General features: G+C 39.9%; 2 protein-coding genes, 3 non-coding genes and 1 pseudogene across 16 annotated transcripts; 5 read left to right on the plus strand and 1 right to left on the minus strand.

Moving 5' to 3' along the window:
* Positions 1–9,270: 9,270 nt before the first annotated feature.
* Positions 9,271–83,185, minus strand: LOC138930459 (P2R1A-PPP2R2A-interacting phosphatase regulator 1-like). Of its 4 annotated transcripts, XM_070290709.1 has the most exons (9): positions 83,100–83,184; positions 64,565–64,709; positions 61,913–62,087; positions 55,940–56,018; positions 36,522–36,578; positions 27,258–27,350; positions 26,030–26,091; positions 24,219–24,316; positions 9,271–9,656 (listed from the first exon to the last, which is right to left on the minus strand). In XM_070290709.1, exons 2-7 carry the CDS (start codon positions 64,611–64,613, stop codon positions 26,062–26,064), a joined length of 483 nt encoding a protein of 160 aa, XP_070146810.1. In that variant the 5' UTR covers positions 64,614–64,709; positions 83,100–83,184; the 3' UTR covers positions 9,271–9,656; positions 24,219–24,316; positions 26,030–26,061. The 4 variants fall into 4 exon arrangements, with proteins under 4 accessions (XP_070146810.1, XP_070146812.1, XP_070146809.1 ...); XM_070290711.1 differs by lacking the exon at positions 36,522–36,578 and having other exon boundaries at positions 9,281–9,656; positions 83,100–83,185; XM_070290708.1 differs by lacking the exons at positions 9,271–9,656; positions 24,219–24,316; positions 26,030–26,091 and having other exon boundaries at positions 26,641–27,350.
* LOC138930101 (annexin A2 pseudogene) lies at positions 40,647–41,641 on the plus strand (annotated as a pseudogene).
* On the plus strand, positions 65,250–65,359 carry LOC138931325 (U6 spliceosomal RNA). The gene has a single exon (XR_011446567.1). It is a non-coding gene; the product is annotated as a U6 spliceosomal RNA (small nuclear RNA).
* PABIR2 (PABIR family member 2) lies at positions 72,600–96,371 on the plus strand. 9 transcript variants are annotated; one of them, XM_070290698.1, is made up of 11 exons: positions 72,600–72,962; positions 73,483–73,620; positions 75,763–75,841; positions 81,307–81,363; positions 81,667–81,710; positions 81,795–81,849; positions 82,098–82,199; positions 82,502–82,587; positions 83,124–83,188; positions 85,657–85,753; positions 93,651–96,371. In XM_070290698.1, the coding sequence occupies exons 1-11, from the start codon at positions 72,850–72,852 to the stop codon at positions 93,793–93,795; spliced, it is 981 nt and encodes a 326-aa protein (XP_070146799.1). In that variant the 5' UTR covers positions 72,600–72,849; the 3' UTR covers positions 93,796–96,371. The 9 variants fall into 9 exon arrangements, with proteins under 9 accessions (XP_070146799.1, XP_070146803.1, XP_070146801.1 ...); XM_070290702.1 differs by having other exon boundaries at positions 94,610–96,371; XM_070290700.1 differs by having other exon boundaries at positions 72,620–72,962; positions 82,526–82,587.
* Positions 85,431–85,520, plus strand: LOC138931287 (small nucleolar RNA U109). Its single transcript, XR_011446532.1, has one exon. It is a non-coding gene; the product is annotated as a small nucleolar RNA U109 (small nucleolar RNA).
* Positions 89,259–89,398, plus strand: LOC138931286 (small nucleolar RNA U109). The gene has a single exon (XR_011446531.1). It is a non-coding gene; the product is annotated as a small nucleolar RNA U109 (small nucleolar RNA).
* Positions 96,372–144,179: the final 47,808 nt, after the last annotated feature.

The following is a 144,179-nucleotide window of genomic DNA, read 5'->3' on the forward strand; positions in this document are numbered from 1 at the left end:
ATTGAGGTATAGTTGATTTACATTTTTATAGCTTCCAGGTGTATCAACATTCCATTTCAATATGAAAGTAACATGCTGGATTCTTTACTTCCCTGATACATCGTTCTAGTAAAACAGGCCCACATTTAGTGCAAATACAATTTTAGACAAATATTATGTAGCTCAAGTAAAATTAAAGCCAGTGACTACGTATCTTGACAAAGTGGCTTTTTGAGCAGTTTATCAGGTGTGAAGCATGAAAAATATCAATTGCAGACTTACAGGCTTATTACCACAGAATTCAAAAGGTTATCAAATATAGCAAAAAGAGCATTCTTGGGACAATTATCTGTAATAGTATACTGTATCAATGTTATATTTCTTGAATTTGCTAACTTAACTGTGTTTATATATAAGAGAATGTTCTTAGGAAATACATTGAAATATTAGGGGGTGATGGGACATGTTGTCTGCAACTTTGAAGTGTTTCAGAAAAAAGTATGTGTGTGTAGAAAGAGAGAGAGAGAGAATGATAAACGTAACAAGATGCTAACAATAGATAAATCTTCATCAAGAGTATGTGAAATTTCTTTTTACTCTCTTTGCAGGCAATTTTCCTTAAGTTGAAAATATTTCACATTAAAATTAAACAAATGTTATTTCGAGCATTTAACCATTGTGTCTGATGCTGTGATAGGTATGATATTCAAGGGAGCACAAGACATGGTCTCCATCTTTAACCCAGAAATTCACAGTCTGGGGCTGGCAGGACCAAAAAAAAGGCCAGGACAATTCAGTGTGGTAAAGGGTGGCACAGAAGAGGTATGCTAAAACCAGACTTCCTAGGATGAGGTGGTCAGAGGAGGCTCTTTACAGAGAAGGTAAAGGAGAAGCTTAATGTTGGGGGAACTAATTAGGTTTGGGGATGGCAATGGGGCATGTAAGCATAGTTGACCAACAGACTGTGAGTTATAGAGTAGAGGTGCCTGTAGACAGCAAGATAAAGCCACCTGCCTTCTAAGGACAGACAAAAAGGCCTGGATTAGCAGGTGTCAGGAGCCAGGCCCAAATCACCATAGCCTCTGAGGTAACATAAGAAGTGCAGGCATAAGCAAAAACACTAGAAGCTGAAAGGTTGAACACAAGTGGGCTTACTGATAGCTTAGGATGAACTTTATGGTGCGGTATACTGAATGTCCTAGAGACATCAGCCCCTAGACTGATTAATATAAGTAGCCTGGATACATACAGGCATGGCCCCAAATTAGTTAGGATTACTAATAATAGACTGTGAGGCAGGAAGAGGATGTTAGGCGATCATAAGAAACTAAAGAAGTGATTTTTGAAGAACAGGATGAACTTTACCAGCAACAAGGATAAGGTAGTACCCAATTAACACACAACAGGATGGGGAGAGATTGTTGTTAATAGGAAAAATCCCGAGAACAGTACCAGGTTCCATAATTAAGGGAAATCAACAAGGCAGTACTGCTGTCTCAGATGTCAATGGGGGAATGGGAATTTCCACTCAATTATTAAATATAGAAGCCAGGATGAGAAAGAACCTGAATGTTCCTACCAACGGCCTGGTGGGAGCTCTTTTATTTTTCCTTTCGCTGAAAACTTTTATATTATGGAAAATTTATAAAAATAATGAGAACAGCATTAGCTTAATAATGAGGACATTTTATGGCTTTAACAGCACATAAAACTGTCAAAATGTGACAATTTTTGACCTACAAAAATGACAAGTTCATGTTTCAAAAGAAAACGAACCCCCATATAGCCCACACCCAGCTTTAGCGATTATCAACACATAATTTAATTTCATTCAAATTCCCACCCATGACCCTGGCAAAGTGACTAATTTGAAGCAAATCTCTAGTGGGATTTTTTTGTGCTTTAAAAAAAAATGATTTAGTATCTATAAAAGAGATTCAAATTATATATATATATATATATATATATATATAATGTTTTTAATTTTCTCAGTAATGTATCCTTGTGGTTCAAAATTCAAAAGGTACATACTGTTGTATAATTTTAATATACACAATTTTTCTTTTGTAATTATACTTCCATAAAAGCAAAAAACAAACAAACAAAACAGAGTACAAAAGGACAAGTGAAAAGTTGCTTTCCAAACCTTGTCACCTAGCCAACAGTTCCCCCTCCTCAGAGGCAACCAACATTAACAGTTTTTTATGTGTCCTTCCTGGGATGTTTTACTCATGTTAGCAAAGAGATTGTGGAGAAGGCAATGGCACCCCACTCCAGTACTTTTGCCTGGAAAATCCCACAGACAGAGGAGCCTGGTAGGCTGCAGTCCATGGGGTTGCGAAGAGTTGGATACGACTGAGCGACTTCACTTTCATGCATCGGGGAAGGAAATGGCAACCCACTCCAGTGTTCTTGCCTAGAGAATCCCAGGGACTGCAGAGCCTGGTGGGCTGCCGTCTGTGGGGTTGCACAGAGTCGGACACGACTGAAGCGACTTAGCAGCAGCAAAGAGATTGAGAACTATTCCCACTGATTTGTACCTTGCTTCTTTCAGCTAACAAAATATTTGAGATCATTCTATATCAGCACACAAAGAGCTTCCTCCCTTTCCCAGCTACCTAGCATTCCACTGAAGAACTACAGTTTAAGGAATCAAATCATTCTTGGTGGACTTTTAGGCTGTTTCCAATCCGTTGAGATTACAAACAGTGTTGGAATGACTCAACTTTATGCATTCATCTTGCGCCAACGTAAGTAAGTGTATCTATCTGTAAGATAAATGCCTCAAAGCTGAATTGCTGGATAAAAAGGAAGGCACACATAATTTTGATAGATATTGCCAAATTGCCCTTCATCAGGTTGTAGTTATTTTAATGCTGTTGGTGAAGACCTCAGCCTCATATGGGTCTCCTTCTACCACTCTGCTGCCAGGACCACCAGCCTGTCCTTCCTTCCCACTCCTTGCCCAGAGGCAAGCTTGCTGGCTTCCTTTCCTCCTTCTAAGCTGGTGCTGTGATCAGCCATCTTAGCCATGCTAGTGTTGATCTCTGGACTCACTCTCCCCGTGACCTTTTGTAGCACCTGCTCTGCCAACCCTCAGCCCTGTGAAAACCCAGCAGTCCATTCTCTCCACCTCCCACTCCCAGCCTGCTAACTATTGCTGGAGAAGGTCATGAGACTGGCTCTGTTACAAAGCCAAGCCAGCCAGCCTCAGCAGGGCCCCAAGGGCTACAAGGTAATCCTTTTAAATGTCTGTATCAAATTTCTCTTAGTGATTGTTTCAAATCCTCTCCCTCTCCTCAGTTTCCTTACCCTACCCTCAGCCCGACCCCAACCCCTCAGTTGAGGGCCAAGCTTTGAGTTTCAATGACAGGACATAGGTCATCAAGCAGGAACTCCCTTGATTCTTTCGATTCTCTTGGTACTTGACCTTGTGTGTCCTTGAGTCACTGCATTTTCACATCTGCCTGCTCACCCCCAACTCCTCAGCCTCCAGAGAACAAGGGACTCCCTCCTCAAAGTTTCCTCTTCCACCTGTGTCCTTGACACTAGGTTCTCTTGCCTTCTCCTACACTTGGCCATCCTCTTTCCCTTTGGGCAAGATTTCCCTTCTGGCTAGTTTTTCTCTCTCAGCTTAAAAACACTTCCCTCATATCAGTGTCACTATTCCACACTACCAACAAACTTTAGCCATCTTTAAAATTACACAAGTAATTCATGCCTCCTGGCTTTACTTCTTCCAAGTCAGCCCCAAAATTTAACAGAAAACTCAGAAAAGAATGATAAGCAAAAAAGAAGAAAATTAAAACCACCCATAATTCACCATATAACTGTTAATATTTTGGTGTGTTTCTTTCCAATCATTTTATATGCACATATATAAGTTTAGATATCTATATGTATTTCTTCTTACAAAAGTGGATCATCGTATACAAAGTGCTGTCATACTGTATTTCAGACATCATGGGCTTCCCAGATGGTGTTAGTGGTAAAGAATCTGCCTGCCAATGCAGGAGACACAAGAGACACAGGTTCAGTCCCTGGGTTGGGAAGATCCCCTAGAGAAGGGCATGGCAACCCACTCCAGTATTCTTGCCTGAGAAACCCCATGGACAGAGGAGCCTGGCTAGATACAGTCCATGGGGTCTCAGAGTCGCACATGACTGAGAACACATGCACAGACGTCTTCAGTTTGCTATTTCTTAGTCGTCTGATCCTGGTTAAGTAAATTCACGTCTCTGAGTCTATTTCCTCCTGTGTAAAATGAGGACTATTATAGTAACTACCTCACAGGGCTGTTGTGAGGATTCAGTGAGACAAAAATATATAAAAACACTTATCATAGTGCCTGACACATAGCAAGTTGAATTAATGTTAGCTATTATAATCTTCCCACATCAATAAATATAGCTCTACATAATAATGTAATGAGTTCTGTCAGTGCTAGGTCTAACAGGAGTGACTGAAGCCCTGCAGTGACTCACCAACACATATTCACTTGACCCACAAGCAAATATATCTGTGGGATAAACTGCCTAAAGCACAACTGCTGGTTCAGAGGCTCTGCACATTTGTAATTTTGATAGATATTGCCAAATTGCCCTTCCTCAAGTGGGAGTTACTGTGATTTCTCTAAGTTATCCCTTATGGATGAATATTGAGGCTGTTTTCAAATTTTTCATTGATGGATGGTGAAGAACATTCTTATAACTAAATATCTGCTTGAATTCATGATTATTTATTCAGGCCAAAGGAGAAAGCATAAGTTTTTAAATGCATAGAGATGTGGGAGCAAATGGTGTGCACTGAAAACTGCTAGTATCAGGGATACTCAGAGGGTAGAAGAATAAGAGGTGAGCCTGTAAATAGATTGGGACCAGATTGTAAAAGACTGTGAATTTCACATTTATTCATCTAATCAGTCACTAAATATTTAGTTACTATCTGTTACAGGCCATGCACTGTTTTAGGCAGTTTATTCACTTAGTGAACAAAAACAGAAAAAGATTCCTGCCCTGGGGGAGTTTACATTCTAGTGAAGAATGTAAACAAACAATAAAAGTAATAAACAAACTACAGAGACTATTAGAAGGTAATAAGAAAAAAGGAAAGATAGAGTAGGCTAAAGGGGATGAGGAGTGCTGGGAGTGAAATTATGATATTATAGTAATATAATAATATGTTGTTCTAAATATCAATAATTAATATTAATATTGCACAATGCAATATTAAATAGAGTGACTGGTGCACTACAGAGTTTAAATTTATTCTAGGAATGAGGAATCACTGAGGTAGGCATTCATATATATTTATCATCATCTGTGCCATATCCACAAACTACCTGATACCTAATGGTTTCTTTAAATTGACTTACCTTTCCCTACCTAAATTTATTTTAAATGAAGCTCTATAACACCAACATAAACAGAAACTCAGTATTACATGCCACAAAAGTCTAGAAGGGGATACTGGATGATATCTTCAGCTGGCCTCTTCCCTTCATTACAGAGACTAGTTAGTATATAAGAACAATAACAACCAGCACTTTTAAAACTGCATGCTTATTATTTGACAGGTAACTTGGTATTTTTACATGCTGCAGGTAATTAATTTTATCTTCACAATAACTCTATGCCACAGGTACCATTATGGTACTTGTTTCTTTAGGAGGAAATTTGGGCAAGTGATTAACTCTCCCAAGCCTCAGCTTCCTCCTAAATAAATGGAGACAATAATGAGGATATATACACAGAACTCATACAATTCAACATCAAAAAAACAAACAACCTAATTTTAAAATGAGCAGAGGATCTGAATAGACATTTTTCCAAAGAAGACATACAGAAGGCCAACAAGTACATGAAAATTTTCTCAGCAGCACTAATTACCAGGGAAATGCAAATCAAAACCACAATGGGATATCACCTCACACCTGTCAGAATGGCTATTATCAAAAGAGACAACAAATAATAAGCATTGGTGAGGATGTGGAGAAAATGGAACCCTCACGCACTGTTGTGGGAATCTAAATTGGTGCAGCCACTGTGGGAAACAGTATGGAGGTTCCTCAAAAAATTAAAAGTAGAACTACCCTACAATTCAGCAATTCCACTTCTGGGTATTTTCCCCAAAGAAAACAAAAACACTAATTCAAAAATCTGTGCATCTCCATGTTCAATGCAACGTTATTCACAGCCAAGACATGGAGGCAACCTAGGTGTTCGTCGGTAGATGAGTGGATAAAGAAGATGTGATATATATACACAATGGAATATTACTCAGCTATATAAAAAAAGAATGAAATCTTGCCATTTAGGAAAACATGGATGGACCTAGAGGGTATTGTACTAAGTGAAATAAGTCAGATAAGGACTACTGTACGATTTCACTTAGATGTGGAATCTCAAAAATAAATGAACAATCATAATAAGGCAGGAAAGAGTCCTAGATAAGGAGCACAGACATGTGGTTGCCAGAGGGGAAGGTGGGTTGGGAGGATGAGTAAAATAGGTACAGGAGACTAAGAGGTACAGACTTCCAGTTACAAATAAATGAGTCACAGGGAACTAACATAGTGTTCAGGGTCAATAACACTTCATTTTTTTTAAAGGGAAAATAACATAAATGCCCTCAAATAAGGATCTAATTGAAGAAATCATAGTCAGGGTAAGATAGTACACATGTACTAGGTACTAGGTACTATGTACTAGGTACTTATAGCCTCTGGTCAGAATTTATATTGATATAAAAAACTTAAATTTTTAAATAAGTAAAACAAAAAATATGAAATTTTATACATTGCATGATCACAAAAAATATTTCAAAAAGATAAATAGGAGAAAAGGCTGGAAGTACATAAAAATATTATTGATCACCTTTGAGAGTTAAGACTATTAGTAAATTTTTAATCTTGTAGTTCTTTGGATTTCCCAAGTTTTCTATGAGTATTTACCATTAAAAGGAAATTTTTTAAAATAAAAAAGGCAATATAGGACAGAAGGGCCCATGGCTTCTGCTTACTCCATGTCATGCTTGGGAGAGATGGGGAGAGGGGACAGGAATAGAAGGGAATAGAAGCTCCCAGCTACATCATCCCCTGACCACTAACCCCCAAAATCCAATGACTGAGGTTAGAGCTAAATTACTGCTTTAAAATACTAAAAATAAAAAAATCCAAAAAATAAAATAAAATATAAACACCTTCCCTCAGAGTTAAATTTATTGGTCACTTTAATTTTCCTGCGAAGAACTGTAATCAGAATTTCCAAATTGATTATAGACTTGCTAGAATGGGAGTTTTGATTAGAAGATGGTAAGCAAATGAACCTCTGGGAGCACCGGGAGGGAAGGCTGGCACTTGGGCCGCTGGAGGGAAAGAGGCAACAGAAAGCAAAGTAGGAGAAAACTAAAGACAAACTCTCAACTTCAGTCGTCTCTAATTCAAGTCCTTTGGGGGAAGAAACAGAATATAAATACGATAAATAATACATTAGCAGAGAGATGGTGCCTAGTTTCCGTTAACATGATTAGTCTCTGAAAGCATAGTAGTGCCATTCAACTTCCTGAGAAAAGAGCTTTGTTTCTTAAAAAAGGCCATTTTTGGGACTTCTCTGGTAGTCCAGTGGCTAAGGCTCCACACTCCCAGTGCAGGGGGCCTGGGGTTTGATCCCTGATCAGGGAAATAGATCCCATATACTACAACTAAGACCCAGTACAACCAAAAAAAAAAAAAAAAAAGAGGCCATTTTCATTCATGAAAAATAATATGGGACTTTGAACCACTCAGCCTAAGCATCTGAACCCAAGAGCTCTTTCCCTAGTTTCAGTTATCTTTTAACAGTGAGATTCCCATAAAATCACCCAGATGAACCCAGGTTCTCTGAAAGGCTTACAAGCAAGAGAAGTTCAAGATAATGCAGTAACGTCATCTTTCAGTATTGATTTATAAAGGGAAAGTAAGCCTTTGAATGGAGTGAACAGTATTTTTAAATAGTTTAGAGAAAATTAGAGACTGAAGAAAAGCTTATCATGGAAACAAACAAACAAAAAAAAACCTAGGAGCAGAATGGTTTTATCTCTGACACTGAGCAAGCATTGCCTAATGACCCCCAGATGTGATATTAGCCCTCAAATGTGGTACTGAGTCCTGAGTCACAGAGGAAAACAATGTTGGATCTGCTTGCTGCCGAACACTACATCTACAAACGGATAGACATCCCTAAAGGTAAGTAAGTACACTACCTCTGCTTTCACCATGTCGTAAAAGAGAGAGCAAAACCCTTGAGCTGATGGCCAAATGTGGTACTACATTTCTAGTACACAAATAGTTTCCTTCTCCGGCTCAACATTTGAGGAGTCCCAGACAAGACTCAGACAATCCTGGCACTTCTGCTGGAGTTCCTATTTGGTAAAGCGAAATTAGCAAAGTGTGTTGCTTGGTAACATGGGCTCTATTAAACCCTTGGATCTTAGGTATGATGAAATAGACCAAGTACATCTATTTGGTTTGCTTTTTTCTTTCTTTCTTTCTTTCACCAAGATCCAAAGGCTGATACCATGCTTCATAGCTTTCCCGGTATCCACAGCCCCCTGAACAACAGGACACTGGCAAATACCTATGAAAGTCAGACTCTTCTCCCATCAGTGAGTGAGTGAGTTTGGGAGGCTACATACACATTAGTGTGTCACTGGGACTTTAGCAAGCCATAGCTTCTCTTTAACTGACTATGATTTATCTATGAATTTATCTTGAAGTTAACTAAAAGCAAGAAGTCACATGAAGCTATTCCTAAAGAAACTTAGAAGCCTCTGGAGAAAGTTAAGTCAGTTTATTTTCTAAGTCAAATAGGATTATCTTTTGAAGGAAGTATTCCCTTCAGCTGATCATCTTAAACAGTAATGAATAATTGTATTTGGCTAAATACCCAAACCCAAGATAAACAAGGTAAATTCTTTGAAAGTAAATATAATCTGATGAGCATTTTTGATCAAATAAACATAGTTAAACATATTTCCTCACTCTCATTGATGGCTTTCCTATCTCAAGCAACATTTAACACAACAAATCCTTTTGAAAATTAGGATTTCAAAATCAAACTATCATTTAAACAAACTACATACATGGGCCACATAAATGAACATGCATTGCTGGTGGGAATATAAAATGGCAAAATTACTTTGGAAAACAGATCAGCAATTTCTTACAAAGTTAAACATGCACTCACATAACATAGCAATCCTACTAGGTATTTACTCAAGAGAAATTAAAATACACATCTACACAAAAGCTTAAACACAAATATTCATAGCAGCTTTATTTGTAATAACCCATAACTGGAAACAACCCAGATATCCATCAAAATGTGAATGGATAAGCAAATTGTGCCATATATACACAATGAAACACAACTCAGCAATAAAAGAGATGAAGTACTGATCCAGGAAACAACATGAATGGATTTCAAGGACATTCTAAACAAAAACAACTAGACACAAAAGAATATATACTGTATGATTTTATCCATATATATGAAATTCTATAAAAGAGAACTCTAACCTGTAGTGATGGAAAAGAGGAGATCAGTGGTAACCTGGAGCCAGTGGTAGCAGCAGAGGAAGATTAATGATGAAAGGTCAGTGAACATTTCCATGGAAGTGGTCTATATCTTGACTGAAAGCTTAAAATAGGTAAAATTTATAGTAAGTATGTAAATTATATCTCAACTGAGTTGATTTTTTTTTCTTTTTCAAATTCTTTTCCCATTTAGGTTATTACAGAATATTGACTAGAGTTCACTGTACCATACACTAGTTTAAATAAAAACTCTTCAAAAGTTCAAAATTTAAAGATATATCTGCTTAGCAAGTATAAGTAATAAGTATCCTGTGTAAACTGTGGACCAAGATGCAGTCTCTACAATTAGGAAACCACTCTCTTGAAAAAACTAAGCACACAGGAACATATGCATGGTAGAAGGCATTGAGCCAATGCTACTTAGAGCTGGAATATACAGTTTAACAGGCTCTTCTAAATAGTGCCTACCATATGGGGGAATGGCAAAAGGAATAAAAGGCAAAGGATTCACTAGGCTGGAAAGGAGACCAATATACACTAGGTTGGTTGGGAGTGCTCATGCGCTCAGTGCTCAGTCCCTCAGTCATGTCGGACTCTTTGTGACCCTAAAGACTGTAGCCACTAGGCTACTCTGTCCATTGGATTCTCCAGGCAAGAATACTGGAGTGGGTTGCCGTGGTTGGGAGATCTGGGATCAGATTAAGGACAAGATATGATGTTCTACATCACTGTGAAGCCTGGCTTGTCACTGTCATCTTATGAAATGCATCTCAATAGAGAGGCCAATTAATCTGGATGAAGCTTGACTAATCTAAAAACTGATATCAAATGACTGAGACAAAGAGTAGAAAATGGTATAGGACAAGAGGGTCTTCAGATTCCTTGGCCAGACTACAGGGCACCTCTTGCCCTCACCATCAGTGTGGAAGCTCATTATCCTTTTGGTGTTTGGCAAACATTCTATTAAGGTTACAATAAATGCAAAAGATCTGATGAGGAATTGACCTAGAATATTTTATTCATCTATATAGCTTTAGAAATTAAAAGATGGGAAAAATAGATAATTGAGTATCTCTCATATACAGTCTTAGGATAGGATTCAGAGTACAGTCCTATCACACTGGGAAATAATCTGAAATTATTTTTTTAATCAGGGATCTAATAATATCACAAGTTTTTAGGAACTGATAATGAAATGTGAAAAACAAGAGTGGACTGTTGTAGTCATTTCTGGGTGCCACACTTAAAGGATATTGACAAATTGGAGGTTAATGGCCAGGATGGTGACAAGGCCTGGAAACCATCTCAGAGAAAAAAGACTAGAATGGAAACCTAGAGTAGAAAAGATCTGTCTGGACATGGTAGCTGTTGCCAAATATCTGAAAGTCTACACCTACGGGAGAGGTGATGCTGCTGCTAAGTTGCTCAGTCATGTCTGACTCTGTGAGAGCCTATGGAACTGTAGCCCACCAGGCTCTTCTGTCCATGGGATTCTCCAGGTAAGAATACGGGAGTGGGTTGCCATGCCCTTCTCCAGGGGAGCTTCCCGATTCAGGGATTGAAGCTGAGTCTCCTGTATTGCAGGCTGATTCTTTACCATCTGAGCCACTAGGGTAGAGGTGATAGATAGACTTTGCCTATTTTTGTGGCATTCCCTATGACAAATTAAGACTAAAGATAGATGGAAGACTAAAGACTAATGGAAGATAGATTTCAGTTCAATATCTGGGGGAATTTTTTTAATGAGCAGAACATTCAAACAGTTGAAAGGTTCTTTGACTCTCCTTCATTAAAAATTAAAATAGAAGTAAGTGAAGAGTCCCAGGTAGTGCTAGTGGTAAAGAATCCTCCTGCCAATGCATGGGGGCTTCCCAGGTGGTAGCACCTTACATCTCTTACACCTGCCAATGCAGGAGGTGTAAGAGATGTGTGTTCGATCCCAGGGTTGGGAAGATCCCCTGGAGGATCCCCTGGAGGAGGGCACAGCAACCCACTCCAGTATTCTTACCTGGAGAATCCCATGGACAGGGGAGCCTGGCAGGTTACAGTCCATAGGGTCGCAAAGAGTTGACTGGACATGACTGAAGTGACTTAACATGCACACATGCAAGTGAAGAATCCAATAGTGATAAGGGAGCACTGATGCTCTTATCTTTTCCCTCACATTAGTCAGAACTGATATGAATTTCTAAAACATATTTATCTTCTATTATTTCTTGATTACACAAGTAACAGATTTGCTATGTGAAAAAAATGAAAATACAGACAAGCAAAGAGAAACACAAATGAAAACAAAATCATGTATCTTCCACCTCCTAGAAATGTAAACATTTTGGCATATAGCCTTACAGACTTTTTTCTGTTATAGATCCCTATAAAATATACACATATACTTTTTTTAAAATTTAAATGTATTTATTTTAATTGGAGGCTAATTACTTTACAATATTGTATTGGTTTTGCCATACATCAACGTACCATTAATAACACTACTTTTTTACTTTACAATACAGTATAAACATTCTTAACAGGTACATCATTCTTAACAGATACAGAGATTTCCATGGAATGACTATACTGTAATTTGTTTACCCAAAGTTTCCCAGAGGACATTCTATATAACATTAGTTCTACAAGATGACCCTCAAAAAAATAGGACTTAGGTTAAATAGTTTAAAATGCCCCATACCATATTCCCTTTCTTAGGCTTTCACATGTTAAAGAAATGAATTAACTGAGTTCCCCAAACTTACTTGACCAGAGATTGTCCATGGCCTCCCCCTTCTTTCATTCTTCAGGACACTTACTTATATTTTATAAAACACTCTGATAAGTGCTGGCTTAACTGATACTTTAGTGTTAGACATTAGGTTTCTAGTTTTTACATAAAACTTGCCATTTTACCCATATTGAAGTATACAATTCAGCACATGTGTGCATGTGTGTTCAGTCATGTCCAGCTCTTTGTGACCCCATGGACTGTAGCCTACCAGGCTCCTCTGTCCATGGAATTTTTCAGCAAGAATACTGAAGTGGGTTACCATTTCCTACTCCAGGGGATGTTCCCCGCCCAGGGATCGAACCTACATCTCTTGTGTTTCCTGCACTGGCAGGCAGATTCTTTACCAACAGTGCTACCTGGGAAGCTTATATTCATAATTACATTCCCACTCTATATTTCCAAAGGTTTTTCATCATCTCAGTAAGTGGTGACATGCAATATTTATCCTTTTGTGTCTGGCTTATTTCACTTATAATGTTTCCAAGGTTCACCCATGTTGTAGCATGTGTCAGAACTTCATTCTTTTTTTTGAGGCTGAATAATAGTTCATGGTATGGATATACCACATTTTATCCATTCATCTGGTGATGGACGCACGTTGTTTCAACCTTTTGGCTATTATGAATGAATCATCCTGCAAGGAACACTGGCATACAAGTACCTGTTCAAGGCTTTGTTTTCAAGGAGTGGAATTATTGGATCATATGATAACTATGTGTTTAATATTTTGAGGAACTGATAAACTTTTCCACAGTTGCTGTGTCATTTTTACATTCCAGTGAGAAATGTGCAAGGGTCCCATTTCTCCGCATCTCCACCAATACTTGCTACTTCCTGTCTTTTTTTTTATTAGAGCCATCCTCATGTATGAAATGGAGAAGGCACTGGTGACCCACTCCAGTACTCTTGCCTGGAAACTCCCATGGACAGAGGAGCCTGGTGGGCTGCAGTCCATGGGGTCGCTAAGAGTCGGACATGACTGAGCGACTTCACTTTCATGCATTGGAGAAGGAAATGGCAACCCACTCCAGTGTTCTTGGAGAATCCCAGGGACGGGGGAGCCTGGTGAGCTGCCGTCTATGGGGTCGCACAGAGTCAGACACGACTGACGTGACTTAGCAGCAGTAGCAATAGCATGTATGAAATGGCATCTCTTTGTGCTTTTGATTTGCACTTCCCTAATAACTAATAATGTTGAACATCTGTTCATGTGCTTATTGACCATCTGTATATCTTCTTTGGAGAAATGTGTATTCATAAAGTCCTTTGCCCATATTTTAATTGGGCTTTTTGTTGTTGAGCTATCAGAATTGCTTACATATTCAGGATTAAACCCATATCAGATATGATATACAAAATTTTGTTACACTACAGGTTGCCTTTTCACTGCCTTGATAATGTTCTTTGATTCACGAAAGTTCTTAATTTTTATAAAGTTCAATTTATTTTTCCTTTTGGTGCTTTATCTAAGAATCCATTGCTAAATCCAGGGTCATAAATATTTACCCTCTTCTTTTTCTAAGTATTAAATGGTTTTGTTGTTGTTTAGTCACTAGGTTGTGTTCGATTCTTTATGACCCCATGGACTGCAGCACGCCAGGCTTCCCTGTCCTTCATCATCTCCAGGAGTTAGCTCTAACTCGTGTCCATTGAGTCAGTGATGCCATCCAACCATTTCATTCTCTGCTGCCCTCTTCTCCTCCTGCCCTCAATCCTTCCTAGCACCAGGGTCTTTTCCAATGAGTTAGCTCTTCGCATCCGGTGGCCAAAGTGTTGGAGCTTCAGCTTCAGCATCAGTCCTTCCAATGAATACTCAGGGTTGATTTCCTTTAGGATTGACTGGTTTGATCTCCTTGCTGTCCAAGGGACTTTCAAGAGTCTTCTCCAACACCACAATTCAAAAGCAGCAATTCTTCAGTGCTCAGCCTTCTTTATGGTCCAACTCTCATATATGTACCTGACTACTAGAAAAACCATAGCTTTGACTATATGGATCTTTGTCACTAAAGTGATGTCTCTGCTTTCTAACATGTTGTCTAGGTTTGTCATAGCTTTTCTTCCAAGGAACAAGCATCTTTTAATTTCATGGCTTGCAGTTGCCATCCACAGTGACTTTGGAGCCCAAGAAAATAAAATTTGCCACTGTTTCAATTTTTTCCCCTTCTATTTGCCATGAAGTGAGTGATGAGACTGGATGCTATGGTCTTCATTTTTTGAATGTTGAGTTTTAAGCCAGCTTTTTCACTCTCCTCTTTCACCCTCATTAAGAGGCTCTTAGTTTCTCTTCACTTTCTGCCATTAGAGTGGTATCATCTGCGTATCTGAAGTTGTTGATATTTCTCTCAGCAATCTTGATTCCAGCTTATGTTTCATCCAGCCTGGCATTTCAAATGGTGTACTCTGCATGTAAGTTAAATAAGCAGGGTGACAATATACAGCCTTGCTGTACGCCCTTCCCAATTTTGGAACCAGTTCATTGTTCTGTGTCCATTTCTCACTGTTGCTTCTAGATCTGCATACAGGTTTCTCAGGAGGCAGGTAAGGTGGTCTGGTATTCCCATCTCTTTAATACTTTTGCAGTTTGTTGTCATCCACAGTCAAAGGCTTTAGCATAGTCAATAAAGCAGAAACAGATGTTTTTCTGGAATTTCCTTGATTTCTCCATGATACAACAGATGTTGGCAATTTGATCTCTGGTTCCTCTGCTTTTTGTAAATCCAGCTTCTACATTTGGAAGTTCTCAGTTTATGTACTGTTGTAGCCTAACTTGAAGGATTCTGAACATTACCTTGCTAGCATGTGAAATTGAACAGTAGTTTAAACATTCTTTGACATTGCCCTTATTTGGAATTGGAATGAAAACTGACATTTTCCAGTCCTGTGGCTGCTGGTGAGTTTTCCAAATTTGCTGGCATATTGAGTGCAACACTTTAACAGTATCATTTTTAGGATTTGAAATTTCTCAACTGGAATCACGTCACCTCTACTAGCTTTGTTCATAGTATTGCTTCCTAAGGACCACCTGATTTCACACTCCAGGATGTCTGGCTCTAGGTTAGTGACCACATCATCGTGGTTATCCGGATCATGAAGATCTTTTTTGTATAGTTCTTCTGTGTATTCTTGCCACCTCTTCTTAACATCTTCTGCTTCTGTTAGGTCCATACCATTTCTGTCCTTTATTGTGCCCATCTTTGCATGAAACGTTCCCTTGGTATCTCCAATTTTCTTGAAAAGATCTTTAGGTCTTAATATTTAGGTCATTGATCCATTTTGAGTTAATTTTTGTATATGGTATAAGGTAGGAGTCAAATTTCATTGTTTTGCACATGGATATTCAGTTGTCCCAGCCCAATTTGTTCAAAATGTTAGGTTTTCCAAAGTGACAAATAATGTTACAGTCAATATCTATTTCAACTTGTCCTATATATTCTCCTAAGAAAAATTCCTAGAAGAGTTGCTATATCAAAAGATGTGCACATTTGGGGGCTTCCCTGGTGGCTCAGTGGTAAAGAATCTGCTTGCCAATGCAAGAAATACAGGTTCGATCCCTGGTCCAGGAATATCCCACATGCCACAGGACAACTGAGTCTGTGCACCACAACTGCTGAGCCTGTACTATAGAGCCCAGGAGCTGCAACTACTGAAATCTGAATGCCCTAGAGCCTGTGCTCAGCAACAAGAGAAGTCACCACAATGAGAAGCCTGTGCACTCCAACTAGAGAACAGCCACCACTCACCACAACTAGAGAAAAGCCTGTGCAGTAACAAAGACCCAGCACAGCCAAATAAATTTTAAAAAAATTCAAAGATGTACACATTTTGAAGGTTTTTGATACATACTAAACTTCCTCTAGAAAGGACATTAGGAATCTACCACAGTGAATTCATATACCACTTTCCCCATGCTCTCAACAGCTTTGTTTATTACACAAGTTTTTAAAACCTTGGATAATCAATGTGGCATGAGGATGTATTCTAAATCAAGTTTAAGAGAATTTTAGCTGAATGTCCCTTGACAACCCTAACATGCTAGCCTTAGCAGTTTTCTCTCCAAAGACCTCACACTTTTAAAAATACTATAGAAGAATATGACAATGTAAACCACTGCAGAGTTTAATATGTCTAGTTAAGAAAGCAAACTATTGATGGACACCTAGGGTAAATCAATTTTCCTCCACTAAATTTAAAAAAATAAAGAAAGCAAACTAAACCTTTCCTCTCAGAAAAGTGGGACTAGAAACGAAAAGTACAGTGAGGTTCCTCTGCTGGATAATGTGATTTCAAACTATTTCTTTCCTCAGCACAAAGTCACAGACCAGGTTTTTGTGACATTCAAATATGTCCTTTTTCATTTGTGTTCAGTGGAGAGTTACCAAACACGAACCATGCTAAGAAATCAACTAAACTGCAATAAAGGAAGAAATTTGTCTTATAGCCATACAATAATTATCAAGGAAAAAGAAAAGGCTATTTTGCTGGTTATCTGCTTTTTAGTACTTGTTGAGCACTTCCAAATGTGTATTGGGATAGAATTTTTATAGTTGATATTGTTTTTGGCCCTGTCTCCTTTGCTACTCTGAAACAAATATACAAGCTATATCTCTGTTTTTGTCTCAAGCTGTAGTTATAGCAGAAAGAAAACTTTATGGAGAGTGTTTTTCACTCACCGTAATTAATAACGGTAAGTGGAACTTGTTATTAATATGGAACTCCTGAGAGGATCATTTTTCCACACAAAACAAGAAACCAGGGGGGAATTACCTTTCCACACTTCATCATAAAGCATGCATAATTCATAGAAGAGAAGAAACAGATGAGGCTAAACAGAATGAATTTCTTATTGCCAGAAAGAATCAAAATATTAGGTAGAAAGCTGTCTAATTTCCTAAATATTTTCTTAAAGCCTTTGAAGTTTAATGTCATCATGACTTTTGCTGTCATGCTAGCAAAGATGAAGGTAGATGTTTTTACAGAATCAGCAAAATTTTAAGAGGCAGAAGGTATCTTAGAAATATCTAATCCAACTCTGTTTTACAGATTGGAAATATGAAACGCAGACAGGTGACGTGACCTGCCCAAAGTCACACAGTGCCAGTGATAGAGCCGGAGCTACAAGTCAGGCTTTCCAACTCCTGTGCTCACTAATAATGAGACTGGCCAGTCAACTGAAAGGTTGATGTGAACCAGTGTTAGCAATTTACTGTTTTGTCAGTAATGCCACAGAGATCTCCAACTTCATACTATAGCTTATTGGTTAATTTATAGGATTCAGTTAATAACTGTACCAATTTAACACATTTCTTCTGAGAGACTATGTCTCCCACTATTAAGAAAGTTGAGCAAGTTTCCAACATTCTATATGATGTGTGACTCTTTTCACCTATACCTTATGGACATTTGTAAAAATTAATCTTATTTACTCTCAGGTTAAGAAGCACATTTTAAGAAATCTGTGAGATATCATGGAACTTAAGGGAAAGAAAGCTACCTTTTCACCAGAATAACTTATTATTCTCTTGCCTTTTTTAAATGTAGAATTTCAACTATCTGAGAGTGAAGTCTATGTATATGATAGATTTTTCAAGCTCAACTTTCTAAGATTTAAAATATTTAAAAACACTTCAGGCAAACTGTAATTAGTTTTCTCCATAGATATCCAAAGTACCATACATGCATTTTCATTATGGATATTTATATATAGTTGCTTCCAGGTGAATTTTAAAAATTCATTTAGAAGATGAGATTAAATATGCTGTAGTGGGAGTACTAATAATTCAGGGAGCAGGGACAAAGATTAATGCAGAATTAGAATCTTAACTCATGTGCTTTTAATAGCTCATTTGATTTGCCTCAATTCTAAAGAGCCAGTGAAACAGGCCACCGAGATACAAATTCTAACCCCATACCCCTTTTTAATGTAAGAACTTTCTAATACTGAGAACTGTCCATCAATAGAATGAACTGGCTGGCCTGTGAGGGATTCAGTCAATCACTTTGAAATCACAAGATTTTAAACCAAAGCTAAAAGACAACCTGTCTGGAATTCTTAAAAGGATTCCTGCATTGATAGGGAGATTAAAAGACTTCTAAACTCCTTTAAACCACTAGACCATTCAGGTATGACCTAAATCAAATCCCTTACGATTATACAGTGGAAGTGACAAATAGATTCAAGGGATTAGTTCTGATAGGCAGAGTGCCTGAAGAACTATGGACGGAGGTTCATAACATTGTACAGGAGGCTGTGATCAAAACCATCCCCAAGAAAAAGAAATGCAAAAAGGCAAAATGGTTGTCTGAGGAGGCCTTACAAATAGCTGTGAAAAGAAGAGAAGCAAACGGCAGAGGAGAAAAGGAAAGATATACCCATTTGAATGCAGATTTCCAAAGAATAGCAAGGAGAGAAAAGAAAGCCTTCCTCAGTGATCAATACAAAGAAATAGAGGAAAAGAACAGCATGGGAAAGACTAGAGATCTCTTCAAGAAAATTAGAGATACCATGCAAAGATGGGCTCAATAAAGGACAGAAACAGTATGGACCTAACAGAAGCAGATGTTAAGAAGAGGTGGCAAGAATACACAGAAGAACTATACAAAAAAGATCTTAGCGACCCAGACAACCACGAGGGTGTGATCACTCACCTAGAGCCAGACATCCAGTAGTGCAAGGTCAAGTGGGCCTTAGGAAGCGTCACTATGGACAAAGTTAGTGGAGGTGATGTAATTCCAGTTGAGCTATTTCAAATCCTAAAAGATGATTTTGTGAAAGTGCTGCACTCAATATGCCAGCAAATTTGGAAAACTGGAACTCAGCAGTGGCCACAGGACTGGAAAAGGTCAGTTTTCATTCCAATCTCAAAGAAAGACAATGCCAAAGAATATTCAAACTACCACACAGTTGCACTCATCTAACACGCTAGCAAAGTAATGCTCAAAATTCTCCAAGCTAAGCTTCAACAGTATGTGAACCAAGAAATTCCAGATGTTCAAGCTGGATTTAGAAAACTCAGAGGTACCAGAGATCGAATTGCTAACATCTGTTGGATAATAGAGAAAAACAAAAGAATTCCAGAAAAACATCTACTTCTGCTTTATTGACTATGCTAAAGCTTTTGACTATGTGGATCACAATAAACTATGGAAAATACTTCAAGAGATAGGAATACCAGACTACCTTACCTGCCTCCTGAGAAACCTGTATGCAGGTCAAGAAGCAATAGTTAGAACCAGACATGGAACAACAGACTGGTTCCAAATTGGGAAAGGAGTACAGCAAGGATGTATATTGTCACCCTGCGTATTTAACTTATATGCAGAGTACATCATGAGAAATGCTGGGCTGGATGAAGCACAAGCTGGAATCAAGATTGCTTGGAGAAATATCAACAACCTCAGATATGCAGATGACACCACCCTTATGGTAGAAATCAAAGATGAACTAAAGAAAGAGCCTCTTGATGAAGGTGAAAGAGGAGAGTGAAAAAGTTGGCTTAAAACTCAACATTCAAAAAATGAAGATCCTGGCATCTGGTCCCATCATTTCATGGCAAATAGATGGGGAAACAATGGAAACAGTGACAGATGTTATTTTCTTAGGCTCCAAAATCACTGCAGATGGTGACTGCAACCATGAAATTAAAAGATGCTTGCTCCTTGGAAGAAAAGCTATGACCAACCTAGGTAGCATATTAAAAAGCAGAGATATTACTTTGCCGACAAAGGTCCATCTAGTCAAAGCTATGGTTTTTCCTGTAGATATGCATGGATGTGAGATTTGGACAATAAAGCTGAGTGTCAAAGAACTGATGCTTTTAAACTGTGGTGTTGGAGAAGATTCTTGAGAGTCCCTTGGACTGCAAAGAGATCCAACCAGTCCATCCTGAAGGGAAATCAGTCCTGAATGTTCATTGGAAGGACTGCTATGGGGTCGCACAGAGTTGGACATGACTGAGGTGATTTAGCAGCAGCAGCAGATGCTGAAGCTGTGACTCCAATACTTTGGCCACCTGATGCAAAGTGCTGACTCACTGGAAAAGACCCTGATGCTGGGAAGGATAGAAGGCAGGAGGAGAAGGGGATGACAGAGGATGAGATGGTTGAATGGCATTACTGACTCTATGGACATGAATTTGAGTGAGCTCTGGGAGTTGGTGATGGACAGGAAAGCCTTGCGTGCTGCAGTTCATGGGGTCACAAAGAGTTGGACATGACTGAGTGACTAAACTGAAACTGCTTTAAGTTCTAAGATTCTGTGATTTCACTATTGTCTTTCTCTCCTACTTTTATAGTACAGAGATCTTTTCGTAGGTGTATTTATGGTCATACTATCTTAGACTACCTTGTATCATTATTTTCACACTTATCCTGCTTGACAATAGGAAAGGTATCTCACTCATTTTCATATACAGTTTTAATTATAGTTTGTGTACACAGAAAATATTCAGTACTTATTGAATATACTTGATATTGCAAACTTGATTAATTGATTTAGTCATTATAAATTTGAAGAACCATATCTTTTTCCTGATCTGAGAATCTAACTTATTACTGCAGTGAGTTTCCATGTTAGGATAAATCTGAATGTTGCTCTTTTAGAAGATTATAAGTAAAATAGGAATATGTGATTGAACATGAATACATATTTAAGGATGCTTTTAAAATATTTGAAAAACATATTTCTACTTTCATTTAGCCTCTTACTGAAAATGTGAAAACTAGCATATTTACATTTATGATATATATCATATATATTTATACATATAATATTTATATTTATAATTTATATAAATTATTTAATATTAAAATAAATATATTTATAATTTATATTAAAATTAAAATTTATAAATATATTTATATTTATAATTATAAATATATATAAATGTATAAGAAGACATACAAACACATGTAAATATGATCACCTCTTGTTCTCACACTTTTAAAGATGAGTTATAAGATAGGTGATTTAAAAAACTAATTTAAAAAATTGGAACAATCAAAAATTCCCTAACCATCCTGTTGTGGGTTGAATTATATCCACAGAAAGATAATGGTGAAGTTCTAACTCCCTGCACCTCTTAATGTGACCTTATTTGAAAAGAGGGTCTCTACAGATATAATCCATTTCTATTATTTTGGGCTACCCAGTTTGTGGTACTGTGTTATTGCAGCCCTAAGGAACTAGTACATGTCCCTCACTGTGAAAAATTGGTATGGCAGTTCCTCAGCATGTTTAGAATTACAAAACATGGTCTTATTATAATTTTTAAAACTTAACTACAAAATATCTCCTGTAAAACTTAGAATTGCTTTGATCTGAAAATTAATAAATGTAAAATCATTTAAGAAATAGAGCCTCCCGATGTACAAGTTCAAAATGTAATAGAATAGAAAACCAACCACAAGGTCCTCAATTCTGAGCATATTATAGTGAGTTGTGGCACCCTAGGATTCAACTAAAACAATAAAAACTAAGAAAATAGAGTGAAAGAAATTGTCTGAGTTGAAAAAAAGTGTATTAGGATGAGACAGTCAAGATTACCAAGATTTCTGGATGAAAGTTCCTCACACGCTGAGTTACAGTCTCACCCTCATTGCTTACTTTCTCCATCCTTAGTCTTTGATCATTCTGAAAAACTTTTTTTTTTTTTTTTTGCTGAAGTGTCAAATAATGCATGGGGACCTTTTTTTTGTCAATAATATATAATTTCAGCAAGTAACATCACTGCAATCATACCTCATTCTGTGAGAGCCCCCTTATATGTTCACAACTCATCAACTAATGTCTGGCAAGAAGCTAAATAACAAAGGCAATATTCATAGTTCACGTGTCCTAAGTTGATTTGTAGAATTCTATCCCAGTTTCAGGATGATCCCCGTCATCTCAGAAATATTCAGTTTCACTTATCCATAGGTGAATAGACTCTGCCCTCCCCCACCCCCACACACAATATATATCCATTCTAATCAATTCTATCACGGCCATTGACAAAAGATTCTTGATGCCTATCTTTTTCCCACGTGGGATACACATACATCAGATTTCAATCATTCTGATTATTTCTAATGACAAAGAAAAACATTTAATAAATATTTTAGATAGCCATTTCTACCTTCATTAGCTGAGGAAATTTAAACCAATTCTCAACTTCATTTCATGAAGATATAACACATTTCTATTTTTCAAAATGCTAATACTAGCCCCAATTACTTAGAGCACTTACTTTAGATTTAAAATTTTTAACAGATGATTTTTCTTATTTAAAAGATCCTTAAGACTTTTGAAGAGAAAATTGGGTTTTAAACAAATCATTATAACCCTTTGGAAACAACTGGAAGCACATGATTCTTGCAGAAAAGCCCTAACATATTAAGCCTGTATTTAATCAAATCAGTAGTCATGATGATGAATACAAGGTAATTCATAGAATGTAAAAGACCACAATTTATCCACATTGTCTTTTTTCACACTTAATTAGAATACAAAATTGATCAGGGATAATCAGGTTAAGTACAAATTGAGTGAAGCCCCAATTACATATTATTTTCTTGCTATTCAATTAGCTTCCATTCATCTTGCCTCCCCTACGTATTTCTTCCCAACAAATTAAACATCCAAGGATTCATGTGAAAAATTGGCAATTCTTGGATCAGTACGGTATAACTAGCTTAGTTTTTAAAACTGCTTTTGATAGATGATTTTTCTTTACAGAATGGAAACTAGCAATTACTGAAAATATTAAAAAAACTAGCATAAATATTCAGCACATAGTCTTCAAAATCATTTTACCTGTTGATTAATGGAATGATATTTCATTAGAATGTAAATTTTATTTATTTTTTATTCACATAAATAGAGCTCTCAATTTTTTTTTTTAAGTCAAGGCGCAGCATGTTTCTATATATTAGCAACCTGAAGATGTATGATTGTATCTTCAAGATACATCTTGTTTGGAAAATATCTTTGAAAGTATTACTACGTTGCTTTTAAGAGCATACACAGGAATTAGACATGCAAGTTCTGTAAATAAACAGAATTTTAGGAAATTGAGAAAAAAAGATAAATAAGAAATAGTCAATTATATCACAGACAATTCTGTTACTGAACCAACATGTGTGTGTGTGTGTGAGAGAGAGAGATCAAGCAAGTGAGTGCATGTGTGTTTCTCCATTGGGGAGAAAGTCTTAGGATGAGTGAATCATTTAGTTGAAAGTTCATCAATTACAATAAATGGAGAACTAGAATCAGAAGGCAACACAGGAGAGTTTGTCACAGTGCTGATTTTCGCTGGTGAACTGTGAGATGATCCTGCACTACTGTTGTTTCTATCAAGAACATCTGAGTATAGATTAGGAAAAGAAAATGCCACTCATTGATAACAGAATTCAAGAGATCTCTGCGCTTTGTGTACAAATGAATGCAAAGTGAACAAGGAATTGGCACTGGTTACAGGAGCAGTTTCATAAGAGGAGTAAAAAAAACCAACAGTAATGATAATAAAAATCCATTCACTGTGTTTCCCATTTTGATTATTTGCTTTCTTGGCACACTTTTAAATCATATGCTCAGCCTAAAAAAGTCCAAAAATCCAAGGTGGAAAAGATGGGCAGATGACTCTTTCCTAAGCTTGCATTTTTATGTATTAATATTTCTCTAATACCTCTTAATCTAATGCCAAAAGCCCACTTCTAAAAATGTGTCTACCATATACTAAGTGTTGGGTAGAAGAACTAGTTAATGATATCCATTTGGGATAGTCATTTTATAAACCTTACTAAAAATATTTCATAATATACCACACTTTTGAATATGTACGATAGCCAAAGTAGACTGAAAAACCCAAAGTAGCCAATGAATACTCAAAGTCTCATGTTAATACTTACCACATATTCCTATCAAACACTAGGATTAGTATCAGAAGAAAGCATGGTGGTTGTGCCTTGGAAAATTCTCTTTGGATGGTGTTCAGATGTCATTTCACCTATGACAAAGAATGCATATCAAGGTAGATATATTTTATCTAATGTGTTTATTATGCTTTCAACTGCAAAAGTAAAACTTGTTCCTTGCAATTAATTTATAAAAGAAAAACAAAAGGAAAAATGTTTACATTGCAATTATCCAGAGATCACTCTTTTCAGTAGTTCCTGAGTATGTGTGTATACGTGATTGTTTTTTTAAACAAAATTGGATTTGCACTGTAAATAATGTGATATGTAATCTACTTTTTATGATTATAATTTTTCTCATATTATTAACTAAATTCTACATGTGTTTACAAAGCTATGTATTAAGGATATACCATAATTTAACCTCATTCCTTATTTTAAAACTTCAAGTTATTGCTATCCTTATTTTGCTAAACATACACAATGAACTAAGTAGATGGATTTTTTTTATAGAATACAATGAACAAATATATTTTTTCAATACTATGGAAAACATTTAATCACAGAAAACTGCATTGTTAAAACCTTGACTTTGAAGGAAATGTTACACATTAACATGATAACCAGGTCTGAATGTGAGTAAAACTGATGATCAAGTTTATAACTTATTGTGTGTGTTTAGTCACTAAGTTGTATCTGACCTTTTTGTGACCCCATGGACTGTAGGCCGCCAGGCTCCTCTGTCCATGGGATTTCCCAGGCAAGAATATTGGAGTGGGTCGCCACGTCCTTCTCCAGGGGAAATTCCTGACCCAGAGATTGAACACATGTCTCCTGTATTGGCCAGTGGATTCTTTACCGCTGAGCCACCAGGGAAGCCGTTCTCTTCTAAGTCTTAGAATATAATGAGAACATGCTGAGTTTGTTATGTTGTTAGGAAGACTGCCACTAATTTATGCCAAGTGCATGGAACACTGAAGTCTATTTCAGTTTCCTTCTCTCTAGTTTTATGTTCCTCCTTCTCCTTCCTTTACCTTTCTCCTTCCATTTCTTCTTCTTTCTCCTTCTTCTTTCCCATCTTAACGGATTTTTCACAAATATACATTTTTAAGTTTACTGTCCTTTCCTATTTATCCATTTCCCCCTCCCTATTATAGTTAAACTTTGTACTAAGCCTATAATTCAGTAGTTATATCAAGAAAAAAAAAAGGAAATAAATAGCTTAGTGAGGCAGGGATGAGAAATGGGATCCAGGACTGTAGGAGTTTAAAAAAAAACACAAAACTGCTGTTCTTTCCCTATCCTTTCATTACTGAGTAGGTGTGTAATTTTCCATATATTTAACCAAAAATAGCCCACATAAACAAGTTAACCATCAAAGGACATACACATTAGTATATATTTTTTAGTGTTGGAAGTGGATCTAGTTTGTGTCAACTTATTCATATGATATTAATGTGTACATGTGGTGGCAGGGCAGCGCAGGGGTTGAGATTCAGCAGAATACTTGATGACTGACTCACTCTGTTTATTCATTCCCCATCTTGTTTCAGAAGGTATTTAAGGCAACTAGTTGACTAAACTGGAATTGAATTTTTCAATTCACATTTATATGGCACTTGATAGCTCTCAAAATGTCTTTATATATAGTTTCATTTAAGTAAGACAAATGGCCTCTAGTAATTTATCAAATATATTTTAAATAAATAAATCCTTTTAAATGAATTTATGTATCATACTTGATTTTATATGATATCTTACAAAAATAATAAGTTATACTTATTTCTGTTGGTAGGTAAAAGTACCTTTTCCTTTTAATGGGCCAAGGACACTTGATCTAATAGTACTGGCGGCACTTTGACTTCTTCTAAAATAAAATGATCACAATCATTATAAGAACACATTTGAATAAGATCAGCTGTGACTATTTCATTATAACAGATCTAAAGATATACATTAAAAGAGAACTCTATGTAGTATCCCACAATACATGATTTCATTGTTTGTCTGTAAATGTAGGTAAAAACAGGAAAGCCTCAGGGACAGCAAACTGACTTGTAATTTATAAGGATTCAGGATTTTCCCAGGTTGTGGGGGGAGAAGCTAGAAGGACCCATAGTCCTGGCTCTGACCTGCCTTGAGTCCAGGTGAAAATCATGGATGAATGAGAGGGTATGGTTGCTAAAAGTTCATTTAAGAGTTAACTCTGATCCTTATGAACAAGCTGAGTCAGAGGAAAACTATGTCAGACAGTGTTAATGAATTACTGATTCTTCAGATGTTCACATGTTCTCACATGTTCTTAGTCACTTGATTCTTTTCAATAACACAAAATTATAAACCGAAACAATGGAATTTTAATTTAGCTAAGAAGACATTACTTTTTCGGTTGTCATGGAACCTGGATCTCTCTCTATTTTTTTTTTTTTTTTTTGTCTGTACCTTGTGGCTTGCAGGATCTTACTTTCCCAGCCAGGGATTGAACTCAGTGTAATATCTTTTAAGTTTTCTCAGATTCTTGTTTTATAAGCAATTTGGTATTTTCATACAATAGAAACTTGCACTGTAAATCATTGCATAGGACTAGGAATAGGACTTGGAGGCAAGCCGGTGCATCTCACACAAGTTTGTAGTGATGGAGAAAAACATTGCTAACACCGAATTGGAGCAGAGGTTTTAAAACCACCACTTTTCTCAGAAAGCACATCAGTGGTTTCCCAGAGGTGGAGGTGGTGGGGAAGGAGATCAAGTGCAAAAGATCATGAGGAAACTGTTTAGAGTGTGAAAATTGTTCTATATCTTGATTATGGTTACAGTTACAGGATTGTGCACAATTCTCAAAATTAATCAAATCATGTACCTAAAAGTTGGTGACTTTGGTAACACATAGATAATAGTTTAAGAAATGAAAAGGAAGGGAAAACTGTCACTTAGAATCAGACATACTATAGCAAAATATATCCCTCACAAGTGAAACATTTAAGTCTTACAAATATTTCAAGGGACACAGACTTTTAGACACTCCTTTCTTACCTTGCCAGTCACCTCGGTGAGAGAAGCTGCTGCAGATGCTGGAATTAAATCAGTGCAGTTTGCAGAAGATGGTTTCTGTACCTCATTGTTCTTCTGTATAAGCAGAAAGCAGTGAACAACTGTAGCACCTATTGCTTACTTATCAAATACTGAGGTGACAGATATGGCATGGGGAAGGGAATCCTTACTGCATTAGTGATTGTACCATGGAGCTCTCATCATCTTAAAGCAAGCGGGGAACCCAAGATTCACGTCAATAAGCAAAGGAAACTTTTGCCTTTTGGGAAAGAGAGCTACATACCTGATGAGGGATTTCCCTCACACCTCCAAAAAGACCTAGAATGTGGGTACTCATCATTGAGCAATACTTAATATATACACAAATCCTAAATTTCAATCTTTCTCTTTGGATTTGACCTGTGCTTTATTATAAAAAACTACAGTACTTGTCCAGGAAAGGATCAAAGAAGATTTGGTTAAAACTAAGATACAAATGGGACAGCAAAAATAAACAGCTATAAAAATGTTTATAGATTTTTTTTTACATGGACAAAATCAGGACTACACAATTCAGGACTTTAAAATATGCCCTTTTCTTCTCCAAGACACAAGTAAAGTTATATTACATGTTTCTTTCTTCCTTCTAACACACTTGGAGATTTACTCACTCACTCATACCAACACCTAAAGTAATTAGAATTGAGTTAGTTAAAGGACTCTAACAGCCTCTAAAAATTGTTTTAGTACCAAAACATGAAAAATGACAGCCTCCAGAGGTTATCTATTCATTCTTCAGGTGCTATGCTGTGATAAGTTGCTTCAGTTGTGTCTCTGTGACCCTATGGAGCCCACCAGGCTCTTTTGTCCATAGGATTCTCCAGGCAAGAATACTGGAGTGGGTTGCCATGGCCTCCTGCAGGGGATATTCCTGACCCAGGGATCAACCCCGCGTCTCTTACATCTCCTGCATTGGCAGGTGGGTTCTTTACCACTAGCGCCACCTGGGAAGCCCTCTTTCTTCAGGACTTATTCCTAAATCAGAAACAGATGCCCATCTAAGGCAGTCTGGGCTCAAAATAAGATGTCACTGCTTCTGCTGATAATTCATTTCCCTACCTAATAATCTCCAAATCTAGAAACTGACATCTAAGCAGAATCTCTTCTACTCAAATTTCAGCTAAATTCTTACTCTGTCATTATCTGAGATACCCATGAAAAAGAACACTAAAGATGTTCATGGAAAAGAACTCACTCAACTACCACAACTGAGTAATTATAATATGTACAGGGACATTTAAAAATGTTAGCAAGGATTGTAACTACATTTAAAACATGCAACATGTTTAAATGAAAGGCTGTACATTAAAATGTTAGTAGGAGTATATGTGTTACAGGCATAAAAATGCAGTATTTTCCCAGTAAATCCATTGACTGTGGTTTAAAATGCAAACATATTGTTAATAAATTACATAGAAGGGCAAAATCATTTATAACTTTTTCATCTAAGCATTCAATCAGCACAACTGAACTTTTTTTTAGACTCACTTGGACAGAGAGGAAATTGGTCCACAGAAACAATGATTTTGTATAAGACAACCACTGATTTTGAACCCCACTCTCAAACAATTAGTTACTTTATGCTGCTGCTGCTAAGTCACTTCAGTCGTGTCTGACTCTGTGTGACCCCAGAGACGGCAGCCCACCAGGCTCCCCCATCCCTGGAATTCATCTTTTCATCTAATCAATTCATTAGAAGTGATTCTAATTCTAATCTCTCTTCTAATCTCTCTCTCTTCTAATCTCTCTTCATTCAAAAGAGAAAACATCAAACATCAAACAAATTTTCCAACCATTAATACTATGATATTAATAAATATTACTCAGAGCCCAACAAACTCAATGTCTTTCAGCATGGGTTTGCTTAAGCAAATGATGGTACAAGCATGATTTAAATCTAGTCATTGACATTGAAAAATATGTATTACATATAAGTAGGAAAAAGCCACAAATTATTTTTATGTAAAATTTTAAATGAGAGGTGTTCAGAAGGATGTTCCCTCAAAAGTTAGCTGCTGCTACTGCTGCTGCTAAGTCGCTTCAGTCGTGTCCGACTCTGTGCGACCCCATAGACGGCAGCCCACCAGGCTCCCCCGTCCCTGGGATTCTCCAGGCAAGAGTACTGGAGTGGGGTGCCATCGCCTTCTCCCAAAAGTTAGCAGTCCTTATCAATGTGTAGTGACGTTCATAGCAATTTGTTCTTTCTTTCTCTGTTGTTGTTGTTCAGTCACTAAGTCACGTCTGACTCTTTGTAACCCCATGGCCTGCAGCACGCCAGGCTTCCCTGTCCCTCACCATATCCCAGAGCTTGCTCAAACCCATATCCATTGAATCAGTGATGCCATCCAACCATCTCATCCTCTGTCGTCCCCTTCTCCTCCTGCCTTCAATCTTCCCCAGCATCAGGGTCTTTTCTAGTGAGTCAGCTCTTTGGATCAGGTGGCCAAAGTACTGGAGCTTCAGCTTCAGCATCAGTCCTTCTAATGAATATTCAGGACTGATTTCCTTTAGGATTGACTGGTTTGATCTCCTTGCAGTCCAAGGGACTTTGAAGAGTCTTCTCCAACACCACAGCTCAAAAGCATCAATTCTTTGGCATTCAGTCTTTTTTATGGTTCAACTCTCACATCCATACATGACTACCAGAAGAACCATAGCTTTGACTAAATGGACCTTTGTTGGTAGAGTAATGTCTCTACTTTTTAATACGCTGTCTAGGCTGGTCATAGCTTTTCTTCCAAGGAGCAAGAGTCTTTTAATGTCTTTCTCTGTACTTTACCATATTGTTTGACCTTTTTATAGTGTGTGTTTTTCACATAAATATTTACTTTAAAAATAACCCACATATGGAAAGACATCCTGTGTTTGTGGATTAAAAGATAATACTGTTAAAAAGACAATACTACCCAAAGTGATCTACAGATGCAAGGTAATGCCTATCAAAACCTCAATGGCATTTTTTTGCAGAAATATAAAAATGATCTTGAGAAAAAAGACTAAACTTTGGAGGACTCACATTACCTGATTTCAAAACTCACTACACAAAGCTACAGTAATTAAAACAGTGTGGTTCTGGCCTAAGGAGAGGCATACAGACCAATGGAATAGAAGAGAGAGAGCCTAAAAATAATCCCTTGTATATATGGTCAATTGATTTTCAACAAGGATGCCAACACCATTCAAAAAGGGAAAGAATGATCTTTTCAGTAAATAATGCTTGGAAAACTGAACATCCACATACAAAAGAATGAAGTTGAACTCTTTCTTACACTATATACAAAAATTAACTCAAAATGGACCAAAGACCTAAATGTAAAACTATAAAACTCTTTGAAGAAAACAGGGCAAAAGCTTCGTGTCGTTGGACTTGGCAATGATTTTTTGGATATGACACCAAAAGCATAAGTAACAAATGAGAAAAAATAGGGCACAATCTTTGTGCCATTTGGCAATGATTTTTTGGATGTGATACTGAAAAGCAGAAGGAATCATATGAACAAAAGTTTAGAGGAAAGAAAGAATATGCAGCTTGGAGAATAGTGAGGCTAGCTTGGCTGGAAAAGAATTTGCACTATAAACAAGAAAGAAACCTGGAGTGGTAAGAGAGCATCAGATTCATAGAATCTTAAATAATCAAAGATTTTGAATTTAACGAGTTTGGGCAGAATAGCATAGTTGTTAGGACCACAGATTCTGGAGACAAACAGAACTGAGTCAAATCCCAGCTCTATAACTTACTACCTGTGTGACCTTAGGCAAACGCTTAACCTGAGCCCCAGTTTCCTGATCCTATGAAGATGATAATAATAATAATAAGGATAATGAGGTGGTTGTACAGTTCCTGTTAGAAGGTCTGGCACATAGTAAGTGCTCAATACAGCCTATCTCTTCTTATTAGCACTCAAAAGGTAATGGGAAGCCATTCTAACTTTTTACAGAGGAGAGAAAAAGGTGAAATAATGTTGATTTTTTAAAAAGCTACTTTGGTGTTGATTGTGGAAGTCAGATTAAACTAGCAGAGGTAGGAAATCTATTAGAATATAATTAGAATATTATTACAGTAATCTAGACCCAAGGGACAGAAGAAAGTAGTAATGGGAACAGAGAAGGTATTGTCAAGGAAGAATTAATAGGATTAGATGCTTAATAGGATATAGTAGAAAAATAAGGAAGAACTGAAGATGAACCTATAGCTCTGAGTCTTAAAACTGGGAGACTATTTTGATGCCATTATGGAAAATGAGGGAAACTGGGAAAGGAAGTTTAAGAAGTTAATCAGTCTTTTAAACAATGGAATCACATTTTCAACAAAATGTAATTGTTAATATAGTTCTTCCATTTAACATTTATTTAGATGCTTTTGTATAGTGAGAAGCTCAAAGTATTTTGTAATTCACTCAGTTCACAAATAAAGAGCATGTTTTCCCAGAAGTAGGACAGAATTTTGCTTATTGTTTTTCCTATTGAAAGTTGGAGCATTCCCCAACATCAACTATTTTAGGATCATTAGTAAAAGTGGGTTGACACTTCTAATATTTATATCTTGCCAATTTCTAAAATGGATATGAGATAGTTTATAATAAAATAAGAGTGTTAAAATAAGGATAAAAGGTCAAAAGCTATGTAACTGTCAAGGGCAAAGAGTACTGTATGGTAGAAACCTATGTTAAGGAGATTTGCTGCACTTGAGCACTGAAGTTGGTTTTCAGTCCCTTAGTATCTAAAAAGAAAATAGTCACCCATTTTTGCTCTCTGAAGGAGAGTATGCCTGAGAGATTTTAGTTGCCCAGTGGCACATTCCTCAATGAATTCTTGTTGAAAGAATAAAACAATTTGCAAACTAAGATCAAATTAAGTTTCTTTAAAACAAGTTAAGCTATTCCCTTAGAGAAGTAAGAGACAGTAGGTACTTCACAGGTTCCAAGGAAAACTCAAAACCAAATCACAGAAATCTAATGCCATTGCTTTGTTGTTACTCAGTCTCTAAGTCACGTCCAACTCTTTGTGACGCCATGGGCTATAGCATACCAGGCTTGTCTGTCCTCCGCTATCTCCTGGAATTTGCTTAAAGTCATGTCCATTGAGTCAGTGATGCTATCTAACCATCTCATCCCTCTGCCACCCCCTTCTCCTTTTGCCTTCCATCTTTCCCAGCATCAGGGTCTTTCCAATGAGTCAGCTCTTCACATCAGGTGGCCAAAGTAACAGAGCTTCATCTTCAGCATCATCCTTCCAATGAATATTCAGGGTTGATTTCCTTTAGGACTGACAGGCTTGCAATATATATATTATATATATATATATAATATATATCAAATTATTATAGACCTTATGCTTATACAATGTTATATGTCAATTATATCTCAGAGCTGAAAAAAAAGAAAATTAATTTCTCACTTGATGTTCTCAAGCTCTCTAATACATAGAAAACAACTGACAACTAGAGTCAAGGAGAAATTGTCCATTAACGGCCCAGTAGGAAAATGGTAACTTAAACCATACCCTTACTTAAATGTTGACCCAGAACCTAATATTAACTTAGGGCTGTGCCAGGGTCCAGCCCCGGTGGATCCAGGGAATTCGAAGGGTGGACGGCGTTGGCGTGGAAAGACTTGTTTATTTATTAATATAAGATTAGATTAAGAAACTATAGTGTAGTAAGAAGATTAAGTGGAGGAAGAGGGCTGAATAGCTTGGTTTACGCGGAAGACCAATAAAATTCCAGACAAGGAATTTGCACCATCTACGTTGGGCCACCGGCACCCGCTTGAATATCTAAGGGTGCCTTGCCTTAAGCTCCCTTTCGCGCGGGTCTTAACAGCCAGGGCAAGTAAGTAGACCTGGAGAGCCTCCGCGCCCCAAGTGGAGATTCAGCCTGAAGTTAAAGTAAAGAGCAGAGAGAGGGAAAGAGAGAGAAGAAGAAAGAAAGAGAGAGACACGGGGGGAGCCAGAGTCCCAAGAAACCAGGCCGAGAGACTAGTCCCAGAAACTGGTCCGAGAAGCTGGCCCCATCCTTTATTGTTCAGAAGGCCTTTTATACTTTTGATAAAACACGGAGATCAATGGGTAACACAAAATTATGTAGCGTTCGCAGCTCAGACTCTTTCTATACATCATTTTGTATACAAAAGGTCTCAGGTGATTTACATTATCTTCTGGCCAAGAGGCTTGTTAACACTTTTTGGCTCTCTTCCTTAATGAATGTTAATTTTGTTTCCCCTGAAGTGTTTTTCTTTAATCTACATCTCCTTAAAGCATTAAAGTTACATCTCTATAGAACAAAGGTGCAGTGGGATATAACAAAGAAGGTACTTGACTCAAAGATCTAATGTTGCTAATACAAGGTATACTACTTGTTTTTCTGTATACCAACTATATCTACAAATAAAGGATGTGAAAATTTGGCAGCAAATATTGATTCAACAAATGAAACTTTTAATCAGTCCTATTTTAAAGATTTTGACTCCTCGGAAGCTCCTACATTCCTAGGATGTTTTAAGCTTCCTGTGCCTCCTGCAGTCAGGAGGCCTCAAACAATCACACAGCGCAGCTGTACGAGTGCTGCAGGCAGGCTAGAAAGCCATCAGAGGGGTATTTGGATTGAAACACTCTTTCAAATGCAGAAGACTAAAGCCCTGAATTGACTTTTTCCAGAAAATGTCAGAAGAGTAGAAAAGCAGAGCACAAAAACCGGCAGATTTTTGTTGGGGTACATGCTTAGGAATTTCCAGAGGGGCCCCTGAAGTCTGAGCACGCCTTGCGTATGTCAGCTTCCTTCCTCATGACCTTGTCACGGGCGGGATTCCTCACACTGGCTCCCGGCAGGGCTGTGTGCTTATTTCAAAATAAATGCAAGTATAATCAAATCAGTTTGTAGGAAATACAAGGAATAAGAGAGTATATGAAACACTGTCACCTGGAAACAGAATCAAAATGTGGGGCTTTTCACAAGACAAATGGCCTGTTTCTTCAGTAAGTAAGTGGCATGGAACAAAATCAGGAGAGGAAGGCTGTGAAATAAAAGTGACCTAAAAGATCATGCTGGAACATGTTTGAATCACTGAAAACGGCATTTTTTTGAGAATCAGGAAAATTTAACATGGACTTGTTATTCGATAAAATTAAAGAATAACTCTGTTAGATGTGATGATGGCATTGTGTTTATGTGAAATAAAACATCCTCAGATTCATACAGAGTATTTAAGGTTAAAAAGATATCAGAGATATACTTTATTTTTTATTTATTTTTTAAAATATAAATTTATTTATTTTAATTGGAGGTTAATTACTTTACAATATAAAGCACCCTCCTACCCCCAAAATAAATGGGGATAGTTGAAAAATGATGTACAAAATATAATCAATAGTTAAAGCTGGATACTGAATACATGGAGGTTCTTTTTTGTGTGTTTTTAAATTTCCATTAAACAACTTTTAATGTAGTGTGCCAAGCACCACACATATATTAAATCTTTTCATCCTCACAATAATCCTATAACGTAGCTACTATTAGTTCCCCCATTTTACTAAAAAGTGAAATTAAATTAAATAATTGCCTTTGTTAATGTCAGAGTGAAAGTTCAAAATGTAATGAGGCAAGAAACACACATTTCTGTTTTGTACCTAAAAGGTTAAGTTTAATAGCTAAAAAGAAGTCATGGTTAAAGAATACATGTAAAGAAATATGCAGCTTAAGATATTTATCAGACCATTAAACTGCTGAAAATAAGCCTTAATTTTCCACTCAGTCAGCACCCAGATTGAAAGTTAATGTTGTTTCTATTTTCCCATTTCATTCATTTTCTACTTGTGCTCCATTTTATTTTAGTTTTATAATTTGATTTAAATTTTAGAAATTTTAATTTATTTTTTACTGAAGTATAATTGACCTACAATGCTATGTTAGTTCCAGGTGTACAACACAGCAATTCAATATTTCTGTATATTACAAAAATGATCACCACTCGTGTTTCATTTTGAATGTTTATCATATATATTCTGCCACTATAGAAGTAAGTTGCTTTACAGTTTATATTAATAACCAGTTAAATTAGTCCTGATTTTCAAACTTCATAATCAGATAGAAATATATAATCAATTTTAAAATATCTGGTCTAATTTAGGGGAAGAAAAGAAAACTGCACAAATAAACCAGAGGTCACTTTAGCTACTAGCTTTAGGTTCTTTCATTAAGAATGTCTTAAATGGCTACATACTCATAAAGACAAACAGCAAACGAATATCTTACTCATTAAAAGGTAAAAGAATCCTTTAAACCATACTTTCTTGCTAGTGGATGATAAGTGGGGCCTAGGGAAGCCATGGTGCGGGAGAGAGAGGGAGAGGAAGCAGGAGCTGGAGTAATAAAACCTAGGGTTACAGGACAGTCTGGGTTTTGTGCCACTGGAACTTGGTGAGAGTAGCTGTAAAAGAATTCAGTAATTTGGGGCTAAGTCTTGGCTTGATATTTGTTAATGCTGAACATCTTTGGTTTCTGACCTTGTAAGTTTCTTGTAGGATGAAATGAGCCCACAGATGGGACCTATTATAGTGCTAAGTGAATAATAAGTGCTTAATAACAGTTAAGCTCCCCTACTTGAACAAAAGTTTGCTTGTAGTTGGGTGAAAAAAAAAATCCCACCACTCCTGGAGGAATGGTGATTTAATCTTTTTAATTCTGTGGCTAAGCCTTGGAAAAATCAAAGATTTAATTCTGTATTACGCTTTTACTATTAGACACACACACATACAACATAAGACAGATAGAATGTGTCCCTGAACTCAGATCACTGAGAAGTGAACACAAAATGATAGCATAAAGATCATTAAATGTGTCAAAAAATTTCTGTATCTGGGATTAAGAAAACTATGATAAACTATGACTATTATGAACTTGAAAATTAATTTCCATATATAGCATTCACCATCTTTGAGATCCCTTGAAGAAGCTAGATTCAAGGTAAAAGAGTATGCAGTATTTCAGGAAACTATCAATTTGTTAAAATAGTTAATAACCCAAACAAATAGAGGTCTCCTTAGTTGTTTTGGATTCTGATGTTTTTGCTTTTTTAAAAATAACCATTCATGGAATTAAAAATTTAATCACTTGTGACCTCACTTAGAATTATTTGACCATAGGTATTTTTAAAAGAAAAACAAAATTTACTTTTTTTAATGAACAGCTGTCAGCTTTTCAAAACTTCCTACCTGTTTAATTTGATGGAGGTGACTGATGGAAGCATGACCGGGAGACGATGGCACAAACTGAAATTTTAAAGATAAAAGTCAAGTTTTCTTTAATGTTTCTGATTATTTCTAAACATTAAGCCAATGTTGAATGGCCTAAAGTATTTCTTGAGTGCCTGATGCATGCTATCAATAGCACTAATTAAATTTAAAGATTTAAAAAATAAAAAGTCCAATTGAATTGTCTGAAATTATACTAATTGAAAATCTCTATATATCATAACAGAACAAAATAACAATTAACATAAATACAGGGCAGGAGAACATCAATAGAACATTTATCTCTAGCTTTCCCTTCTCAAGGCTCGAAGATCTTAAAATCACTTCATTTTTCCTTGCCAGTTTTAGCTCATTATCAAAACTTAGTGATAGGCATTACCCAGAAAAAATTGAAATGGTCATTAAATCAGTAGCTAATTTAATAAGCATGAGCTTCCCTGGTGGCTCAGTGGTGAAGAATCCGCCTGCAATGCAGGAGACACAGGTTTGATCCCTGAGTCAGGAAGATCCCCTGGAAATGGCAACCCACTCCAGTATTCTTAAAGCCTGCCAGGCTCCTCTGTCCATGGGATTTTCCAGGCAAGAATACTGGAATGAGTTTCCACGCCCTCCTCCAGGGGATCTTCCCAACCCAGGGATTGAACCCACATCTGCTGTGTCTCCTGCTTTGCAGGCCATTCTTTACCTGCTGAGCCACCAGGGAAGCCCAAGAGTCAGACATGACTTAGCAACTAAACAACAACAACAGTGACTTAATAAGCATAATAAAGAAAGAAACAAAATAACTCCAAACATCTTGGAATCTAGCTGGGGAAACTGAACTTTCATAATAAAGAATGATTAAGGGCAATCACTCACCTAGAGCCAGACATGCTGGAATGTGAAGTCAAGTGGGCCTTAGAAAGCATCACTATGAACAAAGCTAGTGGAGGTGATGGAATTCCAGTTGAGCTATTTCAAATCCTAAAAGATGATTCTGTGAAAGTGCTGTACTCAATATGCCAGCAAATTTGGAAAACTCAGCAGTGGCCACAGGACTGGAAAAGGTCAGTTTTCATTCCAATCCCAAAGAAAGGCAATGCCAAAGAATGCTCAAACTACCGCACAATTGCACTCATCTCACACGCTAGTAAAGTAATGCTCAAAATTCTCCAAGCCAGGCTTCAGCAATATGTTTACCGTGAACTTCCTGATGTTCAAGCTGGTTTTAGAAAAGGCAGAGGAACCAGAGATCAAATTGCCAACATCTGCTGGATCACCGAGAAAGCAAGAGAGTTCCAGAAAAACATCTATTTCTGCTTTATTGACTATGCCAAAGCCTTTGACTGTGTGGACCACAATAAACTGTGGAAAATTCTGAAAGAGATGGGAATACCAGACCACCTGACCTGCCTCCTGAGAAACCTACATGCAGGTCAGGAAGCAACAGTTAGAACTGGACATGCAACAACAGACTGGTTCCAAATAGGAAAAGGAGTACATCAAGGCTATATATTGTCACCCTGCTTATTTAACTTATATGCAGAGTACATCATGAGAAACGCTGGACTGGAAGAAGCACAAACTGGAGTCAAGATTGCCAGGAGAAATATCAATAACCTCAGATATACAGATGACACCACCCTTATGGCAGAAAGTGAAGAGGAACTAAAAAGCCTCTTGATGAAAGTGAAAGAGGAGAGTGAAAAAGCTGGCTTAAAACTCAACATTCAGAAAACGAAGATCATGGCATCTGGTACCATCACTTCATGGGAAATAGATGGGGAAACAGGGGAAACAGTGCCAGACTTTATTTTTTGGGGCTCCAAAATCACTGCAGATGCTGATTGCAGCCATGAAATTAAAAGACGCTTACTCCTTGGAAGGAAAGTTATGACCAACCTAGATAGCATATTCAAAAGCAGAGATATTACTTTGCCAACAAAGGTCCATCTAGTCAAGGCAACGGTTTTTCCAGTGGTCATGTATGGATGTGAGAGTTGGACTGTGAAGAAAGCTGAGCACCAAAGAATCGATGCTTTTGAACTGTGGTGTTCGAGAAGACTCTTGAGAGTCCCTTGGACTGTAAGGAGATCCAACCAGTCCGTCCTAAAGGAGATCAGTCCTGGGTGTTCATTGGAAGGACTGATGCTGAAGCTGAAACTCCAATACTTTGGCCACCTCATGGGAAGAGTTGACTCACTGGAAAAGACCCTGATGCTGGGAGGGATTGAGGGCAGGAGGAGAAGGGGACAACAGAGGATGAGATGGCTGGATGGCATCACCGACTCGATGGACATGAGTCTGAGTGAACTCCGGGAGTTGGTGATGGACAGGGAGGCCTGGCGTGCTGTAATTCATGGGGTCGCAAAGAGTCGGACATGACTGAGCAACTGAACTGAACTGAACTGAAGGGTAATCACGTTTAAGGAATTCAGCACATTTCACTCTTGCTTGTTCGGATACTTGTCTGGGCCAGGGGTCCCCAACCTATAGTGGTCTGTAGCCCTTTAGGAAGTGGGCTGCACAGCAGGAGGTGTGTGAGTGAAGCTTCATCTTCTACTCCCCATCTCTTGCATTACAGCCTGAACCATTCACACCCCACTCCATCACCCCCACCCATGTCTATGGAAAAATTGTCTTCCACGAAATCTGTCCCTGGTGCCAAAAAGTTTGGAGACTGCTGGTCTTGGCCCTTTGTCTTTTGCAGGACTATTTTCTCCTTTTTGGTCTTTTCTCAAAGCTTATGAAGAACCATACAAGAGGGAGATGAAAGAATAGAGAGATGTAAACTGTGTGAAAATAAGGCTTGAGAATTATGTTTAGAATTCATTTATCCATTCTATCTGTAGCCTGATTGGCTCTTGAAATGCTAGATAATGCTAGATAATGCTAGATAATGAATATAACATATCATTCATTCACATTATATCTTAAGATCACATTGAATTGTGCATTTAAACATGTTTAATGAGCATCTACCATATGCGAAAGCCCTGTACTAGGCCCTGAGGATCCAAAGATTAATAAGACATTTTCCTGTCTTTGAAAAATTCAAAGTCTAGGTTGGGAGAACTAGGCCACAGGTAAGTTCCAGGACAAGTTAGGATTCGTAGGAGTTCAAAGGACAAAGAAAATAATTCTGCCTAGGGTGTTGGGGCTGGCTTCACAGAAGAGCGCAGGAATTCATTAGATAGAGAAGAGAAAGGAGGCTATTTCTGGGAGTGGAAAGAGATGCTCAGGCAGAGAGGCATGTTTGGGAAACAGAGAGGCTCAGGGTGGCTGAAACTTGGCATATGGTAGAGCATGACAGGAGGTAAACTTGAGGGAGAAATTTGGTTGAATCCAGGTTGTTGTTTTTGGACTTTAGCCTTTGAGCCCAATAGAAAACCTAAAGAATAGGTCTCTCTCAGTTCTTAAACCTCAAGGGTATTTTAGACAAGGAGATCATATATATCTGTTTTAGAAAGTCAACCCTAGCAGTGAATGCAGAACAAATTGACGGTGGAGGGAAAAGGGACTAGAAGCAGGGTCATGGACCAGGCAAAAGATAACAAGGGTTTGACCGAAACAGAGGGATAAAGATAAGGAGGCAGATTGGAGAAATGATAAGAAAGCAAAAGGAACTAAAGACTGGCCTGAGAGTTCCAGCTGAAACTATAGATAGATAGTGGCCAAGAAAGGCAATAAGAGGAGCAGGTTGCTGGTGGGATGGGGGAAAAGAATGAGTACTCAGAAAATGTGTGTTCGATAAACAAGTGTTCTTATGAAGCAGATAGTCTGAATTTTTATCAGGTTTTAAAATTTATCTTATGACTTTAAAGGAGATATTGTTCAGTCGCTCAGTTGTGTCTGACTCTTTGGGACCTCATGGGACAGCATGACAGGCTTCCCTGTCCATCGCCAACTTCCAGAGCTTGCTCAAACTCATATCCATTGACTCAAGGATGCCATCCACTCATCTCATCTTCTGTCACCCCCTTCTCTTCCTGCCCTACCTCACCAATTATATTTTGCTTAAGATAGTTCTGAAATCAGCTTTTTTTCTTATTATTTTCTGCATCTGGAGCACCTGAGCTCTTAGCTCCTGGTCCAGGTTCTATCAAAATGTCTACTGTTCATTAAATTCTGTGTAAGTGCAATTTAGAAGGTGACCACTATACACCCTCAAATGCATACATGTTAGTCAAAGCATATACCAACTTTGATGCTGAGTGGGATGTTCTGAACACTGAAATGGATCATCAACAATTTGACCATCTACAGCAAGGAACAGAGGCATATTACTTTTGCCTGTCAGAAAAGGACCAAAAAGGGACTTGCATCAGCAGTGAAGTCAGACTTGTCCAGCCACCTGGAGAAGGTGATTTGGGGCCTTCTGAAAACACCTGCTCAGTACAAGGATTCCAAGCTCAATGGCTCCTCTGTGAAGGGCCTGGTGACTGATGAAAACTCTCATTGAAATCTCCTCCTCAAGGACCAACCAGGAGCTGGAGCAAAAAAAAGTCTACAAGGAAATGTACAAGAGCTGCAGCAAATAAACAGTCTACAAGGAAATGTATAAGACTGCTCTGGAGAATGACATTATTTCTGATACATCTGGCAACTTCTGCAAGCTGACTGTTGCCCTTGAAAAGGGTAGAAGAGCAGAGGATGGCTCTGTCATTGACTATGAACTGACTGGCCCAAGATAACTGAGATCTTTATAATGCAGGAATGAGCAGGAAAGGAACTGATGTCCCCAAGTAGATCAGTATCAAGTGTCACCTCCAGAAAGTATTTGAAAGGTACAAGAGCTAGAGCCCTTATGATCAAGAAGGAGGTCAAAGGAAAACGCTTTCCTGAATCTGGTCCAGTATATTTAAACAAGAAGCCTTTGTGTTTTGCTGACTGACTGTACAACTCCATGAAGGGCAAGGGAACTCACGATAAGGTCCTAATTAGAATCATGGTATCCTGCAGTGAAGGAAGGGGACACATTAAAAACTGGGTCTGAATTTAAGGGAAAGTGCGGTGGGGCCCTGTACTACAACATTCAGGAGGATAGCAAGAGTGACTACCAGGAAGTGTTGCTTTGCCTGAGTTGTAGGGGTGACGCCTGACATGGAACAAGTGTCCAGAAGTGGGCTGTCTGTGCTTCCAGCTGACAGTTCTACAAAATCAGTTTGCTATTAACAATCCCCCTGTAAGGATGACGTTAGCACTGCCTTTTCCCCCACCCTGCCTAAGCACTCCTGGTTTTCCAAGCAAGTCTCTCCTTTTAGTCAAAGAAATGAACATTCAAAGGAGTCAGAAGTAAAATCTATGATATAAAACACTTTGTTTGCCTCTTTTGTACTGCATGGTAAACAGAAGCAAAACAAAACCCAAATATATTCCAAGTACCTTTCCATGTTAAAATTTATCTGCAACATCATTTTTAAAGGCTTTCCATGTTAAAATTCACCTGCAACACCATTATTATAGAAGTACCATAATAAGAAGCACCTATTTATGTGCCAGACATATTGTAGACCACTCAATTCTCACAACTCTATGATATAGATATTATTATTGTTCCACTGTCCCCATTTTTTTTATTGGCCATACTCTGTGGCTTATAGGATCTTAGTTCCCTGACCAGGGATTAAACCTATGCCCCCTGCAGAGGAAGTACAGAGCTCTATCCACTGGACTGTCAGGGAATTCCCTATTGTCACCATTTTAAATTTAGAAAACTGAAGGCCAGAGAAATTAAGCAACTTGCCTAGTAATACAGCTAATAATTGCTCAAACTGGGACTCAAACACAGATAAGGAAGGTCACTTATTTAATCTGTTCCCTGTTGCAGGACATTCATACTGTTGCCACATATAAATAATGCTATGATAACAATCTTTACATGTATCCTTAATGAATTCTTTAGGATAAATTCATAGAGTTGGAATTTCTGGATCACAAGGCTGTTGATACCCATTGCTGAACTACCCTCCAGAAAGCTCATACAAATTCACTTTCCAGCAGTGTTATGAAAATCTTGATTTCTTTGTACTTCTCCAACATTAGATATTACTGATAGTTTTTTAAAAATTGTATGCCTGGGATTTCCTTGGTCCAGTGGTTGAGAATCTTCCTTGCAATGCAGGGGGACATGGGTTCATTCCCTGGCTGGAGAACTAAGATCCCACATGTCACTTTGGAGCCTGCATGCCACAATTAGAGAGTCTGTGCATATTTCCATGGACCGTGATGAGAGATCATGTGTCACAACCGGATGCAACCAAATAAATGTTTTTTTTTTTTTAAACTGTATGCCAACTCTTAAGGGATATTATAAAAGTAATCTATTTTCCAAAGCAAGTAGAAAACACTGTGATTTATCCAATAAAGAGTTTTGGATATTCTCTCCCAATGTGCCCCAATATTAGCATTAATCATTGAGAAGTTGTGCAGTAACACGCACCAAATCTTAAAAAAATTAGTTTTACCTTTAAAAAGTTCTCATATTTATTTCCACACACGTACATATCTTTAAACAAGCAGAATTTTAACAAGTTTAATTCATGCTACTGATGCTCATATCATCATCATTCAAATGCCCAGAAAGTTCACAATATAGAAGGTGCAACACTAGGTTTATAAGATTTACTATCTAATTGAAAAGACATGATTATTTGAACTTAAATATATAATACATTCTATGTACAAGATGGGGCTTTATCTAAATGATAAATGATTGCTATTGAAAACAAAACAAAAGAAGAGAATTGCATGGTGTGGCAAACTCTTCTAATTATGAAAGACTTCCTGGAAGTAATTATTTTTAACTGATATCTAAAGGAGTACACATCAAAGCTATATATGGTCACCCTGCTTATTTAACGTACATACAGGGTACATCGTGTGAAATGCCAGGCTGGATGAAACATAAGCTAGAATCAAGATTGCCAGGAGAAATATCAATAACCTCAGATATGCAGGTGACACCATCCTTATGGCAAAAAAGCAAAGAGGAACTAAAGAGCCTCCTGATGAAAGTGAAAGAGGAGAGTGAAAAAGCTGGCTTAAAACTCAACATTCAGAAAACTAAGATCATGGCATCTGGTCCCATCACTTCATGACAAATAGATGAGGAAGCAAAGGAAACTGTAACAGACTACTTTCTTGGGCTCCAAAATCACTGCAGATGGTGACTGCAGCCATAAAATTAAAAGATGCTTGCTCCTTGGAAGAAAAGTTATGACAAACCTGTGAAGTGAAAGTCGGTCAGTTGTGTCCAACTCTTTGCGACCCCATGAGCTATACAGTCCATGGAATTCTCTAGGCAAAATACTGAAGTGGGTAGCCTTTCCCTTCTCCAGGGGATCTTCCCAACCCAGGGACTGAACCCAGGTTTCCCACATTGCAGGTGAATTCTTTACCAACTGAGCTATCAGGGAAGCCCATGACAAACCTAGACAGAATATTAAAAAGCAGAGACATTACTTTGCTAACAAAGGTCCATCTAGTTAAAGCCATGGTTTTTCCAGTAGTCATGTATGGATGTGAGAGTTGGACCATAAAGAAAGCTGAGTGCTGAAGAATTGATGCTTTTGAACTGTGGTATTGGAGAAGACTCTTGAGAGTTCCTTGGACTGCAAGGAGATCAAACCAGTCAGTCCTAAAGGAAATCAGTCCTTAATATGCATTGGAAGGACTGATGCTGAAGCTGAAGCTCCAACACTTTGGCCCCCTGGTGTGAAGAACTGACTCGTTGGAAAAGACCCTGATGCTGGGAAAGATTGAAGGCAGGAGGAGAAGGGGACGACAGAGGATGAGATGGCTGGATGGCATCACCGACTCGATGGACATAAGTTTGAGCAAGCTCTGGGGGTTGGTGATGGACAGGGAAGCCTGGCATGCTGCAGTCCATGGGGTTGCAAAGAGATGGACATGACTGAGTGACTGAACTGAACAGAAAAGACAGGAAGGAATTGGTTTAGCTTCAGACAAAGGCTCAGAATTTCCTAATGGGAAAAACTTTATCCAGGAAATCCTGAGAAGATTGCCTGACTGAAATTGATGCCATCAGTAAGGATACAGTGTGAAATGTCTGTGGAAGGTAGGGTTTGAAACTGAGCTGAGCTAGATAATTATAAGCCACAATAAAACTTTTAAATTGAACAAAATATGGATCAAATATTGGACTCGGTTGGTCTTTAAGTAATAACTTGGAAAATTAATTGTAGAAAAGGCATTTACAAGAGAGTTCTCCCAAAGGTTAAGTATAAAGGTGGTATATGCAAGGGAGTTGCTTCAGGTCATTTTTCTATATGAAACTAAGTTTTAAAATAGTTTCCTGAGATGTCAATAAATGTCACTGGTATCTTTCGTGTACTAATACATTTCCCACTGTGTCATTCTCTCACACTTTAGGGGGAAAAAGTCCTTGGGAGGAAGCAAGAGTACCAGCACCAGGAATGGTGTCACAGGGCAGGGAGGGTAGGAGTGGGAGCAGGGGCCTGGGAGGGTGCAGGGTGAAGCTGATTCCCAAGTGTTATCTCTAGTGAAGGAATTAAGATAGGAGGAAATATCATGCTTAGTTCCATTTAAGAGAAACCACAGAAAACTAATATTGTAAAGAGACGAAATTTTAAAAATGCTTAACATTCCTAGGTTTGCTAATTTTAACCTATTTCTTACTGTAGTTACTAGAGATAAAGCACTTAGAAAATTCTGAACAAGGGTTATATGCTATGTTTATGAATGCCTCTGCCTGGTTCTCCAAACAATTTAAAATGGGTTATGAAGATATTGAACATGAACTGAATGTAGGCTAGAAGGACAGAGCATAAAGCAGGGTAAGGAATGTATTACACACTCACTACCACATGGGCCATAAATTAGATTTAGTGTTCATAGTTGCCAATGTGTAAAGCAAAACCAAATCAGGTAAACAAGCATTGGTAGCCATAAAATTAAAAGAGACAAATTACTCAGGTAAAGTCCAACTGTTCCCGACAGGAAGATGAAAAACTTTTCCTGCTTCTGCTGGAGTAGGGGGAGGTGGAGATGGAGAAGACAGAGCTGCATCAAGTTTAACAGAGTTTCCAGGAAGAGAATTCCTAGTGGAAGAGTTGGAAACAGGCATGCCAACCTCAGAGGTTTCACGGGATACAGCAAAGGGGTAATTCGGGGGAAGACATAGTCTCCATAAGCAGAAGAGGACCTCCATTACTGCTCATCAGAAGTGGGGTGGAGTGGGGCTTCCCTGTGGTCCAGTGATTAAGACTCCATGCTCCCAACGCAGGGGGCACAGGTCTGATCCCTGATCAGGGAACTAAGATCCTGCATGCTGTGTAGTGTGGCCAAGAAAAGAAAAAGTGGGGTGGGGTGGAGTGATTTCCTGACAGTGGTGAAGAAAAATTTGAGCTTAATTAAGAAAATAATTGTGAGATAGCAGATTTTTACAAGCTTTGTACATACACATCTCTATTTGTGTGTTAAATGGCACCCATAATTCTTTATAGCTCAGGGCTTCCCTTATAGCTCAGTCAGAAAAGAATCTGCCTGCAATGCAGGAGACCTGGGTTCGATCCCTGCGTTGGGAAGATCCCTTGGAGAAGGAAATGGCAACTCAGTCCAATATTCTTGCCTGGAGAATCCCATGGACAGAGCAGCCTGGCAGGCTACGGTACATGGGGTCACAAGAGTTGGACACGACTTAACGACTAGAGAGAGAGAGAGATGATTATAAATGCCCTCAACCACCACATTTTTTTCTAAAACACTGTTCTGCCTACATTTTAATACATTAAAATCAGTGCCAGTTAAATTTTTTAATTGTGGTAAAATATACATAAAATTGGGTGTTAGTTCTAAAAGGTCTTGTAGGTCTTCATAGAACCGTTCAACTTCAGCCTCTTCAGCGTTACTGGTTGGGGCATAGGCTTGGATTACCAAGATATTGAATGGTTTGCCTTGGAAACCAACAGAGATCATTCTGTCATTTTTGAGATTGCATCCAAATACTGCATTTCGGACTCTTTTGTTGACCATGATGGCTACTCCATTTCTTCTAAGGGATTCCTGCCCACAGTAGTAGATATAATGGTCATCTGAGTTAAATTCACCCATTCCAGTCCATTTTACTTCACTAATTCCTAGAATGTTGACATTCACTCTTGCCATCTCCTGTTTGACCACTTCCAATTTGCTTTGATTCATGGACCTGACATTCCAGGTTCCTATGCAATAGTGCTCTTTACAGCATCGGACCTTGCTTCTATCACCAGTCACATCCAGTCCTTTTCATTATAGGAGACTGGAATGCAAAAATAGGAAGTCAAGAAATGCCTGGAGTAACAGGAAAATTTGGCCTTGGTATATAGAATGAAACAGGGCAAAGGCTAATAGAGTTTTGCCAAGAGAACACACTGGTCATAGCAAACACCCTCTTCCAACAACACAAGAGAAGACTCTACACATGGACATCACCAGATGGTCAACACCGAAATCAGATTGATTATATTCTTTGCAGTCAAAGATGGAGAAGCTCTATACAGTCAGCAAAAACAAGACTGGGAGCTGACTGTGGCTCAGATTATGAACTCCTTATTGCCAAATTCAGACTTAAATTGAAGAAAGTGGGGAAAACCACATTATTCAGGTATGACCTAAATCAAATCCCTTATGATTATACAGTGGAAGTGAGAAATAGATTTAAGGGACTAGATCTGATACACAGAGTGCCTGATGAACTATGGATGGAGGTTCATGACATCGTACAGGAGACAGGGATCAAGACCATCCCCATGGAAAAGAAATGCAAAAAAAAAAAAAAAAGCAAAATGGCTGTCTGAGGAGGCCTTACAAATAGCTGTGAAAAGAAGAGGAGCAAAAAGCAAAGGAGAAAAGGAAAGATATAAGCATCTGAATGCAGAGTTCCAAAGAATAGCAAGGAGAGATAAGAAAGCCTTCCTCAGCCATCAATGCAAAGAAATAGAGGAAAACAACAGAATGGGAAAGACTAGAGATCACCTCCAGAAAATTAGAGATACCAAGGGAACATTTCATGCAAAGATGGGGTCAATAAAGGACAGAAATGGTATGGACCTAACAGAGGCAGAAGATATTAAGAAGAGGTGGCAAGAATACACAGAACTGTACAAAAAAGATATTCACGACCAAGATAATCACAATGGTGTGATCACTCACCTAGAGCGAGACATTCTGGAATGCAAAGTCAAGTGGGCCTTAGAAAGCATCACTATGAATAAAGCTAGTGGAGTTGATGGAATTCCAGTTGAGCTATTTCAAATCCTGAAAGATGATGCTGTGAAAGTGCTGTACTCAATATGCCAGCAAATTTGGAAAACTCAGCAGTGGCCACAGGACTGGAAAAGGTCAGTTTTCATTCCAATCCCAAAGAAAGGCAATGCCAAAGAATGCTCAAACTACCGCACAATTGCACTCATCTCACATGCTAGTAAAGTAATGCTCAAAATTGTCCAAGCCAGGCTTCAACAGTGCATGAACCATGAACTTCCAGATGTTCAAGCTGGTTTTAGAAAAGGCAGAGGAACCAGAGATCTAATTGCCAACATCCACTGAATCATCAAAAAAGCAAGAGAGTTTCCAGAAAAACATCTATTTCTGCTTTGTTGACTATGCCAAAGCCTTTGACTGTGTGGATCACAATAAACTGTGGAAAATTCTGAAAGAGATGGGAATACCAGACCACCTGACCACCCTCCTGAGAAACCTATATGCAGGTCAGGAAGCAACAGTTAGAAATGGACATGGAACAACAGACTGGTTCCAAATAGGAAAAGGAGTACGTCAAGGCTGTATATTGTCACCCTGCTTATTTAACTTCTATGCAGAGTACATCATGAGAAATGCAGGACTGGAAGAAGCACAAACTGGAATCAAGATTGCCAGGAGAAATATCAATAACCTCAGATATGCAGATGACACCACCCCTATGGCAGAAAGCAAAGAAGAACTAAAGAGCCTCTTGATGAAAGTGAAAGAAGAGAGTGAAAAAGTTGGCTTAAAGCTCAACATTCAGAAAACTAAGATCATGGGATATGGTCCCATCAATTCATGGCAGATAGATGGGGAAATAGTGTCAGATTTTATTTTTGGGGGCTCCAAAATCACTGCAGATGGTGATTGCAGCCATGAAATTAAAAGACGCTTACTCCTTGGAAGGAAAGTTATGACCAACCTAGATAGCATATTCAAAAGCAGATTCATTTGCCAACAAAGGTCCATCTAGTCAAGGCAACGGTTTTTCCAGTGGTCATGTATGGATGTGAGAGCTGGACTGTGAAGAAAGCTGAGTGCCGAAGAATTGATGCTTTTGAACTGTGGTGGTGGAGAAGACTCTTGAGAGTCCCTTGGACTGCAAGGAGATCCAACCAGTCTATCCTAAAGGAGATCAGTCCTGGGTGTTCATTGGAAGGACTGATGCTGAAGCTGAAACTCCAATACTTTGGCCACCTCATGCAAAGAGCTGACTCATTGGAAAAGACTCTGGTGCTGGGAGGGATTGGGGGCAGGAGGAGAAGGGGATGACAGAGGATGAGATGGCTGGATGATATCACCGACTCGATGGACATGAGTTTGAGTGAACTCCGGGAGTTGGTGATGGACAAGGAGGCCTGGCGTGCTGTGATTCATGGTGTCACAAAGAGTCAGACACGACTGAGTGACTGAACTGAACTGAACTGATACATAAAATTTACCATCTTACATTTACCATTTTTTAATTGTACAGCTCAGTACAATTAGTACTGTTAAATAAGTACATTTGTGTTGTTATTTAACAAATCTCTAGAATCCTTTTCATCTTGCAAACATGAGACTCTATAGACTCATGAAAGAACACCGCCCTCAAGCCCCTGGCAAACACTATTCCAATCTCTTCTCTGGGAATTTGAATACTCTAGATTCCTGCAGCATCAAATTTAGGGACAGTCTACTATGAGACATGATCCTTAAACTTAAGGTTCATGCATTCAGTAACACTTTTTAAGTACATTTGACCCTTGAACAACATAGGTTTGAACTGCACACATCGATTTATATATGGATTTTTTTTTCAATAAATATACAGCTGGCCCTGAGGGTTCCCACTCATGGGTCCAAACAACCACAGATTGCAAACAATACACAACCTGTGGCTGGTTGAATCTGAGGATTCAAACCCTTGGATATGGAGGGCAGGCTATGGGACTGGAACATACTCAGATTTTGGTATCATCTGCATCATGGAATCAATCCCCCATGGATATACCAAGGTACCAAGGGACAATTATATTTTCAAAACAATATTTGTATCAAGAACGATTTTTCTATTTTGCAATGTGATATATTAGCTAGAAATGAAAACATCTCTATTGTTGATGCTCTGTGAAAAAATTCAAATAGTATAGAAACACATAAGGCAGAAGTAAACATTTTCCCGTAATTCCATGCTCCAGAGATAACTACTAATAATAGATTGATATATATCCTTCTTGACTTATGTAAATACATAGATTATGTTATACACCCTGCTGATTTAACTTATATGCAGAGTACATCATGAGAAACACTGGACTGGAAGAAACACAAGCTGGAATCAAGATTGCCAGGAGAAATATCAATAACCTCAGATATGCAGATGACACCACCTTTATGGCAGAAAGTGAAGAGGAACTAAAAAGCCTCTTGATGAAAGTGAAAGTGGAGAGTGAAAAAGTTGGCTTAAAGCTCAACATTCAGAAAACTAAGATCATGGCATCTGGTCCCATCACTTCATGGGAAATAGATGGGGAAACAGTGGAAACAGTGTCAGACTATTTTGGGGGGCTCCCCAAAATCGCTGCAGATGGTGACTGCAGCCATGAAATTAAAAGACGCTTACTCCTTGGAAGAAAAGTTATGACCAACCTAGATAGCATATTCAAAAGCAGAGACATTACTTTGCCGACTAAAATCTGTCTAGTCACGGCTATGGTTTTACCTGTGGTCATGTATGGATGTGAGAGTTGGACTGTGAAGAAGGCTGAGCACCGAAGAATTGATGCTTTTGAACTGTGGTGTTGGAGGAGACTCTTGAGAGTCCCTTGGACTGCAAGGAGATCCAACCAGTCCATTCTGAAGGAGATCAGCCCTGGGTGTTCATTGGAAGGACTGATGCTGAAGCTGAAACTCCAATAATTTGGCTACCTCATGCGAAGAGTTGACTCATTGGAAAAGACTCTGATGCTGGGAAGGATTGGGGGCAGGAGGAGAAGGGGACGACAGAGGATGAGATGGCTGGATGGCATCACTGACTCGATGGACGTGAGTCTGAGTGAACTCCGGGAGTTGGTGATGGACAGGGAGGCCTGGCGTGCTGCGATTCATGGGGTCGCAAAGAGTCAGACACGACTGAGCAACTGAACTGAACTGAACTGAACTGATACATGTGATTCTGAACCCTGGGTTTAATTACTAGATACAAAGGTGAGTGAGGCTGCTCAGGATGGTAGAGTGGATAGATGGAAGAAACCTGGGCCTCTGATGACATCACTGAGCCACTGAAGTAACCAACCCCAGAACCTCCTTTCACAAACTTCTTGTTATTTGGTATAATAAAGGTCCCTTATTGTTTAAGTCACTTCTAGTTGAATTTTGTTGCTTTTGCCCAGAACATTCTAATTATCATTTCATTCTCCTAGATAATTCAGCCTATCTATAATGAAGGCACATATGTATCTCCATAAATTTTATAATGAGGTAATACTTGGAACAAAATAAAGCATATGCATAATGCTGTTACAGCAAGCTAAACCAATAAGCCTTGAAATTCTCATCATCAAATAAGGTAAAATGACTTCAGTTCTGCCAAACCCAATCCATTGTACAAGATGGTTTATTTTAAATATACATGATATTAAGCTGAACCTTATGGGAACTAAGAGCCTAGAAATCCTAAGGAAAATTATGCATTTAAAAAATGCCAGGTACCTAGTTTCTCTACATAGATTCTATTACTAGTAAAAGACATATTTAATGAGCATTTAGCAGTATTCTTGCCTTTAGAATTCCATGGATAGAGGAGCCTAGCGGGCTACAGTCCATGGGGCAGCAAAGAGTTGGACAACTTTCACTTTTAGTAGGTATCATTGCTGTGCCAAGTGTTTTACACTGATTGATATAATCACAACAAACTTATGAGGCAGAAGCTATTACATTCCCATTTTACAGATGAGGAAATTAAGGTGCAGAAAGGATAATCTGTCCCCAGATAATCAAGTTCATATGTATAGTGCCATTTATGGGTCCTTGCCTCTCAGTCATATTTTAACCCAATCCATTCTGGCTTCATCTACCCTTTTCTCCACTGAACTTTCTTTCAAATTAAAGTTCATAATAAGCTCCATTTTGGTAACTCAAAGGACACATTTCAGTCTTTATCATGTCTAACCACTTTGTTTTCTGTGGTTTTTCATGGTACTACTCTCCTCTGAGTCTCCTCCCATCTCTCTGACCATTCCATCATAGTCTTACTTGGTGGAGCCTTTTCTGAGATTGTCAAAAAAGCAAGAGAGTTCCAGAAAAAAAAAAAAAACATTTATTTCTGCTTTATTGACTATGCCAAAACCTTTGACTGTGGATGACAACAAACTGTGGAAAATTCTGGAAGAGATGGGAATACCAGACCACCTGACCTGCCTCTTGAGAAACCTGTATGCAGGTCAGGAAGCAACAGTTAGAATTGGACATGGAACAACAGACTGGTTCCAAATAGGAAAAGGAGTACGTCAAGGCTGTATATTGTCACCCTGCTTATTTAACTTCTATGCAGAGTACATCATGAGAAATGCAGGACTGGAAGAAGCACAAACTGGAATCAAGATTGCCAGGAGAAATATCAACAACCTCAGATATGCAGATGACACCACCCTTATGGCAGAAAGCAAAGAAGAACTAAAGAGCCTCTTGATGAAAGTGAAAGAAGAGAGTGAAAAAGTTGGCTTAAAGCTCAACATTCAGAAAACTAAGATCATGGCATCTAGCCCCATCACTGCATGGCAAATAGATGGGGAAACAATGGAAATAGGGACAGACTTTATTTTGGGGGGCTCCAAAATCACTGCAGATGGTGATTGCAGCCATGAAATTAAAAGGCACTTACTCCTTGGAAGGAAAGTTATGACCATATTAAAAAGTAGAGACATTCATTTACCAACAAAGGTCCATCTAGTCAAGGCTATGGTTTTTCCAGTAGTCATGTATGGATGTGAGAGTTGGACTGTGAAGAAAGCTGAGCGCCGAAGAATTGATGCTTTTGAACTGTGGTGGTGGAGAAGACTCTTGAGAGTCCCTTGGACTGCAAGGAGATCCAACCAGTCTATCCTAAAGGAGATCGGTCCTGAATATTCATTGGAAGGACTGAAGCTAAAGCTGAAACTCCAATACTCTGGCCCTCTGATGCAAAGAACTGACTCATTTGAAAAGACCCTGATGCTGGGAAAGATTGAAGGTGGGAGGAGAAGGGGACGACAGAAGATGAAGTAGTTGGATGGTATCACCAACTCAACCGACATTAGTTTGAGAGAACTCCGGGAGTTGGTGATGGACAGGGAGGCCTGGCGTGCTGCAGTCCATGGGGTGGCAAAGAGTCAGACTGAGCGACTGAACTGAACTGAACTGAACTTTCTGAGATTGATTTTTAAAGTTTTTCCCTATTCCTCTTCTTCTCTTATACTCTCTCCGTAGGTCATTTCATTCATTCCCATAGCTTCAAATAATGATCTATTAATGATCCTAAATGTATCTCCAGCCCAGATCTCTATCCCAAGCTTCAAACTTGTATATATAACATCTCCACCTGAAGATATCAGAGAACCTCAAACTTAACAAGTCCAAAACTAAACTCATCTTCCCTTCTAAATCTACTCTTCTGCCAATGTTCCCTTCCATCAATTCCACTATCCCATCAATTGCCCAAGTCAGAGAGCTAGTAATCATCTTTGCCTCCATTGTGTCCCACTCTCCATCAAATCTATCACCAACTGATCCTACTTTTCAAATATCTCATAGATCTTCCCACAGCCACTGCATTTGTCCAAGTTACTATCAGCTGTTTGCCAGAGTTATTACAGTTGCCCATCTGATCTTCTTACATCTACTTTTGTCCTCTTCCAATCTACTTGCTACTCTGAAGCCAGGCTAATCTTTTTAGGAGTGCAAATTTGATCACAGACTTAGACTGGTCTGTGATTTGGTCAGTCGCAGGCTTAGAATTCGTCAATGAGTTTCCATTGAAAATAGGATAAAGTGGAAAGTCTTTCCTTTTTTCGGCTGTACTGCATGGCTTATGGGACCTTAGTTTCCCTAACCAGGGTTTGATTTCAGGCCCTGGCAGTGAAATCCTAACCACTGGACTGCTAGGCAATTCCCAAAGTGCAAAATCTTTAAAATGACTTTTAAGGCCCTACAAGATTTTTCACAAGTTTACATCTCCAACGTCATTTCTCTCCATTTCATCTTTACTTTCACTCTAGCTAGAATGGATTGAGGAAGAAAGATTTGTTTAATGAACAGTTCTAATTTTCCCCCAATATACTATTATTGCATTTGTGGTAATAATGTTGAATATCATTTTATAAAGAGGAAAGTGCTCAGTTTTAAGATTAGAAAGCAATATTTTAAAATAGAATCCAAGCTATAGCATTTCATTAAAATGTTCTATAGCTTTCATCATATTAAATCATGTAAGAGGAAATACATGAATAATTGTATATCAACAAAGCAGATAATCTAAATGAAATGGACAAATTTCTAAAAACACACAAATTACCAAACTAACTCAAGAGGAAATATAAAATCTCAACAGACCTGTTAACAAGTAAAGAGAGAGACTCTGTTTCCAAAACCTCCCAACAAAAATGTCTATAGCCGGATGGCTTCACTGGTGATTTCTATCAAACATTTAAAGAATCAACACCAATCTTAATAAAACTCTGCCAAAAATATAAGAGAAGGAACATTCCCTAACACATTCTATAATATCAGCATTACCCCAACACCAAAGTCAGCAAAGATACTATAAGAAAACTATGGACCAATATCCCTTATGACTGTAAGTGGAAAAATTCTCAACAAAATAATAGCAAACCAAATCCCATAGTACATTAAAAGGATTATACACCAAGACTAAGTGGGATCTATCCTAGGAATTCAAAGGTGTTCAATAAAAGAAAACCAAAGTAGTAAATCATATTAACAGAATGGAGAGGAAAAAACAACATAATCATCTGAATAGATGCAGAAAAAGCCTCTGAAACAATTCAACATCCTTTGATGATTAAAAAAAAAAAAAAAGACTCAGCAAGCAGGAGTAGAAAGGGATTTCCCTAACATGAAAAAGGGCATTTACCCAAACCTTTAGCTAATATCATACTCAATGATGAAAGACTGAAAGCTTTCCATTTATGATCAGGAATAAGGCAAGGATGTGTGTTTTTTGAGACAAGAGAGGTGGTGGTTGAATAACATTGTGAATTCACCAAATGCCCCTGAATTGTAACTTTAAAATAACTATGTGCTATATGAATTTCACCTCAACAAAATGATTCCTAGAGTGAAACATTTATTCACTTTGGCTTACTGACGTACAAGCATATTTCCTATGTTTACAGGATAATTAGTAGATGAGTTATCATTTAGAGATGGCATTATAACACCATGAAAAACAAACTATATTTTCAATTCAAGATAAATATGAGATTAAAGTCAAGCTATAAGCCTGAAAATTACCCTTAGGAGAACTTGCAAATTTCCCCCTCAAAATCAGATTGTTCTCTTAAAAACTGGAAGCCAGATGGTTTTATACGTAAAAACAAACCTCAATGTTAAATCCACGTGGGATTTAAAAGTTCATTCTCCTGCAGCTGCAGCAGCTGCACCAATCATAACTGCAGTCAGTGTGATTATTTTTCCTTCACTAATGTTTAGAACAATGTTTCTCAAAGTGGAAACTTGTTTAGAAATGCAAGTTCTCAGGCCCCACCCTAAAACTCCTGAATCATAAACTCTGGGGTTGAGGGCCAGTCATCTGTTCTAACAAGCCTTCCAGATTCACACTCAAGTTTGAGAACCACTGGTCAACAACAATAGATAATGGCAACCCACTCCAGAACTCTTGCCTGGAAAATCCCATGGATGGAGGAGCCTGGTAGGCTACAGTCCATGGGGTCGTGAAGAGTCAGACATGACTGTGTGACTTCACTTTCGCTTTTCACTTTCATGCACTGGAGAAGGAAATGGCAACCCACTCCAGTGTTCTTGCCTGGAGAATCCCAGGGACGGGGGAGCCTGGTGGGCTGACGTCTATGGGGTCGCACAGAGTCAGACATGACTGAAGCGACTTAGCAGCAGCAGCACAAGCATTTTCTTACCAGACTGTGTTGTGTCATACATGTTGCACTGTTTCTTCGAGTTGTTATTGAATCAGATCGTAACACTTGTGAACTATCACTAAGAAGAAAAGGAAAACATATGTCATTTAAAATTCATTACAAACTTTTTTTTTAAAGAAATAAGATTTCAAATCCTTAAACAACATTGCCATTGATGTAAATATCTTCTTTGTGGAGACAGCTGTGCAGCTGTAGAAAATAAAACATGCGTGCACACACACACACACACACACACAAATCCTTAGTTGACTGAACCTAAACAAGTGTCCATGTAAGGTAAGGAATTCTCAAGCATGCCCTTTTACCTCTAATCATGCTACCAAGAATAAGTATAAATTATTGTGGCCTTAGAGACACATCATTTTCTGTGTAAAGCTGTAACCAATTTAAAGTTGTGATTGAAGCTATTATGTCCTAGCAGCAATTTCCTCTGGACTCCCAAACATTCACATGGATGAGAGGGATAGCCACTAGCAGGGTCAATAGAAATGAGCTTTTCAGATATGTCTCATTTGGCCTACCCAGTGTTAAAAATGTTTTTTAATTAGCTGTGCACACTTGGAACAACTATGGAGATTTCACATAAAGAATTCGGATTCCAGGTTTCTGGCTTCTGTTGAAATTTTGCAAGACTTTGCCACACTGACTCACATTCCCCCATGGCAACAATGAACTGAGCTGAGCAACCACTGCCTGCTGAAGATGTTCCTAGTTTCCTCAGCTTTGAAAGTGCCTGCTTAGCCAGCCTTGACCTGATTTGAGCTTGGGACCCTGAAGAAATCTTTCCCTATTTATGTTTTCATTTTGTTATAACTTTAGAAGCATTTTTATTTTATATTGGACTCTAGTTGATTTACAATGCATTAGTTTCAGATATACAGCAAAGTGATTCAGTTATACATACATATATATCTTTTTTTCAAATTCTTTTCTCATTTAGGTTATTACAGAATATTGATGAGAGTTCCTTGTGCTATACAGTAAGTCCTTGTTGATTGCCTAGTAAATATAGTAAAGTATGTTGTTATAACTTTTTTTATTTTGAAACTCACAAGAAATTGCAAAAAGAATATAGAGTGTTCTTGTGTACCTTTCATCCAGGTTTCCCTAATGATAATAACCTATCTTTAACATGTTCTTTTCCACTCCCTATATCCAATTAAGTGCCAGTTCTTTTAGGTTTTACGCATGATTTTTCATGTCCATCATGCTTTCCAGGTTCCTTGCTAAAAACTAATTCAAAGCATTCTTACTTTTCCACCAACTCTGTAATAGTCTAATTGGTCAGCTCATCTCTGTTCTTTTCCTACTGCAATCAGCTTGCTCTCCTGCTCACAACTTTCAGTGATTCTCTTCATTGCCTTCTGAATTCAGTTACATTCTTTACTATAACTTTTGGGCTTCCCTGGTGGCTCAGACGGTTAAGAATCCACCTGCAATGTGGGAGACCTGGGTTCAGTCCCCGGATTGGGAAGATGCCCTGGAGGAGGGCATGGCAACCCACTCCAGTATTCTTGCCTGGAGAATCCCCATTGATAGATGGAGCCTGGCGGGCTACAGCCTATAAGGTCACAAAGAGTCGGACACGACTGAGCAACTAGGCACACACACTATAATTTTCAAAGCCCTCCACAATTTAGCTCCACAGACTTTTGGATTTCACAGACCAGGAAAATTTCAAAACAAAATCTTGGCACAAACATGCAGTTGCATTTTCTCTTGCCAAGTAAGGTCATTAAAAAAAATCTCATCAACTACCATCATTTCATTTATAAAAGGGCATTTTGTTATTAAAAAAAAAAAAAGCAGGACTGACAATACAGGTCAGAGTAAAATACAGTAATGCCCAGGAAAGTATGCTGTATTCAACTTTTTAAAGCCATGGATTAGATAGAATGTCACTTGGGATCAGCACTGGTCAGTAGGTAAACATTTGGGAGCCAGTGATCCAGGCAGAGTTGACCAGCATTCTAGAATACACCTATACTTTCCTACTTCCAAGCCTATTCCATGTTCTTGAAATGCTGTTCAGTTACCTGGCCCCCTTTCTTCCAATCTGCTTTCAATCAACTTATTTGTTAGGACCCATCTTAAGTGCCATCTAATCCAAGAAACTTTCTTGTATTCCTCACCAATCCTGTCATTTCTAACTCCCTTCTTTTAATTACCCTAGGACTTTCTTTCCCTTCTAAGCACAGATCTTACTCGACCATACATTTAAGTCTTCTCAGTATTCATTTTCCCTATTAAAAGCTTATTGAGCCTTGAGATACATCTTTGCAGTGCAGTAATTTGCATATAATAGGCAGTAACAATGTTTATGAGAGGATATGTGTATATGTATATTTTTACTTCCTTTCCCAGTCATTTTCCCCTACGAGAACAGGAATATATTTTAGCAGTTACTACTAGGAAGTTGGAGGGTCACTAATGGGTTGCATATTTCCACTGTCTTTTGCATGTGGGAGGTAATTCTTTAAAAAAAATTTATTGAAATATAGTTGATTTATGTGTTAGTTTCAAGGTGTACAGCTAAGTGAATCAGTTATGCATATACATGTATACACTCTATTGTAGATTCTTTTCCCATACAAGCATTACAGAGTATTGAGTAGAGTTCTCTGTGCTATACATTAAGTCCTTATTGGTTATCTATTTTATATATAGTAATGTGTACATAATGGCAACCCACTTCTTCCAGGTTTGTATTAATACAAGCTTATAAAACCAGTGTGCTTGCACTCAGTCGCTTTAGCCATGTCCATCTCTTTGCGACTCCGTGGACTATAGCCCACCAGGCTTCTCTGTCCATGGGATTCTCCAGGCAAGAACACTGGAGTGGGTTGCCATGCCCTCCTCCAGGGGATCTAGACGGTTGATAAAGTCTGTCAAGGGCCAGACAGTAAATATTGTGGGCTTTGTGATCCATACAATCTTTGCTGCAATTACTCAACTCTGCCACTGTAGTATAAAAGTGGCCCAAAGATAGTAAGTGAACAAGGGGATGTGGCTATGTTACAATAAAATTTTATTTGCAAAACCAATCAGTTTGGCCCCCAGGCAATAGCTTGTCTTTCAAACAGAATTGAGGCACTAACAGTTTAAATGCAGGGTCAGACTAGTGGTATTTAAAGAGGGAAGGTACTGGCAGAAATCCAAGAACTTAATCTCTAATAAGGGCCACAGAAGTAGAAGAAAAAAATACCTTTAAATAAAATCACTGACACCAGTAGTGAAGTCAGCCACCTTGAGGGGCTAAAGATAGAATCAAGAGCTTCAAAACTTTTGACATTGATATTTTTATTAATACAAGATGAATACAAAAATGTACAGGAACTTAAGAAATAGTGATGTTTGTATTAAAGAGTTGACATTTACACAACAAATTCTGCAAATGCTGGTGCAAGGGAGACAAGTCTTTATACATAGGAAACATCAAACAAAATTGGAAAACTGCGTCAAAGAAGTGCAACAATATTTAGTGAGCTGTGAAAGAGGCAAGGCAATGAGTATGAGAGGCCAAGTAAAAGAAAGTGCAGTGAGCAGTGGACATACTCCACTGAAAAGAATCTGCAAGAAAATGAATGCAACTAAAGTGAAGGGAAGTCGCTCAGTCATGTCTGACTCTTTGCGACCCCATGGACTGTAACCCACCAGGCTCCTCAGTCCATGGAATTTTCCAGGCAAGAGTACTGGAGTGGGTTGCCATTTCCTTCTCCAGGGGATCTTCCCAACCCAGGGATTGAACCCGGGTCTCCTGCACTGCAGGCAGACGCTTTACCATCTGAGCCACCAGGGAATGCAACTAAGGCTCCCTGTAATTCTGCTCTAAATTTTTCTTGTTGATTACATGCTAAGCTTGTCACAACAGCACAAAATATGCCCTCAGATCACTTGGACCAGTTCCTTGACCTCAGGCATGTCATCTATCATTCCTATGCTACTTCTTGATAGACAAGAGTCCCTGGACTTGGTCTATCTTTCGGTTTAATTCCTACTAGAGAAATATGCAACTGCCCTTCACCATTCTGTACAAAAATTCATGTCCAGCATCAGGATCTTAAGCTATGGAGTTCTACACTGTAACCACGCTCTAATATAATGCACATTTCCAATCTTTTGCAGAACAAAGTAAAGTATGAAGGGATAACTGTGATCACTCTCTTTATTTCCAGGACTTTGAGGATTGGGACAAGGGACCTGGTCAGCTGCCCCTCACCCCCCACCTCAGCACTTAATATATTAAATAGAATCCACATGTTCCTGCAAATATATATTCTCCATCATCTACATATTTGTGACTTGTTTCTTCATTTCATAGAGCTTTTCAATAAAATGAACATTCTCAAGTATTTTCTTCTACTAGCAGAGTGCACCCATAACAATTCATTTATTCACACAACAGGATTTAGAGTAGAATCCTGAATTTATAGCATGTTCTTTTTCTCGGTACAACATGCAGAGCTGTCTCCACCCCTTATTTTTCTATCTGCCTATTTTAAAAGGTAATGTATTATTTTCAGGTCACTCTTAGTTTGTGTTTCATTTTGTTAGAACATACTCTCCCTTAACTCAAAAGACCAGAAAGCTGCATTTATTTAATTAGTCAGCTTAGATACTGACTGAAGTGAAGTGAAGTCGCTCAGTTGTGTCCAACTCTTTGCGACCCCGTGGACTGTAGCCTACCAGGTTGCTCTGTCCATGGGATTCTCCAGGCAAGAATACTGGAGTGGGTTACCATTTCCTTCTCCAGGGGATCTTCCCAACCCAGGGATCGAACCCAGGTCTCCCACACTGCAGGCAGATGATTTACCCTCTGAGCCAGTGGACAAAGCACTAGCTTAGGAGTCTGGAGCCACAGCTTCCTAGTACTGATCGATTACTGACTATGACATCTTGGAGATTGATGGACCTGTTAGCCCATACATTAAACAAGGAGGGTAGATCTGGTCTCCTGAGTTCTCATCTAACAGTTGTGAATTACAGCTATCAAGTAGGATGATGCCAGCAAAAGGTGAGGTGCAAACTTAATAAAATGTATGCAGTGAAGGCATTTTTCAGACAGTTTTACAATATTGAGAAAAACTTATAATACTGGGATGTGAAATCCAAGATCTCACTTTAAAATTCTATTTTAAGAAATAAGGTTGAGTCAGGCCAGATCTTTGGATATATGCAAGAAATACAGTTAACCATCAGTTAATCTTTTAAACCTTTTTTCATCATCAGATCTCTAGAGTCTTTTTAGACATTTCCTCCCTCATTAGCTCCTCTTCGAGAATTCCCACACAATTTTAATAACACAAATATACTGCATATCTGTCTATGTGCCATATATACATATCTGTTTTATGCATATGAGAAAAAAACTTTCACCTGCCAAGAACTAAGTAGGGCCAACGTAGGTTACTGAGAATACAAAAGTAGGAGATCAATTTTCTGTCATAGCTAAACTTTTTGTTCAAATAAAAACTAGGTGTAAAAAAGGCCCAAGCTTATTTACTTGCCAACCATTCCCACTCTGAGTGTGCTAAGGTGAAGGTCAGAGGTGACAAAGTAGATGAGAGAATGACAAAAATTACAGTCATTACAGATCTGGAGGCGAGGGTGGGGAGTACACAATTTCTTCAATGGTGTGGGTAAGAGATGGGGTGAAGTTAGAGAAAGCCGTGCTCCACACCAAATAGTTGTTGCTTTCGGGTCCTGGATCCTGATGAACTGTCAGAAGAGGACGTCACGTTTCATTTGTGCCCTTGCCCTACAGCCAGCCTGTCCCCCTTCCCCCCGCCCCCAGGCTGAGAGTGGGATCTTCCGGTCACCAGGAGCAAGGGAGATACCTGCAGAACCTCGATGAGTCAAGAAGTGGGAATGCTATTGTAAGTCACTTTCTTGCAACTCTTGCCACCCTTTCCCGCCCGCGCAGGCCTCCTCCAATATCTCAATCCTGCTCACCCAAGGCCACTGATCAAAGGGGCGCTGCTGGATCGCCTCAAAGTGTTATCTTCTGTAGTGGTTGAACTCGGCAGCCCCTCCAATTGTAGTTCCATTTTCTCCCGTGCTCTGTCCGTGCAGAAGCTTAGTTTGGAGCTCTCTGGTTTTTCTGGCTCCCGTTCACATAAGAAGTCAGCTAAGTGAGGAGATGATGTGGGGAGAGAGGAAAAAGAAGAGAGAGAAGGAAGTTCTTAGACAAGTGCGTGCTCACTTTTGCAGCCCTACCATCCCTAACACCAGTGGGCACAAAGTGGGACAGGACTGGCTCCGACCCTCCTAACTCCAAGCTTGGGGCACCTAACACTGAGATCTTCCACCTCCAAGCCTGTAATGAACATGAGGAATTTATCGTAATCCGTGAATCCTCCTTTATTTCCCTCAGCCAAGGAAACCCGGGTAAGCCTTTCCCGTCAAAACAAAAACTGCAACCAACTGCCTTGCAGAATCATTTGGGCACTGCGCTTCTGCGCATGCGTCCTGGGTCCGGCCCGCTGACGCACGTTTACTACGTAAGCAATGAGCATTATTACAGGCGCCTGTGTCCGCGGTGAAGCGGGCGCACGCGCAGTGAAGGAGCCTTTTTTCGCAAGCCAGGCACTCTCTTCTCTCTGCCTAGTGCGGATTCACCTTGGTTGTTCCTCCTCTCCTCCCGTGTTAACCCTAGCATGGTTTCCTTAAGCATTATTTAGGAAAGAAAGGATGGAAATAAGGTGTATGGGAGCGCCATCTTTTCTGCCCTAAATCTAATACTCAGTTTGGGTTAGCTCATTGTCTCATGACTGAGGCAACAAGCTTGTTACCTCTCATGAATTTTTCCATCCTGTTACAAAAGACAACCTAAACCTTTGCAATGTACAAAACACTAAAGCCTGGGGGTGGCGGTGGAGGAGAGGACCACCCGCTCTCAAAGGGTCATGTTAAAGTCCTAACACAATTGAAACCAATTGCGCTAATAGTTGTGTGTGTGTGTGTGTGTGTGTGTTGAATTTAGTATCCATTCAAATCAGTGTTGCCATTTAACATTGTAAGAACTGCTCTTTTAGAATTTTTTTTTTACCACCTCTTAACTCCATACTAATAATTTTGAAAAACCACCCATCTTAGGAACCATATAGAGAAATGGCAGAGAAGGCAAGTGAAACGATTGAAATGGGAGTTATTAATTAAAAGAATCATAACACGGTATAGCACTTTACAGTTTAAAAAGATGTTTTCACATATTTATCTCAATTGGTTCTATCATTAACCCTGTTCAGCTAATCAGTGGTGAATTTAAAATAAATAGGATTATCTTGAAACAGTTCATGACAAGTTTATGTCATAAACATGAAAGATCATAATCATTCTTCATTCTGAGAATAGAATAAGAAAAGTGTAATTATATTAGACAGAATTAGGTTACTTAAATCCCTGACATGAGGACGATTTAGAGTCTCCATTCCTGATATAAGACAGGTTAACAATAGCTACCATTTGGGGGCCATTTATTATGTGCCAGGTACTGTCCTAAGCCCTTGAAATATGTGATCATATTTAATGCTTACAGTAACTCTGTGAGATAGGCACCATCACAATGCCCATTTTTCAAAGAAGGAAACTGAAGCTCAGAGGGATTACTCAAATTACAACTACTAAGTGGCAAAGCCAAGATTCCTCTGCTGTTCTATTTAAGTGGAAAGACAGACCAGGGGCCTCTGGATATTTCTCTGGACACTATTTCTGAACAAGCAAGCACTCAATAAATAGTTATTAAATTATTTTATAAATAAAACAGGTTTAAGTAACTTGTCCTTCACAGCTATCTTGTAAATTAGGTAAATATTTTCTATTTTACAGTTGATAAAATTCCGGAGAGATTAATGGCACATAACTAGGTAGCAATAGAATCTGGGCTGGTACCAAAATTCCTGAAAGCCACTGTGGAATTTCTCAGGGTAAGCTGGAGAGTTTATGAAAGATGGCAGCTAAAACTGAGCCTTTACTCAGAGTGACTGCAGAGGCAGTGGTTAAATACAGAACAGAGGGTCAAAACGAAACCATCTGAATAAGATAAAAATATGGAGTACATCAGAGAACAAAAAGCACTTACTTTCAATCTACTGCTTATTTTACTTTTCAAAGAGTTTGTTAATATTCTTGGCAGGCAATAAGGTTTAATGGATATGCAGTGAATGAATAGACAAATCAAATCTCATCATGTCTAAACATTACTGATATCTAGTTTTTTAAAATGGTCGCAAAAGAGTTGGACAGGACTTAGTGACCAAGCTACAACAAAGTACATAACACTAAGAAAATAGGTATAATCAAACAAGGAAAGAGCAACTAAGAGAAAGTTTTGAGAAAAGGGATTAAGAACATGAAATGATTAAATACATGAGATAACAATAGTTTCCAGCTACTACCAAAAAGGAGGGATTCTCTTTAACTTAAGTTCAGCTATATGACAGGAACCTAAAACCTGTAAAAATAGAAACAGGACATACTCAAGTTGGAAAGTCAAAAGGAACAAGTACTACAAAAACAAACATTTCTATATACTATAGTGGCAAACACAATATTTAAAGAAATTATTTTTACTTCCCATTTTTACCCACACATTATTATACCAACCTGGCTGTGTTCCCTGATCAATATTTGCTGTTCTGCAGTCATGTGCCATGATCTTGAGTTGTTGTTTTGCTTAGATGTATACCTTGACCCTTGTGGTGCTCTTCTCTGTGTCCCAGTCTGCTGCCATCTGCCCCTTGCCTCTTTCCTGTGAAAGGTGTCCCACAAACATGTCATAATCAGTTCTTTATTTTGTCCGTTGTCATGGCAACTTTAAAGCAACATGTTAGCCTTTAGTTATCACAAGACCAATACAGATTCAAGTTGATCCCAAGCCCACAAACCACAAACACCAAAACCTTTCAAAAGATTTACATAAAGAGTAAAAGGAACTAGATAGAATGATATGAATAATGAATAAAACCTGAAAATGATCGTCAAGACAGCATCTGTCTTCTCACATATCCTTGAATTTCTCCTAATTGTTCAGCCCCAGAAAGTTAAGGATTCTTTTAAATTGTTTGGCTCTTCAGAGTTAGGGACTGTGTACTTGGTCAATAAATGATTCTTTGGTAGCTATTGTGAACAATAAAATGTACTATAATTTTTTTTAGCAGATTGATGGGGAGTGGGGTATGGCTGAAACACTGAGATAAAAAGAGAAACATAAATTGATTAAAAAAGAACAGAGCTTGCTTTTCTAATCCAGTTGGCAGGAAAATATAGGCAATTTAAAAGAAACTATCTTGTGCTTGCTTCAGCAGCACAAATATCCCAAATTGGAATAATAAAGAGAAGATTAGCATGGCCTCTGGACAAGGATGACATGCAAAACTTTGTGAAGTGTCTGATATTTTTTCATGTCAGAATCAGTTCAGTTCAGTTCAGTTCAGTCACTCAGTCGATTCTGACTCTTTGTGACCCCATGAATTGCAGCACGCCAGGCCTCCCTGTCCATCACCAACTCCCGGAGTTCACTCAAACTCATGTCCATCGAGTCTGTGATGTCATCCAGTCATCTCATCCTCTGTCGTCCCCTTCTCCTCCTGCCCCCAATCCCTCCCAGCATCAGAGTCTTTTCCAATGAGTCAACTCTTCCCATGAGGTGGCCAAAGTATTGGAGTTTCAGCTTCAGCATCAGTCCTTCCAATGAACACCCAGGACTGATCTCCTTCAGAATGGACTGGTTGGATCTCCTTGCAGTCCAAGGGACTCTCAAGAGTCTTCTCCACCACCACAGTTCAAAAGCATCAATTCTTCAGCGCTCAGCTTTCTTCACAGTCCAACTCTCACATCCATACATGACCACTGGAAAAACCATAGTCTTGACTCTACGGACTTTTGTTGGCAAAGCAATGTCTCTGCTTTTGAATACGCTATCTAGGTTGGTCATAACTTTTCTTCCAAGGAGTAAGCGTCTTTTAATTTCATGGCTGCAATCACCATCTGCAGTGATTTTGGAGCTCCCCAAAATAAAGTCTGACACTGTTTCCACTGTTTCCCTATTTCCCATGAAGTGATGGGACCAGATGCCATGATCTTCGTTTTCTGAATGTTGAGCTTTAAGCCAAATTTTTCACTCTCTTCCCTCACTTTCATCAAGAGGCTTTTTAGTTCCTCTTCACTTTCTGCCATAAGGGTGGTGTCATCTGCCTATCTGAGGTCATTGAGATTTCTCCTGGCAATCTTGATTCCAGCTTGTGCTTCTTCCAGCCCAGCGTTTCTCATGATGTACTCTGCATAGAAGTTAAATAAGCAGGGTGACAATATACAGCCTTGACATACTCCTTTTCCTATTTGGAACCAGTCTGTTGTTCCATGTCCAGTTCTAACTGTTGCTTCCTGACTTGCATACAGGTTTCTCAAGAGGCAGATCAGGTGGTCTGGTGTTCCCATCTCTTTCAGAATTTTCCACAGTTTATTGTGATCCACACAGTCAAATGTCCATCATCAAAAAACAATCTACAAACAATAAATGCTTAAGAGAGTGTGGAGAAAAGGGAACCCTCCTACTCTGTTTGTGGGAATGTAAATTGATATGTCCACTATGGAGAACAGTGTGGAGCTTCCTTAAAAAAACTAAAAATAGAACTACCCTATGTTCCAACAATCCCACTACTGGGCATATACCCTGAGAAAACCATAATTCAAAAAGATACATGCATCCCAATGTTCACTGCAGCATTATTTACAATAGCCAGGACATTGAAGCAACCTAAATGTCCATCAACAGATGAATGGATAAAGATGTGGTACATATGTACAATGGAATATTACTCAGCCATAAAAAGGAATGAAATTAGGTCATTTGTAGTGATGTGGATAGACCTAGAGTCTGTCATACAGGTGAAGTCAGAAAGAGAAAAACAAATATCTTATATTAATGCATATATATGGAATCTAGGGGGCTTTGCAGGTGGTGCTAGTGGTAAAGAAGCTACCTGCCAGTGCAGGAGACATAAGAGACCCGGTTCTATCCCTGGGATGGGAAGATCCCCTGGAGGAGGGCATGACAACCCACTTTAGTATTCTTGCCTGGAAAATCCCATGGATGGAGGAGCCTGGCAGGCTACAGTTCTTAGGGTCTCAAAGAGTCAGACATGACTGAAGTGACTTAACACACACACGGAATCTAGAAAAATAATACAGATTAACCTATTTGCGGGGCAGTAATAGAGATGTAGATGTACCGGACATGTGGACGTGGTGGAATGGGGAAGGGGAGGGTGGGATGAACTGGAAGAGTAGCACTGACATATGTATACTGTTGCTGTTCAGTCACCCAGTCCTGTCTGACTCTTTGCGACCCCATGGACTGCAGCATACCAGGTCTCCAAATCCCTCACTATCTCCTAAAGTTTGACCAAATTCATGTCCATTGATTGGTGATACATCCGGCCATCGCATCCTCTGATGCCCTCTTCTCCTTGTGCCCTCAATCTTTCCCAGCATCTGGGAAATTAGTTAGCTGTTTGCATCAGATAACCAAAACACTAGAGCTTCAGCTTCAGTATCAGTCCTTCCAATGAGTATTCAGGGTTGATTTCCCTTAAGATTGACAGGTCTGATATCCTTGCTGTCCACGGGACTTTCAGGAGTCTTCTCCAGCACCAAAGTTTGAAAGCATCTATTCTTTGGCATTCTGTCTTCTTTACTGTCCAGCTCTCATAACTGTATATGACCACTGGGAAGACCACTGTTGTTCAGTTGCTCAGGCTTCCCTGTACTTCACCATCTCCTGGAGTTTGCTCAAACTCATGTCCATTGCATCAGTGATGCCATCCAACCATCTCATCCTTTGTTGTCCCCTTCTCCTCCTGCCTTCAATCTTTCCCAGCATCAGGGTGTTTTCCAATGAGTCAGGTCTTCGCATCAGGTGGCCAAAGTTTTGGAGCTTCAGCTTGAGCATCAGTCCTTCCAATGAATATTCGCCTTGACCTTTGTCAGCTGAGTAATGTCTCTGCTTTTAAACACACTGTCTAGGTTTGTCATAGCTTTCCTTCCATGAAGCAATTGTCTTCTGATTTCATGGCTGTGGTCACCGTCTGCAGTGATTTTGGAGCCCAAGAAGAGGAAGTCTGTCACTACTTCCACCTTTCCCCCTTTATTTGCCATGAAGTAATGGGGGTGGATGCCATGATCTTAGTTTTTTTAATATTTAGTTTTAAGCCAGTTCTTTCACTCTCCTCCTTCACTCTCATCAAGAGGCTCTTTAGTTCCTCTCTGCTTTCTGCCATTAGAGTGGTATCATCTGCATACCTGCCTGCAAGTTAGGAAACCAGGGTTCTATTCCTGGGTCGAGAAGATCCCCTGGAGAGGGAATGACAACCCAAACCAATATTCTGGAGAATTCCATGGACAGAGGAGCCTGGCAGGCTACAGTCTATCGGGTTGCAGAGAATCAGACATGACTGAGCGACTAACACACACACACGTGCATGCACACACATGCGCGTGCACACACACACATATCTGAGGTTGTTAATGTTTCTCGCATCTATCTTGATTCCAGCTTGTAACTCATCCACTCCAGCATTTCTTATGATGTGCTCAGTGTATAGGTTAAACAAACAGGGTGACAGCAGACAGTTCTGTCGTCCTCCTTTTTCAATCTTGAACCAATCAGTTGTTCCATACAGGGTTCTAACTGTTGCTTCTTGACCCACATACAGGTTTCTCAGGAGATAGGTAGGATAGCCTGGTATTCCCATCTCTTTAAGAGATTTCCACAGTTTGTTATGATCCACACAGTCAAAGGCTTTAGCGTAGTCAATGAAACAAAGGTATATGTTTTTCTGGAATTACCTGGCTTCCTCTATGACTCAGCGAATGTTGGCAACCTGATCTCTGGTTCCTCTGCCTTTCCTAAACCCACCTTGGACATCTGGAAGTTCTTGGTTCATATAATGCTGAAGCTCAGCATGCAAGATTTAAGCATGACCTTACTAGCATTGGAGATGAGTGCAATTGTTCAATGGTTAGCACATTCTTTAGTATTACCCTTCTTGGGAACTGGGATGAGGATTGACCTTTTCCAGTCCTGTGGCCACTGCTGGGTCTTCCAGATTTGCTCACATATTGAATGCAACACCTTGATGGCATCATCCTTTAGGATTTTGAATAGCTCTACAGGAATTCCATCGCATCCACTAGCTTTATTTCCTAAGGCCCATTTGACCCCAGAATGTCTGGCTCTGGGTAACTGACTACACCATCGTAGTAATCTAGTACATTAAAATCTTTTTTGGACAGCTCTGTATATTCTTTCCATCTCTTCTTGATCTCTTCGGCATCTATTAGGTCTCTACCATTTCTGTCCTTTATTGTGCCCATCTTTGGGTGAAATGTTCACTTGATATTTCCAGTTTTCCTGAAGAGCTCTCTAGTCTTTCCCCTTCTGTTGTTTTATTCTACTTTTATGCACTGTTCATGGAAGAAAGCCTTCTCCATGCTGTTCTTTCGAACTCTGCCTTTAGTTGGATGTACCTTTCCCTTTCTCCCTTGCATTTCACTTCTCTTGTTTCTTCACGTATTTGTAAACCTCTTCAGATGACCACTTTGCCCTCCTGCTTTTCTTTTTCTTTGGGATGGTTTTGTTCGCTGTCTCCTGTACAATATTATGGACCTCCGTTCATAGTTCTTCAGGCACACTGTTAACTAGATTTAATCCCTTGAATCTATTCATTACCTCCACTGCATATTCATAGGGGATATGATTTAAGTCGTACCTCATGATTTTCCCTGCTTTAGTTTAAGCCTGAATTTTGTTATGAAAAGCTGATTATCTGAGCCACAGTCAGTTTTTGCTGACTGTATACAGCTTCTCCATCTTCAGCTACAAAGAATGTAATCAATTTGATTTTAGTATTGACCATTTGGTGATGTCTATGTGTAAAGTCATCTCTTGTGTTGTTGAAAAAGAATATTTGCTATGACCAGTAGCAATATTTGCTATTGCCCTGATTCATTTTGTTCTTCAAGGCCAATCTTGCCTGTTACTACACGTATCTCTTGACTTCCTACTTTTGCATTACAATCCCCAATGCTGAATAGAACATCTCTCTTTTTTTTTTTTTTTTTGGTGTTAGTTCTAGGCAGTCTTCTAGGTCTTCATAGAACTGATTAATTTCAGCTTCTGGGCATAGACTTGAATTACTGTGATGTTGAATGGCTTGCCTCGGAACCAAATCGAAATCATTCTGTCATTTTTGAGGTTGCACCCAAGTACTGCATGAAATTAAAAGATGCTTACTCCTTGGAAGAAAAGTTATAACCAACCTAGATAGCATATTCAAAAGCAGAGACATTACTTTGCTGACTAAGGTCCGTCTAGTTAAGGCTATGGTTTTTCCAGTAGTCATGTATGGATGTGAGAGTTGGACTGTGAAGAAAGCTGAGCGCCGAAGAATTGATGCTTTTGAACTGTGGTGTTGGAGAAGACTCTTGAGAGTCCCTTGGACTGCAAGGAGATCCAACGAATCCATTCTGAAGGAAATCAGCCCTGGGATTTCTTTGGAAGGAATGATGCTAAAGCTGAAACTCCAGTACTTTGGCCACCCCATGTGAAGAGTTGACTCATTGGAAAAGACTCTGATGCTGGGAGGGATTGGGGGCAGGAGGAGAAGGGGATGACAGAGGATGAGATGGCTGGATGGTGTCACTGACTCAATGGAAGTGAGTCTGAGTGAACTCCGGGAGATGGTGATGGACAGGGAGGCCTGGCATGCTGCGATTCATGGGGTCGCAAAGAGTTGGACATGACTGAGTGACTGAACTGAACTGAACTGCATTTTGGACTCTTTTGTTGATTATGAGGGCCACTCCATTTCTTCTATGGGATTCTTGCCCACAGTACTAGATATAATGATCATCTGAATTAAATTTGCCCACTCCCATCCATTTTAGCTCACTAATTCCTACTAAAAAGTCAATGTTTATTCTTACCATCTCCTGCTTGACCACATCCAATTCACCTTAATTCATGGACCTAACATTCCAGGTTCCTATGCAATACTGTTCTTTGCAGCATTGGATTTTACTTTTATCACTAGACACATCCACAACTGAGTGTCGCTTCCTCTTTGGCTCAGCCGCTTCTTTCTTTCTGGAGCTATTAGTAGCTCTCCTCCACTCTTCTCCAGTAGCATATTGGACACTATCATGTGTAAAATAGCTAGTGGGGAGCTGCTGTATAACACAGGGAACTCAGGCTGGTGCTCTATGATGACCTAGAGGGGGACTCAAGAGGGAGGCAATCTTCTTATCACTTATTTTTATTTATTTATTTATTTTTGGTTGTGCTGGGACTTTGTTGCTTCACTAGGGCTTTCTATAGTTGTGGTGAGCAGGAGCTGCTCTCTGGTTGTGGTGCAGGGAATTCTCATCGCAGTGGCTTCTCTTGTGGTGGAGCATGGGCTCAGTAGTTGTGGTGCATGGATTTACTTGCCCTGTGGCATGTGGGATCTTCCCGGACCAAGGATCAAACCCCTGTCCCTTGCATTGGCAGGCAGATTCCTATGCACTGTGCCACCAGGGAAGTCCTAAGAGGGAGGAAATATACGTATAACTATAGCTGATTCACTTTGTTCTACAGCAGAAACTAACACATTGTAAAGCAATTGTACTAATAATAAAATTTTAGAAATAAAGGAAACTATCTAAAAGTGGTTTAAAAACTCCCATTTTATAAACAGAACATATAAACATTGAGGAATAAAATGACAATTTGGCTTGGCAAGTTTAGTATAGTACAACTAAGTTGAAGAAGTAGGTAAAATTATTTCTGCAAAATATAATTTCTTTTTTTAAAATTTCCTGTACTTTCTAGGTATGTATGATTAACACAGTACAGTAGCCATCTCTCTCTCAGGGTCCTTCAAGTGGTGAGGATTAAATGAGTTAATATTTCTAAAGCTCTTAGAATATTGCCTAGTATGCAGTAACTGCTATGTAGGTATTTAATAAAATAAGTTTAACTCCAGGTCTCACATAAGCTGAATCATGACTTGACTGTTAAGTCTCTATAAAGCCTAGAAAGAACAAAGGAAATTCTGATTCTCTTACGGTTCTTCAGGAGTTTCCCTGATATCACTGAAACTAATGGTGCTTGCATAATGGAGGCGAGTGCTTCTCATTAACTACAGGAACTCTCATTGGATTCTCTTTATTTTTATCTCATTGCTTTTGTCCATTCACTTCCTTTGGTCTAGTGCACCCAAATGGATGATCTAACAAATGTGCTCCAGACAAATACCAACAAGGTTGCGGGATTTAAGAAATGAGCGGGGATAACAGACGTCAGGGCATACAAATTGGGAACGAAAAAACGTGGAAATCACGTGTTTCTTTTTTCTCTTGAAAACCGGCCCAAACTCCTCCAGAAAGAGGATGCTCCAGTGTCTCCAAAGGATTGGTTCTTTTCAAAATCCGGCGCCAGGTTCCCGGGACCAATGCAGAGGAGAAAAGCGCCCTGCTCCCTGGAAACGCTCCTCCCCTTTGAAGGAAGTTTGCGGGGCGGGGCTCGCACGCATGCTCCGTGCCCGCAGGCCCATTGGCGCCGCTTGTGGGCGCATGCGCAGGACCCAGTGGGTGCCCGGACGCGGAAGACCTGGCTTTGCTGAGGTTCCCGCTTCGGCAGCGTGGGAGGAGTGAAAGGCTGCAGGTTGTAGATATTGGTCTTGGCCCCGAGGGGTTCCCCCAGGCCATTAGAACCCAAGAAAGGAAAAGCAGGCACAGCGGCGGCGGCTGGCCAAACCCCCGACCTGTCTTCCAGGCAGGGAGGGGGTGGCGAGGAGGGGGAGCAGCTCGGATAGCAGGGCTGAGGAGCCTCCGGAACCGGGTCACGGACCATGAAGGGCTGGACCGGCTCCCCAAGCATGGGGAGCTGGAGCCGCCGAGGCCGCCCGGCCGGGCCCTGCCCGACTGTCAGCTCCTCGGTGCTAGTGCTGCCCCGGCAGCTCGGGTATCTGTAGCGCGGCCCCGCTTGAGGTCGTTGGCCAAAAGAGCAGCATGAGTTCCCCTGCTGCCTAGTTTCCACACCCCTCCCTTGTCTTCTCCCTCGTCCTGTCTCCTCTTTCCCAAACCCCGTCCTTCTCTCCCTCGCTCCCGTGCTCCTCTTTTCCCTCCACCCTGCCCTCCTCCTTTCCCTCTACCTCCTCTCCCCTTTCTGTCCCCCTCCTTTACCCTCTTTGTCTTCCTGCTTTTCCTTCTATCCTTTCCCCCTCCCTCTTGCTCTTTCCCCCTCTCTCTTCCTTTATTCTGTCACCCACCACCACCACCTCTCCATCCTCCTCCCCTCCCTCACTCTCAGCCTCCCTTCATCATCCTCATCCTCTTTCCCTCCTCCTTCTTTCCAGCTTTTCTCCGCCCCCGCCCCCGCCCCCGCCCCCAAGCCTCCGCCCCTTAGCCCCCGCCCCCAGCTGCCAGTCCCCAGCAGCTCAGTCCTGCAGTGAGAGTCTTGGGAGTCCTTAGCTAAGCACCAGGAGCAGAGCACTGTCCGCGTGCTGCATGCAAGCCTCCGACATGGCTCAGGAGAAAATGGAGCTGGACTTTGAGCCTGACACATCTGATGGGGGCACCCTCAGGAGATCCAACAGCGCTCCCTTGATCCATGGGCTCAGGTGAGGACGGTTGGGGAGGATGGAGTGCAGGGTTCAGGAGCTCCTCGACCCGCTGCAAGCAGTCTTCCTTTCCTCCAGTGAGAGTTGGAGCTCATATGAGTTCACCACGCTGAGGGGGTGGGGACTTGTCTGCTTGACAGTGACTTGGGTCCCAAGGTGGAGTGAAAGTTTGACCCTAAACTCTGGGCAGTGTGGGGAAAATGGGACTCTCTCTACCTGTGGCTCTGTTGGCCCCTCTCAAAGGAACTACAACAGGCTTCTGGCTCTTCTAACAGGTTGCTTGCCCTGCCTAATTTACACCACTGAATGTCAGACTGAAGCCCCTGGAACTAGGATTGCAACTTGACACCTGTCTCTAAGAGCTGCTATTTCTAAGCTTAGTTTAGGAACCCTGGCGTTAACAGAGGTTTACTTCGATAAATCACAGTTTATCTAATAACTTGTAATTAAATGCCACATTCATGTCCTATTAAGTGATTCAGATTTGTCATAATGTTTTCAGATCCTAAAAATGCCTGAAACACATTCCAGTCAATAAAAAAATGAAGGGTGGCATGTAGCTTAGGTAAGTGAAAGTGCAGGTTTTCAAAAACAATAGAAAGAATCGACTCTTGAATTTTAGTGGTAGGTTCTTGTGTTTTCCTGCCAGTAAGTCACCAGAGGGTCTATTTTAAGGCGGACTCTTGTGATAGTGAAGGTTAAGTTGGCAGACCTCTTGAGCCTATTACATTTCACTTTTGTAATTAGACAATTCATTTTAAAGCCAATTTGTGAGACCCTGTAGAAATGGAATGACTCCAAAAAAGGGGGATGGAAGTAGAATTAGCCAAAACACTAATCAAGCACAGTGAAGGCAAAGAGAAAGGTAATCCTTGTCTATCAAACTGATTATGATATCCTTATTTGGGGGAAAAAGCAGACTTACCTTTTGTCTTTTATTATATTTCAACATTGAGGGAATGGTGAAGTGACTCTTTGCTTTCCTAATTGTGTCCTCAGCTCTACATTAATTTTTGATACTATAAAAATAAATTGGTATTTTTTGGAATCTTGTAAGCCGGCAGTTGTTGGGGACTGGGGAGATCCTGTTGACCTGCATTTAGACTGTTGCTGTTTTTTTGCTTCATGATTTAAGTAATTATTTGAAAGTAGCATGATGTGACAGGAGAAAGAGTGAGGTGACCAGGCCTAGTCCCAATTTTCTCCCTAACTGGCTATGATTAGGAATGAGTCACTTAGCCTTTCTGAGTCTCTGTTTTCTAATTCAAAATTTCAGAGAGCTGGATTAGGTGATCTCCACCATCCAGGTGATCTCTACCATCCACCAAGCCCAATCCAGTTCGGCCTTGAAAATCCTTCTTCATCTCTTGTCCTGGGCATGGGACTCTGCTCAGGACTGCAAGGGTGACCAAAACACCTCTCCCAAGGGGTTTTAAACACATGCACACTTGCCTTTAATAAAAGGTGAAGTTGGTGTCTCAAGAAGCATCTGGTTTCCCATTGTACTCTTTGGGTGCAAAGAGGGGAATGATAGCATTAGGTTTGTGGAATGAATATAGGCTTGTGGAGGGTCTGACATCTGAGATGGCTATTGAAGGATAGGAAGGGTTTTGACAGAGAGTGGTGGGAGGGAGGGCATTTGAGGCAGAAGAGGCAATGTGAGCAAATCTCTAGGTCTGTTGATGTAGTTGAAAAGCAGGGTTACAGAGTAGCACAGGTGTTTAGGGCAACGGGGAGATGTGCTGATAGGGTTCCTACTGGGCACGAGGGCTCCCCAGCTCTACTCATGTGACAGCACACGTAGGCAGTAACGTTTACAGGTAGATCCTCTGGGGTAAACAGATGAGGCTACTGGTGTCTGGTGGTAACTGGTTTGGGGGCGTGAATTCTGACCAGAAGGAACTGGAGGCAACCAGCCTGGAGCTCCGCCCCATACCTCTTCTAGCTGTCCCCCAGCCCAGAGGAGACCAGTATCTCAGCCAGCCTCTCTTCCACAGCACACCACTGGGGACTTTCTGCAGAGGACAGTGAGGAGTTGAGGGGCCATCGAAGACTTCAGTGTTAACCAGAGAACTGGCATTCATACAGCCGAAGGATATCTTATATGAGAAGACATAAATCATTTTATTTTTTACTTTCCAGTGACTTTTCACAGGTTTTTCAACCTTACACGTTTAGAGCTCGGAGGAATAGTACAACTGTCATGAGCCGTCACAACTTGGTAAGTATAGGAGTAAGTATCCTTAGTGGTTGGGATTGGAGGCGACACTTTCAAATGTTGGTTTTTTTTTGAAGTGGTGTGCTAGGCACCACTGCTTATGAAAGAAAAAATGATTTTACCTGTCTTGTTTACTGCTTATGCCGTGGCCATTTTCAATTTTTGGTGCAAAAAGGAAATCTGGTTAAAAATTTTTCTTGACTGTGGGACTTGGTATTTTTAAACACTGTTCATTGTTTTTTGTCAATACTTGCATCATGGTTGTGAGGTAAGAAAGTGTTAGTCGCTCAGTCGTGTCCAACTCTTTGCGACCCCATGGACTGTAGCCCACCGGGCTCCTCTGTCCGTGGAATTTTCCAGGAAGAATACTGGAGTGGGTTGCCATTTCTTTCTCTAGGCAGTCTTCCCAACCCAGGGATCAAACCCTGGTCCCCTGCATTGCAGGAGGATTCTTTACCATCTGAGCCACCAGGGAAGCTCAGGGGTAAGTCAGGATTAACTTCTAATTATATCTGAGAATAGGTCTTTATTTGTCCTAGGATGCAAAAATCATGTATATGGTAGCAGAGTATTTGTTTTTGTTGGACAGAGCTATCTATTTAAAGTAAAGTCTACTTGAAAATGCTTGTATTTGCATTCCCAGTAGAGGTGCTGATGGTGACTGGTCTATATAGCCAGAGCCATCACGGATCACCTTTTTAGTTGGTCGTGGTGGGAGAAATTATGAAGAGGTTTTTATATAGTAGCCTTTCACATGTGGAGTCCACTTATCCAGTAATTGCAGTGTCCCGGAAGGTATGAAGTGTAAGCAAATAGGCCTCTAAATGGCTGAACCAGATTTCCATAGTCTGTGCACAAAGGTTCATCATTTTATTTATAGGAGAGGCTCTCTGACCTCTGAATCATCTAAAATTTATGCACAATTATAATAAGCTTCGAACTCAGTAGTGTGTGAGAAACAGCAAATCGGAAGAAGTACATTTGGGTTAAAGGTGTATTAGCAGCTGCTAGCAAGGGAGGAGAGGGGAAGACTGAAAAGCAGATAGAGGTTTTTACAGAATTAGTCTGTGGCTTAGTATTAGAGCTGAGAGCCTGTTGATAGACCCTGAGGGTGTCACTGGCATCAAACTGTAAAATAATTGATATTCCTACAATATCTGGGTCATTAACCTTTTCTGAAATTGTAGTAATACTTACACTTATATGGTATTTTACATGTTACAGAGTACTTTCACACATTTAATTCTCATAGCAACCCCTATGAAGTAGGCAGGGCAAAAGATGTTTTTCCCAATTAAAAGAGGCGGCAGCTAAGACTCAGCCGATCAAAGTAACTTGCTCTGAATAAGTGGCAGAGCTGGGGTTAGACTAGACATCTTCCAGTGCTATTCTGTTTGGTAAAATCTGTTTAAGAAAGGGACGGAGGATAGAACACTTTTAAGATTTCCAGCTAAAGTGTCTACAGATACTTCAAGGGGGAAATGATAGCTCTCTGGAGGTTTGGTTTCCTGCACCTTCTTCCCTGAGGATACTAGAAAATAGAACTACTCGTTTTTGCTGTGTATGTGAAAAATCATTCTACATGTTCTACAGCTGTGTTCCTGATATCAATAGCATAGCAAAGAAGCGAAAATGATTTTGCCCCTCTGCACTTCACTTGGCTATTTTCTAAGATGTGAAGATTCTTAGCATCTAAGATTCTTAGATGATTTGGGGCTCATCTCACTAATAGCCTTCCTTCTGGCTGCGCTAAAATGTGTGAGTTTGCTGAAGGGATGTGTGGATGCACTCTTCTTTATTGATCCCTATGCTCTCTTCACTCTTTCCCCTTCTCCTCTCTGGTTTTCTGGTTTAGGACACCTTCCCCAGCACCCTTTGGCTACTTTTTTCATAATATTGATTACACCATATGTATTATGTCACCACAAGCTCTACAGATCTTAATATACTTACCTATGTCCCATCTTGGCTCAGACGGTAAAGCATCTGTCTACAATGTGGGAGATCTGGATTTTTTTTTTTCATATGTACTTTTATTTTTTAATTTATTTTATTTTATTTTTTTAGTTTTTTATTTTTTTAATTTTAAAATCTTTAATTCTTACATGTGTTCCCAAACATGCACCCCCCTCCCACCTCCCTCCCCATAACATCTCTGTGGGTCATCCCCATGCACCAGCCCCAAGCATGCTGTATCCTGCGTCAGACATAGACTGGCGATTCAGTTCTTACATGATAGTATACATGTTAGAAATTAAAACTGTGGTTTCGACTCACTGAGAGACCTGGATTTGAGCCCTGGGTTGGGAAGATCCCCTGGCGAAGGAAATGGCCATCCACTCCAGTACTATTTGCCTAGAAAATCCCATGGACAGAGGAGCCTGGTAGGCTACAGCCTATGGGGTCACAAAGAGTCAGACACCACTGAGTGACTTCACTTTCACTTTTCATGTGCCATCTTAACCTGCACAAAGTGAGGTATTGCAGACTGAAATGGAAAGAGGTGCGGTTGGGGGGCTGATGAAAGAGACATGCAGAAGTAGGATCTGATTTGCTGATTAGATAGAAAGGCAGAGGGAAGGTGTACTCAGAGTGACTGATATTTTATTTCTTGGTGACCATGTTTCTTCTTGCCTTTATTCCAGATAGGAATTGAGAGGAATTAGACATTTGAAGGGCAAACAGTACATTCTTCCCTGGAGTGTTGGGTTCAAGGAGTGTTGGGTCCAAAGCAATATTCAAAATCTTCTCAAAAATGGCAGTCCTCCTGTCTCACCTCCTTGCACTTTCAGCAGACGACCTGAGCCTTTTCACTTTGCAGAGATGGCAGACACTTCTCTTAGATAACCAGTGACCTTCTTCTCCTGGAAGTCTTGCCCTTCACGTGGGGGACTTTCTGCTAATGGTTGGGAAGTTGTTGGACTCCCCTGGACCTTTGCTCAGTCTGTTGTCTCTGCTCTATCTTGTGTCCTCTGTCCCTTCCTTGCTGGCTCTTTCCCTCCTGCCTTCTCCCAACTCACACATCCCATATCTGGAAAACAAGCCTCTTTCTTCATAGGTCTGTCTTTGCCTTTTTCCCTTCCTCTCTCCGAGTTTTTTCAAAGCTTAATCCACACTCAGTTCAGTTCAGTTCAGTCGCGTCTGACTCTTTGTGACCCCGTGAATCGCAGCACGCCAGGCCTCCCTGTCCATCACCAACTCCCGGAGTTCACTCAAACTCGTGTCCACCGAGTCGGTGATGCCATCCAGCCATCTCATCCTCTGTCGTCCCTTCTCCTCCTGCCCCCAATCCCTCCCAGCATCAGGGTCTTTTCCAATGAGTCAACTCTTCTCATGAGGTGGCCAAAGTATTGGAGTTTCAGCTTTAGCATCAGTCCTTCCAATGGACACCCAGGACTGATCTCCTTCAGAATGGACTGGTTGGATCTCCTTGCAGTCCAAGGGACTCTCAAGAGTCTTCTCCAACACCACAGTTCAAAAGCATCAATTCTTCAGTGCTCAGCTTTCTTTATGGTCCAATTCTCACATCCATGCATGACCACTGGAAAAACCATAGCCTTGACAGATGGACCTTTGTTGGCAAAGTAATGTATCTGCCTTTTAATATGCTATCTAGGTTGGTCATAACTTTCCTTCCAAGGATTAAGACACTCAACTACCTCTAATTCCTTGCCAACAATTCATCCAGTTTATAATCTCAAGACACTTATCACAACTCCATTCAAAAACCATCCTGTAAAATCCCCCAGCACCCACTTGACCACCAGTGTCAGGGACCTCTTTTCTGGTCCCACTTGAGCTCTTTGCTCTATTTCACACCATTAACTGCCACTTCCTTGAGGTTCTTGGCTTTTTCCTCAGCCCATCCATTGCTCTCATTGCTGGTACCAGACACAGCTCTGCTGTTCTCTGTCCCTCTTCTGGGTCGACTTTCTAGTCCTGTCTCAAACTGATGAGTTGTGTAGGATGTAGACCTACCATCTAAACTGGTGACTTTCTCTGCAGTCAGCTTCTGGCAGTCCTTTGGCTTTCCTGATTATTTTGCTGCCTTTGGGGTTTGTTTTGTTCCCCGATGGACCCGTTCATGCTCTCTGCCCTACTGTCCTGATAGAGTCTTGCCTGCCTTATTTACTGGCCCTGTAGTTTAGCATTTTTTTCAAATGGCCTTATCAAGAGTTCACCAACAAACATGTATTACTTTCGTAATGGAAAAGAAATACTTGTGAAAAGAATTTTACTGGTAAAATTTTTCTCTTTTTAAAGCCTAGGAGAGGAAGAAATAAAAGAAAGGGGTGGGAAATGAAGGGATCTCTTTTGAGGTAAAATCTTATTTCAGTGGATAACTAAAAAATTTTACCTGAATTAGCTTCTGCCTAAAACACTTAGTTTTTTAGTTTATCACTCCTTTATAATACTTGCCACAGTTCAGTTCAGTTCAGTCACTCAGTCGTGTCTGACTCTTTGCGACCCCATGAATAGCAGCATGCCAGGCCTCCCTGTCCATCACCAACTCCCAGAGTTCACTAGTATTGTTTAAAGTTTTGATAGGATAGGGGCTCTTGTAGCAGGATAATTGTCGTATTTCGCTTTATAGTATTACAGATTCATTCACCTTTCATCATCCCCCTGCTGTTAAGATGTTAGTATGAATTTTACTTCACATTTCATGATCAGATCATGATGGTTTTTGAAGGAACATATTTTGGTACCCAAATCATTTCGTCTTTGTGTTATTAGAAAATGATCTAAAGGAAAGCAACAGTTATCTTTAAAATGTACCTTGCCTCTACACTGATTTTTTTTCCTGAACTAGTAAGCTTTGTGGTGATAGCATTAATGATCAAATTTTAGAATTGACTTAGATCATGCAAGTAAAATCTCCTTATTGCAGTTTTTTAAAGTGTTTCAGTAAACATTAACTGTAAATAAAATATTATTGTTGTTGTTCAGTTGCTGTGTTCAACTCTTTGCAACCCCATGGACAGTAGCACACCAGGCTCCTCTGTCCTCCACTATCTCTCAGAGTTTGTTCAAATTAGACAAAATATTTTATTGGGCTTATTTGCTCATCTTCCTCCATTGGTGCATTGGTAATAAAAATGAATAGAATCAGGGTTTTTGCTTTCCCCTCATACAGAGTTCCTTATTTTAGTTAAGTGGGGTAATGGCTATTTCTAAGACCTGGAGTCTTTTTTTACATAAATGTACACAGCTCTGCATTCATTTGGGAAAAATGTTAAAGTCAGTGCCTGTCTAGCGACAGATGGTGCTTTGAGGTTGGACACCTGGTGTACTTTCTAAAGACTGAATGTACTGCTTCTCTAGTGCATTAATGTTCAGTGATTTAAAGAGCTCGATTTCTCAGAAGAATATGAGAAATTATCTAGGAAGAGGTTGTACACTGGCACTGACAGCAGACCACAGCTTTGTGGTTCAAAAAATAGTAAATGTTGACTTTTTCTTTCCAGTTGCTGTCAACCTCACCTAATCGGATTCCTAGCAGCAGACTGCATCAAATCAAAAGGGTAAATTTTACTTACTGGCTCAGATCTGTAATTTTCTGCATTTTGCATTTTGATTTTATCTTCACCTTGCAGAATTAGGTATTAAAAGTGAGTCAGGCTGCCACTCTGGTTAGTTATAGACAGGTTAAAATTCTTCTGAGTGGGCAGATAAAATACAGATGTGGCATGGGTGACAATCTTAGAATGTCAGTCCTGCTGTACTCTGATGATGTCAAATGAAGTAGAAAAGTCCTTTTCGTTTCCTTGGAAATAGAGAACTGTGTGGATAAATATTCTGTTTTCAGCACATGTTTGTCTTTGTAGGAGGAAGGCATGGACATAATGAACAGAGAAACTGCGCACGAAAGGTTAGTGCTTCACAAGAACAGGGTGTGGCCTAAGGTATGTCTTGTTTACAAGCTCTGATGGCTGTTCATTTTTGTCTGTTTTAGAGAAGTGCAAACTGCAATGCAGATAAGCCAGTCATGGGATGAGAGCTTGAGCCTGGTAAAGTTTTCACATATCTGCTTGTTTTTTTAATTTTCTAGAGCCCACTGTATTATTTATTGGCTTCATTCACTTTTGGCCCTCCTGTCTCCAAATCTGAATTCAGCATTTGTTCTCTGCTTTCCCACCAGAATATGAAATTACAACTTAGGAGTGTATATCTGTAAAAGCGTAGGTGTGTTTGTGTAGTAAAGAACAGTGGTGTGTTGACTTGTGAATTATGAGGAAATAACACTTTCTTTTTACAGAGTGATAGTGATTTTGACAAGCAGGAGAAATTATATTCTCCTAAAAGGATTGACTTCATTCCTGTTTCTCCGGCACCATCACCCACCAGAGGATTTGGAAAGGTAGGTTCACTGATGAGATATTAACTCTCTTTCACACATTGAGCTGATCACTTTCTAAAATGCACAATACACAAACACAAATCACCTAATTTTTGATGAATTCAATGACTGGAAGGAAAATTAATTGAAGTCTATGGTAGTAATTTGAGAAAAAAATCTGTTACTCTATCTATCCATCCATCTGTTCTCTCATAAACATATATGAGAGACAGGTAAGTAGTTCTAAAATGTTTTTGTCATTTTGAGAAGAATCTTTTGAAAACTGGAACACTAGAACTATTTTAATATATGTTTTTTCCTAGCAATGTTTTTCACCATCCTTGCAGATGTTTGTGAGCAGCAGTGGGCTACCACCAAGTCCCGTTCCTAGCCCAAGACGCTTTTCCACGTAAGTAAACCTGCTTTTTCAATGTGGATGAAAGGCTGTTCATTAAATTTGTCTCTCTGGTGAACTTTTTCTTCAGCATTTTATTATGGAAATTTCAAACAGCAAAGCTGGAAGAATTTCACAGTGAGCGTCTATATACCTACCACCTATATATTCAACTGTTAACATTTTACCATATTTAATTTTTGAGACATAGTGCCAGTTTATGTTTAGTTTACATTTCACGCATATGGAAATGTATTCTTTATAAAAGTAAGGAAAAAAATGTTAGGCCAGTCAAAATCCCAAATAACTTATTTATAAGATTTATCTTTAAAAAACAACAACTGTTGTGGATATTTTGTCTTAGGAAATGAGTTTTTAAAAATGGCTTAAAATGCCATGTTATTCCAGATTGTCATATGCCAGGTCAGATCATGTATTGGCATTTCAATTACTCAGCCTACAACACAGATATTGTCCATTTCTCCCTATATGGCTATAAACTGTATTGATTTGCCAAAAGTACTTACTGTTATCCTGTTTGTTCTTTAAAGCAGGAGAAGCCAGAGTCCAATCAAGTGCATTAGGCCCAGTGTTCTTGCTCCTCTTAAAAGAAAAGGTATGCCTCACCCTTCTGCTGTTAAACATAGTCCAGCTTGAATTACAAATTAACAGTTTCTGTCTGAAATTAGTTCAAAGCTTAACTCCTTTTTTCTAAAGAAATAGTGCAATGTTCTTTTCCAATGTATGCTTTAGTGATTCTAAATTCTGGGAATTAGTTGTTTGATACCGTCTGTATTTTTTTTACACTTCATAACTGAGTCTTATTCATGTATTCATATAATCAATACATGTTTGAGAAATTTCGCCTCTCAGCAATCTGAATATAAAAGAGATATGTTGGTATGTTGCAGAAGTATGTGTTAATGTCATAGCAAATAAGTCCATACACATACTGTATGCTCAAATATAAGCCACCACCAAATGACAGCTTGCCAAACAGAACAGCCTCCCATTCAAGTCTCTGTAGGGTTTTTGATAATAGAGTGCTCTGTGTGTGTGGTTTATAAGAAATACACTTTCTTTTTTTTCTTCTTTTAATTTATGCTTTAATTGAAGTCTAGTTGGTTTACAGTGTGTTAATTTCTGCTGTACAGCAAAGTGATTCAGTTATACACATATATATATTCTTTTTTATGTTCTTTTCCATTATGGTTTATTCCAGGATATTGAATGTAGTTCTCTGTGCTATACAGTAGGACCTTGTTGTTTATCCATTCTATATGTAATGGTTTGCATCTACCAACCCCAAACTCCCAAGGGGTGCTCTTTTAATTACATTATTTTAAACCACAAAGCACTAAATGAAAATGATCTCACTCAGTGCTAGTTTTAGATGCTTATAGAGGGCACCCAATGGAGTCTATTTAAAGAAAGGCAAAGAAATTTAACACGAGTTTAGTCGTTATTCCTGGGGATATAACAACATGATTGCAAGTGTTGGATGTCATTTTAAATGAAAGTTTTAATGATAATTCTAAAAAAGCAATTTAGTAAGTTTTTGTGTGTGTGTGCAGATCACCTTCAGGGCTAGTAAACAAATCAACTCTTCTAATGTTAGGTAAAGTGATACTTGGGGCTTTGGTGAAAACTTTCCAATAGTAGTATCATACACAGATTCAAAAGTGCTATATTTCAGACAACTTAAAATTAAAGATGGTGTGCTCTGGGGAATAGATGATACAGTGACAGGATTTGTATTTAGTGAATAGATTTTACTTTATAAATAAATAGTCTTTTTCCTTAATGCTGCAAGGAATTATTTACAGTCCTAAGAACCTTCTCAGGAGCTATGATGTGAAAGTAAAGCTTAGAAATTAAAGCTAGTATTGTTATTAGTATTAATTTTAAATATATTATAGGAAGTTGGTGGAGCTTAATATGGTTGTTCCATTTCAAAGCTATTCCAAAATATACCAGCAGATGGAGGGATTCTTTGCTCAAAAGGGCTAAAGTCTTTTGCTAATGAAGTGTTAAAAGCCTGGCAGCAGCTTTGAAAAGCTGCATATTAAAGCATGGAAAAAAGCAAATGAAAATATAACCTTTCTTGAATTTCAGTAATTTTCAGGATAGCTCCAGAGGAAAGATAATATGAATTAATTAATAATATGGGGGAAAAATGAATGTTGTGTTTGTTCTTCCTTGATCTTTTTCCATCATAAGACTCTTGTAGAGGTTTAAGTTCATGGTTGCTAATTTCCTAATGGAGTATAGATAAGCCCATTAATTAAATTGTCTTTAATGTTTGATTTTAAAGCTCAGATAAAGAGCTTTGAAACCAAGGTGTGTATGTGTTTTAAATCATAGCTTATTTGGAAAGGAGCTTTTTCTGTCTAATTTAGAGTTGTTAGTCTTTGGTCTCCCACGGCAAAATGTTAAGTGTTTTTTCTTCCAGTGTAAAGTGTTTCTATCCGCAGTTCTGAGAAAATCTACAGGATTGAAGTAGCCAGTACAGCATTAATTTTGTGAACTAATTAATAATTGCTTTTAATTACAGATGTGCTTTTAAACTTGTATATTTTCTAATCTTCATTTTCACTAAGTAGCCTAAAGCAATCTTTGATTTGTATGTTCTTTATCAGCCTGCATACTTTAGAGTCCATTTGACTTCATCTCAGGAAATGTTTTGATATTAAAATATATAACATCAAGAGTCTTTAGTAATCATCTAGCATAAATTGTTATTCACTGGGAGCTTCGGCTATTAGGGGATACTTTTTTTCTCTTGTGGTTAGTCTTGATTCATTTTGCCTAATGAAGTCAGTGTTTTACTCTTCTATTAAAGAAATTGACTGTGTGGACAGCATGGTATGTACAATAAATGAGAAGGTATTTTTAGGGCTGCTGACTTTTTAGTTGAGCTTATGTGGCAGTGTATTTCTTCTACATTAAAGCACATAGAAAAATAGCTTTCAAGTAACAGGCTGAAGTATTCTGATCTTTGGTCGCACAAAGATCACCCCATTTTAGCAGCAAGCCTGTATCTGTAAAGTCACATTATGGTAGTATCACCTCTTTCTGTTTTAGGTGAAATGGAGACTGAAAGCCAGCCCAAGAGGCTCTTCCAAGGCACCACCAATATGCTGTCTCCGGAGGCTGCACAATTGTCTGATCTCAGTTCATGGTAAAAAATGAAATAAAACCCCAAAGATATGAAGGGATGATGTATTTGAAAAGAACCACAGCAAAAGTATATTGGAATGATGTAAAATATATTCAACTTTTTATCCATGCTCCCTAGAGGTGAAATCTCCATGGAGGTATAGGCAGTGTAAGAAACTAGATTGTTTGAAAGTCAGTACTACCTTTGGAAGTGTGTGTACCTTTTTGACATCTTCACTTTCCTGCCTAGCTCCTGTTAGGTCAGCCTCTCGATAGTTGCTGTTGATCTCGGAATGTGTCGGTAGCTGGATGGCATGAGAAAGAGTTTCTGGGCTGTCCTGGGTAGTGTGCCTTGATTATAACTGCTCTGCCTGTATTTTGTATTGGATTGCCCAAAAAGTTCATTTGGGTTTTCCCACAAATTGAAACAAAGTTTTTGGCCAAGGCAATATTGTATCCTTTTAACTTAGCAGAGAACACCAGCATTTCTTAAGCAGGTAATTTTCTAAATAGCAACTATCTGTTGATATAAAATCTTTTTTGGATATTTTGGGGTATTCTGTCACAATCCTAAGGTTTCACTTAAATAGTAACATTTCCAGATTCCTATGGTCTGTTCACATAACGTCTTTTTTAGCTTGACTCATCTGAGTTTAGAAGTTTAGCTTAAGGCTCTTTAGTGTTTTTATGCAAAGTTAACTTCTTTTCCTATACCCAAAGTTGAGTACTTGGATTCCAACCTGTATTGGGAGGAAGGGGAAGGGATTATAGCAGTGGCCAGGTGATATTTGGAGATCTTTGAGTACGTTTCCATCAACTTGTGTATATGTGTGTGTGTGCGCGCACACACATGTGTATGTGTGTTAGTTGCTCAGTCATGTCTGATTCTTTGTGACCCCACGGACTACGGTAGCCCACCAGGCTCCTCTGTCCATGGAATTCTCTAGGTAAGAATACTGGAGTGGGTTGCCGTGCACTCCTCTAGGGGATCTTCCCAACCCAGGGATCAAACCCAGGTCTCTTGCATTGCAGGCGGATTCTTTACTGTCTGAGCCACCAGGGAAGCTCCTTTCCATCAACTTGCTGAGTACCTATGTTGTAGATGCAATTGTGTAGAGCCTTTCAGAACTTTTTGATTTGAGTTTTATGGCTAAGGATCTTTTAAAAAGAGTCCCAGAGGGCATTCACTTTAAAAAGAATGATGTCCTCTAAATGGAAGATGTATGTTAGCCACTTATAAGTTATACAGACTGACAATTATTGCTTTCCAATCACTTATTCATTGTTTTGTCTAAGATAACCCCTGCTTCTTGTTCACCAAGAAGTCACAGATTATTCTGGCTGATTCGACTCATTGATCAGTACTGTTCTAACCTTGGAACACATGCCTTTTAGATTGTTCTAGCTATTTTCAGCCCCACACTCTCTCTTCTCTCTCATCCCTGTCTGTCCTTGGTAGCTTAGTGTGCTAATTTTGGTATAGAGTGCCTTTCCAGGTATGTAGATGATTGCAAAGAGAAAACTTCAAAAGCTTGTTGAGAGGACTAGCAGGTGAAATTCTATACTGAGTGGAAACTGCGTATCACTTTTATGGTAAAGTAGGTTTTAATATAGGCACATGACATTATAAATAGATTTGCTTACCCAGTTACTAACCAAGTAACCAAGTTCATGTTAAAAGATAAGAAAGCATTCACCAAGTTAAAAACATACAGGGTGAGGTGATTTTTTTTTTCAATATTGTCATACGGTGACTGTGCTCAATGCCATGAAATAGGTTCACACAAGTAAGGAAGGAAAAGAGAATGTATGTTATTTACCAAGGGTCCTCTCCTTTTGTTCAGATGTTTATTCCTCTGAGTAGCACAATCTAAGCTGTCTATGATGGTGACTGCTGTGAGGCTTCTGTGTTTGTTTGGCTGTACCACAGGGCTTGTATGATTTTAGTTCTCTGACCCGGGATTGAACCCAGGCTGCAGCAGTGAAGGCCCAGAATTCTAACCACTAGGCTACCATGGAACTCCTGTGAGGCTTCTGTTTCTATTGCTACCACCTCTGTCCCCTAGACGTGTGACTGGCTGTGGGAGTCTTGGGAACATCAGCACTCTTGCTCTGTAAACACAAAAAGTACTGCCTCTGGATGCCTCTTTTCCTTTATTAACTGACTTTGTTAGAATGTCAAAGAATAATGTACAGGCAAAAGGGAGAAGATAAAAAAGAGATAACATAGCAGATCATTCACAGCTAAAGAATAAGGAGTGGAACAGGCTGTTCCTAGAATATCCATCTATAGAACTAAGATTTTTAAAGAACAATGCACAATGCTGTATTTTATTAATGCCTACCTATATAACACAAACATAAATAAGTGATAATGATAGTAAAAAAATTTAACTGCAAAGTAAATGAGCATATTTGGGACTAATAAGAATATTAATGAAAACAGACCCAATACAATTTTGCTACAGGGAATAGTAGTAGAAAATTTCTGGTTAATAGACTGTCATAAATTTGGAGTAATCAAATTATCTAAAACAGTAAAAAAAAAAAAGTGTCGCCTCACATTGGAGAGGTTTGCTTTATTCATGGCTACTCATAAAGTGCTAATAAGCCAACATACAGCTCACGCAATTTTTTCAAAGAAATTTAATACTCAAAATTCATAAAACTCAGTGTCAAAGATATTAAGGTAATTAAACTTTCCAAATGGTGTTTTTAGTAAGTTTGTAGCATCTGGACTTCTGAGGATATGAAAGCTGACAATTGCACTAAGACTTCTGGAACACCTTGTATACTGAGATTGCCGACATTTATGTCGATAGTTAAGAGAATTTAAAAATGAGTTATTCATATGTAAAAATTAGATTCTGCTTTTGCAGAAAATTTTTTATTCCTGTCTCTTAAAAGGAGTTTCATTGATCAGACATATTCTTAGAAATGAGGACAGAGACAGGAACTAACTGTGTTCTTGTTTCTGCTGCCAAGGATAACAATCTACTTGATAGCTAAAGGAAACCATTCTTATACATTTTAGGGAAGAAATGGTATCAGATTATTAGTAGGTATTATCTCAACATTTCAGTCATTATAGTTTGTTCCCTGCCCATTCCACAAAGAAAAGATAGGTTTTAAAACTTTAAAGTTTATATACTAGTAATGATCTGTAAAATTTTACACTTTTGAAGTATAAATTAAATGAGAAGTTTGAGTATGGACCTATATGGTATATTTATTTATTTTATTTTATTTTATTTTATTTTTTTACTTTACAACACTGTATTGGTTTTGCCATACATTGACATGAATCTGCCACGGGTGTACATGAGTTCCCAATCCTGAACCCCCCCTCCCACCACCCTCCCCATATGTACTTTTTACTAAAGATTCTGCAGTCTTTGCTGACCAAATCTGGGGAACTTTGCCCACCACAAGGCAAGGATTATGTCATTTTGCATTTAGTCCTTATGAACATCAAAGAGTTTGACTGTACCTCGGAAGTACACCTTTGCATGGTGCTTTGATTCTTTTTGCATGCTGGGGACTCTTGTTCTGCTCCTCATTCTTTTGAGAATAAAACTGTCTGTGGCATGCTGTGTAAAATAAAGGCATTTTCAGAGCTGCTAACCATGTAGTGAAGATTATGTGATACTCTGTTTCTCCTACGAAAAGGAAAACGTCTCCCATGAAATTTCTTGCCCAGTGCTTTAGTGTTAACATGACTGCTGACTTACCTCTATGATTTTTTAAAAAAATATTTTTCATTAGATTTATCTTAGTAATTTTTGACAGTATTTTTAATGTTCTATGTGTCATGGCAAGAAAATTTTAACGTGAAAATATGGCATGTGCAAAGAATAAGTTTTAATTGTAATTTGATGATAGAAATGTTTACATTATACTTGAAGATTGTTTATGTGAGTAGCTTAGACTTCTGTGCTGATACTTTTTATTTGGGGTGTTTAAAGAGTATTTTTAATTAAAAATGTTTTTTTCCCATTTTACTGAGTATTACTCATATACAGCACTGTATACATACGTTTAAGGTGTACAGTATAATGATATGGCTTACATACATCATGAAATCATGACCACGGTAGGTTTAGTGAACATCCATCATCTCCTATAGATACAAAATTAAAGAAATAGAAAAAGAAATTTTTCCTTTTGATGAGAGCTCTTAGGATTTGACTCACAACAACTTTTATTTGTAACATACAGCAGTGTTAGTCATCTTTATTATGTTGTACATTACATCCCTATGTGCTGATATTTTTAAACTCCTGTCCCCAAAGTGACAGTGGAAATGATCATATTTAAATGATCTTAAAAATATAGAGGTTATATAGCAAGATAATGCTGGGTCTTCATAACGTAAGCTAGTAGAGACCAGAGAACATATACTATGGACCAGGTTAACCCCCACCAAGGGGTCAGGGGCTGCCCTGTAGTCTTTACTTTATGCTAAAATCTGTGCTGGGCTTGATGGGCTATGGCTGATTTCTGACACATTTACCTACCTGCCATTCGTCTCACAGAATCCAGTTTACTGACTGGTCAAGGTTCAGAGTGGTTCAGCCAGATGGATAGTAGCATGAGTCACACTGGACAACCCAGTTTTGTTGTTACTTTATCATTGAATGCTTTGATGATTCCCTTAGCTTTTTCACTTTCTTCCTTAGCTTTTCCCCTTTCTCCCTTAGCTTTTTTAGACAGAGAGCACTACTTTAACAGTCATAAATATTTTTGGTGGTATGGTTCAAATAGTGTCTCAATTTGTATAGTCAGTGGCTGGAATGAATTAGTTTATTTTTGTTTCACGTATTCTTATATCCAATTTGAATTATTTAGGTCCTTTGCTTTCCTGCCGTTGTTTGGCTTTGGGCCATTAGTCTAAGGCTCATTAGCACCTCCACCAGAGCTTAAACTGGGGAATAAAAAGAGAAATTTAAATTGGACCATACATTTTGCTTCTGAAGCCCTAGTAGAAGGTTTAACAGCAGACACTGAAAATCACTTTTGTACAGTGATCTCTTTGTGGCTTGCAAAATCACATAAGCCTTGCTTGTGAATATATTAATAATGTGTAACCTGTGACCTATAGCCACTGCTTCTAGGACCATGTATAGTAGTGCCAGGCTACTTAGAAGAGAAACTGGATTTTAGTTTAGTGAAAATATCTGGTTAAAGGTTTACCAGGCTCTGAATCTAAGTTGCACTGTAGACAAAATGCAAGTATGCTATTCTTTGTCAGTGAAACATAATTATATATGTTTATACTTAATACCAGAGAAGAAATTCCTAAAACTAATATATGAAGTGAAATGTTCAGACTCTTTTTTTTGTAAACGTCCCCGTTACCTTATTTCTTTAAGGTAATCAACAGTGTCAGAAGACCAGATTTCACAGCATGAGTCATGTTCTGTGTTTTTGAATGAATACAGATTCACCAGGCAAGCAGGTTTTATTGCAAATGGAATCTTTTAACCCAGGGCACACCATCAGTCTGCTTAGAATAAGAAAGTGTTTATATTCAGATTATCTGCTTGGTGGCCAAATGTTAATCCAAGCCTGTTTCTTCCTGCCAACTAGCAGAGAGCGTGTCCTTCGGCTTCCCAGCCAATATGTGCTTTAGGAAAGTAAATTCATTTTAATATTAGTCTAGGCAAAATGCTGCAGGAGGAAAAATCACATATGTTCCAAAGGCAAATATAAAGGTCTTTTGATTTTCCAGTGTCTTAGATTATCTGTGCAACTTTTTTCAGTACTTTGAATAATTTCATATTTTAGACCCGTTTTGCCGTTTGGTTGAAAAAAATACTAGAGCCAGCTAAATTTTCCAAACTTCTTACTTAAAAGTGGTATTATTAATGATGCATTTGACAGCAGTAAGCATAGAGTAGGAGGACTGTGGAATATACTGTTTCCATTTTTATTTTTACTTTTCCAAAGGCTATTTGTATTCTGTTTCCACCTGAAAACAATCCACAAGCAATAGAAAAAAAGGACATTTTGAAGGAAACTAGAAGAGTAGAGAAACTGGGTTAGGGAAAGTTACATTTTATTAAGGGTGGTACAAAGCCCAGAAACTTCCAAATGAACCATAGGTTATTTAACAATGGAAATATATTAATTTGGAAATTTATAGAAACATTACTATTAAGGTCATAATGCTTAGTCTCAGAGCAATTAGATCAGGATGGGCTTTTGCAAAAGAGCTAGTGATCAAACTTAAACTAGAATCCATACTTGCTGATTCACAATTCCTTCTCCAATCCTTTGCTTTGTTTCCTTTTCAAAAATAAAAAAGTATGGGAATTCCCTAGTGGTCAAGAGGTTAGGACTGTGCTCTCACTGCCAAGGGCCTGGGTTCAATTCCTGGTCAGGGAACTAAGATCCCACAAGCCTCGTGGCAGGGGCAAAAGTTAAAAAAGTAAAAAGTATGTCTGTGTAGATCCTAAAACTGCCTGACTCCCTCGCCAGCTTTCTCTCATCATGTTCTTGCTCTTTGTGCTGTAGCAACAGTATCCTGCTTTTGGCTCCTAGGCATACCCATGCTTCTTCCCCAACTTTACCCAGTTAATGCCTACTCATCTTTCAGATGACTGCTCAAATTTCACTTTGAGGGAGCCTCATTTCTCCGTATTCCTCCAAATTAGATCTGGTCACCCATGTTATATACTCTAGGAACCCCTTGCATCTTTTCCTGCTTTGATCACAAATTCGAATTATATATTTATTAGTATGGTTATTTAAGTGTGCGTCTCCTGTACTATACTATAAATTAGTGCAGGCAGGGATCATGTGTGTCTTATATCCCTTTTTATTTCTAATATCTAGCATACATTCTGCACTTGGCAGGTACTCAGTAACTATTAGAAGAAGTGAATTGAGTGAATTCAGGCCAAATCTAGAGCATAGAGATTACATGTTGGATTGATAGGAGTCACAGCTAGGAGGGCAGCCTGAGGTCAGATTGTGAGGGCTGTGAATTGTGGCTGCTAAAGTCTGAAGCTGGATTCATGACGCAGGTGAGCTTGATTGTTGGGACACATGGTCGCCTGGACCGGATGGGTCAGGTATCCCCAGACTGGGTTCTGGAGGCTCTTGATGCCCAGAACAGGAGTCTTAGTGGAAGGAGAGGAGCAGAAGCCAGTTATCAGGATTAAAGGGGCAAATAGTCTGTGAGGGTACCCATGTAAATGCTTGACTGGATGGTAACTGAAGGAATTAAAGAAAGGAGCCTTTTAGGAATAGGGGGGAGACGTTTGCATTTTGAAAGCGAGAGGAAAGGAAATAGTCTAAGAAACTCATAAAATCAGAAGAACATAAAAGGCAAATGATGGGAGGAGAGTAGGAAAAAAAATGTGTCTTTGAATCTAGGACCTCTTGGGAGTGGGGAAGTGACAAAATCCAGAGCAGTTGAAAGATGGTTCGGGAATGGAGGGACAGTGAAGCAGTATACTTGCTAGAATACTTCCAGCAGTCCAGGGTACCTCCAAGAGTAACCATTCCTGTTACTCGAAGGCTGATAGAAAGGTAAGAATATTAATATAAAGATAAAAATAATTTTAAAAAGAAATACAAGGGTAGAAATCTCTTGAACTGAAGGTAGGGGAACTCCCTCACAGAAACCATGACACATCCAGAGGAACATTTACTGGTACATCGGACTTTCCAGTGCCTCCAGGAGAGCACCCAAACAATAAAGAGCCTTGAGTGTCTGACTCGGGCTGTGACGTTGTCCTCTCTCAGGTATCTGAACATAGGACATTCTGTAGTTTTGCTGTTGCTTTTATGCTTTTTATGATTTACCAGTGCTGTACTGACCCATGAGTTCTTGAAACCATGTCGTTGCATGTTATGTTTGCCTTTACCCTGATAGATGCATCTGCTTATAATTCTTTTTGCTTTGTCCTCAGTTCAGATATTTTGGATGGCAGTAATAGCGGCAGTGGCTTGTCCTCAGAATCGCTGGCTAAAGGCAGCACAACCGCAGACGCTCCAGTAGCATGCTCCAATTCATGCTCTCCGTTCATCTTGATGGATGATCTCTCACCCAAGTGACTTACCCATTTCTGATTCAGTGTTCTAACTGCTGTTTCCTGCATAATATATTCAGGGAGGAACGCAGAGAACTTTGATCCATAATGAGGATTAAAGTGTTACTGATCTAAACCACTTTAATGCCGTTATGTTTTGGCACCACTTTTCTCTAAAGTTTGATTTTACAAGTGTAGTAACCTTACTTATGTTTCTTTACGCTGATCTTATTTTGAGCTAGTAATGAAATCTCAAATACTCATTTTTGATTGCTTAGAGTGTATATATATATATATATATATATAAAATTTCTCAGTGCTTCAAAGAGCACCTATTTTAGAGTCTATAGTTTAAGGAAAGCACTAATATGTATTTTCGATAATGGTTCTTTTCCCCAGCAGTGACATGACAGCTGGAGTTGATCAGAAATTCTCTTGCTTGAGAGATTTTTGTTGTTGTTGTTCTCTTTGACTACATAAGTCTCAAATCTCTTTACCTCACAATATTAGATTAATTGCTTTTGATGATATTAAATTTTTATTTTTCTGCATCAGCTTAAAGTACATTATTTTGTTTCCCTTTCCTGTTTGACCCGCTTCCTTGCCATTTCTCACAGAGGGGGAAAAAACATGTCGTTGCTCTCATTACTATCCATATCGCTTCTTTGCTATTGGAGTATAGGATGTGAGGATTGATTATAGTGCTGAGAATGTAAACAGACTTACAGGATGCTGGATTTAGTCACCACAGCTTCTTATGACTTATCTACCCCAGTTGATATTGCTATCCTCAAACCTGTTGCCCTAAGGAATATATAAAATATTGTTAATGTTTCTAGGTGGTGTTTTCAAGGAGAAGAAATTCCTGCCTTGACCAGATGTGTGGAGCATCTACAAATGAATGAATAATGTTATTTACATACAAACCACTATGTAGAAAAGCATACATGGAGCTTGACAGCTTGTCTCTGGTGGTGTAAGGAGGCCTGAAGGGCCTTGGCGTTCAATGTTGTGCTGTTATAAGCTATTTATCGTAAGGTAGGCTAGAAAAGGGGCTTTATGTGTCTGATTGCTACATATTGATTCTATTGCTGCTTCTTTCTGACTACTTTTTTGTCATTAGAGTCGTTTGTTTTTGTCGTGTGGTGAGTGGTCCTGTTGACTGTATTTTGATTGTTGTGTTGCCACCAGAATCCGAATCCAGTTCAATAAAAGGTCAAGGAAGCTTTTAGGAGCTACCAAAGTCAGTGTCATTGTGCATTCTGTTTTTAAGAAGCTGTTTGGGCTGTCAACAGTGTACATGATAGTAAATGTGCAGTACCATAAGTTATTTAACATTTAAAAGAGGAGAATCACGATAGAGCTGTTTTAAAAACCTGAGTGTAATCTATTGCTGTTTTATTTATTATTTAAAACTGTGCAAAGTGTCTGTAGATTGCTTACAGTGTTCAGACACCGTGGTTGGGTTGTCGGTATTTGACATGCAAATTTGCCTGCTAGGACCATAATATTCCATTTTTAAATGAATGTAAGAAATGAAAACTACTGCATTTGTGTCTTTTGAAGGCAAAGATCCTTGAATTTTAAAGGAAGATGATGTACTTTGAGGGTGCTCACAGACTAATAATACCGTAGGGCTCGAAGGGAAGCCTGTTCTCTCTGAATTATAAGAAACCATCACTTAGCTTGCAGTAAGTAATTTTGTTACAGCATCAGCTGTGTTGTTTATTTTAAATTGTGATAACCACCATCATGGCCATTAATGGCTTTATCTCTCATATTGGCTTTCACCTGTGCAAAATCCATAATCCTTCAAACTTAACATGAATGTATGTATTATGAAGATTGTTCTCTAGGATGCCATTTTAAAGAAAAATTACTTCAATGGTATGCAGTATGTTTATTCTGTTTATGAAAGAACCATGTTAAGAGTTTCTGCCTATATAATACTGAGAGATGGTTTTCTCCTATAGGATATTTATCCACCTTCTCTCTACTGTCTTCTTTGCCTTAAGGGACACTTTTAGCCATCATTTTTTGGCTCTAATTTAGGACTCTTGAGACGTAACCTTTAGAATGTAATGATATTTAAATTTGTTTCTGAAATTCTGTGGTGGGGTAGACTTGGGATAGGAAAATGAAATTAATTGTTCCACTGGTTTGAGAACTAGGAAGGAAGATGATTCACTTTACTATTTAAGCCAAGGTTCATTTTTATCATTTAAAGTGACTAGAAAGTTAAGTTTCTGCAGGGGTTGTTTTGGAATAAATAAAAGATAGAGATGCTAGCCTTCAGATGAGCTTTGGTGACAGTACTTTATTTTTATATATAGTCTAATATTTGGAAAGTCATCATTGTTATAAAGTAAAATTCTCTCTTCCTATTCTAATACTATATCATGTTTCAAGCTTCTATTTGAAAACAAGTATAAGAGATGACATGATAAGAAAATTTAATAGATGCTCTTTTTGCTTGATTGACTTATATAATCACTGTGTTTCATGATAACTGCTTTTGGAATAATAATAAGTTTTGTGAAATGCTGACCTTGTGTATATCTTAGAATGCAAAATTAATAAATTGTGTACACATGCATAAAATTCTGTAAAATTTTTAGCCTATTTCTTTTATTCTTACTATTCTCTGCCTCCATATCCCAATATTGTGTTCTCTGTGTGTGATTGCAGAGAAATTTGTAATAAAAGGATATCAAGAATACAAAAGAACTAATAGCTGTTTTGAAATTTGGGCTGTTTCCCAAAACAAAGAGAAACCTCTCCACATAATCTGTCAAATTTTCAAGAGCATTTTGTAGAATTTGACAATTTAGAAGGCTCTTGCCAAGGCCACACATATTTCTTACTTGTTTTGGATTTATTTTATCTTATGTTTTTTTTACATATTCATAAGACTCTGCATTGTTTTTGGAACAAGACTGGGGGTGGGAAGACAGGCGAAAAAATAAAAGCCTTTCATGCATGACTCGGGTTTTAAACACTCAATTTTCTTTTCAGTATTTAAAAAATATTAATATATAAAATATTTTATTTCACATTTAGAGAAAAGCTGCAAGAGTATCCCAAAGAACTCCCATATATTTTTCATCCAGATTGCTTGGTTGTTGATATTTAACCACATTAGTTTTTATTCCTCACACTTTATGTATGTGTGTGTGTCATACATTTTTTTCTGAACCATTTGAGAATATTATAGACAGGATACCCCATTACTCTTAAGTGCTTCAGTGTAAATTTTCTGAAGATGAGGACATTCTATGTAATCACATTGTACTTTCAAAATCATGGCATTAGCCTTGATACAAAACTATCCCACTTAGTGTATAGACCCTGTTCATATTTTGCCTTTGGGCCCAGTAAGGCTCTTTTAGCGAGGAAAAAAGTTTTCTTCTGGCCTAGGATTCAACCGAGGGTTATGTGTTACACTTGGTCATTATGTGTCTTTAGTCTCCCTCAATCTGTAAGTCCCCCAGTCTTTCCTTGTCTTTTGTGATCCTTATAGTTTTGAGAAGTACTGGCCAGTTATTTTGAAAAATGTCCTTCAATTTAGGTTTGATATTCCCTCATTATTAAATTCAGGTTTATGCATTTTGGGCAGAAACAATCACAGAAGTGGTGGTGTGTTCTCAATAGATCATTGCAGGAGGCCCATGGTGTCGCTTTGTCCTGTTACTGGTCAATCCTTTGGTGAAGGAGATATCTGCTGTATTTCTCCACTGTACAGTTAGCATTTTCCTTTTGAAATTTGTAAAATATTTTGTGTGAAGGTACTTTGAGACTATATACATATACAATTTTCTCATCAGACTTCCCCCCACTAGTTTCAGTATCCAGTGATGTTTCTTGTGTGCTAGTGTTATGATCACTACCCAGTGGTGACTCTAATTCCATTATTCCTTCTACACTTAGTTGGCATTTCTAGTGTAAAGGAGAACTTTCCCTTCTCCACCATTTATTTGATCTTTGTGGACTTACCTTTTAGTCAGTGGGTTTTTATTCATAACCATGATTATTTTGATATTCACATATCAGATTTGGACAGTGAGAGTCCTTCCAAGCTGGCTACTATGTCCTTTTGGCAATCCCTATCATTTGAGGGGCAGCATTTCACTTTCCAGCGTAAGATGTCTCAAATTTATACTTGTCCCTGCCTTGAGATTAGCCATTTCTCTAAGGAGCCTTAATTCCTTTTAATAGAGGATGGTATTTGGTACAATTACCAAAGTATAGGCACTAGGTATAATCACTACTTCTTGGATGTTATGGTTTAAAGACCCTCTCTGGAGTTCCCTGTGGCCTAGTGGTTAGGATTCCATGCTTTCACTGCCATGGCCTGGGTTCAATGCTTAATGGGGGAACTGAAATCTGCAAGCTGTGCAACATGGCCAAAAAATAATATAAATAAATAAAGTTCCTCCCTACAGAGGGAATCCCAGGTGGTGCTAGTGGTAAAGAATATTTCTGCCAATGCGGGAGATGCAGGAGACAACAGGTTCAATCCCTGGGTCGGGAAGATCCCCTGGAGGAGGAAATAGCAACCCACTCCAATATTTTTCCCTTGAGAATCCCATGGACAGAGGAGCCCGGCAGACTAAAGTCCATGGGGTCTGAGAGCACTGAGCACTCATACATGCAATACAGAGAAAAGAATGCATGTGTATTTATATATACACACATATGGGTATTTGATCATCTACTAAAGGTCACAAGTTCAAACTAGCATCTCAGATTCCAGTTCAGCACTACCGGGTTCATTCCAGTGTCTGTCCTATCCATATTTGTAACTGTTCTCAAATAGTGACAAGCCTGTTTCCTCTTATCCTCAATTTAATTGCTCATTTCTTTGTATGTAACCAATTTCTGACCCTGCCACCCTAATGCCCCCTCAGCCCTGCCAGCCCTGGCTGCCTCTATGGGAGAAAGGGAAGAGAATTCTAAATACTCAAGTTTTAAATCTCCCTTTCTCACACCCACGCCAAGCATTGTTCCCTAGCTCCCCTTCCTCTGCGTTTACCTGTTCACAGCTCATGGAATTTTTTTTTTATATTCATCAATTTAATAAGTATTTATTGAACCCTGTGGTGGGAACTGTAAATGCAGATTAAGTCAGTATTGAAGATGACCAGGCTAGTGGAATTAAACAGAAGTACACTAATGTACACAGTCTGGATGGGAGGGGAGTTTGGGGGAGAATGGACGGATATGTGTATATGTGTGGCTGAATCTGAATCCCTTCGCTGTTCACCTGAAACTGTCACAACGTTAATTGGCTATACCCCAATACAAAATAAAAAGTTTAAAGAAAAAAGAAGAAAACCTAACAGCAACAAAAAAAGTACACTGACCACTAAAAGCACTGATTCAAGTGTTTTGGGGAGTACAAAGGAAGTAAAAAGTGTGTTGGGAGCATAACCTGGTCTGGGCTTTCTGGTTGCTTCCCAGGAGAGGTAACACTGAAGCTGAATCGAAGAACAAACCTAAGGTGGAGGGAGAAGTGAGAGGAAAATAGGCAAGAAGAGACCAAGGCACACTCACAGTCATATGGGTCATTTGCTAACATGAGAAATGGGGGTGGAGAGAAAAACGGGCACCTCTTGTCTTTTAGGATTTGGGAATCTTTAGCTTATTTAGCGGAGAAGGCAATGGCACCCCACTCCAGTACTCTTGCCTGGAAAATCCCATGGACGGTGCAGCCTGGTAGGCTGCAGTCCACGAGGTCGCACAGAGTCGGACACGACTGAAACGACTTAGCAGCAGCAGCTTATGTAGGGGGAAGCTACGAAAGCGAAAGTGTTAGTCACACAGTCGTGTCTGACTCTTTGCAAACCCATGGACTGTAGCCCGCAAAGCTCCTCTGTCCATGGAATTCTCCAGGCAGGAGTACTGGACTGGGTAGCCATTCGTTTCTCCAGGGGATCTTCCCAACCCAAGGATCAAATCTGGGTCTCCAGCATTGCAGGCAGATTCTTTACCATCTGAGCCATCAGGAAAGCCCTAGTGTAGACATAAGAAGGGAGATTTATGGAGAAGAGGGTTGGTTAAGGACAAAATCCTGACAAGCATCAACATTTAAGGGGCAGGTTGAAGGAAAGCTGGGGTGGCAAGAGGGGTAGGAGCAAACACTGGAGAAACTAGCTAATGCTCTCAGCAAAGCTAAGGAGGGAGTCATCTCCAGAGTCACTGAAGATGAGGATGGAAAACTTCCCATTGGATCTGATAATTAGGAGGTCCCCTAGAGACTTTCGTGAGTGTACTTTTCACGAGGTGAATGGGACAAAACTCGGATTGCAGTGGCTTGAGTATATGGGGGTTTAGAAAATGGAGATGAACAGTATAGTCTGTGCCCAAATTTTCTAACTTCCTCTTTCTTTTCTTTCCCCATCCATGCTCAATTGCAATACAAAATTGTTCCCATTTGTTCCCTTGTATATATATAAAGAAGGCAATGGCACCCCACTCCAGTATTCTTGCCTGGAGAATCCCATGGGTGGAGGAGCCTGGTGGGCTGCAGTCCATGGGGTCACGAAGGGTCGGACACGACTGAGTGGCTTCACTTTCACTTTTCACTTTCATGTATTGGAGAAGGACATGCCAACCCACTCCAGTGTTCTTGCCTGGAGAATCCCGGGGATGGCGGAGCCTGGTGGGCTGCCGTCTATGGGGTCGCACAGAGTCGGACATGGCTGGAGCGACTTAGCAGCAGCAGCAGCATACTCAGAGCTGTATCTAAAACATAATAATCACTCAATAAAATTTTGTTGCATGATAACCACCCCCCCCCACCTCTAACCCACAGAGGGAGCTGTAAGAAAATCACTTCAACCTGTAGAGAAAGAAAGTCATAGGAGTGGGGGTAAGGGGAAGGGTTAACCTATAGAAAGAGCCAGAAGAAACTCCTAAGGCGATTAACCACACACTCTCACCTCTAGGAGGAGCATCAAGCTTCTTGTCTTCCAGGCATTCCCAAGGAAAACTTGTATGAGGAATCTTCATCAAGGAGTACTCTGCTTAGGTAATAATTATTCATATATACCTAATATAGACCTTCTGTTTGTGGCATGTGATACCAACTTTCCATTTATAAAAGCAAAGTGAAGATTTCAGTTAACATAAACTTAGCAAATAATATTTTTAAAGACATGTATTTTAAAGATAAATATAACAAAGAAAAAGTGAGTTCACTTAAACATCAAAGTAAAATCATAAATCAGAACTTAGATCCAGGAATGGATTGGGTCACAGTGATGTGTGGAATTGTTGGTATGAAGAGGTTAAACTCTATTGAATCTGTGGGAGGGGTGCCTCTTTGGAGCCTCTTCTGGGATTCTGATTCTGCTCACTCTTCTGTGAAGTGTGGAAAGAGAAGTCGGGCATGTCTGTAGCTTCTGAGAAGTTACCTCCCTCTCACCTTGGTCTCTTCTTGCCTGTCTATTTCTGTCTCACTTCTCTCTCCACCCTAAGGGGAACTTAGTTGGGGTTCTGGGAGAAGAAACCTAAAGAGTGCTTGAGGCCTGATTTCCTAGGTCCTGGTTTGCTTGGAATTGAGGGGTTTTCTGGGGACTTTCAGTGCTAAGGCAAGGAAAATCCTGGGCAAACTGGGACCAACTGGTCGCCCTAAATGGTTTCTTGCCTGGCCTCGATGTGGTTTTCCTTCAGTTTGTTTCCTTAATGATCTCTTCTGACTGAAGTAGAGGTGAGTGTTCCAAAGCTAAAATCAGAATGTTGCCCTCAGAGAAAGAAGCTTCTAGACTGGGTCACTGAGGTCTACTTGCTTTGGGCAAAAAGAAGTTTTGGTGTAATCCTTTTGGTGACTACACTGAAGTTTGAGGTGAAAGACAGAGCTAGTAAAGTGTTTATTTGTCTGAGTCTATTCTTCAGGCATTTATCTCCCTCTGGAACCTATGGGGTTGGATTGAGAGGAGGGGGGAACTTTGGCTGTTGTAAGTAGTAGGTCAAGAATTCTACGATTTATAATCCTAATGTTGTATATTTTCTCCTCTAAGACAAAATTAACATTTCATAATAGTGTTTTAAATTATTTTCTTTTTTAAGAAGTGTCTTTCTTCATTCATTTAAAAATTATAAATTATGAGAGGAAAAGTTCATTATAAACAGTTTAAACCTTATAGAGGTATGTGAAGTAAATAAATGCCTCCCCCCAGCCTTTTCACTTATAGTTTGATTTGTATGCCTAATTACCTGTTTCTATATATATGTGAACATGCTTATAACATACATGTGCATATTTTATAACTTTTTATTGAAGCATAACATACGTAGAAAAAAGTGTTCGGCTTGATGAATTATTACAACTGGATGGTCTGTGGAATGCTCTGGCATGTTCTGTGTGACCTGGGTGATGGTTACATGGTTTTATTTGTGATCATTCATAGAGGGCAAGTGGCTAGAAGTGGGCATTCAGGGCACTTCAAGTGTTCTGGAATGTTCTGTGTGATCTAGGTGATGGCTATATGTATTTATTCCGTTTGTAGTAACTTATAAGGGGGTGAATGGCTAGATACAGACATTAGAGAGTGCTTCAGAATGTCTTGAATTTTCTATGTTGACCAGGATGATGATTTATGGGTTCATTTTTAGCAATTGTGTAGTATTCCCATATAAGAACATTCCATAATTTATTTAATTAACCTTTAATTGATGGTCATTTAAGTTCTTTATAATTTATTAGTATACACAAATAATACTATTTTTGTTTCTACAAGTATTTCTGCAGAAGAGAGTCTTAGAAGTGATAAATTATTGAGTCAAAGGGTATGTGCATTTGTTTATTATGTTCCTTTTGAAAAGATAGTACATTTATTTGTTTAAAAATTATACAGGTACAAAAGGGTGGACGATGAAAAGTCTCTCTCCTGTCTTCATTCCCCAGCCACCATAGCTCCTCTTCCCCATAGCAACTATGTTTTTATTTTCTTGTGTATCCTTATAGGGAAAGTTTGCATATATGCAAACAAATTAATCAATATATTCCTTTTTTCCAAAAATTTGCATATATAATAGCATATTTGTATGAGCTATTACTGTGTAATCTCCCCTTCCTTCCCCCTGAAACCTTAGTGACTTAAAATAGTTCGTTTATTCTCATGAGTCTACGGGTAAGCTGAGTGGTTCTGCTGTTCAGGCTCAGCAGATCAAAAAGAAATTACTGAGACAACTTGGGAAGTTTGAATATGGACTGTGAATTAAATAATGTTATTTTACAAATTTTTTCAATCAAGGGTTCAAAATTCAGGGTCAGAATTCATGCAGATTCATTTAGTTGTCATGTTTCTTTAGTTTTCTTTAGACTAGAATAGCTCCCCTACTTTTTTCATCTTTTTTTAAATATAAATTCATTTATTTCAATTGGAGGCTAATATTCATTTCAGAGAGTCTGGGCCAGTTGTCTTGTATAAGGTCTTGTATTTGGATTTGTCAGATTGTCTCCTCATGATTAGATTCAGTTAAACATTAGATTAGTTAAACCTTTTTGGCAGGAATACCACAGGTGATTCTCATTGCATCACATCAGGAGGTACATGACGTCAGTTGTCCCATTCAGTTCAGTTCAGTTCAGTTCAGTTCAGTCGCTCAGTGATGTCCGACTCTTTGCGACCCCATGAATCGCAGCACGCCAGGCCTCCCTGTCCATCACCAACTCCCGGAGTTCACTCAGATTCACGTCCATCGAGTCAGTGATGCCATCCAGCCATCTCATCCTCTGTCGTCCTCTTCTCCTCCTGCCCCCAATCCCTCCCAGCATCAAGAGTCTTTTCCAATGAGTCAGCTCTTCACATGAGGTGGCCAAAGTACTGGAGCTTCAGCTTTAGCATCATTCCTTCAGAAATCCCAGGGCTGATCTCCTTCAGAATGGACTGGTTGGATCTCCTTGCAGTCCAAGGGCCTCTCAAGAGTCTTCTCCAACACCGCAGTTCAAAAGCATCAATCCTTCGGTGCTCAGCCTTCTTCACAGTCCAACTCTCACATCCATACATGACTACTGGAAAAACCATGGCCTTGACTAGACGGACCTTAGTCAGCAAAGTAATGTCTCTGCTTTTGAATATACTATCTAGGTTGGTCATAACTTTTCTTCCAAGGAGTAAGCGTCTTTTAATTTCATGGCTGCAGTCACCATCTGCAGCGATTTTGGAGCCCCCCAAAATAAAATCTGCCACTGTTTCTACTGTTGCCTCATCTATTTCCCATGAAGTGATGGGACCGGATGCCGTGATCTTCGTTTTCTGAATGTTGAGCTTTAAGCCAACTTTTTCACTCTCCTCTTTCACTTTCATCAAGAGGCTTTTTAGCACCTCTTCACTTTCTGCCATAAGGGTGGTGTCATCTGCATATCTGAGGTTATTGATATTTCTCCCGGCAATCTTGATTCCAGCTTGTGTTTCTTCCAGTCCAGCGTTTCTCATGATGTACTCTGCATATAAGTTAAATAAGCAGGGTGACAATATACGGCCTTGACGTACTCCTTTTCCTATTTGGAACCAGTCTGTTGTCCCATTGGTGATGCCAAATTTGATCACTCAGTCAAGGTAGTGTTCTCCAGATTTGTCCACTGTAAAAGTACATTTCCCCCTTTGTAATTAATGCTAAATTAGTATTTAAAAAACATGTCCAAGCAGTACTCCCAGCACCTGATAAACTAAGTCAATTGGTCACTGTAACTTTCATGAGCACCTTGCTATTTGAATATAGAGCATCACCTGTGAATAAAGTACAAGATTTTTTAAGGAAAAAAAAAAAAATGATGTGACCATGTACATGTCCTGTTCCCCAACAACTTTCACCCAGTAGTTTCAGCATTCATTAGTGATACCTACCTGGGTCAGTTTTTAAGATGGTGGCTGCAAAATATTTTACTAATTCTGACATTCCTTCCATATTTATTAGCTAGCATTCTTCTGTAAAGAAACCTGCCCCCTTTTTTGCATATCAATGTGTTATAACCCATTACCTTTATTTTATTATACTGTTGCATGAACAGACAGATCATTGGAACGAAGCAAAAAGTCCAGAAATAGACCCAAGTATATATGAAATTTTAACATATAGTAAAGCCTTACATTGTACACTGGAATAAACTCCAAATGGATCTGAATGTAAGAGATGAAACCATGTAAGTACTGTAAGAAAACATGGATGAATTCCTTTATGATTTTCTCCTGGATGTGGAGAAAGTCTTTCTAAGAATGACTCCAAATCCAGATACAATGAAAAAGATGGATAATTTCAACCTCAAAAAATAGAAACCTGTTGCATGGGGGAAAAAAGCATGGTCAAAAGAAACACGACAAAACTGGGAGAAATACTTATTTAAAGGGCTAATATCCCAAAAATATATATAATGAAGTCTTAAATTCCATAGGGATGGAAAGGCTAAAAATCACAAGAGGAAAATGGGCAAAAATATGAAGACACAGTTCATAGAAGAAAATAAACAAATGACCCTTAAATATATGAAAAGATATTCAACTTTATACACAGTAAAGTGAAAGTGAAAGTTACTCAGTCGGGACTCTTTGTAACCCCATGGCCTATACAATGCATGGAATTCTCCAGGCCAGAATACTGGAGTGGGTAGCCTTTCCCTTCTCCAGGGGATCTTCCCAACCCAGGGATCAAACGCAGGTCTCTCACATTGCAGGCGGATTCTTTACCAGCTGAGAGATGCAAATACGCTTTTTAAAGAAATATGTAGTCTACTTGACTATCTGGGTCATTTGGGGAGGAGGGTGAATGAATGAATGCACTACTGGGTCCTTATATTTACCAGTCGGGCCTGCCACTTAATAGTCAAATGAATGAATGAATAATTGAATGAATAAAGTGGCTGCTGCTAAGTCGCTTCAGTCGTGTCTGACTCTGTGTGACCCCATAGACGTCAGCCCACCAGGCTCCCCCGTCCCTGGGATTCTCCAGGCAAGAACACTGGAGTGGGTTGCCATTTCCTTCTCCAATGCATGAAAGTGAAAAGTGGAAGTGAAGTCGCTCAGTCGTGTCTGACTAGCGACCCCTTGGACTGCAGCCTACCAGGCTCCTCCGTCCATGGGATTTTCCAGGCAAGAGTACTGGAGTGGGGTGCCATTGCCTTCTCCTGAATAAAGTAGAGGCAACCTCTATGTTTTCTTTAGTTCCCTCTCCCTTTTTTTGTTTCCATATCAAAATTCCTTTCCAAATTTTTCTCCCTAATTTCCCTCTTGTGTCTATTTGTTAACTAAAGTAAAACTTTAAGTATGGCCAATAGCATAAAATAAAAAATTTTAAATGTTGTAAGTTTTAAAGGAAACTTAAATGTTAACATCTAAAGTACTAGAAAAAGTCTGGCTTTCTTATCTTGCTATAAGTATTCTCTCATGTACCACAATAAGGAAATTGAAAAATAATTTATCAATGAAATCATTCCAACATTTTTGTGATCTTATTACTAAGACTACTTCTAACAGTTTTGTTGCAAAACTGCAGTATTTTAACTTTACTCTTGTGAATTGATTTGGGACTGTAACCGTCATAACTTTGATTCCTCAAGAAAATGTATTCCAGGCACCAAAAAATGAATATCTCAATAAATGTTTGAAATATAACACACTTGAAAGTTGAAGGTCTGCATGTTTCTGAGTGCCTATTGATTGAATTTGTTAATAAGACCTTAAGCAGTTGTTTTTTTTTTCCTACCACTAGAAATTCTGGGTATATTTTTCTATTACAGTTAATTTTCAACTTGTAAAATAAGACATTCTTCAAATGTTGATTTTTTATCTCAGAACTTTAATGAGTCACTTGATTTTACAAGCCCAGAAAAACAGCCCCCCCCCCACCAGACAGTCTTAGAAATCGATCTTGTTTTCTTTAATACAGTAATTATAAATTGATACAATAAATATTACTTTGAAATTTCCCTCAGTTGAAAGACACTATAGAAAAATCTACAGATCTGCTTTCTCCTTATCTTTGTGCATCTTTAGGAGTTTTGATAGCCTATGTAAATAAAGATTCTGATTAGCAGCAGTTTAGAACAGAAAAACATTTTGCAGGGCCTTTTTTTTTAAGGCTTTGATGAATGTGAATACAAATTGAACTGGGACAACTAGGGGTTTGAGGTTAAAAGTGAGGTTTCAGCCTTTCAATAGCTTATTGTAAAAGGACTATACACTAACTGGAGAATACCTGAAAAATAATGGGAAACAGACAAAATTTCAAGTGAAAATGAAAATCACCATAATTACACCAGGTGGAAATAACTATATGTTTGTGGGTTTTTTCTAGATAATTGAGTTAATACTCTCTATATAATATTTTAGTCTATGAAAGCACTTAAACATTGAGAGTATTTTTTAAAGAAATGATCTTCCAGGGTATTTAGGCTTTATGGGTTCTCACACTGCTATGGTGAATGGTTTAAGAATCTGCATCTTGAAATCAATTCATAGAAGTCCTGTTTTGATTACCTGCAGATGTCAGTGTGGATCTGAGTGTGATTCAACAGTTTGTTCCAGGATGTGGGGAGATAGTTGAAGTCCAGTTGTGAACCAGTTGCTTATTAAACAAACACTAATTTAGTTTGGATGAGAGATGTGAGTTGCAAGGGCCTTAACTCGCCAAAATTTCTTTTGACACAATTTTAATAAGCATGGATATATTCTCTAGTTACAGAGGTTCACAGAAGATTATACCCTCTTGTTCCTGCTTCTGATTGCTTGACCAGTCTTTCTGAAATTTGTCATAGTGCTAGAGAAGTGGAGTTGGTGTTCTTGGGCTTATTCAATTTGACTTCAACCCAGATGGCAAGTCTAGGGGATATATTACAAGCTGTGTTGGTTTACTTTCTACTGTTATCACATATTTATACACAAAGTTTAAAACCCATAATTTCTACTCTCAAAGAGCATCGTCTCTGCCATTCCTTCCGATTGTTCCTTTCTTTTTTTATGTTATCCCACTCTCATCCAACTTCATAACACACAAAGTCAAGAGTGTTTATTAGGCTGGGAAATTGTCAGAGACTAGCAGGGGTTCATCATGGCAAAACCCTGTTCTTTCTTGAGTCACAACAAATTACCATCTGTTTCATAAGCTAGCAAGCTTCCTCTCAGCTATAATTTGCTATATATATTGGTACATAAATTGTTGGTAGCTTCTGTTTACCTAGCAACAGAATCTGTTTGGCAGAAGGTGGTGGGAAAGAAGGCTTTTCTTTTTTTTTTTAAGACAGTTTCTTCATCTTCAAATTTTTTTCAAGTGCAAGAAAGGCAGATGTACTGGCCCAAACGATCTGCCTTTTTTTTTTTAAAATCATTTTAACCCAACTTGCCTAGTAAATGCTGACTTTGGAGATCATTTTTGCTACTTTGATTACCTCAAATATAACTGAATGCCCTCCTAAAAATTCTTTTTTTTCTGTTATATGTAAATTTTGTACAATCACTTTGAAAAACTGCCTTGACCTTGTAGCTATAGCTGCTTTCGAGTGTTTTAACTTCACTTGTGGGTTTTGCATGCTAAATTTACATGTCAAGAGCATTGGTCAGGAGACAGAGAAAGAGAAATACTGTATGGCATCACTTATATGTGGGATCTAAAAAAAAAAGTCAAACTGATAGACACAGAGAGTAGAATGGTGTTTGTGAGAGGTTGGGGGAAATAGGGAGGTGTTGGTCAAAGGGTACATACTTCCAGTTAAAAGATGAGTAAGTTCTGAGGATCTAATGTACAGCCTGGTAACTATAGTTAATAATACTGTGTTGTATACTTAAAATTTGCCAAAGAAGAGATTGTAAGCATTCTAGCCAGGAAAAAAAAAAAGGAATTAGGTGATGGATATGTTTATTGTTCATTAACTTGATTGTGTAATCATCTCACTGTACCAAATGTACCAAATCATCATGCTGTACACTTTAAATACATTGCAATTTCACTTGTCACTTGTACCTCAGTAAAGCTGGGAAAGGGCAGGAAGAGCATTGGTCAGGGCCTGGTGGTCTTTAAATTAAGTGTAACTAAATCAAGCACTATGATGTCTGCATTACTTTAATTTTCCTTTGATTGAATAAGTTCTACATTCCTATCTGTTCACTTTCTTAGCTTTCTAATCAGCAGAGCAATGTGTCTGCTGAAAGGAAAAAAAGACAGAGGGAGAAAAAACATTCTGACATTCTCTTCATGTTAGTTATAGATATCAGATGCTGTTAAAGGCCAGAGTGTATTTTATGCATTCATTTTGAGCAGGGAAGGAAGTGTTGTCCTGTCAACTTCCTTCACAAAATTCCAGGCTATAATTTGCTGTGGGCTTACTGCAGGCTCATGCCTTGTTGCAAATGACTGGTTTTCCATTTTGATCTGCAACTGTTGTAGAGTTTGCTATGAAAAGGCAAGGTGGAGGTTACTAACCTACTCTTCACTCCAAAAGAAAAAAAAGAAAAGAAAGAGGAAGGGATCAAAAGGAAAAAGAACTTCTGTATCATCCTAAGGTTTTGACACTGGTTATAAGAAAAGGATATGGCAGAATTGTTATATAGACAGAGTTCTTTTGACCAGAGTGTCTCCATGTCTTCCTTTTGCAGTCTTTGTTTCTGCTCTCTTCAGTCCCTGATTCTGCACTTGCCCAGTGTTGCAAGGGACATGGGAATTAACTGGGATGAGGAGATAGTTTTTCTGCCTCCATTGTTAATACAAACACTTATTCTTGCCTCTCTCCCAGTAATGCCAGTCAGGTAGGTGAGGAATTATCCATCTTAAGCCATGAGATTGAGACCCATTTTTGTAGAAAAGATGTGCTTAGTCACTCATCTCTTTGTGTCCAACGCTTTTCTTCTCCATGGACTGTAGCCCGCCAGGCTCCTCTGTCCGTGGGGATTCTCCAGGCAAGAATACTGAAGTGGGTTACCATGCCCTCCTCCAGGGGATCTTTGCAACCCAGTGATCAAACCCAGGTCTCCCGCATGGCAGGCGGGTTCTTTACTGTCTGAGCTACCAGGGAAGCCCATAGAGAAGACAGTGAAAGGCAAATAAGGGAAGATGAATTCACCAGAGAGGAGCTGGCAGAAGAAAAGCAGAGGACTGGGCTTTCAGGACATGAGGGAGACATAAGAAGAATCTGGGAGTGAATGATCAATGAGGGAAGCTCATTGTCTCACCTAAGCAACACTTCTTAGGCAGTGGGATGTACTAGGGACAAGAGGTGGGAAAAACAGTCCTCTTTAGAGAGGAGAAATTTTAGATGGTAATGACTGGGGGAAAAATGGTGGAGGAGGCCCCAAATGTCTTTAGTGGCTTCTTAGCTATAAAGAAGGTACAGAAGCCAGATTGCCGAGGACCAAGAAAGCAATACAGGCATGTAAGGAAGTTTTTATTCTAAAAGTTTGCCAGCATTTAGATACTGGTAGCAACAAGGAGAGCAGGGTTACTTGTAGAGTAGTTGTTACTGTTGTTACTGATTAGATTGAAGAGCCCATGGGACAAGTGAGAAATCAGAGGATCCTATTGAGTACTGCTATCCAATAGAACTTTCCATGGCAGATTGTATGTCGATGTATGGCAAAACCAATACAATATTGTAAAGTAATTAGCCTCCAATTAAAATAAATAAATTTATATTTAAAAAACTAAAATAAAAATTTTAATGTACAGAATAAAATAAATAAATAAATAAAAATTAAACAACAACAACAAAAAGAACTTTCCGCAGTGATGGAAGTGTTCTGCCTCTGCACTGTCCCATCAGGTAATCTCACATGGCTATCGAGCACTTGAAATGCGGCTAGTGCGATTATGGAACTGAATTTTTCATTTCATTTGATTTTAATTCATTTACATTCAAATAGCCACACATGGCTAGTGGCTACCATACAAGACCGTGCAAGTTTGGAGGGAGAGGGTAAATGTGGGAGTAGAAAGGTAGGAAAGGGTGAATTCTACAGCAGAGAGGGAGAGAATAACTTAGAGAGTACTAAGAAAAAGAATCACATCTCCAGTAGCTAAGGGAGTTACACCCATAGCTTCAATTTTTTCAGCAACCTTTCTCAAGCTCATCTACTAAGAATGGGGGTGTTGGGATAAAGAGGCCTTGGGGACCTGAAGAGAAAGACTGGAATATTCACAGTGTAAGGTATATAAGGAACAACTGGGCAGTGATGAGAGCCAAACTGTAGTTGACAGTATGAATTAGTGGTGGGCCAAGTCTAAGGGGCTCAATATGGTGAAATTTTTACTGGGCCAAGTGTGTGCAATTCCATATAAGGTTCTTTTTGGAATAAGAAATGAGCTAAAAGGATCTGGAAAAGATTATCATGCAGTTTAAGCTTTGGAAGTTATGTTTAAGTGTATCTCAGCAGCTCTATTACTCTACCATAAACGTTTCCTGGTAAATTTCATTTTTTTTCTTGTGAATTTAAGCCTTGATAATATAAAATATATTTGAAAGAATTTCACTAGATATGTTGGGCTTCTTCTGCCTAGGTGGTGTTTGGTTATCAGGTGACCAGCCGGATTCCATTGCTTGTTCTCCTCATGATAGAGTTTGTGGGTAGTTCACCCATCGCTAGTATGGGGTAAAGGTGACAGGAGGCTTCCTCATAGCTATAAAAATTATAGCACTGTGCAAATCAATGGCTAGTTGATTAACACCTTTTCCAGATGTCCTAGGGGCAGAGGAGATGCTTATTGCAATAAAGATCTTATTTGTGGGAAGGGATAAAAATTAAAGGAATAAGCAGATAGGAATAGAAACTGATCAGCTGGAGTTTTTCTGTATGTCAACAGCATCAAAAGAATTATGAACCAAAGAGGTTTTTTTGTTTTTTTTTTTTAAGTCAAAGTACAGACAGATGTAGACAGCAGTTTAAAAACTTGGTTTTAAAATGGAAATCTCCAAGCATAAAATTTTAACTTCAGAAAAAAAGTGTGCACTTTGGCTAACTAATCAACCCTGTGGATGTTTCCAAGTAAGTCTTTAATTCTTGTTTTTGTTGCAGCCTAACACTCTTGGGAAAGGCTAGTTTATGTCAAAAGCCCATGACTAATAACACTCATCAGAACTCCTCCTCTAACACTAAAAAAATGAGCACAATGTGTCTCATTTAATACATTCCAATGGCCAGAAATGGAGAACATGACCTCTCCATTCTATAGCGTTCCAGCCAAGGCTTTAAAGAGAAATAAAACATATATTGAATCCTCAGCTTGCCAATATCACACCTAGGCCATTGACTTGCCAGTTGTTTTATCCATCGAGACAGAGAATCTGCTATATCAAACATTCCCTCATATAAACCCTGATACCAGAGTATGTCAACCTGCCTAAGCAATCTCAGTAGCTCCAACCAAATGAAATTTCCAAAGATGAGAACCCTTCCCTGGTGGCTCAGACAGTAAAGAATCTGTCTACAATGCAGGAGGCCCAGGTTTGATACCTGGGTTAGGAAGATGCCCTGGAGAAGGAAATGGCTACCCACTCCAGTATTCTTGCTTGGGAAATCCCAGGGACAGAGGAGCCTGGTGGGCTACAGTCCATGGGGCCGCAAAGAGTTGGACAAGACTGAGTGACTAAAATACACACACACACACACACAAGCAACCTGAATAGCTCCAACCAAATGAAATTTCCAAAGATGGGAACAAAATCATGGAAAGTAGAACCTGGTGTGCCTCTAAGGTATAAGGAATAACTCAGAAATTCTAGAATTTTAATCTGTTCATTCAGGCATTTGTTAGTTATCTTCCAAGAACCCCTAACATTGGGGTAAGGTGGGAAGAGGATGGAGATTCAAAGACAGTATGAGATCTGGCCCGCAAAGATCTTGGACAAAGCAATTTGATAACAATTAGGTAATGGCAACCCACTCCAGTATTCTTGCCTAGAAAATCCCATGGACAGAGGAACATGGTAGGCTCCTACAGTCCATGGGATCACAAAGAGTTGGACACAACTGAGCGACTTCACTCACTCACTCAGGTACTTAGTAAAGGCCAGAAGGGTGACTAGAACCTGTCCTCTTAAATATAAAAGAGATATGTGATAGCATGGAAAGAACCCTGGACTAGTGTGTCTAAAGCCAGTTTTGTCATGAATTGAATGGATCATCTTGGCCTGAAACGAAGTCCTTAGTTGTTGTTCAGTCACTCAGTCGTGTCTAACTTTTTGTGACCCTGTGGACTGCAGCATGCCAGGCTTCCCTGTCCTTCACCATCTCCTGGAGCTTGCTCAAACCCATCCATGTCCATTGAGTGAGTGATACCATCCAACTATCTCATCCTCTGTTGTCCCCTTCTCCTGCCTTCAATCTTTCTCAGCATCAAGGTCTTTTCCAATGAGTTGACTCTTCACATCAGGTGACCAAAGTATTGGAGCTTCAGCATCAGTCCTTCTAATGAATATTCAGAATTGATTTCCGTTAGGATGGACTGGTTTGAGCTCCTTGCAGTCCAAGGGACTCTCAAGAGTCTTCTCCAACACCACAAGTCCTTAGCTGGTCTTCCTATAACATGAAGATGGTGCTACTTGGTAAGCTGGCTTCTGCAGAGGGCTTCTTAGAACATCAAATGAGAGAGATCATGGTGGTGAGAGTCTTGCCTGGGTGGGGGGCCATGCTGGCTAATTCCTAAAGCCCTTTCCCACTCATAAGATTCTAGGATTTTGTGGTAGCAGAGGTAAAAGTGCTTTAAAAAATGTTAAGAACTCTAAAATGTGACATTTGTGTCATTCTTATCATTATAAATGCTCCTTGTGGACTCCTGGTGGCTGATGCTCTCCCTCTCTCTGCTGATGGGCCCACCCCAAGGTGCACTTCCTGACTTCCAGGCCAGGGTTCTCTTTCTGACCCTTTAACATCTCTCAAAAATTAATAAGCTGACTGACCAGCAGAGAATTTCCCAAGGAAGTCCCTACTATTTTCCCACTCCCACAGACATTTATTTTCTCTTCCCTGACAGAGTATAAACTTCACTACAGGCCACTGAACAAAATAATATCTTCTTTTAAAATCATTAAGCTGAGTGACCAGGCAACTTGAAATATAGGAAGGCTTTTCCCGGGAAGGTCAGGTCACCACCATCCCCGCAGCCTTAAGCATTTATCTTCCCTTCCCCATCAGAATGCAAGCAGTGTTATGTGGCAGCCTGGGTGAGAGGGGAGTTTGGGGGAGAATGGATACATGTATATGTATGGCTGAGTCCCTTTGCTGTTCACCTAAAACTATCATACCATTGTTAATCAGCTATACTCCAGTACAAACTAAAAAGTTCGATTAAAAATAATCAAGTCTGCCTTTGACCACAAAAAGGAAAAAAAAAAAAGAATGCAAACTGTCATATTACCCACTGGACGGACACTCTTTGGGCCTCCCAAATAGGCCACGTTTAGCTACAGGAAGCAAGAAAATAAACAGGGAGCTCTTGGTGTAGGTTAGCCATGGGTTAATGAGAGGTTTCATTTAACTCTAGGTGGTCAGCAGCGTTCCACCCCACCTCTCCCAGAGTATGCTATTGTCCTAAGTGAAAAGGCCCAAGGGTAATGCTTAGAAATGAGTTTAAGCTGTTATACATCAACTAAGGACAAAGTCTCCCATGCTTCTGTGCTTACAGCCTTGCTCTATACCATTTCCTTTCGACCTAGCATGTATTACCTTGGATTGTTTATAATTTTTCCAAAGCATATAGCACATATTCCTTACCAGAACCCTTGTAGTCCCTTGAACATTGAGCAAAATGTTCTGTACACAATAGTCACTAGATTTGAAAAACAAATTCCAAGGAATGTAGAAAATACGATCTTTCAAAGTATTTACAGTCCAAAAGAAATCATACTGATACTAATCCAAGAAACTTGGAAGTCTGTTTGCTTCCACACTTTCACCTCAAATAATGCAGATTGGTTTAACAGCCCACCATGTCTCACTAATGTGCATGTCTGGTTACCTCTGGCAGTCAGTGCTGGGATCTGGGAGTGGAGTTTGGGCATTAGTTAGCTTTGCCAGTGACTGTGATATATCATCTATAATATATGATACGTGATATAGCCAGCACAGCCAAACAAGTCACTCTGAGAGTGAGTTATTGGCTTTCTGGACAGAAAAGGTATTGGGTCAAGTCCAAAAACAGCACTGAATTTTCCTATTCTGTGAGCAGCAAGAAAAATGAGGGCCAAGGTGACCACAATCCTATCTAGCCCCTACATCTGCATTTACTGAGATGTTTTTAAAGTCCTTTATGTTAACCCCAGAGAGGCAGTAAAAACGGACCCAAACTGGAGAGATGTAAAGGGTGCCTTCCTGTCTCTTGGGACAATCAGGCAGCCTGCCAGCCTGGCCAGCTGAACAAGGCAACCTGCCTGGGGAGATCAGACAGAGGTTAGGCAAGGAACTGAAACCGTTCTGCAAGAGGGATGCTTCAGCCACGTCCGACTCTGTGCGACCCCATAGACGGCAGTCCACCAGGCTCCGTCATCCCTGGGACTCTTCAGGCAAGAACAGTGGAGTGGGTTGCCATTTCCTTCTCCAATGCATGAAAGTGAAAAATGAAAGTGAAGTTGCTCAGTCGTGTCCGACTCCCAGAAATCTCATGGACTTCAGCCTACCAGGCTCCTCCGCCCATGGGAGTGGGTTGCCATGCAAGAGGGATAGGAGTTTTGAAAAAATAATAGGGCAAGGAGGAAGCCGGTGATGGGAACTGGACCCTGAGGCAGAGGCCTATGGTCGAATACCATCCGGAACTGGATATCACCCTGAACTCGGCAAGTTCAGCCTGACCAGTCAATGGATGGCACCCTCAATCTCAGCTTGGATGAATCTTAGTTTTTCCAGTTGATTCATGTTATATTCAACACAAACTGTAGAGAGGTAAGGAGGAGAACAGATTTTCAGGCCTCCTTACCTCCCTCTGAAGCTGCAGCTAGTGTGTTTTTTTTCACCCAACACCTTCAAACAAAAGAGAGCCACATTAGCTTCCTTCTGGGAAAGGAAGGAACCAGACTCTCTGGGGTTTGGGTCATGCTTGCTACTGAGGCATTAATCAGGGTCCTGACATCACTGGAAAGGGCTGGTTTCCTCTTCACATATAGAATCATAAAGGGGGCACAACAGTCAAACAAAAGGCCAAGGAAACCTCTCCCAAAGATCCTATCAACTGCAGTTATGGACCAAGGAGTCTGGCCAAAAGGGAAAGCCCATTTTAGAAAAGGACCCTGTTTTTCCAGGCAGTGACATTCCTGTTACTCCGGATATGACTATAGTTCCAAAGAGGTCACTGGGGTAGAACTTAACTTCAGCTGGTGTTTCAGGAGTGGCCAATTACTCAGCGTATGGTTATTTTTCATTCTCTCCAGCTTAAGGAGCGTGGATATCCTACACTTAAGGTGGTGGCCATTACAATTTGATATCCTACCATCATGTTTAGCACAAGTATAGTTTTGAGAACTGCTTCCAGTTTCAGTGGGTGGAGCCTAATCAGTCTTAACAATCTTGGTAATGCTGGATATTTCAGATATACCTCGCTGCAAGGATTTGTGTAGAAATGGGTGAGCAACCCAGTTCACATTAATGAGAGATGAAGGAATGTTTGCTGTGAGGAAGAGTTCCTCATTGCTAAGAAAGCAGTCTCTTTCCCTCTAATATGTTGTCCTGTGTGGATCTGAGGTCTGAAACTGCCACAAACATCTCACTCAAGCTTGAGGATGAAGTCATTTTGGAGAGAATATCAGGACACAGAGAAGAGCAGGAAAAAGAAACTGGGGTTACAGTTATAATATCAGCCCTGAAGCTACCTGCCTCAGGACTTCCAGTTTTGTAAACCAAAACCTTTCTTGTTGGGGGTGTAGATGATGACGAAGAAAAACTGGCTAGTCACTGAGACTGGAAACTCCCGGATCATGCAGTGGGGACTCTGGAGGACTGGAGTCCACTTAACTAGACTCAGAGGAGCTTATAATTCAGAGGCCAGTTTATTCATTAACGATGGAATGTATGCCTTTCCAATGCCTGGAAGCCTTATGTCCTCTAACTTCCTTTCCCAGTATAGAGGTACCTGGGAGACCAAGTTGGTAGTAACAGTAGCCACAACAACAAATAATAATAATAACAAACAGCCTAATTTGCCTGAAGTTACATAGCTAATAAATAGAGCACAGGATTTGGACTCTGTTCTATGTGTGTCCAAAGCCCAAACCCTTTTAATAAAGTTTTTATTGGAGTATAGTTGATTTATAATGCTATATTAGTTTCGAGTGGACAGCAAAGTGAATCAGCTATACATGGGCATATATCCACTCTTTTTAAGATTCTTTCCCCATATACAAAGCCCAAACTCTTAACTATTAATTTGTCTAGCCTTGAGTGGCAATCAGGAGGTTTTTATGACTCAGTTCAGTCACTCAGTCATGTCCGACTCTTTGTGATCCCATGGACTGCAGCACGTCAGGCTTTCCTGTCCTTCACCATCTCCTGGAGCTTGCTCAAACTCATGTCCATTGAGTTGGTGATGCCATCCAGCCATCTCATCTTTGTCATCCTCTTCTTCTCCTGCCTTCAATCTTTCCCAGCATCAGGGTCTTTTCTAATGAGTCAGTTCTTCATATCAGGTGACCAAAGTTTTGGAGCTTCAGCTTCAGCATCAGTCCTTCCAATGAATATTCAGGACTGATTTCGTTTAGGATGGACTGGTTGGATCTCCTTGCAGTCCAAGGGACTCTCAAGAGTCTTCTCTAACACCACAGTTCAAACGCATCAATTCTTTGGTGCTCAGCTTTCTTTACAGTCCAACTCTCACATCCATACATGACTACTGGAAAAACCATGGACCTTTGTTGGTAAAGTAATGTCTCTGCTTTTTAATATGCTGTCAAGGTTGGTCATAACTTTTCTTCCAAGGAGCAAGCATCTTTTAATTTCATGGCTGCTGTCACAATCGACAGTGATTTTGGAGTCCAAGAAGATAAAGTCTGTCACTGTTTCCACTGTTTCACCATCTATTTGCCATGAAGTGAAGGGGCCAGATGCCATGATTTTTGTTTTCTGAATATTGAGCTTTAAGTCAACTTTTTCACTCTCCTCTTTCACTTTCATCAACAGGCTCTTTAGTTCTTTTTCACTTTCTGCCATAAGGATGGTGTCATTTGCATATCTGAGGTTATTGATATTTCTTCCAGCAACCTTGATTCCAGCTTGTGCTTCATCCATCCCAGCATTTCTCATGATGTATTCTGCATATAAGTTAAATAAGCAGAGTGACAATATACAGCCCTGATGTACTCCTTTCCTGATTTGGAGCCAGTCTGTTGTTCCATGTTTGTTTCTAACTGTTGCTTCTTGACCTGCATACAGATTTCTCAGGAGGCAGGTCAGGTGGTCTGAAATTCCCATCTCTTGAAGAATTTTCCAGAGTTTGTTATGATCCACACAGTCAAAGGCTTTGGCGTAGTCAATAAAGCAGAAGTAGATGTTTTTCTGGAACTCTCTTGCTTTTCCAATGATCCAACGGCTGTTGGCAATTTAATCTCTGGTTCCTCTGCTTTTTCTAAATTTTATGACTAACAAAAATAATAGAAACTTTTACTGAGCTCCTGTCTTACGGCAGGCCCTGTGCTAAGTGCACCATATGTATTACCAAATACTCCTCATAGTATTCCAGTGAGGGTAAATATTATTAGTATTCCCATTTCATGAAACTGAGGCTTGGAGAGATGGGTAATAAGTAGTGGGGTCACCTGGCATGTCTTTAAAGGAACCACCATTTTTTAGGGAATCATAACCAAGGGAGGGAAAGAAGGGGAGCACTTGGGTTGTCTCCTCTGTTCTGATCCAAAATATATCTCTCTGATGGCACAAAGAACTTAGGTCCACTTCCATAAACAGTACTGCAGACTAACAGACAACTTCTTATTATCCAAGTCTCCTTATTCAATACAGGTAGACCTCATTTTATTGTGCTTTGCAGATTTTTCATGTTTTACAAATTGAAGGTCCAAACAGATGTATTGGCACCATTTTCCACTGGCATTTGCTTGCTTTGTATCTCTGTATGACATTTTGGCAATCCTCACAATATTTCAAACTTTTTCATTATTATTTGTTATGGGATCAGTAATCTTTGATGTTACCACTGCAAGAAAAAATTACCAATCTATGAAATTTCAGATGATGGTTAGCGTTTATTAGCAATAAAATATTTTTAATTAAGGGATGCACACTGCTTTTCTTAGCTATAAGTGTGCCATTGTACACTTAATAGAATACAGTATAGTGTAAACACAGCTTTTATATGCACTGGGAAACCAAGGAAAAGTTTCATGACTTGCCTTATTGCATGCAGTATTTGCTTTGTTGTGGTGGTTGTGAACCAAGCCAGCAATATCTCTGAGGTATACCTAGATTCACACACCAAAAACTTCTGTGACGAAAGTTAACAGACTGATGCCTTATAGCTGAGATTTTAGAAGCTGTTCTCACAGTCCCTTGTTGATTTTGGGACACTACCCTCATCTTAATAGCACCAATGGTTAGAGTTTTTCTTGTTAATGTCAGTTTCAGAATGTGATGTGGGCTGGCCTTCTTCCTAGAGCCCAGAAGTCTACCTTGTTGATATCCTGTAGCCCTCTCCTTATTATCTTCAGCTTTTTTTGTGGTGTTGAATTGCCCATTCTTGCCTCAACCATACATCTTTGCACTAAACTCTGTTTCTTTTGGCTCTTTGCTATGTCTTTATTTTCTAATTTAATTGTATTAATTGGTCTATGTTTAGAAATCCTCTCTCTCCTGCAAAATGGCCAACTTCTTGTAGGCACTGACTGTGTTTTCTACTTCCTCCACATTCCCCACAGCACCAAAGAGAATGTTGAGCACGTAGTAAGCATTCAGTGAATGCTGATGGAATTGAATTATGAACTATTGTCTCATGTTCAGTCTTTCCTCAAGGGCTTTTGGTTAGAACATTTGGCCGGAATGCCACACAGACAAAACTGAATTAGGAAAAAAAATATGCAATATATGTTACAGTCAAGGCTCAGAATTTCACATTACCTAATATTTTGACTTCTTTTGAAATCAGTTAGTTATTATCTGGTCTCACAAATATCGCCTTTCTTTTCACATCTCCTAGGTAGGATTTTTCTTCTCTTTGCCCCCTAATTTCACATTTTTCCCTCTCAAACAAATCCTTGAGTGAGGTTTTTCTTCTTGCTGAAAAAGTCACTGTTGTGACCATCCCAGAGTGGCCTAATTCGGAACCTGTGTCATTTTACTTCTGTCTTCAATTTTCTTTTTTCTTTTCCTTTCTTTTTTTTTTTTTTTAACATTAACATGTAGACATCATGTAGACAACAACAGCTCAAAGGCAACATGTAGACAACAGCAGCTCAAAGGTGACAACAGAAATGGAGGGCCCAGCCCCTGCTGTCCTTGACAGAGCATCTGCACAAAATAAAGCACACAGTTTGAGAATTCCAGTGCAGGAGAAAACATAGAGGAGTCATCAATTTTAACCTAATTTGGCCCCTTAAAGAAGTCAGCACCCAAATCATTGCCAAAACTTTGCTTATTCCTACTGAAGAGTTCAAACCCCCTCTCAGAGTTGCAAGACCACTGTAGTCTCCTGTACTTTGTCCTCCATGCTCCAGACAATGCGGCCACAGTCCTGTATTCTTGGTGCCTGGGCAGAGCTATCGGGGGACAGTCTTTCCATCATGTCCTGTCTGCCACCTTCAGTGATGGGGTCTCCTTGAATTGACAAGTTCAGTAACTGGATTTAGGCAGCAGTGACCCCTCTTTAAGTAAATATGCATGAGAACTGACTCATATGAAGGTGGAAAAAGGCCCTTCCCCGGCACCCCATCCATTGCCCTGCACCTTTCTGCACCTGTGACTGTTTGCAATCTCCACCCTGCCAGCTTTGTTCCTCAGTAATCCCTGCTGAGGGAATTTGGGCCTGCTCTCCACAGTCACTTCCATCTGCACTTGGCTTTCGTCTTGAGTCCACAGTTCTGGCAAGTCCTGACTTCTTCAAAGCCAGTGTGAGGAGAGTGCACGTTCAAAATCATCTGCCTGGGTTGGAGCAAGTGGAAAATGGAAAACATGCTCATTTTGGAGTCATCTCATTCTTGTGGAAAAAATCTGAAATCTCTACTGGCTTATTGTTTGTAGGCTGCCAAACGTGTCTTTTTTTTCTTTTTTCCCCCAAGGCAGAAGAAACCATCTTTGAATCTCATTATTATTAACACAAAAATTATATGTAAAGCTTCTCCCACCCACTGCAAAATTGCCACATAAGGTAGGGTTAGGGTTTGGCTTCTTCTTGTTGATCACAAACAGTTCCCAACTGATCCACTTTGAGCAAATGCAAGATGTTGATCACTGTTTTGTTACCCCCAACTTCTAGAGAGTTTCTGTCCTGGAGATTTGTTAGCCCTCACCCACCCTGCTGCCTACTTCAACAAAAAAAATATATATATGAAAAACCTCATAAAACCAGCCTCTATTTCCTCAAAATGGTGGGTAATTGGAAACTAGAATATAGAATCATAGATTAAAAAAAAATCTAATATAAAGCCATTTTATTGTCTAGTACCATTCAGGATGAGAATCTAGTGTTTAATTTTTTTATTTTTGGCTGTGCTGAGTCCTTGCTACCACACAAGCTGTTCTCTAGCTGTGGTGAGCAGGCTTCTCATTGCAGTGGCTTTTCTCAGGGTGGAGCATGGGCTCTAGAGCACAGGCTCAGCAGCTGTACAACATGGGCTTGGTTGTTCCATAGCACATGGGATCTTTCCAGATCACGGATCGAACCCACGTCTCCTGCACTGGCACGTGGATTCTTTTTACTGCAGAGCCACCAGGAAAACCGAGAATAGTAGATTTTTAAAATAAGTTTTTATCAAAGTCTAAAAACACATGTGATCATCAACGTAGAGCCAGACATCCTGAAATGTGAAGTCAAATGGACCTTAGGAAGCGTCACTATGAACAAAGCTAGTGGAAGTGATGGAATTCCAGCTGAGCTATTTCAAATCCTAAAAGATGATGCTGTGAAAGTGCTGCACTCAATATGCCAGCAAATTTGGAAAACTCAGCAGTGGCCACAGGACTGGAAAAGGTCAGTTTTCATTCCAATTCCCAAAGAAAGGCAATGCCAAAGAATGCTCAAAATACCACAGAATTGCTCTCATCTCACATGCTACCAAAATAATGCTCAAAATTCTCCAAGCCAGGCTTCAACAGTACATGAACTGTAAACTTCCAGATGTTCAAGCTGGATTTAGAAAAGGCAGAGGAACAAGAGATCAAATTGCCAACATCCATTGGATCATTGAAAAAGCGAAAGAGTTCCAGAAAAACACCTACTTCTGCTTTATTGACGATGCCAAAGCCTTTGACTGTGTGGATCACAACAAACTCTGGAAAATTCTTCAAGGGATGGGAATACCAGACTACCTGACCTGCCTCCTGAGAAACCTGTATGCATGTCAGGAAGCAACAGTTAGAACTGGACATGGAACAACAGACTGGTTCCAAATAGGAAAAGGAGTATGTCAAGGCTGTATATTGTCACCCTGCTTATTTAACCTATATGCAGAATACATCATGAGAAATGCTGGGCTGGAAGAAGCACAAACTGGAATCAAGATTGCTGGGAGAAATATCAATAACCTCAGACATGCAGATGACACCACCCTTATGGCAGAAAGTGAAGAGAAACTAAAGAGTCTTTTGATGAAAGTGAGAGAGGAGAGTGAAAAAGTTGTCTTAAAACTCAACATTCATAAAACTAAGATCATGGCATCTGATCCCATCACTTCATGGCAAATAGATGGTGAAACAGTGGAAACAGTGTCAGACTTTATTTTTGGGGGGCTCCAAAATCACTGCAGATGGTGACTGAAGCCATGAAATTAAAATATGCTTGCTCCTTGGAAGAAAAGTTATGACCAACCTTGACAGCATATTAAAAAGCAGAGACATTACTTTACCAACAAAGGTCCATCTAGTCAAAGCTATGGTTTTTTCCAATAGTCATATATGGATGTGAGAGTTGAACTATAAAGAAAGCTGAGTGCCAAAGAATTGATGCATTTGAACTGTGGTGTTGGAGAAGACTCTTGAGAGTCCCTTGAACTGCAAGGAGATCCAACCAGTCCATCCTAAAGGAAATCAGTCCTGAATATTCATTGGAAGGACTGATGCTGAAGCTGAAGCTCCAATACTTTGGCCACCTGATATGAAGAACTGACTCATTGGAAAAGACCTTGATCCTGGGAAAGATTGAAGGCAGGAGGAGAAGGGGACGACAGAGGATGAGATGGCTGGATGGCATCACCAACTCAATGGACATGAGTTTGAGTAAACTCTGGGAGTTGGTGATGGACAGGGAGGCCTGGCGTGCTGCAGTCCATGGGATCACAAAGAGTCGGACACGACTGAGTGGCTGAACTGAACTGAGTATACATGTAAAAATACACAAACTATTTGGATACAAATTGATGAATTTTTATAAAATGATCATACCCATGTAAGCAGTACCTAGATCAAGAAACAGAACACATTTCCTACATTAGTTTCCTAGGGTTGCTGTAAAAAATTACCACAAAGTCAGTGGTTTACAATAATAGAAACATATTCTTCTCAGTTCTGGAGGCCAGGAGTCTGAAATCAAGGTGCCTGGAGGGACATGCTCCTTCCAGGAACTCTAGGGGAGAATCCTTGGCCTCTTCCAACTCTGGTGGCTCCAGGTGTTCTTGGCTTGTGGCTACATCACTCAAAATCTCTACCCCTTCTTGACAAAGCTCTTCTCCATCTTCATTCTCTTCTGTCTTTTCCTCTTCCATCTCTTATATAAGGACACTTGTCATTGGATTTAGGACCCATCCAAATAATCCAGATGATTTCATTTTGAAATCCTGGATTGAATTACATCTGCAAAGACCCTTTTCCAAGTAGGGTTATGTTCACAGGTTTTGAAACATATATAAATCTTTTGTGGGGCCACCATTCAATATATCACACCCCTCATTTCCTGACCTCTCACAGCATGGATTAGCTTTGCTTGCATTTGCACATTATATAAATGGAGTCATATAAGATGCACTTCTTTGTTTCTGGCTTCTTTTGCTCAATATCATACTTGTGAGATCTATGTACATGTTAACTTTTAGCCATAGACCAGCCTTTCTCATTGCTGGATAGCATTCCATTGAATGGGCATGCATTTCTGTCAAGTACCCTGAGGAATAGAATTACTGAGTCCTATGTTACTTGTATGTTCAGCTTTGGTAGATAATGTCAATGAATGACAAGAGTATGAGAGGGAGAAAGAGTTTTTGAGACCAAGACCAGCTGCCTTACTTAAAATAAAACTCAAGTAACCCCAAATCCACTAAATTAAAAGTCTACTCTTTCTCCTGCTATGACCTTTGGAATCGGGCAAATTTTACTGTGCATTTTCATTCTGGCTCAGTACTCCATTAAGGTACTGGGCCAAAATCACACTACCTTACTTTTGTCAGATCACACAAATGAAAGGGAGCTTGGTGGTACTGGCCATGAGGGAGGATAGAAGCAAACCATGTGACCAAGTGTGTTGCTGCTGCTGCTGCTGCTGCTAAGTCGCTTCAGTCGTGTCCGACTCTGTGCGACCCCATAGACGGCAGCCCACCAGGCTCCACTGTCCCTGGGATTCTCCAGGCAAGGACACTGGAGTGGGTTACCATTTCCTTCTCCAAACCAAGTGTGTTAGCTGGAGTTAATTTGCTTCTTCCTTGTATTTAGGCCTCCCATTTGCTCCAGGACTCAGCCAGCTCAATAAGTGTCTCAGGCAGGCTCGTTCATCCTGGCTTGTGTAGGTAGAGGAGTGCTGTGTGCTAAGAAAGAACATTACTCATGAAACTTTCATTGCAAGAAGTTTATGTTTCAGAAAAGAGTCCCATATTTGGACCCTGAGCTGTGGAAAGCCAAAGGCAGCTCAAAGTCAAACAAACAATCTAACAAGATAGCTACTACTCCCACCCCCCACTCCCACCCTGCTGTGTTATTTTTTAAAAGCATTTAGTGTAATTAAGCCATTGCCTCATAAAGTTGTTTAACCAGGAACTTCAGTTTCCCCAGGAAGAGATGAAAACAAACTGAATGCTTCATGTCACTGTTCCCACGAGTCTTAAAAAATCATGTTTGTCTTTAACAGCCTGACATGAAACATCTCTTGTCGATAAAGCTGTTCTACCTCAGGAGAACAAGGCAACAAAATTTACAGTGGCAATTTTTATGCACATTTTAAACATGAATTCTTCTTATAGATTACCAGGCATGTTTGACTCCAACTGTATTTTCCCACATAATTATTTCTTTTAAATCTCCTAATTATTCCATTCTGTTGAATACCATCTGTCCTGCTGAGGGACAATTGTGTCTAAACAAATCAACAGGTTTTACGTCACTGTCTAAATATGAAGGAGAAACGACCCCCAAACTATACTCTGGTGCTTTGGTGGAAAAGAAGAGTTCTAAATCCCACACTGGGAATGCCTCATCTCTTGCTCTCCTGGAAGCTAACTTTCAGGACTTGTGGAGCCCCAAACAAAGCCAAATGAATTTTGGAAAGGTCAGTGGGAAAGGGATTGGGTGGGACTTTCCCAGAGAATGTCTGAGCCTTTGCTCTGCGAGCTGTCCAGTCACCCGGACAGTTTGTCCTTCTCAGAAAGGGTGGAGGAGAGGACAGAAGCCATCCTGTCCTGGTACCTGGGACCAGGGGGCCTGGACATGGGACATTTGCACAATTTGCTTGGAGGCAGCCATCTCACCCTGGGAACCCCAGGAACAGTGTAGTTACGTCAGGAACCTTGGAGAACGAGCCCAGCATCTGTGGGAAGAAAACTGCCAAGGACTGTCTGTCTTGTGTCTTGTTATCTACAGAACTGTGTTTCAAGTAATCAAATACTCTGCACTGGGAGAGTGCTTCTCCCTGCAGCCTATTCCAGGCACCCCAGAGCCCCAGTGCTTCTGCTCCAGGCCTGCCCACGTTGCTTTTAGCACTCCACCTTCCAACAATAAATGACCTTTCTCCTTTTAGATTGTTTTTCTCATCCTCTCTGTCTTGCTCTCACTACTTACCCCTACCCCCAACTTCGTTTGGCCTTTATATGTTGATTTCCTTCCTCAAAGATGTGGCCAAGAAGCCCGATGGCTCTCAGGATTAGAAAGGAGGATACATTCACTGGTGTGTGGCTAGCCAGTGGCTCTGAGTGATCAGTCAGTCCCAGGAGATTCTTTTCCTATCTCTGTGATCATATCAGCCTCCCTCTCCCCTACTGGCCTAGATTATCATATTCTCTTCTTCTAAATGCTCACTTCTAAACCAGTTCATCTAAAGACAGTCAGCATCTGCCTTTAGCTAGTGAACTCTGATTTGGCATGAAGCCCAATCCAAAGGGATAAAAATGAAAAAGTAGGGTAGACAGTCCTTCAGCACCTCTGCTTCGTTTCCCATAGACCCGATTGCTTCCTTCAGAGAGACCTACATGCAATTAGAGATTCTGTCTCCTCTCCCTGGGGCCCCATGCACTATCTGGGGAAAGGCTAGAGGAGTTCACCATTACAGTGCTGGGACTCGGCAGTTCCCTCAGTCAGGTGGTGTCAACACATACGTACTTCCTGGACTCTCCCCTGACCCCAGCCCAGAACCCCAGCAAGCTAATCGCCAGGAAAATGTCTGTGCACGAACATCAGAAGTGAATGGGCAGGTGGCTTGCTTTGGAATTAGCCTGCAGCACCTCTTTTTCTAGCTGCCCTTCAGCACTGGACGTGGTAACCACACCAGTTAACACCCCAAATTGGCTTGGGATTATGAATGGAGGGAAGGGAGATCCCCATGCAAGCAAGCAGCTGTCCCTTTGGTTAATTATTGGGATCCACAAGCCCGTCCCTACTGCCAGGGCTCCAGTGTCGAGATGATGAAATAGGTGATTAAAGGACTTGGAGGCCAGTCCACACTGCAGCTTTGTCTGGAGTGTTCCAACGACAAGTGTTATTAGTCCACTAATCATAACATTGCCTGCAGTGGAATTTCCTTGGGAAGGAATGGGGCAGCGCCTCCATGCCAGAGGGCTGCACTGCATGAAAATACTAACACATCACAATTGGCTGTTCTTTGGGAAGGCGATTCCAACAGCCAATTCAGGAAATAGGTCACCAGGCTTCTAGATGCACTGTTATTTTGATTTACTTCCTTAGACTCTTGCAGTTTTTATACAATTCTCTCTGGGTAGAATCAAACTCCTCCAAGTTATTTGGCTTCTGGAGTGCCACACAGGGAAAGAAGTGAGCTGCTTCTGAAAAGAGACAGGGGTTTTCTGTGCTCAGGCCTGCAGGGTCTGCTTACTTCTAAGAATTAGGTGCGATATCCTTCAGGTTGACACTCCTCACCTTGACCCCTTTACTGGGGTCTCCCAGAGGTCTGAGGCCATGGCTTTGAGGAGCCTGCAGCTGTGCCTGCCAGACAACAAATGTTTAGAGAGAGAGGATAAAGAGATACAAACAGGTTTGAGAGTGCCAGCACCCTCTCAGTAACGAGCATAGCAAAGCTTCCATTTCCAAGGACCTTGGGAGGACGAGCTGTACTTAGTACCAGCTGTTGGAGTCTGGGACCACCCTGTTGGTGGGGTTAGGGGCCCAGCCAACTCTTTCTTTTACTCTATATCTCTGTTCATTTGGGCCTTAATAAACAAGAGTCAGGGGAACTCTGGGTCTCTGTCACCAAGCAGCTGCCTCCTCTTTCCTGGATCAGTCTAGAGTTGCCCTGATTTTTCCTAAACCCAAGCAGTTGTCTATTGCCTTGCAGTGTCAGCAGAGGGTATTTGCGGGTCCACTGGTATTTACAGATTTCACATCAGGCAAAAGCTTATATTTCTTTTTTTTTTTTTAAGGTAGACAGATGGTCTGACACTTGGGCCTGTGAACTTACCCCTGCTCCCTTTCTGTTTTTAACCCTTCATCTGTTGGATATTTCTAGATTCACAACATCTTTCTTGGTGCTCAGAGACATACTGTATTTTATTGGTACATAAATTCTGGGCTCTAGCTCACCTGCCCAGAGATGCCATCACAGTGCAGTCTTTTAGTAGATGAAGACATGTGCCAATAATTCACTGGGATATTGAAATTCCATGGGAGGGTTTGAAGAGGTCTCTCAGAGACTGAGACTTTGCTCAGAACTTCTTCATCCCCTTTCTTCTTTTCTGTAGCCCTGTTAGTCATGGCCTATCTTAGCAAATAGGAAAGGGTAATCTTTATCAGAAACTCCCCTTTGTTGTTCAGTTACTCTGTCTTGCTGACTCTTTTTGACCTCCATGGACTGCAGCATGCCAGGCTTCCTTGTCCTTCACCATCTCCCAGAGCTTGCTCAAACTCATGTCCATTAAGTCAGTGATGCCATCCAACCATCTCATCCTCTGTCGTCCCCTTCTCCTCCTGCTTTCAATCTTTCCCAGCATCAGGATCTTTTCCAATGTTGTTTAGTCTCTAAGTTGTGTCCAATTCTTTTTCAACCCCATGGACTATAGCCCACCAGTCTCCTCTGTCCATGGGATTCCCTGTAAGAATACTAGAGTGGGTTGCCATTTTCTTTGCCAGGGGATCTTCTCACCCAGGGATCGAACCTGCATCTCTTGCATTGGCAGGCAAATTCTTTACCACTGAGCCACCAGGGAAGCCCAGAAACTCCCCTAGCATTCACCTATTTCTTTGGGCTCTGGACTTGAGAAGAGTTTCACTGCCTTTTAAAATTCTCAGTAATCTTCTGAACATTATCTCTGTACTTCAGTTTTGTTTGCTAGTTGTATAAATCATTAGAGCCGAAGCTGCCTACTTAAGTAGCTGGAATCGAATGCGCAGTCAGCCCAGAACCACCACGTGGCTTCTGCGTGTGCTGTAGGGACACGGAGAAGAATCACAAGCACAGGTGCAGTGCAGTGACACAGCCTCAGTGATGCACCTTGGAACTCAGAGCAGGACACTCTTGGAGGCTGGCCCGCTCTGATTCCCATTTGGGCTCCTTCCTAGCTGTGGAAGTTCCTGAGCTCCTGCTTCCTACACTCCAGGTGAAAAGGAGAGTTCTTAGCATGAAATGGTTGGGAAGGTGAAATGAGAAAATGTAGGTCATGTGTTTTGTTAGGTCAGTCCTGGAAATTAGCAAAATGGCCACTACATGTGACTCTTCTCATTATGAAAATCACTTCCTTCACTGTGGAGTCCTGGTTCCTATGTAATAGCAACTGCAGGAGTCACAGGAGCTACCACCCCCCGCCCCCCGCCCCCCGATCTGAGTCTGGCTATTTTCGAGGCTCCCTTTGGAATGGGCCGGCCCCTGCAGTCCAGGGGGTGGGAGGCGGAGAGGGAGCAGGCATTATTCTCTGGGTTGCAGCTGTGGCAGCCAATACAGTATCCCCCACATGCCAGATGAATCAAGCCGAGGGCCAGATCTGGGCTGTGGGCCAGAGTCTCCCCACCCTGATTTATAGTGTGGACAGAGATGTGGGTGTTTTGTGAATATATTTTGATGATGATTAAAAAAAAAAGAGGGGGGAGAGAGGAAAAAAAAATACCCTTCCTAAAAAATGTGCTGAGGGAGGGAGGTTTGGGCCTATCTGTGAGATTAGAGCAGCCTGACTGTGAGCAGCAGCAACTCGTTAGCAGGAGGCCCATGGAAGAGCAGCCTGTGATAGGCAATGTCCCTGGAACATAGTGAATTGTGAATGAGGTCCCTGTATGCCAACCACTGGGGCAGAGCCGGCCTGTAGCCCCTCTGCAGGTGTGCAGTAGGGGACTAAGCCTGCATTTTAACTCCTGCGGAGCCCCACAAGCAAAGGGGCAGAGCACTGGACCTGCTGGGCTCTTGGGAGGCTTGCCTGGTGCTAATACTTCTCCAGAAACCAGCCAGGCGTTGCATTTGGGGTCAGGCCTAGGTCATGGCCAATGGGCTGGGGACAATAGGCTAAGTGTGGGAAGGCTGCCCTGGATGGAGTTCCAAAAGAAACAATATCCAGGATTTATTCTCAACCTTCAACCCAGCACATTTGAGAGGGCTCCCAATTCTGGGGCAGAGTGGGAACTGGAGTCGGGGCTGGAGGTGGGGGCTCCCGCGGGAATGTTTTCCCTCCCAGACAAGGCAGAGCCAGGCACAGCCCTCCTTTTTTTACTCATGAAATGTCAGGCACAGCTGTCCTGGCTTACTGTATTTCATCCGAGAAAGACCCTCAACCAGGTTTCCTGGGACCCATACAGATCTTTCAAGAGAGCAGATTTATTCCCCAAAGGTGAGGCCACTAGGCAGACATCAATAGGGCTGAAGTGTGCAGCACGTAAACTCACATTGGTCTGCAAACATTTTTTTCCCCTGAAGGAAGGGCAATGAACACTCTTATGCCAATAACCTGTAGTATCTGACAAGTACAATCTGGTGTTTTGTTTTGTTTTGTTTTTTTCATTTCCTTACCTCTCAGCGCTCCCGGCCTGGGGCCCTCTCTGCAAGCCAGGCCTCATTCCTGGCCTCCAGCACCCCTGCCACCCTACCATGCTCATTTTTGCTTTTAAGTTTTTGCTTCATCTGAAGTCCTCTTGCCCTTTGATGATTCAAAGCCTCCTTATCCTTCCACATCGCCAGTTCTCTGAGAAAACAGCCCCAGGCACCCCTATTCCCCCATTATTGCCTAGCCTAGGGCTTTGGGGCACATGCTGCCTGCGTGTACAAGCTCATGAACTCCCTGTTTGTCCACCAAGCCAGAGGACAAAGATGTCTGAAGGAGAAGAGTGAGCCTCTCTCTATTTGGCTGCCCCTTCAGACTCAGCCACCAGAGCTTACCTGGTGGCTCAGACAGTAAAGAGCCTGCCTGCAGTGCAGGAGACCCAGGTTCGATCCCTGGATTGGAAAGATCCCCTAGAGAAGAAAATGATAACCCACTCCAGTATTCTTGCCTGGAAAGAAAGACTGGAGCCTGGCAGGCTACAGTCCATGGGATCGCAAAGAGTCGGACACGACCGAGTGACTTCACTTTCTTTCACATTCTTTCTTTCAGACCCAGTTCAAGTGGGTTTTTGGAGCTTTTCCTGTGATTTTCTTCTTCTTCTTCTTCTTTTTTTTTTTTTGCATACATTCACCTCTTTTACATGTTCACTCTACTGAAACAAACCCACCACACCCATGGGGCCAACCCCAGATTACAAAATTTCAGCACCTGTGGAGATTTCTTCCATCAGGCGAAGCCTCTCCTGCCCTGAGCCCTGGGAGTTTTTGCTTTCTATTGAGGATGAGAAATAACACTCCATGAGAGGGGCTCTGGTCTGTGTCACTTGGGGCTGGCTCCTTTGCAGAATGGTGAGAAGCCCCCTGAAAATGAAATGGAATGGCTTCTCAGGCACTTGTATTTGAATTTCCCATTTCCTGCCTTGGAGCTCAACAAAGGACTTGTGTATGGAGTGTGTGTGAGTGTGTACCATGGCAAGAGAATGCACACAGGATCCTTGTTGTCCATTCACTTTTCTTGGGAGGAAACAGAAGTGGGTGTCTATTCCCAGCGGTATTAGGAAGCAGTGGTGGGGGCCCCCACCATCTCCCCTTCCAGATTGCTAGAGATGTCTTTCACTCACAGTGTGGTTGGATGAAACCAACAAGTTACATCTCTCACTTCTGACTACATCCCATTCCGCACTGGATGCCCGTCGAAAAAACATGTTAAGTGAATGTTAAGGGAAACTGTACGTATTCTTAGCAGATAAGGGAGGCTGGGGCCATTCCTGCCTCAGAGTGCTGGCATTGCCTGCTAGCAGATGGCAGGGTTTTTCCACCCCTACAGTAGTGCTTTTTGACGATCTGGCAACAGCCTAACTTGAGTCACTGCTTGGATGGCCCTACCTCAGCATTTGAAAGCATCTGCTGGGGGCTGGGCTTCATAAAACTTGGGTTTTCTTTAAGACCCTGGTAAAAATGGAGTAAGCATTGCGGGTACATGCTCGTCATGACCCTGGGAACAAACTGTTGGCTAGGAGTATAGTGGGGCCCACTTACAGACCAAATGTGCTAATTATAAATGGTTCTTATCTTGTCATTAAAACAGATCTGGCAGGCCTGGGACTTGGCAGCCCTCAGCGAGCTATTAGTTCCATGCTACTGTACCGGCTGGGCAGTCATAAAACTGTATCTCTTTGAAAAATGGTCCATAACGTAGACCAGCCTCCTCTGCACCCATTAGCCCAAATTGGTCTGACTTGATGGCCCAGTCTCGGGTTGCTCCGGCGCTGGGTTTAATTTCTGTCTGGAGCTGTAGGCAGAGTGGAGGGAGGGACTCAAGGGCCTTATGCAGTGAGACTGGGTCAGAGGCTCTGACCCCCGCTCTCCACCTCCTTTGGCACCACTTGGCTTCCTGTTGTCAGGCAGCCCTCTAGTTCATGTCCTTGTCTGGTGCCCCACTCGGTCAAGCCCTGTTAAGGAATTAACTGCAAGTTAGGAGTTAGCTGGTAAGAGCCCGGGGCATAACAGGCATACTTGCATATTAACAGGAGTCTCAAGGAGGCTAAAAGTCTCCATGGATGGAGCCGACAATGCTGGTATAAAAACTAATAGGGTAGATATTTCTGGACTGAGTCTCCTTAGAAGACACTGTGAGCATTTCAAGCATCAGGATGGAATGACTGGGAAAATGGGGTGAAGGAGTTACTTCCCAGTGCCCCAGAAATCCCACCAAATAGACCACACTGTCTCTGTCAGATGGTGCCAAAGTCTCTGCTCCACCCTGGCAGTGTGGTTGACAGCGTTTGTGAAGTACCAGGTGGCACGTGTACCTTTGTAAGTTTAGAGCCAGGCTCCTAGCGGTGGCTTATAGTCTAGACAAGAAGGCTCAAGGCTTTGCCCAGTGCTTCTCAAACTCAAATTGGTTTTCATTTGATTTAAATGTTTCAATATAGAGAAAGGATTCAATCTTCTATTGACACCTGAAACGTGAATTTGGAAATCAACTCCAAGCATGGCTCGTTTCTTCACTTTTCAAAGCACATATTTAAATACTTGCTTTAATTGGGTGAGATTATTAACAGGTGCATCTTGCCTCTAAGAGTAATTTCAATTATCCTATAAAGGAAAATATATCTGCTCAGGATGTTGAGGAAATGACTATTAACCCTAATTCCATACAACAACAAAAAATGCTATTAAAAAAAAAAGCACACATTGAACACTTAATACGTTCCAGGCACAGTGCTTAATATGTAACAGGTAAGTAGGATTACATTGCCATTTTATAGACCAGGAAACTGAGGCTCATGCATATTAATCGAGTTCACACAGTTCTGAAGTGGTGGCACTGGAATTAAACACGGTGTAGCATAGAGCACAAGTTCTGCAGTCAGGGGGGAAGATTCTTTGTCTTATAGACAGATGTGTATAATTAAGTGATGTTTCTTCTTGTGAGTGTTCAGTGGACCGAGGACAACAGCTCCAGCTCGGCGGGGAGGTTCAGTATAAAGATATAAGCGTGGGAGCCTTCAGCATACAGAAGGCAACTGAACTTCAGTGGAGGGGAGAGCACCAGCCAGAATGATTTGCTCAAGGTCGTGCAGTCATCAAGGGCAGAGCCCTGCCCTGGCAAGAGCCTCTCCCCCATCACCTCTCAACTATAACCTCCAATCCGGGAGGCTACTCCACCCTCCCCACATCATGTTCCTCAGCCCCTTTCCTCTTGCTTTAACAGGCAGGAGTTGTTTCCCAGATGGCAATAATGGTACTGACAATCAGAGGAATTTGTGCTGAGTAATATTTCAGAGATAACAAGAAGGGAATTCCAGGATAAACAGATGACTCCAGGGTTTTCAGAACCATTTCTCCTGAAGACCCATCCTCCAAGAGTGCCACAAGAAAGACTGTCCTTCTTGGGAACTCAGTGCTGTCTATGAAGATGTCTCCAGAACAATGACTGCCATTTGACACAGGCTGGTCCTTTCCAAAACGATGGCGTTTGTCTCTTGACACTCTTCACCTTGTTGCTTTCTCTTCCATGGAGAAAAACATGCTTTCCTTCATGCTCTTGTGTTTTCTCCCTTCTCCAAGTATGATTATATCTGACCTTGACTTGTCTGCATGTGTGCAATAAAGGCATCTCTCTGGAAAGAGTATCATAATACTTTTTCCTAGATCTTTGCTTCAGGGGAAAGTTAAGCCAAAGGAATAAATCTCTAAATGTGAAATTTCAGATATCAGCCAGCAAGTGGGAGATAAAAGGATATGGCGAAAAGCCACCTTTCTTGTACTTAACCTCTGAGATCATGCTAGTGGCTCTGAAAGTCAGCTCCTTATATGGAAACTAATATCTATAGCTTGAAAAATCTCCGACACTCCTGACGTGGTTGAACAAAAAGAACATGGCATGAGCCCTGCAGCCAGACTGTAAGGTTGCATTCGAGCTCTGCCACTTCCCAGCTGTGGGACCTTGGGTAAGCTACTTAAACACTTGGTGCATCACCTTCCTTATTCTATAAAACAGGATAGTTATAGAACCTAATTTACAGGATTCTTATATGAGTGAAACTAGACTTGAATACATATAAACACTTAGCATGGTGCCTGGCAGTTAATGAGAAGCAGTTAATGAATATCTAGTCTTGCCATTTCCTTACTAAACCTGGCTTTTCCTTGGGTCCTTCAGCCATGTAGGTCACTTTAGAGGAACTCGATTCAACTGGAATTTTTGAGTATCTGCTGTGTGCCTAGCCCCATGCTGGGGACACTGTGAGGACTACAGTAGAAATCTACAAAGGAGAAGCTAATCTCAGGGATCTTTTTTGGTGGAATATTTTGAGCTTCTTCCAAAAAGCCCCATCTGACAGGTAGGTGAAGAGGCCCAAGGCTCTTCCTTACATAGCGTAGAAAGGGGTTTATATCCATGGGCTCTGCAGTCAGGCAGGCATGTGTTCACCTCTTGTGTCTGCCTCTTGACTGTGGTGTGACCTTGGCAAAGCACACTATCTCCCAGTGCCTCAGAGCTTCATCTGTAAAATGCGTGTCATCATTACATCCTTTCCCATGCTGTTCCTATCAACATAGATTTGTAATTATTGCTTTATGCAGTTGTCTTTTCAATGAAATGGAAAAAATGTTACAAAGATACAAAGTTACAGATACATTAATATCTTTAATATTTATAGATTAATATTATATTTACTGCTGCTGCTGCTAAGTCGCTTCAGTCGTGTCCGACTCTGTGCGACCCCATAGACGGCAGCCCACCAGGCTCCGCCATCCCTGGGATTCTCCAGGCAAGAACACTGGAGTGGGTTGCCATTTCCTTCTCTAATGCATGAAAGTGAAAAGTGAAAGTGAAGTTGCTCAGTCGTGTCAGACTCTTAGCCACCCCATGGACTGCAGCCTACCAGGCTCCTCCATCCATGGAATTTTCCAGGCAAGAGTACTGGAGTGGGGTGCCATTGCATTCTTTATTTCTTTGTGTGGATTTGAATTACTGTATAGTGTCCTTCCATTTTAGCCTGATGGATTCCCTTTGATATATCTTTTTTAACACTCTTTAAAAATTGAAGTATAATGACATATAACATTGTATTATTTTTGTATATAATTGACATAATATCAGGTGTACAACATAATGATTCAGTGTTTGTATACATTATGAAATGATCACCACAATAGTTAACATCTATCAAAAGACATAGTTACAATTTTTTTTCTTGTGATGAGAACTTTTAATATCTACTATGTGGGAACTCTTTATGACCCCATGGATAGTATCCTGTACCAAGTTCCTCTGTCCATGGGATTTTCAAGGCAAGAGTACTGGAGTGGGTTGCTATTTCCTTCTCCAGGGAATCTTCCCAACCCAGGGATCGAACCCAGGTCTCTCACATTGTAGACAGACGCTTTACCATCTGAGCCACCAGGGAAGTCCATCTACTATGTTAGTAACTTTTAAATATACACTGCAGTATTATTAACTATAATCACCATGTTGTATATTATCTCCCCAGGACATATATTTTATAACTAGAAGTTTATACCGCTTGACCTACTTCATCTATTTTGTCCAACTCCCAGCCCCCACCTCTAGCAACCACCAATTTGTTTTTTGTATCTATGAGCTTGTTTTATTTTTTAAGATTCCACATGTAAGTGAGATCATATGGTATTTATCTTTCTCTGTCCAAGGGCATGATGCCCTCAAGGTCAGTCCATGTTGTCACAAATGGCAAGACTGCATTCTTTCATTTTTTATGGCATAATACTATTCTCCTTCATTTTTAACAATAGTTTTGCTGGATATAGAATTCCTAGTTGATGGCTTTTGCCTTTTAGTACTTTGATTATGTCATCCCACTGCCTTTTTGCCTCCTTGGTTTCTGATGAGAAATTAACTGTTAAACTTATTGATGACTCTTTGCATATGATGAGTCACTTCTCTCTTGCTGCTTTCAAGATTTTTTCTTGCCTTTGGCTTCCAACAATTTGCTTATGATGTGTCTAGGTGTTGACCTTTTTGAATTTATCCTGCTTGGAGTTAGTTGAACTTTTAGGATGTGTAGATTAATGTTTTTCATCAAATTTGGGAAGTTTTCAGCTATTATTTCTTCAGATATTCTTTCTGTTTCTTCCTCTGTCTCTGTTCTTCTGAGAGTCCCATTATGTGCATGTTAGTATACCTAAAGGTGTCTCACAGGTCTCTGAGGCTGTGGTCATTTTTCTTCACTCATTTTTCTGTTTCTCATATTGAATATCAACATTTTCATGTTTTCTGATTTTCTCTTCTGCCTGTTCAAATCTGCTGTTGAACCTCACTAGTGTCAAGGCTATGGTTTTTCCAGTGGTCATGTATGGATGTGAGAGTTGAAATGTGAAGAAGGCTGAGCGCTGAAGAATTGATGCTTTTGAACTGTGGTGTTGGAAAAGACTCTTGAGAGTCCCTTTGACTGCAAGGAGATCCAACCAGTCCATCCTAAAGGAAATCAGTCTTGGGTGTTCTTTTGAAGGACTGATGCTAAAGCTGAAACCCCAATACTTTGGCCACCTCATGCAAAGAGTTAACTCATTGGAAAAGACTCTGATGCTGGGAGGGATTGAGGGCAGGAGGAGAAGGGGACAACAGAGGATGAGATGGCTGGATGGCATCACCGACTCAATGGACATGAGTTTGAGTGAACTCCGGGAGTTGGTGATGGACAGGGAGGCCTGGTGTGCTGCAATTCATGGGGTTGCAAAGAGTCAGACACAACTGAGTGACTGAACTGAACTGAACTGAGTAAATTTTTAATATCAGTTGTTTTTCTCTTCAACTCCAGAATTTCTATTTGGTTCTTTCAAAAATAATGTCTATTTCTTTATTGATAGCCTCTATTTATTGAGATGTCATTCTCATACCTTCCTTTAGTTCTTTAGACATGATTTTCTTTAGCTCTTTGAACATATTTAAAATAGCTGATTTACATCTTTGTATAAAAATCCAATATCTGGGCTTCCTCAGAGGCAGTTTTTATTGGTTGTTTTGTTTTTTCATGAGTATAAGCTATTTCTTTGTAGGTCTCATAATTTTTTGTTGAAAACTGGACATTTTGAATATTACAATGTGTTCAATCTGGAAATCAGATTCTTCTTGGACCCCAGGGTTTGTTGTTCCTGCTGCTTGTTGTAGTTGTTGTTTGTTAAGTGACTTTCTCTATCTGAACGTCCACCAGAGCTGGTTGGTCCCATTTCATAGTTACAGTTTACAAGGTATAACTCCCCCTACTGTTGGCTTTGGCTGTCCCACAACTCTTTTGATGAAATTTGAGGCCAGTCACTGGGCGAAGCTAGTTATAAATATTAAACTTGTCTCATGCTTCTTAGACCTCTGCAGAGCAACTCTGCAGGAGCAACTCTTCAAGGAGCTCATAAATCACAAGGCCAACCAGCATTCATTATCTGCCTTCATTTGAGAAAGAGAAAAATATAATGAGAGATTTATAAGGCATGAGAGAAAAGCCCATTCCACTCTTCTAAGAGCCTCAAAAGATTCCTCTGAAGAGACTAAGCCACACTCCAGAAAGAGAGTTGAAATCCCTGTCACCCAAGATGGATGCCCCTAGTTCTTTCCTTCTGTCCCAGATATTCTCTACTTTTGAGGTGGGGTGGGGGAAGTATACCTTGCAGACCAGAGTTGGCTGAATCCTGCAGTGTTGACAGAGGTGCCTACATGAAGTTCTCCCTACAGCAGAAGGGGCAGCTTTAATGGTGACCTAGAGGCATCCAGAGACTAGGGCAGAAAGACTGGAAAGAAAGCCTGAGGAGCACAAGCAGAGTGTCTCCAGCACTGGATGGGGAGAGGAGAGGGCAGGAAAGAGGGGGCACAAAGAGCAATCGATAAATTCTGTTCCATCGGGGGAGGCTTAGAGCAAGAAGCAATTTGCTTTTTCTGATTCCATATTTTCACCAAGTAGTTTTTAAACAGTCATTGGGTTATTGAGATGTTCTTCAACTATCTACCTTATGTATTCATTCAACAAACATTTACCAGGTGTCAGGCACTGAACATAATGACATGAATAAAACAGATCTCTCGTGGTTCTAGGAGAAACCAATGTATAGAAAATCACAGCATAATGAGAGAAAGGCTATAACTGAAAGAAGGCCAGAGAACTGGGAGCTCTAAGGAGGCCCCTCATTCCAGCTTGGAGTGCGGGTAGGACATAGGAGCCTGAAAGGCCTCTACTAGGAGTTTGTGCTTGCACTGAATTTCTAATCTTGAAACACAAGAAGTTTGTCAAATGTTGGTGGGAGGAGTGTGTAGGGATGCAGTCATCCTAGAGAGAAGGAATGGCAAATGCAGACAGAAGCCAGAGAATGCTTGTGGTACATTTGGAATTAAAAAAAAAAAAAAAAAAAGCTTTGGAGGGTGGGCATGGGGTATATGGAGCATACCAGAAGGAGGTGAGATTAGAAAGTTAAATAAGACCAGACCATGACATGACCTGCATGTTCCAAGGAGGCATTTGTGCTTTATCTTGAAGGTTATGGGGGAGTCAATAAAGGCTTTCAAAGGAGAATGATCTTGATGGTGTAATAAGATGGTTCAGAGTGTAAAAGCTATATACTATTCATGTACAAAGTGTGGCCCCTCTACCAGCAGCTTCAGCATCACCTGGGAACTTTTTACACGTGCTAATTCTTGGGCTCCATCCCAGACCTACTGAATCAGAGACTCTGGAGATGGGGCCCAGTCATCTGTGTTTTTGCAAGCTCTCAGGTGGTTCTGATGCATGCCCAGACTACTTATGTTGGAATCCCAGCTTTCCCACTCTAGAACCTTGGGCAAGTTTGAAATCTTTCAGTTTCGTCGGGTGTAAAATCTGGGTTATAAATTTGTTGTTAGAATGAAGTACGTTAATATATAAAAAGCACTTGAAGTAATACCCTGTGTACATAGTATGTGAACCACTATCATGAATGTGATTGTCACCCAGATTCCTTCTAGATGGCTGAACATTTTGATCTGACATGTGGGCCTTGGTTTAGTGTCATGGCTCTTCCTTTCCCTGTCCTGCCCTTCCCTTTCCTCATATGTAGAAAAATATCTATTAAACATCTATCACAGCAAAGTGGTGCTTAAAGGGAATTTACTTGGAGACAAGTTGTTATTTTTCAGTCGGTCAGTCATATCTGACATTTGCAACCCCATGGACTGCAGCATGCCAGGCTTCCCTGTCCTTCGCTATCTCCCAGAGCTTGCTCAACCTCGTCCACTGAGTCAGTGATACCATCCAACCAACTTGTCCGCTGTCATCCCCTTCTCGTCATGCCCTCAGTCTTTCCCAGTGTCAGCACCCTAATGAGAATCCAGGTCTGCTGACTGTATAGAAGAGATGGAACTCAGGGGTAGCCTTAGACGTGCTCTCTTCCTCAGGTCTTGTCCTCATTATGTTGATTTGTAGACTGAGGGTATTGGAACATATGATTTTGGAAGACTCTGACATTCAATAATCATGGTTACCTTTAAATGAGTCAGATTGAGGAAACTTATTGAGTACCATTCTAGTAACTTTCACAGAATTTCACAAGCCTTTGAGATACATATTATTATTATCCCCCCAATTAAAAATGAGAACATAGAAGCCAAGAGAAGATCAGCTGGCCCCAAATTACATGGCACCCACAGGGCACAGCTGAGATTTGAGCTAGGTCTGCCTGATTCTAGGGCTGTCTCTTCTGCCCAGTGACACGGCTTCCTGCACTGCACTGTGACTTCCTTCAGAGAGAGAAATTGGCTTGGCCAAGGTCAAAAAACTAAGTAAGCTGCAGAGGAAGGACTAAAACCCAGGTTTTCTGACTTCAGGGCCAGTGTTTGATCTACAAATCACTGTGGCATCAAACAATGAAAGCTAACAGAATGCTAAGTGCTGGACAGATTAATGGCCTGCCTCTTCCCCACTAGCTCCAACAATCTAAAGTCAATAGACAACACACCAGCCATGTAACCAAGAGCCATGTGGCACCAAGTCAGCAGACCTCTGCAGGAGTCAATTTGAAATGCCTGGAGGGATTAAGCATCAAGTCTTAAGCACTGGACCACCAGGGAAGACCCTAAATTTCTATTTTCTATGTATGCTTTATGATGTAGAACATATACACTAAGCTTAGCTTATAATTTTCAAATTATTAATATACCCATAATGTATAAATAATTTTTATTTTTGTATGTTATAGATGTCCTTGGTTATTATATTAGTATATAGTACATTAATATAATTTGTAAACTAAAAATATATTTATATAAGTATAAATACATTGATAAATATATAAATAAATATATTAAAATTATATGTATATGATATTTGGAAATACACTTGAAAACTGTTTCCTAAATACAAGTGCAGGGAGATTATACACAGCACACCATTATCCACTAGATATGACAATATTCTGGGGCCTGTTTATGTTTTGATAGAGCAGAAATCCCATCTTCTTTGGCATTTACTATACATAAATCATGTGTTGGTCCATCTGTCCTGGTCTAAGTATCTACTCAAAGTGCAGAGACTGTCAGGGACAGAGTCCCTGCCTTTGTATGGTTGACAAGCACATGGTCCAGTAATGGTGGGCCAGTAACATCAATTTTTGTCTACCCAAGAATTTTATCTTGTGATTTTAAATGATGTTGGAGACAAGATATATAAACAGATCATACAACTAAACATCAAAAAAAAAATAAACACCCCAATGAAAAATGGTCAAAAGAACTGAGTAAACATTTTTTCTAAATAGGAAATGCATGTGGCCAATAACACATAAAAAGATGCTCAGCATCACTAATCACCAGGGATATATAAAATAAAAACACAGTGAGATATCACCTCATACCTATCAGAATGGCTATCATCAAAAGTACACCCGTGGTTGATTCATGTCAATGTATGGCAAAAACCACCACAGTATTGTAAAGTAATTAGCCTCCAATTAAAATAAATAAATTAACTTTCAAAAAGAGAACGCCAATAACAAATGTTAGCAAGGATGTGAAGAAAAGGGAACACTTATATACTATCGGTAGGAATGTAAATTGGTGCAGCTACTGTGGAAAACAGTATGGAGGTTTCTCAAGAAACTAAAAATAGAACTACCATATGACACAGAAATTCAACTCCTGAGTATATGTCTGAAAAAAACAAAAACACTACTTGGAAAAGATACGTGCTTCCCACTGTTAATAGCAGTGTTATTTAGAGTTGCCAAGATTGGAAGCAACCTAAGTGTCCAACAACAGATGACTGGATAAAGAACATGTGAGATATATATATATATATATATATATATATATAACTCAGACATGAAAAGAAATGAAATAATGCCATTTGCAGCAACATGGATGATCTTGGAGGGCATTATGCTTGTGAAATAAAACAGACAGAGAAAGACAAATACTGTATGATATCACTTATGTATGGAATCTAAAATATAAAACAAAGGCATGCATATAACAAAACAGGAACTGACTCACATGTATAGAAAACAAGCTAGTGGTTATCAGTGGGGAGAGGGAAGGGGGAGAGGGCAATACAGGGGCAGTGTATTAATAAGTACAAATTGTTATGTATAAAATAAGCTATAATACATGGGAATATAGCAAATATTTTAAATAACTATAAATGGAGTATAACCTTTGAAAATACATACATACTTACATAATATTGGGGAAAAATATGTCATGATGTGGAGAGATCATTATATATTGTAATTATAAAGTGAAGTAGCTTACAATAACAACAGGATGGTCAATATTTTTTTTTAAAAACCCACAAATCATGTATATATTCATGGAAAAAGACAAGGAGAAAATAGCCCAATATACTCATGATGGTGTACAATAGTAGGCATTTTATTTTTTTTTCTTTATACTTATTGAGTATCTTTGTTTTCTAAAATTTCTGTTAGAGGTTCATGTCTCTTTTGTAATCAGGAGAAACACTCTTTTTTAAAAGAAAATAAATTTAGCACATGCACTTGAGAAGGATGTATGCATCCTTTCAGTACACAGTGCAGACATACAGAAAGAAAAATGAGCCTGTCTTGTCACAGTTTCCTGCAAGAGGATGCTGAGGATCTTATCACATCAGCACGGTGAGGGCACTGGGGAGAAATTTCTCTTGGGTCTCTGAATCAGGAAGAGCTACACTGGTTTGCTTTTATCTTATGGTCACTGTGATGCATGTAATTCTACAATCGTCAAATGGTTTTGCCTGACAATCCTCTGAGATTTTAACTTTTTCTGTTGAAGTAATTTTGGATTTACATGAAAGTTGAAAAAAACAGTACCCTGCATCCAATGCATATACCCTGCATCCAATTTTCCTAAGTGTTAACTGACTTAACCATAATACAATGATCAAACCCAGGAAATTAGCATTCATACTATAGTACTAACTAAATGTCTTAGTCCGCTCAGGTTACTTTAATGAAGTACCATAGACTGGGTGGCTTATAAACGGCAGAAATTTATTTCTCACAGTTCTGGAGGCTCGAAGCCTGATAAATGGGTGCCAATGGCACTCCACTCCAGTACTCTTGCCTGGAAAATCCCATGGATGGAGGAGCCTGATAGGCTGCAGTCCATGGGGTTGCTAAGAGTCGGACACGACTGAGCGACTTCACTTTCACTTTTCACTTTCATGCATTGGAGAAGGAAATGGCAACCCACTCCAGTGTTCTTGCCTGGAGAACCCAGGGACGGGGGAGCCTGGAGGGCTGCCATCTATGGGGTCGCACAGAGTCGGACATGACTGAAGCAACGCAGCAGCATGGTTGGGTTCTGGTGAGAGTCTTCTTTTGCATTGCAAACTGTCATCTTTTCTGTGTCACCAGGGGCTGGAAGGGGCAAGGAAGTTCTCTAGGACCTCTTTTTCAGTTCAGTTCAGTTCAGTTCAGTCATTCAGTCGTGTCCAACTCTTTGCGACCCCATGAATTACAGCATGCCAGGCCTCCCTGTCCATCACCAACTGCCGGAGTTTACTCAAATTCATGTCCATCGAGTCGATGATGCCATCCAGCCATCTCATCCTCTGTCATCTCCTGCTCCTCCTGTGCTTCACATCAGGTGGCCAAAGTACTGGAGTTTCAGCTTTCGCATCAGTCCTTCCAATGAACACCCAGGACTGATCTCCTTTAGGATGGACTGGTTGGATCTCCTTGCAGTCCAAGGGACTCTCAAGAGTCTTCTCCAACACCACAGTTCAAAAGCATCAATTCTTCGGCACTCAGCCTTCTTCACAGTCCAACTCTCACATCCATACATGACCACTGGAAAAACCATAGCCTTGACTAGATGGACCTTTGTCGGCAAAGTAATGTCTCTGCTTTTGAATATGCTATCTAGGTTGGTCATAACTTTCCTTCCAAGGAGTAAGTGTCTTTTAATTTCATGGCTTGCAATCACCATCTGCAGTGATTTTGGAGCCCCCCAAAATAAACTCTGACACTGTTTCCACTGTTTCCCCATCTATTTCCCATAAAGTGATGGGACCGGATGCCATGATCTTCGTTTTCTGAATGTTGAGCTTTAAGCCAACTTTTTCACTCTCCTCTTTCACTTTCATCAAGAGGCTTTTTAGTTCCTCTTCACTTTCTGCCATAAGGGTAGTGTCATCTGCATATCTGAGGTCATTGAGATTTCTCCTGGCAATCTTGATTCCAGCTTGTGCTTCTTCCAGTCCAGCGTTTCTCATGATGTACTCTGCATGTAAGTTAAATAAGCAGGGTGACAATATACAGCCTTGACATACTCCTTTTCCTATTTGGAACCAGTCTGTTGTTCCATGTCTAGTTCTAACTGTTTCTTTCTGACCTGCATACAGATTACTCAAGAGGCAGGTCAGGTGGTCTGGTATTCCTATCTCTTTCAGA

Source organism: Ovis canadensis, chromosome X (assembly GCF_042477335.2).
Source record: "Ovis canadensis isolate MfBH-ARS-UI-01 breed Bighorn chromosome X, ARS-UI_OviCan_v2, whole genome shotgun sequence".
Classification (NCBI taxonomy): Eukaryota; Metazoa; Chordata; class Mammalia; order Artiodactyla; family Bovidae; genus Ovis; species Ovis canadensis.

What these genes read in the sequence shown, in the direction of transcription:
- LOC138930459 (XM_070290708.1), bottom strand. Translation starts at nt 64,613, where the DNA reads ATGGCACATGACTGCAGAACAGCAAATATTGATCAGGGAACACAGCCA. An exon ending in GTATGACACAACACAGTCTG is followed by an intron (nt 36,579 to 55,939) that starts GTAAGAAAATGC and finishes TTAAAATTTCAG; the next exon opens with TTTGTGCCATCGTCTCCCGG. An exon ending in ACCTCCATCAAATTAAACAG is followed by an intron (nt 27,351 to 36,521) that starts GTAGGAAGTTTT and finishes CTGCTTATACAG; the next exon opens with AAGAACAATGAGGTACAGAA.
- PABIR2 (XM_070290698.1), top strand. Translation starts at nt 72,850, where the DNA reads ATGAAGGGCTGGACCGGCTCCCCAAGCATGGGGAGCTGGAGCCGCCGA. An exon ending in GTGCTGCCCCGGCAGCTCGG is followed by an intron (nt 72,963 to 73,482) that starts GTATCTGTAGCG and finishes GCTAAGCACCAG; the next exon opens with GAGCAGAGCACTGTCCGCGT. An exon ending in CCACCAGAGGATTTGGAAAG is followed by an intron (nt 82,200 to 82,501) that starts GTAGGTTCACTG and finishes GTTTTTTCCTAG; the next exon opens with CAATGTTTTTCACCATCCTT.